General features: G+C 43.2%; 1 protein-coding gene across 1 annotated transcript; it reads left to right on the top strand.

Annotated features, from left to right (window-relative positions):
• Nucleotides 1–43,084: 43,084 nt before the first annotated feature.
• On the top strand, nt 43,085–113,044 carry LOC126417134 (translation initiation factor IF-2-like). The gene is made up of 2 exons (XM_050085031.1): nt 43,085–43,639; nt 112,853–113,044. The coding sequence occupies exons 1-2, from the start codon at nt 43,085–43,087 to the stop codon at nt 113,042–113,044; spliced, it is 747 nt and encodes a 248-aa protein (XP_049940988.1).
• The last annotated feature ends 31,135 nt before the right edge of the window (nt 113,045–144,179 follow it).

The following is a 144,179-nucleotide window of genomic DNA, read 5'->3' as shown; positions in this document are numbered from 1 at the left end:
AGCATCCGAAAAATGATGGTGAAGTCCTGTCGCTTGCCAACGATGTTCCTAAATCTGACTAGATCCTACAGGTAAGTCGATAACAGCTTCCTCTTCTGCATTGTCTGTAGTGGTAGTGGAGAACGGTTCTTCGTCAGTGATCCTAATCTGACCTTTTTGGGTTATTTCGGCTGTCCCTATGCACATACCTTTTGTGATGAATCGTGGCTGTTCATAACTATTAATGACCAAAATTTCTTATTTCTTTTAGAGCTGCCACAACTCGCATGTGGCGGATCGACAGTTTAAATTTATAATGGTCGCTCTTCCCCTGCAGGCACACTCTTGCACTCTCGACTCCGCTTATAATCGTTGCTGGGCTTTAGATTTCTTTCGTGAGCCTGAGTAGTGTTTTGCAATCCACAGATGCTTTGTACCTGTTGTTTATTGAAGTATGATGAAACGTGATGGGAGAAATGGAGTTAATGAACAGTCGACCACTGCTTTCCTATTATCTGGAAAATTAACATCAGATGCTAATCTTCTTTTCTCTCGACTGTGGTGACGTTGGGCTTCTTCTCACATAGCAGGGGTTTCAATTGTTAAAACTGTGGAATGTAACTGTGGAATGCTACAGACCAGCAAACTAAGAAATCTGGTACATAATTCAGATATTTTCCTCAAAAAGAAAAAAAAAAATACACGTCAAACGTGATATCAGTACACTCACAATTAAAGAAATCACCTGGTATGACATGACTTGTTGCAGTTCAAGGCAAAACAATAATTTTGCGCTGAACATAAGAAATGAAATAACAATTCTTCCAGTCCCTGTGAGACAGCGCACTAAGAGGAGATCGTGAAGAAACTTCAGAACATGTTATCAAGAGGGAAACATGTAACAAGTACGGCACCGACTTACAAGCAACAGCCGAAACAGAGTACAATGAAATAGCTTATCACTGAAAAGTGGCAAGCTGTTCTGGCAAGCAGTTCAGAGCGTCTCTTTTTATTTATTCCTGGTAAATATTTCGACTGGATGAATGTTGCGATAGATAGGCTCTGAGAGTATGAGAGTATAAATGGATTAATGAGATCACAGTGAGTGTATACAATGAGTTTATTTCGTCTTTTTTTTAACATACTTCAATTTAACCTGTTGGTGAGTATATCAGTTGTTTTTCTGGCTGAGATTTAGAAGTGAGGTGAGTTAGGGATACAGGACAGGTGACTTCTGGAGGGACTCGGTGAAACGCCCCCAGGTGTATGACCTTTCGCAGAACTGTGGGCACGTGAGCGACATGCGTTTGCCTTATCTTGGAGAAAGACGTTTTGTCTAACGTCACACTGACGTCCGTGCTGTTGTGCAGTTTATTGCACCTTTCCACTTTGGACGGACGAACTGAAAGTGTTGATTTCATTTAATACATTTCAGTGATAAAATGAAAATTCTCCACCTAAAGATTCACTGCTAATGCCACAACCTTTCATAGTGTTCATCAATCTGTTACGTACATTTAGTCAAGCATTGGACCTCAAGAGTATGTCTGTTACAAGATTAGTTCTTATTTAGTTAAATTCGCTTACACATAAGAGAGTTATTGCTTGTCTACATGGAGAACGTTGTCGTACCCTTCGATTGTGATGTGAACGGTTACGTTACTTGCTAAATTACCGAGAGCACTCTATTAAGAAAGTGTCGTACTAAACGATACTGCTCTAACCGCGGCAGCTACCTAGTAATGGAAGCAGGCGCACAGAGTCTGAGAATGGCTGAAGCACCCTCGCTGTTACTAACACGCCAAGAACTGCAACTAAATGGGGTGCTGATGGCACGTCTTGGCATTTTTATAAACTCAGACGCCTGGCCACATTTGATATCCTCTAGCAAATTTGGGGTCCCACAGCCAAACTAACGGGGGGGGGGGGGGGGGGGGCGGCGACGGCTACTTCCTGCTCTGGTCAGTGACAGACAGACAGGCCTTCCAGTGTGGAGTTAGTGTCACTGAAGTCGTACCAGTTCTGTAAAGATGGGACTACTTTGTATACTTGCACGCTGAAGTACACTATGCGATCAAAAGTATCCAGACATCCTCAAAAATGTACGTCTTTCATATTAGGTGCCACCTACTGCCAGGTACTCCATACCAGCGACATCAGTAGTCATTAGACATCGTGAGAGAGCAGAATGGGGCGCTCCGCGGAACTCACGGACTTCGAACGTGGTCATGTGATTGGGTTTCACTAGTGCCATACGTCTGTCCGCGAGATTTCCACACTTCTAAACATCCCTTGGTCCACTGTTTCCGATGTGATCGCGAAGTGGAAATGTGAAGGGACACGTACAACACAAACGCGTACAGCCCGTCTTTGTCTGCTGGCTGACAGAGACAGCCGACAGTTGAAGAGGGTTGCAATGTACACTCCTGGAAATTGAAATAAGAACACCGTGAATTCATTGTCCCAGGAAGGGGAAACTTTATTGACACATTCCTGGGGTCAGATACATCACATGATCACACTGACAGAACCACAGGCACATAGACACAGGCAACAGAGCATGCACAATGTCGGCACTAGTACAGTGTATATCCACCTTTCGCAGCAATGCAGGCTGCTATTCTCCCATGGAGACGATCGTAGAGATGCTGGATGTAGTCCTGTGGAACGGCTTGCCATGCCATTTCCACCTGGCGCCTCAGTTGGACCAGCGTTCGTGCTGGACGTGCAGACCGCGTGAGACGACGCTTCATCCAGTCCCAAACATGCTCAATGTGGGACAGATCCGGAGATCTTGCTGGCCAGGGTAGTTGACTTACACCTTCTAGAGCACGTTGGGTGGCACGGGATACATGCGGACGTGTATTGTCCTGTTGGAACAGCAAGTTCCCTTGCCGGTCTAGGAATGGTAGAACGATGGGTTCGATGACGGTTTGGATGTACCGTGCACTATTCAGTGTCCCCTCGACGATCACCAGTGGTTTACGGCCAGTGTAGGAGATCGCTCGCCACACCATGATGCCGGGTGTTGGCCCTGTGTGCCTCGGTCGTATGCAGTCCTGATTGTGGCGCTCACCTGCACGGCGCCAAACACGCATACGACCATCATTGGCACCAAGGCAGAAGCGACTCTCATCGCTGAAGACGACACGTCTCCATTCGTCCCTCCATTCACGCCTGTCGCGACACCACTGGAGGCGGGCTGCACGATGTTGGGGCGTGAGCGGAAGACGGCCTAACGGTGTGCGGGACCGTAGCCCAGCTTCATGGAGACGGTTGCGAATGGTCCTCGCCGATACCCCAGGAGCAACAGTGTCCCTAATTTGCTGGGAAGTGGCGGTGCGGTCCCCTACGGCACTGCGTAGGATCCTACGGTCTTGGCGTGCATCCGTGCGTCGCTGCGGTCCGGTCCCAGGTCGACGGGCACGTGCACCTTCCGCCGACCACTGGCGACAACATCGATGTACTGTGGAGACCTCACGCCCCACGTGTTGAGCAATTCGGCGGTACGTCCACCCGGCCTCCCGCATGCCCACTATACGCCCTCGCTCAAAGTCCGTCAACTGCACATACGGTTCACGTCCACGCTGTCGCGGCATGCTACCAGTGTTAAAGACTGCGATGGAGCTCCGTATGCCACGGCAAACTGGCTGACACTGACGGCGGCGGTGCACAAACGCTGCGCAGCTAGCGCCATTCGACGGCCAACACCGCGGTTCCAGGTGTGTCCGCTGTGCCGTGCGTGTGATCATTGCTTGTACAGCCCTCTCGCAGTGTCCGGAGCAAGTAGGGTGGGTCTGACACACCGGTGTCAATGTGTTCTTTTTTCCATTTCCAGGAGTGTATAATAGGCAGACATCTATCGAGACCATCGCACAGGAATTCCAAACTACATCAGGATTCACTGCAAGTACTATGACAGTTAGGTGGGAGTTGATATAACTTGGATTTCATGGCTGAGCGGCTGCTCATAAGCCGCACATCACGCCGGTAGACGCCAAACGACGCATCGATTGATGTAAGGAGCGTAAACATAGGACGATTGAACAGTGGAAAAACGTTGTTTGGAGTGACAAACCACGTTGCAAAATGTGGCGATCCGATGGCAAGGTGTGGGTACGGCGAATACCCAGTGAACGTCATCTGCCAGTGTGTGTAGTGCCAAGTGCCAACAATAAAATTCGGAGGCGGTGGTGCTACGGTGTGGTCGTGTTTCTCATGGAGGGGCCTTGCACCCCTTGTTGTTTTGCGTGGCACTATCACAGCACAGGTCTACAGTGATGTTATAAGCACCTTCTTGCTTTCCAAAACTGGTTCAAATGGCTCTAAACACTATGGGACTTAACATCTGAGGTCATCAGTCCCCTAGACTTAGGACTACTTAAACCTAACTAACCTAAGGATAACACACACATCCATTCCCAAGGCAGGATTCGAACTTGCGGCCGTAGCAGCCGCGTGGTTCTGGACTGAAGCGCCTAGAGCCGCTCGGCCAAAGCGGCCAGGTCTTGCTTTCCACTGTTGAAGAGAAATTCGGGGATGGTGATTGCATCTTTCAACACGCTCGAGCTCTCGTTCATGATGCAATTCCTGTGGCGGAGTGGTTACACGACAATAACATCCCTGTATTGGACTTGCCTGCAGAGTTCCTGACCTGAATTCTGCAGAACAGCTTTAGGATGTTTTGGAACGCCGACTTCGTGCCAGGCCTCACAGCCTGACATCGCTACCTCTCCTCATTGCAGCACTCCGTGAAGAATGGGCTGCCATTCCCCAAAAAGCATTCCAGTACCTGATTGAACGTACGCCTATGAGAGTGGAAGCTGTCATCAAGACTAAGGGTGGGCCAACACCATTCTGAATTCCAGAATTACCGATGGAGGGTGCCACGAACTTGTAAGTCATTTTCAGCCTGGTGTCCGTATACATTTGATCACATAGTGTAGCTGTAGCTTGAAATTCAAATTAACGGCTTGGAAAATCTACAGAACTTTGCCACATTGCAAAGTATTAGCAATAATTAACAGCAGTCCTGAAATTTCTCAGCCCCAACCAGTCAACAGTTTATTCAGGTCAGCCATCGATGGTCTCAGATATCCACGGAAAACTGATTTAATATCTTTTAGTCATCAGTTAATTTTGTCGAGTTTTGAATTATTTACTTGATAAATCCATGCCAGGTATGATTAGATTCGTAATTTCACAAGAAATCCGAAGTTGTGATCCGAAATGTAATTTAATCAGAAGACTGATAAGGCTGCAGTCATGGCGTCTCGAAGCCTCTCCTATTTGAGAGAAAAGTCTGAGTTACAACTTGCTGACTAATGGTACAGTACCCGTCACTACACATTCAGCATAAACAATATTAATTAAAGAACACATACATGTTGACATATTAGAAATAAAATTTCATTACACAATATTTACAAAATTTTTATGAAAACTAGTCTAATTATAACTCTGGAACTGTGTTCCTTTGGTACAGAATGATCCACCTTTCTTTTATTCTGCAAGTGACACTTATCCTTATGAATTAAAAATTGTTTTCTTTTGAACGATTAAGTTGTCCTTCTGAAGAGACCATCTATTCACGAGAAACCCTTCTCGAAATAAAATAATTTGATAACATATTATGTGTTACAATTTATGTACTCAACTGGAGACTTTTCTGCTTCCTGTCTTTCTCTACTTAGATACAATTAGTTACGTTGCGCTTACACAGAGCTATTTTCACAAAACCTTCACGCACCCTTACTTTATCTTCGCAACGTGTTGACTACCTATTTAAGGGCACTTACAGGTGCAGGGATAGAGGGCAGTGAAGACTGCCAGTGGCGTTGCTCTTTTCTTGTAGAACAGAGGGGGTGTGGGTTGTAGGGGATCTGCAAGCGACTTCCCCAAAGGCTGCACTTGTTCTGTGGGCACAGCTGCGATGAGGTTGCGACCAACAGTTATGTTTACTGCAACAGGTTCCTGGTGCCTCAGTTAAAAGTCCGCCACTTCCCTGGTACCTCGAGGAGCGTCCGTACAACACCCAGTTGTGTTCGGTTCACTAAACTCTAGTAAACTGCTGCGGCAGTAACTGTCGCATAAACATTCAATCTTTCATACTCCCGGTACGAAGTGTTAGTGACAAACAGCTATGATGGCTCAGCTGTGAGTGGACTTCGCTCTGGCTCCAGAAGTGAAGCACACACATATTAAGTTAATACACAAAAAAGATCATGTCTCCCTCCTTCTCTCTGAGTGCCATCATTTAGAACCTCTTACTGTCGTGCAATTGGTCTTCCTCAGAAAACGATTAACCAGCAAATACATTACAATCTGAACTTATTTCTTTGCTCATTAAACACTAATAAATCAAGTTTTTTACGTGTTTCCCATTTTTATTCTGTTACCTACACTAACTCGGGAGTCTCACCTGTTTCAATTCTGTCTTTGTACGACAGTTGCGGAAGAAGCAGCCTCTGGTCAGAAAGGTAGTCCTTTCTTTACATTCATTTGTAAACCCGAACTGTATAAGTCACTAGTTGTACAGGAAAAGCGATACACATGCTCGGCTGCTAGTGACTGTGTTCTTTCCAGAGGATATCTTTCACATAGAATGTTGTTCCTTTTTTTTGTCCCCTTTAAGATCTGATCAGAACATACAGCTTAATATTCTCACCTCTGACAGTCATTCATTTATTAAAGACAGCTATCTTTTATATTTGAGTTTGTAGCCCCTTCCCTAAATTAAACCGTATATCTTTCTCTAAGAGAATTTCATGGACCATAGATCCGTGTAGTGGAAATCGGTTTTCTTTCCTTGGTGACGGGTCGTAAGGTGTTTGCGAGTGTGTGCTTATTGTCTGTAGGACAGCTGAATCGAATTGGAAACAATTTATTCGGCGAGGTGGGCTTCAGCGTCACAGCTCGATCCACTGATCAGAAGTTATGGCACGTATACGAGGTAGGGCAGCGGAAAGAGTGGAGGCGGGGGTGGTGGAGACGGAAGGGGGAGCTCCTGACCCATACGTTGCGCACAGTACTTCGACAGTCATCTTAAGGATGCAACAGGAATAGTTTCCCTGCTGTCTTCGCTGTTCTGAATTGTCCTACTCATGCCGGAAAACGCACCCCTACTTCAGGGTGTCTCACTTTTTACCGAAATCACTTACTGAGCGAGGTTCTCTATCTCTCACCTTTCCTCTTGGTCCACAGACTGGGGCCACGAGACTTAAGACAACCACCATATAATTCTTAATAACAACAATAACATCAAATACACACAACAAAAAAGTTTTGCATCACCCCGTTTCCCAGAACTCTTGAAGACAGACGTTGACTTTGGTTATTGTATCACAGACACAGTCCCTTTGACTGTTCAGAGATATCACTAAACCCGCCCAAAGATGTAAACAACCACGCACGAGCAGCGCCTATTAGACGGAGGGGGTCCGACGCCGATCAGTTCCAGTCATTCCACAGGAAGGAGGTACACAGCTCGTGTTCGTCTGTAGTCCAACAATGCCTAGAAGGTAAATACTGCTGTTCGATCGTGTCCGCATTGTTACTTTGTGCCTGGAAGAGCTCTCAACAAGGGAAGTGTGTAGGCGTGTCGCACTGAACCAAAGTGATGTTGTTCGGACAGGAGGCGATACAAAGAGACAGGAACTGTCGATGACATGCCTCGCTCAGGCCGCCCAAGGGCTACTACTGCAGTGGATGACCGTTACCTACGGATTATGGCTCGGAGAAACCCTGACACAACGTCACCATGTTCAATAGTGCTTTTCGTGTAGCCACAGGACGTCGTGTTACGACTCAAACTGTGCACAATAGGCTGCATGATGCGCAATTTTGCTCCCCACGTCCGTGGCAAGGTCCATCTTTGCAATCACGTCACCATGCAGCGCGGTACAGATGGGCCCAACAACATGCCGAATGGACCGCTCAGGATTGGCATCACGTTCTTTTCATCGATGAGTGTCGCATATGCCTTCAACCAGACAATCGACGGAGACGGGTTTGGAGGCAGCGTGGTCAGGCTGAACACCTTACACACACTGTCCAGCGAGTGCAGCAATGTGGAAGTTCCCTGCTGTTTTGGGGTGGCATTATGTGGGGCCGACGTACGCCACTGGTGGTCACGGCAGGCGCCGTAACGGCTGTACGATACGTGAATGCCATCGTCCTACCAATAGTGCAACCATATCGGCAGCATATTGGCATTCGCCTTCATAGACGACAATTCGCGCCCCCATGGTGCACATCTTGTGAATGACTTCCTTCAGGACAAGGACATCGCTCGACTAGAGTGGCCAGCATGTTCTGAAGGCAGAACCCTATCCAACATGCCTGGGATAGATTGAAAAGGGCTGTTTATGGACGACGTGACGCACTAACCCCTCTGAGGGATCTACGCTGAATCGCCGTTGACGAGTGGAGCAATTTGGACCAATTGTGCCATGATGAACTTGTAGATAGTATACCACGACGAATATAGGCATGCATCAATGCAAGAGGACGTGCTACTGGTTATTAGACGTACCGGTGTGTTCTGCAAACTGGTCCACTGCCTCTGAAGGTCTCGCTGTATGGTGGTATAACATGCAATATGTGGTTTTCATGAGCAATAAAAAGCGCGGAAACGATGTTTGTGTTGATTTATATTCCAATTTTCCGTAAAGGTTCCGGAACTCTCGGGACCGAGGTGATGCAAAACTGTTTTTGATGTGTGTAAATTACTCGCTCTTATGTGTGGGCCATGTCAGCAACTCATCGAACTTTGCACGGAACAGCACGATAAAAATTCTAAACAAATTTAACTTAAAGATACAAATGCAAAAGAAAAAAAGTGAAAACTCAATTAATAAACGGCTTAATATTTGTTATATTTCGTATGTCCTTGTTATTGTCGGTGCAGGGGTTCACTAATGCGTAAGATAAATCTATGACTGGTGATAGGGATAACTTTGCTGCTGCTCTCGTCGGCACTACTACTGGCTCATCTATCATCAACTATATCGGAGAATGGATAGTGGTCTCTCGTAAATGAAATGAAATGTTCATTTTGAAGATGCAAGCTTGGGAAGCAAACTGGGGACCGTTATCTGATAGGACACGTTTTTGGATACCGAAAGCTTTCACATAACGCTGTAAATGTCTCGCCTGGACAATCGCCGACGTGATTCTGACGCCGCGCGGGATTAGCCGCGCGCTCTAAGGCGCTGCAGTCATGGACTGTGCGGCTGGTCCCGGCGGAGGTTCGAGTCCTCCCTCGGGCATGGGTGTGTGTGTTTGTCCTTAGGATAATTTGGATTAAGTAGTGTGTAAGCTTAGGGACTGATGACCTTAGCAGTTAAGTCCCATAAGATTTCACACACATTTGAACATTTTTGTGATTCTGACTGGATAAGACTTTATGTACTTTTTGAGTACGTCTACGACATTTTACTTCTGCTTGGAGTGAAAACCGATATAATTCTGGGACTCTGATAAAAGAATTCTGAATGCTGGTATTCCGCTACTGCCAAATCGTCCAGTCGATTCTGTTTTCAGTTCCCTTCCCTTCAAGGATCCCTTTACACATCCAGCAGGAGTAATACTGCTGTGAGAATCAGTTTTCCGCAGTTAGTTCGGACATCGAAGCTGCCACTGGTGGCATATTCTCTCCCACACTGTGTCACTGCACGCTACCCTCTGGCACCTTCAGCCCACGCAGACATTAGGTTCCTGATTTCTTGCTGATTCTGATGGCAACTATTTGCTTGATATCGCATTGGTTTGTTGCTCGTCCTAACCTACCTTCATACGTGTTTCCAGAGTTTTGCGACGGTGTAGCTACCACGATTTAGCCCTTTGCGGAAGGTGTTACGTCGATTTACCTCCTCCTGGAAATCGTCCGTGGTGGGAATAACTTCCGAGAACTGTTCTATACATACGAATGGTGCTCTAAAAATCTTCTTCCTTGCTCAATGAGGCATGCACTGGCATATGAGCGGTATGAGTGGAGTTAACTCCTCGGCCTCGATGAGCTGTGTCAGTTATCAGCAGACACCTCACACTCAGAAAACTTATACAGACTTTCTACACTCAGACAGTACGCCAGGCAGATAATCCTCATTAATACCTGGGAATTGGTAACATGCGGATAAATTTTACGAAACCTGTTTGAAACTCATCATAAGGTAATTAATCCACAGTACCGACTGCAAATGGCCCGAACCCCAGGCAGTGATATCGGACGTCTCAGAATTGTGGCTCTCACCTTCTAGAACACGAATAGTAGTCACATTTGACAATGCAGGTACATAATATAATTAACAGTTAGACAAGTTGAAATTAGGGACGGAGGCACGGGAGGTTGCGTCAGGCGGCACCAAAAAGCCGACGGCAATTATACCGTTCGACCGACATGTTAAATGAAAAATTTGCGTACCAATTACAGAACCATGGAATGATACTGCTCGGGGCTGTATAATCGGTGAACACCGCTAATAATAATAAAATAATAATAATAATAATAATAATAATAAACGACAGCAATGCTTTCAGAGTAATTTCTGATAGGAAAACGTCTAAAATCTAGGTACAAATAGACTTAGGTTGGAATTTACGCTGTTCAACTGGTCTCTGTAGGCTACAATAGGTTCGAACACCAACCGTTAATCACATTCAAATGCTACACCCTTGGCGCGGAACGGAAAGGAATCTTAAGTGTCGCCACGCGTGAAGACTCAACTCGCGTGCACAATTCTGCCGGGATGTTAGGTAGAGAACTTGCTCCGGACATTGCCAGAACGCTTTTATTAGTGGCCAGTAGTAGTAATTAATGATTCAGAACATTTACTACAGAATGCCCAAGACTTAAGTTTCAAGATACATGTCTGATCCGAAAGGAATGAAGCTTTAACAACTTTCTCGTCACTAACTTGCTAGACTTTCAGGCAATTGTGATACCAGTGTGGCCAACGAGCAAGCGGTTGCAAGCAGTGCACGCAGTAACGTAGCTCGTTACATTCAAATTTGGAGACACTACATACACAGCAACCATGAAAATCTAAAACAGGAGGCTCAGCTGAAACACGAAGGCAACAGGGATACTAAGAACACCAAACAATGAAACGCGATCACCACTCACAAAGGGCCCTTGCTCCGTCAAAGTTAGTCCTGAGAAATGTCGGAGTTTCAAAATGTACTCAGCGGGAAGGTCTTGTAAGGTGTCAGCTGAAGGATAACTCCTGGTGTTGTTCAAAGTTCGGGCGGTGGAGCAAACGGCTTCTACCTGCTTGTGCCCTCAGAGTTTCCTCACGTCGATCCGCTGAGTTGCCTTCCCCACGACCTCGTTGGAAACACGCCTAGAATGTCCAGGAGACAAATCGGCAACGAACCAAGGATCCTCAACACGTGGTCGCACCGCCAGCACACACGCCAAACTCAAAACTGACGCTTCTCGCGTGTCTCCCCGGGACCTCTGTCCTTTCCACCGTTAGCACCCGTCACCCGATACCGCGTTCACAGCTTACGGCTTGGCAAGCCGCGGGACCTAGCCCGAAGGATAAGCCAGTACGGAGGTGGGGCGACCTTTCGATTCGCGCAACGTACCATGTGATGTCTGGGGGACTTCTGGGTAGAACGACTCGAACACTTCCTGTTACATTGAGAGGCACCCACATGCCTTGCTCATACTGTGGCATCAAGCAGTCAGGCCTGCAAGATGAGTGGTCTGCCAAGCGAGTGGATTCATTCTTATTTATCGAGTAACATGAACTCTCGTACTCACAATTAAGTTACAAATTATCCTTCTGTATGAATAATACGCAACGGAAACTCACATCTGACTATCAGTAATTTACAGAACTCTGACTGTTCACTACGCACTGGCAATACCACATTTTCTTTTCTTTATTTAACGGCTTTTATCAACACGTGGCCATCGCACTGAATATGAATGGCGCACACATTATAAATTCTGGATATCATGACAACATACAATTCGAAGGAAAGGGCCACCAATCTTTCTCTTTTCACTATCTTATTTATTCCGATAAATTCTATAACCTAAACACACAAATTCTATAACCTACAACAACAACACATGAGGAATTCCGCCCAGTGGGCATGGCTTTACATTGGTGATTCTCTAACTTATGGTCTCGTAATTATTTAACGCTACAGTGCACTTTCTGGATAGGATGGTGGATCTTTTGCTATATCTCACACTTCGACTTTCACAACCATCATCACGAAACTTTCCTCCAGACCGAGCGGTACAAAAGGATCACGCATAACCCACTACCTCTGAAACTACCTTGCTACTCTCCCATGCAAACCACACATACTTAAATTACATGACATACACCACACCACAACATGAAATACAACACAGGGAATAGTCACAACATTATCACTTTCAGCTTTCCCACTTCAATTAATATTTATCCCAGTTTCACACGACGCTGCCCCACTTCGTAATTCCACTTCCCTACTATGAACTCTGGAGATATATGCACGTCTTCCTGCGCAATGCAAGCCAAGTGGCGTTGCTGGATAGACGGCTGACTCACCTTGGTTCTCTCTCAGAGTGTTATAGTTTGAATCAAGCATCACACGGGAACATATCTCGCAAAGTAATATTAAGAACATATTCATCACACACACGAGTCCTCAACTGATACCATGTACGAGTACTTCTCTTTATCCTTTGTCTCATACACAGATTGAGACTCACACAGTACTCACCACGTGGAAGTACTCGTCTCTAATTTCAAGTCCTGCACACGCTATTTCTTAAATATTTCAACTTATAGTACACACGCTAGTAATTCAGCTTAACTTAAGCACACGGAAGTATTTCAACTTATTGCTACACGTGGTTTCATTGTGACCGTTGGTCACTTGCGAAGATTACTACGATCCCATTAATATTACCCGCCTGACATTTAATTTTCCCCTCAAAAGTTCCTGAAATAGAGAAATTATTATTTCAAACTACTCTTAAATATTCCACATGCATACCATGTCTCCACTCTTTTGTTTTTACGGAGCACACCTAAGACAGGTCTTAACAGCACAAGATCCAGCGGCAGAGTGCTGAAACATGGCCGTTCTTCAGGTCCTCTACCACCTCTGCCGAAGTGGGGGAGCACCTTGCTACCGTATTGGTCAGCGACATTTCAGGCACTCAAAGCTCAGGTAAATTTCATCTCTTTGGTCTCACCAAAGGTGGCCAAAGGATCGTCTCAAAGATGACCATATATTCACATTCACTATCTGCGGTTAGCAGACGACCATACATTCATTCATTTCACAGACATCACCAAACTGGATGTAGGGATTTATTTTGTGGGAGTGCACATGTGATCAATTAAATAAATAAATTGTCGTTCTTTCCTACACTGGTATCCGGCTTCGCTGTATTAATTGAAATTGAGTTATTTTACAAAAAAAATGTGTTGTCTGACAAAAATAATGAAGTATGTTGTACCTATTTTCAATGTCGGGCAGTACTGTGCCCTTTCAAGGTTTATGTGCTAAGAGGTGGACGGAGGAATTGTGACGGAGCAATCAAATTAGTGGCACACAAATGCGCAATGCGATACTTAAGTCGTACAGCAAATCGTTAGATGTGCTTGCAGAAAAATACAACTAAGCAAGCGGCCTGTTAAGGCGTCTGCTGATAAATACAATGTGAACAAGACTTTGTCTGTCCTGGCCACTACACTGTCAATCACTGTAGTAAACACTTCGTAACCTCTCCACTATATTTGTTCCCATATGAAATTTAGCCCAATTTTACCTCCCGCTCTATAAAAGTGTAGGTATTACCCATCTATGTACCCAGAAACTGTCATTCGACTTAAACTCGAGTACTAACCTTTGAGTAAACAGAACCTAATTTCAACTGAAGTGTAACTGATCTGAATGCATCTTGTCATTATGTTAAATGCGCAACTAAACTAAAATTATCTGGCCCTAATTTCTACTTATCTCATGTCTTGACAACATTGTCGCAGATTTCTCGAAAGCACAACAGTAAACAACAAGCATGTAGCGGCTAAGCTAGATTTCTATTTCTAAATTTATATTCAAACTTTTGCATGTGGTAATGCGTAATGATAAATAGTGGGGTGGGGATAGTAACTATTCCTATGAAATGGTATTCCAGGACAACGATTTTGGAATGAAGTATATATTCAAAAAGACGCAGTAAAACTTGGCGTGATGTTCAGACTTAACATGGGTCTATGCGTAGCAAAGCAAGCGGTGATTTAAAAAGGGCACAATATTAACAGAGAATTTCTGTAAAAGTCAAACAGCAAAATTAGTTAATATTTTAATCCATAACTCAGGGAAATGGGTGGTCTTTCTCTCTGGACAAGTTAACTAGCTGACAATAATCATTCCGACAAATTAGGTGCACAGTGCTGCAGTTTTACCTCAATCTTCTTTTCTTCAAAAACAATTACGTTAAACAAAATTTATATTCCTTTCACCTTTCACTGTATACATCAGATTCATCCTTGTTGTCGTTTACAATAAATCTTTATCTAACAGATATAATCACAAGTCAACACAGCTCTACTAAATACGTCCATCACCCAGTACATTTCAATTAAGAAAGTGTCAGACTTTGCCGAGGCAAAGACTGTGCCACGACAAGATCAAAGATTCTTCAGCAGTAACATAACTTGCTGTCTCTCTGACATGCATGTCGTTGACATACCAAAATCAGAACTTGTCCCTATGCGAACGCTATAGGCGACACCACTTGTAGACAAAGTCTCACGAGCTGATCTGCACAACGAAAAGCAATTCTGGAACTTCGTTCTAGAACCGTCGTTGGCCAAGGCCGAACATGAACAGTTCGTTACTGCCTATAGCCGTTGCTTATAACAACCCGAAAGTCAATCTCAGTGGTGGTGGTGGTGGTGGTGGTGCGGAAGCTGCTGATTGTGCCACGCGTTTTGTTGGTACAAACTTAGAGCGCTAACTGTGGCTCCAGTCGGAAAAAGTGTCAGAGTGCCAGCTCCGGTTGCGTCAACTGACGAGGACACAGCATCACGTGTTATCTTCTAATCCATTTTCTAATTTTTGTATTATGCGCCAATTTTCCGCGCAAATCCCGGTCCAAATCCCTCTAATTGCTGCTGTGTTGTGTTTACCCAGGTTTCGCCCTCATCAACTACGACTAAATATTGTTGCACCCGTCTCTGCCACCCACTCTCTCAGTGACTTTAGAGTGGTCTCTTGGCCATCCAAATAGAGATCATTTATTATTCTACAATTTTGGTAAACATTTTTGGAATACAGTGATCAATAAATTATTATATTTTGACTAAAGTTCAGTCTTGATCACACCATTTATGTTTCAATCACATAGGTAACCGGTTTCGGTTATTTTTACATAAGCATCATCAGACCCATGCCTCCCTTAGGATGGTAGGCGGAGCTCTCCTCAGCTGCTACGACGCAGTTGACTTCGTAGCAGCTGAGGAGAGCTCTGCCTACCACCCTAAGGGAGCCATGGGTCTGATGATGGTTATGTAAAAATAACCGAAACCGGTTACCTATGTGATTGAAACATAAATGGTGTGATCAAGACTGAACTTTAGTCAAAATATTTATTATTCTGTTCCGGTAAACTCGGGATCGACAGCATTCAAACGTGAGTCAATTTTCGTATAGGCCTCCCTGTTCTCCCCTGGCACGGTGTCAAGCAACTCATTCTATGTTTTCAGCTATTGAGCCTGAGATTCTAATTGAGTGGACTCTGAAGGGCCACCATGAACGAACTGTTAACTGCTATTAAGGCTCTCGTTAGTTGTTATAGCTTTGGATTCGCTTCTAGCCTTCTCTTTTCAGTGAATACAGCCTGCGAATTTCCAAGGAATGTCTTTGAGCCGTGCAGTGTGCCACACAACAGCAGTGGCTGTAGCGGATGGGTCTATGTCCTCACAATAAGCCAAGTCTCTTGTTATGGGGAAACATTACTAAGGACCAGGTTTTAGTGAAACAAATGCGAGCCGTGCTGCGGCTCGCGTTGGTACTGAAACAGAGGATGACAGACTAAAGGCCGAAATACTAAATGTCTTTTTCCAAAGTTGTTTCACAGAGGAAGATTGCACTGTAGTTCCTTCTCTAGATTGTCGCACAGATGAAAAAATGGTAGATATCGAAATAGACGACAGAGGGATAGAGAAACAATTAAAATCGCTCAAAAGAGGAAAGGCCTCTGGACCTGATGGGATACCAGTTCAATTTTACACAGAGTACGCGAAGGAACTTGCCACCCTTCTTGCAGCGGTGTACCATAGGTCTCTAGAAGAGCGTAGCGTTCCAGAGGATTGGAATAGGGCACAGGTCATCCCCGTTTTCAAGAAGGGACGTCGAGCAGATGTGCAGAACTATAGACCTATATCTCTAACGTCGATCAGTTGTAGAATTTTGGAACACGTATTGTGTTCGAGTATAATGACTTTTCTGGAGACTAGAAATCTACTCTGTAGGAATCAGCATGAGTTTCGAAAAAGACGGTCATGTGAAACCCAGCTCGCGCTATTCGTCCACGAGACTCAGAGGGCCATAGACACGGGTTCACAGGTAGATGCCGTGTTTCTTGACTTCCGCAAGGCGTTCGATACAGTTCCCCACAGTCGTTTAATGAACAAAGTAAGAGCATGTGGACTATCAGACCAATTGTGTGATTGGATTGAGTAGTTCCTAGATAACAGGACGCAGCATGTCATTCTCAATGGAGAGAAGTCTTCCGAAGTAAGAGTGATTTCAGGTGTGCCGCAGGGGAGTGTCATAGGACCGTTGCTATTCACAATATACATAAATGACCTTGTGGATGGCATCGGAAGTTCACTGAGGCTTGTTGCAGATGATGCTGTGGTGTATCGAGAGGTTGTAACAATGGAAAATTGTACTGAAATGCAGGAGGATCTGCAGCGAATTGACGCATGGTGCAGGGAATGGCAACTGAATCTCAATGTAGACAAGTGTAATGTGCTGAGAATACACAGAAAGATAGATCCTTTATCATTTAGCTACAAAATAGCAGGTCAGCAACTGGAAGCAGTTAATACCATAAATTATCTGGGAGTACGCATTAGGAGTGATTTAAAATGGAATGATCATATAATGTTGATCGTCGGTAAAGCAGATGCCAGACTGAGATTGATTGGAAGAATCCTAAGGAAATGCAATCCGAAAACAAAGGAAGGAGGTTGCAGTACGCTTGTTCGCCCACTGCTTGAATACTGCTCAGCAGTGTGGGATCCGTACCAGATAGGGTTGATAGAAGATACAGAGAAGATCCAAAGGAAAGCAGCGCGCTCCGTTACAGGATCATTTAGTAATCGCGAAGGCGTTACGGAGATGATAGATAAACTCCAGTGGAAGACTCTGCAGGAGAGACGCTCAGTAGCTCGGTACGGGCTTTTATCAAAGTTTCGAGAACATACCTTCACCGAAGAGTCAAGCAGTATATTGCTCCCTCCTACGTATATCTCGCGAAGAGACCATGAGGATAAAATCAGAGAGATTAGAGCCCACACAGAGGCATACCGACAGTCCTTCTTCCCACGAATAATACGAGACTGGAATAGAAGGGAGAACCGATAGAGGTACTCAAGGTACCCTCCGCCACACACCGTCAGGTGGCTTGCGGAGTATGGATGTAGATGTAGATGTAGGTGCTGTTGGTAGGGTTCCGCCCTCTGTTGGAGGCCAGACAGTATCGTTTAGTTGGTATGGTTGGGGTTGTTTGTCTTCTTCTCGTGTTGACTGGCGCCACTCGGTTTCGCAAGCGTTGCCTGTCCGCTAGCGGCAGCAGCGGCGGTTATCGATATTAGTAACTGTTGCCCTATCTTTGGCGCGACGTTGTTGTTTTTCTGGGTCGTGTGAGTGTGGCAGTTCGGTTGGGGACTGAGGAGGAGCCAGGTCCGCGCAGTGCGTGAACACGTTGGGACTGCTGGCAGCACGCGTGGAAGTGCTGTGGTCACGAGGGCGCACGACCTCATCGTAAACCAGATCCGGCGAGCTTTAAGGTGAGTGAATTTCAATCCAAGTAGAGAAACCTCCACCATTGTGATATCTCGCGATTCTCCAGTGACTTGGATTCGTGTTGCTGCTCGTAGTGTCGCCGACGCGAAGAGCAGATAGTGGAGGGCTTTCTACTCTGGTAGTAGTGGTTCCATCTCGTTCCGGGCGCTCTGAACACAGTATTCTGGGGACGTAGTGCAGACCGCCGGTTCCGGTTTTGGCGTATTGTTCCGTCGTGGTATTTCGTTTATCGGACGTCAGGTAGCTTCGGCAAGATTATCATTAGTCATTCATTAGACTGCCACTAGTCTGAGTTACCATCTTCTGAAGTGAATGCAACTCTTGGCTGCCTATCTCATCTATCGCGAAAGTGTTTGTTGTCGGACCTTCTCAGGGTTCTGTTCCTGGAGCGCCATCTGTGACTGGTCCTTGTGTTTTATTATTTATTACCATGCCTTGTAATGCCTACATTTAACGTTACGTATGTCTCGTTAATAGTTCCGGTCGCCTTCTGGAATAGATCTAGCAGTGTAAGGGTTGTGTTACAAGGTTACCATCATCTTATTTCACCCATTTGGTAGTCAGTTGTATGTTTCTTTTAATTAACCTTTGCTTGTATTTGCTGTTTTACAGCAGGTTTCTGAATTTTTTATATAATAGCCGTTCCTGGCGTGAAAGGACTTCAGCCACGATTGTTGTCATTTGCTTTGAAAAAAATAATTCGGAATTTGTATTTTAGCAATAAGCCTTAAATGTTATTTACTGCCATTCCTGGCGCCTGGTACCTTCTGTTGTCTTTGTGGCCACTTACTTTTTAATATTTCAGTACCTGTAAGTTGGCCGACCGCTGTGGCCGAGCGGTTCTAGGCGCTTCAGTCTGGAACCGAGCGACCGCTACGGTCGCAGGTTCGAGTCCTGCCTCGGGCATGGATGTGTGTGATGTCCTTAGGTTAGTTAGGTTTAAGTAGTTCTGAGTTCTAGGGGACTGATGACCTCAGATGTTGAGTCCCATAGTGCTAAGAGCCATTTTGAACCTGTAAGTTGTAATTGCAGCGAATCCCTCAACATTCTTAATTTACTGCCATTCTTTGCGTGTAAGGCCTTCAGCCGTGATCAGAGTGGCTTTTTTTTTTTAACATTATCTGTATCTGTATTTTATGATGATTTGCTAAATTGTAATGCACTGAAAACACTATTATTTACACAGTTGTTTATTCCTTCATTAATAACGTGTTTTTTTGTTTATTATTGAGCTAGAATTACTGTTTTAAAAATAAATGTGTGTAACTGTAAAAGCCAACCAATAGTAACTGATTACGGCCCCATCCACAATCGTAACCGATGATGAGATTTCACTCTGTGAGTCAAAACGTGAAATTATGTTTTGTTCCTGTAATTCTTCGTTCTGGCCGTCATCAGCTCACCCAACACAGCTGTCATATCGCTTCTGACCACAGTTACTTGTGGAGATGTACTTTCATCTTCGTCGTTTCCTGTGCAACCGTTGGTGTTGGCAGTGTCGAGTGTCATTTATCCAATCCCTCATCGACAGCATGTCACAACCCATCGGTGTCGGGGCAGTGTTGCCGTTGGAGACTGCGACTTTGAACGCGCAGGTATTGTGGACGGCAATGTCGAGGGCGGTGTGGTCGAGGGTGGTGGTGCCGTGGGCCGTCGCCTCGTAGTTGGACAGCGTGCCTTCGATAGCTGCACAGTCAGCGCGTGGCACATCCCTCGGCTCTTGAGGCATCAGTGGCGGCGGTCCGTGCCTCCTCGCAAGCCGTTGACTCCGCACAGGTATTTGAACTTACCATCACGAGGATTCTGGCTTCTCTGAATGCAGTGAGATAAGATTTGTTCCCTCAAGCGAGTGACTTATCTCCCTCACTGTCGGCTGAGCCACCTGCCCAGTTTCGCAACAATTCTCTCATTGCTATCTTTTGGTGCATATAGCAAAAATTGAAATCTATACTGTCTAGAAAGCAAGGGGAATTTCTCTGCTGTGGGGTAGGAAGATTCGCCACTCCGGTTGACTAATCTTTATCTCTTGCTGTCGGCTGAGGCCTAGCTTGGCAAACATTGCCTCACTGTTGTCTTTTGCTGCGTCTGCAACAACTGAAATCCCTATATTCTATGAATCAAGGGAATGAAATTTTAGTCGCCACCTACAGTATAGTACGTGAAAAACAGATTTAATCCCTTACACTGCCATAGCTGGACAGGAGTAACTGACGCAAAAGCTGTTGTGGAAAGAAAGCTATCCTAGCAAAACTCACAAACAGTGTTGCTTTGCGAATTCTTCAACTACTGAAACACTAATACGACGGTCCGCCACAGTCGCCGTACGAGTCCTGTGGTCCTTTCCTTTGGCAACACATCGGTTGATTTGCAACCTTAGGAGAAATTACTTCATGGGTGGAATTTTACTGTCAAATTTATCATCTAAATTGTTATGCACGCAGTCAACCCATGACTGACGTTGTCTGGTTCGCAGTCTCTACTACAGCTTGAATCTGTGCTTTGATTCAATAGTAATCAAATGTTTCATAACTTCTACCTAGTTAGATCAGGACGAAACGGTTGCTGGGACTTCTCCACATGTATATGAGCTACAAACGTCTACTGTTCACACAATGGCATCAGCGAATCTTATCACTGATGTCATTTCACCTATAATTTTAAGATGATTCCTGAACAATAGTTTCATGTCCTTCATTACTGCTTTGATATATGGGTAAATAATAGCTGAGAAGACCTGCAACCCTGTTTTATCGCCAATTTAATCTGAACACTTCTTTCTTAATCCTAATATGCAGGCAATGTGTCCATTGAATATGTTATTGAGGCATTTTTTGTCACTGACTCGTAACGGACCGTCTTCATTTTTCATTTGATCCGTCATAGTGATCTTTGACAGTCATCTTTACAATCGCATTTCAAGTATTTCAGATTTTTCGTTTCTGAGGCATCTGTGCTAACATAATAGAAATGCGTAAAACAGAAGTCCGAAAACAATTTATTGGACGGACTAAAATGAAACAATAATACAATCTCCAAAAGATCAACAGATTCCATCCCAACTGCAGATCGACACAAATATAAAATACCAAATAGTAACAATAGAAAAGACCCGACTCTTCACATGGGGCGAACACAATAAACAATTCTACAACGTCAAGAGGTTCGTCGATTATACCAAGTCCATCTACAAGAGATCGGCCAGCTAGAAGAGGCGTCTGGCCGTGGCTGCCGGGCCGGCAGCTCTGTATCCTTCCAAGTGGTGAGTCGAACTGCCTTTTACCGGCAGTGCGCCGCCTTATAAAGCCCGTTGGTGGAGGTATCTGCTGCAGCTATTTTCGATCACATGCCTGGTGTATCAAAGTAGTTCCTGGGCTAGCTGCGACCTCTGGTGAAGCTGTTATGCAGGTTCCGCGAATGGGTAACGGTCCCTGGCGGCCGTTTTTGGAGACCTGTTGTGTTGTGGCCGCCGGTAAGTATTTGTTTTGACAACACAGACGACGTAGGTTTACGTGGTGAATTTACGCCCTGTGATGCAGGCATACCGTGTTGGTTGGACGTGAAATGGGATGCCGATGCAGTAGGTGCTACGAGGTATGAAGTGGGCGGCCAGAGCAGTTTCATTCTTACACTGTCCATGTTTCGTGCGCATTCAGGGTTATCCTCCTTCAACATGAAACTTTCTCTGTCCATAACGGATGTATGTCTGGATGTTAATCTTTGTTCATTTTTATTGAAAGCCATTTTTTCTACTGCAAAATTTCCTGTTGTGTCTGACTGCTACATATCCCTTCCTTATGTGGTCTACATCGCTTCTTCAGGTGCATGTTTTCTACGATTAGCATTTAGCCAGTACTCATACCATACTTCATGTTTCTTTCTGTATGTTTGCATATTACAGTAATCAGTACACATTCCGCTTCACAAAGCATTTATGCATCTTATCTCAGTAATGGGTGACTTCCTACTTGTGACAAAACAACAAAACAACGTAAGTATGGTGTTCATAGAGCCAGAATACTTCTTTTCTGTCTCGTACAGCCACTAAAGTACATGACACTCTCTTGAACTGTATCTGTGTCAGGAAATCGATATTTCTGGAAAAAACTAAAAGGGGCAGTCAAATTGAAACCAAACACCCACCACAACAGGAAATGAAATGGTTCCATTAAAAAATAATCGCCACACATGTTTACTTCTTGATTTATTGCATTTTTATATCTTTTCGTTATGCAAATGTTTGTCAGAGCATTGTATCCTCCTCAATAACACAGCAAATGAATGTAGCATGAATACCTCACATTTTGTCATACTTGTGTATTTATTTAATGAATAATGAATAGTGTTTTATTTTACTAGCAACTTTAATTAGATATTAATTAAAACTGATAACATAAAATCATGATAATTTAAGAAGTGGTCAGTCACATGTGTTAGCTGACATCACCTTCTTAACATAGTGCCAAAAGACGCTTCTGACACGCATACATAAAGAACTGTTTGAGTTAAATTTAATGATAATCTATTTTCGTTTACCTTGAACGCATTTGCACAAGGATACTGGCTTATTTATTTACAGACCAACATTTATTTATAGTTATCTTGAATGGTCAGAGCGTGACTGAATGTATATAATTCATGTTGATTTTCAGTTTTATTTCAATAGGTTAGTGTAGTCCAGGAAGTGGTCGAGTCAAATGATGTCTGTGAAACTTATGAACAATTTAATTTTGATAGGAATAGCTTTCCGACAATGGAAAAGCAGACAGTAGTGGAACATTGCGGGAGTGAAATGGAGAGGAACGCTTTTTGTAGTGAACAGCTCAAGGGAGAGTTTATGGACATTTCTACACGAGTTGTGAAAGAAGCTAGACCTGCCTGTGATAAGGAGTGGCATTTTACTGTGGAGCAGTTTGATTCTGGGTGGTGAACGCTCGCTACCACACTTTAACTCGTTAAGGAACTATACATTTCGAGGGGTCTGAATGTGCTCCAGAGTAAGATTCTAATTTTTTTCGCTTTTATTATGAAATTGAGGATAGACAGAGTATGAGTTACCATTCTTTGTAATGCTTGTCATAATTTGTAAATCAGTAGGTTGAGCTCTGAACTGTTTTGAGCCGATGAATATTTCACGTATTGTGATCACGAAGTGCACTTACTTTTCACGTACATGTGATTAGTATAGTTTGGGGAATTTTGCTACTTTCTTGTAACATTCTCATGGTAACTTTACTGCACTGGATAGTAGTATTTTCTGTCTGTATTTTAAATGAATATAGTAGGACCATTTATCAAATGGCTCTGAGCACTATGGGATTTAACATCTATGGTCATCAGTCCCCTAGAACTTAGAATTACTTAAACCTGACTAACCTAAGGACATAACACAACACCCAGTCATCACGAGGCAGAGAAAATCCCTGACCCCGGGACCATTTATCGTTTATTTGAGATATTCTTTCTTGAATAAACACTATTCAACAAAATCCTCTGTCATAAATTAAAGACGTTACAGTTGGACCCCTGTTATTAAATTATTCATTTTATTTTTATTTTGTATTTCTGTGTATTTTATTAACCCGCGATTCTAGCCAATGCATGGACTCTTTGAATGCAGGATCACAGCTACAAGTTATTATTTGCAGCGAAATAGCTGCGGGGCATGAAAGCAGACGTGCGCGGCTCGACTGTGTGACTACATCGAAATGTTCTTTTTAAACAGGGCCGTGCATAACACAGTATATAAACTACCAGTAACGACATGCAAGGACGCAACTGGTTTCCTCGTATGGGATGCTGCCTAGAAGAGCAACTATACAAGGAGTAACCGTGAGGTACTGTCGTATACTCAAATAGGGACCTTCCTCCCCTGAGGCAGTGCTGAGTTTAGTTTATCATTAGTAAACTAGTAGTTTTTATCGCAACTCGTGAATTCAAACTCTACCAGTCACACCACTCTGTAATGATACTTCAGAAAGCGCCAATATCACACGTTTGATTTGAAACATACGAAATACCTGTTTAGTTCCGCATCTGTAGCGTGGCGCGAAATACCACTGGCAACAGCATGCAGAATCCTCGCACCTTGAGTGAAATGTGACGGGTGAATCAATTTTCGCCATGTATTGTTCTGAAATCTTTTTTCAGACATTTACTGATGGCCCCGTATGAATCCTCTGTGCTGATACACTATCAGATGTCTAAATAAAGGTGCCAGTCTCTCTTTAACCGACAAGAGTGGATGAAGCTTGTCATTACTCCAAAACTGTAGTTAATGCCCCGTAGCAATCCAACTATACTTACTAATATCTAGAGACACGACCACTAGAGTGGGATATATACACCGCTAACAGTTCATATAGCGCGTGTATCTGCCCCTAAGAGTTTCCACTTACAGTCTCCACTAAGACCAAATTAGACTATAATACTAAGTCAACAAGTAAGGTACAGAGAAGCAATTCTCTTAAAGTTTCCAAGCAAAGAAATAGAATATATTGGCTTCAAGAAGACCTCTATAAGGCCTTATCTTCATTAATTAGCCAGTACCTTGCAGCAGATTTTGTAATTGAGCACCCACAATTGTAGAATTGCATCATGAGGGAAAAGAACGCTTTAGCTATGTCATAAATATTTATTTATGATCCAACTAGTTCCATGGCGTTACATACCTCTCTATACAAACAAGAGCAAAACGTATGAAGATACTGCTTCGGTTAAACTGCAGTTGACCTGTACATGAAACAATATAGGAGAACTACGAATTCGCATTTATTTCACAGCTTAGTTCAAGCGATAACCAGCAGACGAGCAAACATTCTCTGTCCAGTTATAATAAAATTGTTCAGCCGATTTGTGCATGTACTTAGATGCTGAACTGTGCAGCGAAGCGACTCTACATTCAAATACCATCAAAATTACAGAAACTTGCACCTGTACGCTGTACTAATCGGTTATGAAAGGAAATGCAGTGATTATAATATGGAAAATCATAATGCACGTGACGAATAGTCAGTGTTGTTTTCAGGATGTCACTATCAGCACAGTTTAATTAATGGGAAAGGCGCGTGAAACAAAGAAACGTAAAAGCTTTCGAGTCCTAAACTTGTATAATCAGATAATACCAAAACAGCTGCACCGTACCGGAAGAGTAATGCTTACCACCAAGTACTAGGAGTCACCTCTAAGATCAGCGTGGCCGCGCATATGCACCAGCAACAAATCGAGTTGTGGCTATCAGAAGGCTCCTCGCATCAAAGACCTGCACTTGTGGCCCTTGAGCCCGATTCCGAATCCTTTCTCCTCCGAAAATTAAAACCGAGTGCCCTTTTCCAAGTAATATCTGATCTCCACTTTGGCTCTGCCTGAAAAACGCATATGTTCATTCGCTAGCCAATGCCGTAGAAAGAAGAACTCCTGCTCCAGTTGAATGACTAGGTTTGTCGTTTATAATCCCTACACGCTAAATTCTAGTGTCTGTACACTAGAGAGGAGAGAAGCAGAAATCCTGGCCTCCCCTTCTAGAAAAATGGAATGGAAAATTATCAGACATAGAAATCCGGCAATGAATGACAGAGAGAGTACTTGTTTGTGACACCCAAAGCCGGGCGCCAACTTGCCAGAGGAATTATGTCTCCTCTTAGGAAATTCCTAGTGTCGCACCTTCAAAAGAGTCTCTCCTTTCATTACTTGATCCGAGACGTATCTGAGTTCCTAGTTGGGGAAAAACAATTTGTTTTTACGCGCCCTCTCCTGGCGCCAGTAGACGAAGCTGTACGGAATATTCCCATTGTTATTGTGTACACAAAAAGCTTAACTGGCCCCTCAAAGATTCACTAAAGGATTTCACTTTTTGTTCTTGGCTAGGGGTACCTACAAAGAGTGTGAAACTCGTGGCTGTTGTCACCGAGAGCCCAGTCGCAGCTTGTCTCAAAGCTGAGGCTAGGCGCCAACATTTAGAGTTATAAACGGAATAAAAAAATTAACGAGAGCTTTTCGTACTTGAAAGACAGCAGGTTCTTTCGACACGACTTTCTTCCACTCTATTTACTCAGTCGAACTGGTAATCACACGCTTTGGTCGGGCAGCCACGGATGAGGCAGATGGGGCGTAATGGTACCAGTTCTGATTGGTGCAGCCGGGCTGGCGCTGTTGCATGGCAGAAGCCACTAAAGAGGTCGTGTCCAGAGGCCTGGAAAGGGGGGGGGGGGCGGAGGGACACTTGCAACAGGGGGCAAAAAGCCAGGAACAGGCGGGCCTCAGCATATTGCCACTGCAGCCAGAGGAAAAACAGTTCTCACAACTTCTTTCGCAGAGTAGCGTAGGAATGTGGGAGATGTGAGAGCAGCAGTTGCTCACGGACGAGGCGATGTGCAGACACCATTTCATCAGGGGTCCTCACATGTTTCCTGCTTCCGCTACGATCCGTATCAGCTTAGCTGACGTAAACATTAAGCGGAAGCACTGCTCGTGCCCGGACACTGGGTGTCCGAGAACGCTGTGGCTTTTCTTTTCTTTTTTCTTCACGTAGGCGCATTGTCTCGAAATTTGGTAGAAAATCCGAAGAAATTCTGGTCGTAAGTAAAGTACACAAGCGGCAAGACGCAGTCAATACATTCGCCGCGCAGTGCCGATGGTACTGTTACCGGCGACTGTGCCGCTAAAGCGGAGTTATTGAACGCAGTTTTCCGAAATTCCTTCATCAGGGAAGACGAATGGAATATTCCAGAATTAGAAACACGAACAGCTGCTAGCATCATTTTCTTAGAAGTAGATACCTTAGGGAATGCGAAGCAACTCAAATCGCTTGATACGGGCAAGTCTTCAGGTCCAGATTGTATACCGATTAGGTTCTTTTCAGATTGCGCTGATACAATATCTCCCTACTTAGCAATCATATACAACCGCTCGCTCACCGATCGATCTGAACCTACAGATTGGAAAATTGCGCAGGTCGCACCAGTGTTTAAGAAAGGTAGTAGGAGTAATCCATCGAATTACAGACCTATATCATTGACGTCGTTTTGCAGTAGGGTTTTGGAGCATATACTGTATTCAAACATTATGAATCACCTCGAAGGGAACGATCTATTGATACGTAATCAGCATGGTTTCAGAAAACATCGTTCTTGTGCAACGCAGCTAGCTCTTTATTCGCACGAAGAAAAGCCGCTATCGACAGGGAATCTCTGGTTGATTCCGTGTTTCTGGATTTCCGGAAGGCTTTTGACACCGTTCCTCACAAGCGACTTCTAATCAAGCTGCGGGACTGTGGGGTATCGCCTCAGTTGTGCGACTGGATTCGTGATTTCCTGTCAGGAAGGTCGCAGTTCGTAGTAATAGACGGCAAATCATCGAGTAAAATTAAAGTGATATCAGGTGTTCCCCAGGGAAGCGTCCTGGGACCTCTGCTGTTCCTGATCTATATAAATCACCTGGGTTACAATCTGAGCAGTTCTCTTAGGTTGTTCGCAGATGATGCTGTAATTTACCGTCTAGTAAGGTCATCCGAAGACTAGTATCAGTTGCAAAGTGATTTAGAAAAGATTGCTGTATGGTGTGGCAGGTGGCAGTTGACGCTAAATAACGAAAAGTGTGAGGTGATCCACATGAGTTCCAAAAGAAATCCGTCGGAATTCGAAATAGTACAATTCTCAAGGCTGTCAATTCAACTAAGAACCTGGGTGTTAAAATAACGAACAACTTCAGTTGGAAAGACCACATAGATAATATTGTAGGGAAGGCGAGCCAAAGGTTGGGTTTCATTGGCAGGACACTTAGAAGATGCAACAAGTCCACTAAAGAGACAGCTTACACTACACTCGTTCGTCCTCTGTTAGAATTTTGCTGGGCGTTGTGGGATCCTTACCAGGTGGGGTTGACGGAGGACATCGAAAAGGTGCAAAAAAGGGCAGCTCACTTTGTATTATCGTGTAATAGGGGAGAGAGTGTAGCAGATATGATACGCGATTTGGGATGGAAGTCATTAAAGCAAAGACGTTTTTCGTCGCGGTGAGATCTTTTTACGAAACTTCAGTCAGCAACTTTCTCTTCCGAATGCGAAAATATTTTGTTGAGCCAAACCTACATAGGTAGGAATGATCATCAAAATAAAATAAGAGAAATCAGAGCTCGAACAGAAAGGTTTAGGTGTTCGTTTTTCCCGTGCGCTGTTCGGGAGTGGAATGGTAGGGAGATAGTATGATTGTGGTTCGATGAACCCTCTGCCAAGCACTTAAATGTGAATTGCAGGGTAATCATGTAGATGTAGATGTAGACAAGACTGTGCAGTTTCCCAGGCAAGCTAAATAACAATGTGTTGACTGCACCGCGATTCATGACATCAGAAATATTCACACCGGACGCCTGTCGGTGTACTGGGATTGGAGGAACAGAAATGGTTCAAATGGCTCTGAGCACTATGGGACAACATCGGAGGTCATCAGTCCCCAAGAACTTAGAACTACTTAAACCTAACTAAACTAAGGACATCACACACATCCATGCCCGAGGTAGGATTCGAACCTACGACCGTAGCAGTCGCGCAGTTCCGGACTGAAGCGCCTAGAACCGCCCGGCCACTGCAGCCGGCTGTAAGAACAGTTTTTTCCAGTCTAATCGAGGGAGGCTGTACAGTACACGAAGTGATGCGCAATTGGTGCATGAGTTTTCACCAAGTTTTCGACCCAAAGTTCTAGTTTTCTTGCAGAAACTCCTTCCGGAGATTTCTGCAGCCTGGCAGATAGAGTCAGGACCAGTAAATTCGGCGGCTAACCTCCGAACAGTGTGAACTACATTCGATCGCGTCTTCCACACGAGATTTCTCTTTTCTTGGGCTTGGACTCTGGACACAGAGATGTATCTGACGGAGAGAAGGTGAAGACACGTGTATGGTAAGCATTTCGCAGCACCAGCAATAGGCATATTGAGAGTGCATTTCCTTACTCTGCTACACGTCCACGGCAGCAGCAGTTGTCCGATTCAACTGAATGGTAGTAATTTGCATTCGGGTTGAGTTGACAGTCACTGTCACTCGTATGACTCACAATCAAATCGCATTATCCATTTGAAGTCAAATTGAAGTCGAATTATCACCCATTGTTCAACTTTGGCAGCTGCCGATCAGATCATTTTACTTTATGAATACGAGGGAGTATAATCAGTTTATTATGTTAACCCATATTCCGTTTAACTCTTGTTTTTACGAATAAATCTGTCGTGATTTTTAATTCTGTCCATCATTGAAGTTCATAAGATTCCGTCATCACCTCTGATTATGTGAGAGGCAATACGAGTAGTCTTGCAGCAAAAAGTACAAAGTATCGTCTACAGTTTCGCTACACAGCACCTCATTTTATAGTCACTTGCGTAAAAATTCGTCGCGTTTAATGTTCGTAGTAGTGTCACTGAAGTGGTGTCTCCATGTCTTACCGTTATTGAGAGACGTAGGATTATAAGAGATACTCAGATGCCTGCCCACCTGAGAGACATATCGTATACTCTGTCTAGGCCAGGAACTCAATCTGTACATAAAATCAGAGGTTAGGGAAAGCAGAGTAGCATGCACAGATCATCTACAACTGTTTCTGATAATTACAATCTTTTCGCCCATCTAGAAAGGATAGTAAACAACTAAATCACGTAAATACAGATTGATCTCAATCAAGCGACGCATCTAGCAACTGAGTAGGATTCTCACAAATTCGGCAGAACACAGAGGACACGATTACGTTAAAAGCAAGCCTAGAACACGGAAAAAGAAGCAAACCAGATGGATGTAGAAGTAGAAAACAAATGATATTGTTTATCATGAAAACCTACGTTAACCTGGTAAGGGGCAACAATCTCTAAGACAGAGCATGCGTAATGGCACGACAAGCAATGCAGTTCAAGACAAAATGTTGCTCACGCAATAGACCACCGTCGATATAAAAGTGGGTCTGGGTAACGTGAGAATTAAAATCTTATGTAGACGTAAGTATCATGCCTTCACTAGGACGTTACGCCGTCAATACGTCTTTTTTTTTATCATCAGCCTCCTGACTTGTTTGTTGCGGCGCGCCGCGAATTCTTCTCCTGTGCCAACCTTTTCATCCCTCGGTCGTAGTTGTGTCACTGATGTGGTGTCTCCGTGTCTTACAGTTACTGAGAGACGTAGGATCATAAGACATACCCAAACGTGCGCCCACCTGAGAGAAATATTGCATACCCTGTCTAGGCAAGGAACTCAATATGTATATAAGAAGCAAGAAGGACATAGAAGCAATTCAGAGGCGGGCTGCAAGATTTGTTACTGGTAGGTTTGATCATCACGCGAGTGTTACGGAAATGCTTCAGGAACTCGGGTGGGAGTCTCTAGAGGAAAGGAGGAGTTTTTTTCGGGAATCGCTACTGAGGAAATTTAGAGAACCAGCATTTGAGGCTGACTGCAATACAGTTTTACTGCCGCCAACTTACATCTCGCGGAAAGACCACAAAGATAAGATAAGAGAGATTAGGGCTCTTACAGAGGCATATAGGCAGTCATTTTTCCCTCGTTCTGTTTGGGAGTGGAACATGGAGAGAATATGCTAGTTGTGGTACGAGGTACCCTCCGCCACGCACCTTATGGTGGATTGCGGAGTATGTATGTAGATGTAGATGGAGACGAGTACTTCTTGCGACCTACGTCCTCAACTATTTGCTGGATGGATTCCAATTTCTGTCTTCCTCTACCATGGAAGTCATTCCCTGATACCTTAACGTCCTGTCATTCTGTCCCTTCTCCTTTTTCGTGTTTTCCACATATTCCTTTCCTCTCCACTTCTGTGCAGAACCTCCTTGTTCCTTAGCTTGTCCGTCCACCTAAATTTCAACACTCGTCTGTAGCATAACTTTTCAAATGCTTCATATCTCTTCCGGATTTCCCACAGTCTAACTACAATACAATTCTGTGCTCCAAACGTACATTCTCAGAATTTTTTTACTCAGATTAAGGCTTATGTTTGACGCTAATAGACTTCTCTTGGCCGGGAGAGCACTTTTAGCCAGTGATAGTCAACTTTTGATGTCCTTCTTGCTCCGTCCGTCATTGGTTATTTTGCTGCCTCGGTAGCAGAATTCCTTAACTTCGTTTACTTCGTGACCGTGAACCCTGATGTTAAGTTTCTCGCTGTCCTCATTTCTGCTACTTCTCATTACTTTCTTCGATTTACTCTCGGTCCGTATTCTGTACTCATTCCATTCAACAGATCACGTAGCTTCTAACATAGTGCTTGGTGTCTGTTGTTCTATGTCGTGTCTCCCTACCACTTTCGCGCAACGACGCTCTGAGCGTGGTTTTTAGGGAATTGACTATTTTGAACCTGGGACCTGTTGTTGGTAAGGAGACGCCAGACCACACATGACATGTAGAGTTCAGAAGAGTTCAGTGAGACTAGCGATGATATAACCAAATACTTAATGATTTCAGCGTCAGCTCCACTGCACTCCCTGTAAAAGAATCTTAATACTTACTAAATTTAGTGGAAGGGGTTCAAGGCTTTCCTATTTTTAGTTAGCTGGTAAAATAACGTCGAAAAAGCAGTTAAGTTTACCATTGGAAATTTTATTCTACTCACAAAACATTGTTTATAAATTGCACTATTGATAAAAGGAAATGTTATAATACAGGATGGTAAAAACCAACTGCGTTCAACAAAAATGTGAACGAATATTCCCTGAATGGGTTTCCTAGTTCTACAACGGATCGAAGTATGACCTATGCCATATCACATCTATAATCTAGGTTTAAATTAAGTTTCACAAAAGAGAAAACTATCAAAATGGTCTACAGTGACCCTCAATTATCTTTAATTACTTATCTAACTTGTCGTAAATTACAGTGGCTGATGTGGCTTCTCAATAATTATATAACAGAGAAATTATCGCGTTTCAGATTTTAACTTACGTGGCAAATGTGAATACCATGAGCTTCAATTGACGATCGACACTAATATTACGTAAAAAGGGGATGTAACAGATGAGACTTCTGTAGTTCTGAGTGAAGCCTTATGTGCTCAAAAATGCGGCATCGCGTGCGTTCATTACCTTGTCGGCGTTCGTCAGGGCGCGGCGGCCGGCGCAGCTCCATGCATCTCGCCGTCTCGGAAGCAACTCTTTCCTAACTTCTCCTTACTACAGTTTACCGAAGTGGCTGTGTTTTCATCTGACCAGTCAGGGTCTCAATGTTAACCTTAAGCTCCACCTTCAAAAATTCTGTCTATCCAATGAAAAACGTTATACTTTTCGTGGTGGTGCAATGTTTTTAAAGTTTGCAACGTAACAGAGACGCGAAAAAGTCTCACGCTAAAACTTGCAGCTGGTGTGGCCCTTTTAGTGTTATTGTAAGATCTATACTGTTCTTCTGGAGGGCTCTATCTTTTAACATGGGCTGGGGGGTAGTCCTGGCGGTTACTTTTCGTGGTGGGGCAGTGTTTTTAACGTTTTCAACGTAACAGAGACGCGAAAAAGTCTCACGCTAAAACTTGTGGCTGGTGTGGCCCTTTTTGTGTTATCGTAAGATTTATACTGTTCTTCTGGAGGGCTCTAGCTTTTAACATGGGCTGGGGGGTGGTCCTGGTGTTTAGCTGGCAACGTGGGTGTCCGTCCCTTGCCGGCCGAAGTGGCCGTGCGGTTAAAGGCGCTGCAGTCTGGAACCGCAAGACCGCTACGGTCGCAGGTTCGAATCCTGCCTCGGGCATGGATGTTTGTGATGTCCTTAGGTTAGTTAGGTTTAACTAGTTCTAAGTTCTAGGGGACTAATGACCTCAGCAGTTGATTTCCTTTACTTTGTGCCTATAAAATTCTATTGATTACTCACACTATCCTTTCTGCTTCTCTTATCTAATATGACAAAATTTTCTCTCTTCTTCAATTAGGTATATTCTGTAGTATATGTAAAAAAAAAAAAAGTTTCTTCCACTTCTGCTCCACCTATCATGGTGACGGTCCTTCATACTGTCCCACTAAACAGTGCAACTAGAGGAAGAGATCAAACCAGGATACACAATGTGCCTGTGTCATCACAAGTGCATCACATACAGAAACATAAACTCAAATCAATGCAACGATGCCAAATATAAACTGTTATGCCTGTACTGCAATGTCTACCCCCCTCAAAAAAAAAGACGACAAATGGCCATGTAAAAGGGTTTAAGGAACAAACAATAAGAGAAAAACGAAAACATATAAAATGACAATAATATTAACCATCACTAGGATAATAGATTAATAGAATAAAATGTCTTTTTTTTAAATGTATCGTTGTTAAAATATTTAAATAAATATATATGGTTACAAAAAAAAAAGTCCCATAGTGCTCAGAGCCATTTTTTATTGTAGAAATAAACAGGTCTACGTACTTATAAAAAAATAGGAGACCTGACTTTTGGGATTACCTTCGTAGTTCAGAGAGGTACCTATCATCATTATGCTCATGCACTAGCTTGGAAAGAGGTTTATCCGATTCGCAAGGTTTTGTAGAGTAGATATACGACGTAGGGCCTTCTAGCTTAACACAGTTCTGCTCTCGGCTTCTGTTCTCGTTTCTCCCCTCGGAACTGTGTCTGTCTCATGGGGGGAGGGTATGACACGCATTTAGGCATTCTTGTGTTAGTCTGTGGTATTCCATTTGCTCACTGGTTACTCGTATTACTTTGGTTAATTTAGTGTCACGATTTATTCGGAGCTATGTGACATACTACTGGATTTGCTTATCATGTTAGGGTTTTCATGGAAGGTGTTGGATTTGCCTGACACCTTACGAGCTCTTCTCCACTTTCACTGAGGGTGGCAGTACCATCAGCGAATCGTATCATTGATATCCTTTTAATTTGAATTTTAATTCCATGCCGGAAAGTTTCTTTTATTTCCCTCATTGCTTCTTCGATGTAAAGAGTGAACAGTGGGGGCGAGAGATTATGTCCCTGTCTTACACCCTTTTTAATCCGAGCACTTCGTTTTTGGTAGTCCACTTTGATTATTCCCTCCTAGTCCATTTACATATTACCCATCTATCCGTATACCCCTATTTTTCTCAGAAATTCAAACATCTTGCACCATTTTACGCTGTCGAACGCTTTTTCCATGTCATCAACTCCTATGATCGTGTCTTGATTTTTCTTTAGTTTTGCTTCCGTTATCAACAGCAATATTGCCTCTCTGGCGCCTTTACCCATCCTAAGGCCAAACTGTTTACTACAATTAAGCTACCTTAAAGTAATAGACTTGTGAGGCCAACTGCTCATACGTGGAGAGATGTGGGTAACCACATTGAAAAACCCCTTTGCGGACTGCTTATACAAAGATTACCAGTATCCCACAAACTTCAGTATACGAAACAGCGAACATCTGTTGAAGAATCTTTCGAGTTTAACAACCCCTGCCAATATATAAAGTACGCCTTTAGACTTTAAAAACGTGTGCTGCAATATTCCTGTCGACCAAGTCCTCCACATTGGGACACACAGTTTGGGAATAGATAGTGGAAGACCTCAAAACGAAGTATATGGAGTTCTTGTGTTGCTTTACACTGTTTTAAAAGACAGTTCTTTTAACTGTGGACTATTCACTTTTATTTAAAACGTATGCCGGCAGTTCGTTAGGCACTTTCATACTGTCTGGCAAACAATTTTTTGTTAGTTTTAGAATACGATGAAAAGACAAAATTTCCAACTAAAGCCAACAGAATCAATATACGGTGTAGCTACGAAGACAACGTATTGCTTTTGTACAAGGGCACTATAGTAGACTGTTGCAGTTCTGTAGATAAACAGTTTACACAGTACAGTCAACCCTTGATAAATCGAATCTCTAGAGAAGTCAAAATTCATTCGGGTATATCGAGGGTTTGATATAACGAGGTTTCCGAAAAAAAAAATGGTTTGCAACCCACGATTTTTTTATAACTGTAATGTGATTTTTTCACCATTGTGTGAGATGTAGGCCTATGTTTAGTTTTGGAAATATTAAAAGATATCAAGATACATTGTCATGCATATTGTTTTATTCCTTCTGAAATAGACAACAGTTTGTAAATTTAAAATAAAATACTTTCATCGTAAAAAAGTAAAATTCAGTTAAAGAATAAGCAGTATGTACACAAAAATTTCCAGAAACCATTTTTTTAAATGTAAACCGTAATTTTGGCTTGCTTTAAACTTTTGATCACCTGTGAGCAGTTTAATTGTCTGTGATTACGATGGCTGAGAACACATTATGCTCTACTTCCTCTCAATTCTCCACGTACGGTCTGGTTGTGTCGAGACCCGCTTTAGCCTGCCTGGCCGTCATTGGCGATGCTCCTTCGACCACCCCTTCCCCCACTTCCCCTTCCTCTTCGTTACTGTTACCGCCTTCTAATTCGTTCACTTTCTTCAGATTTTCATCTATTTATTTATTTAGACGTCTAGTTCCATAGGACCAAATTGAGGAGTAAATCTACAAGGTCATGGAACGTGTCAGTACATGAAATTACAACATAAAAGAAATAACTGATAAAATAAATTGTTTATGAACCCAAAAAAAATCAAGCCAGAAATTTAAGTAAACAATATAAAATAGGAATTAAAATTCAGTTTCAAGGAACTCCTCGGTAGAACAGAAGGAGTGACCACGAGGAAGCTATTCAGTTTCGGTTTGAAAGAGCGTGGATTACGGCTGAGATTTTTGAATTCTTGTGATAGCACCGAGCAAGGTGGCGCTGTGGCTAGCACACTGGACTCGCATTCGGGACGACGACGGTTCAATCCCGCGTCCGGCCATAATGATTTAGGTTTTCCGTGATTTTCCTAGATCACTTCAGGCAAATGCAGGGATGCTTCCTTTGAAAGGGCACAGCCGATTTCCTTACCCATCCTTCCCTAATCCGAGTAATCCGAGCTTATGCTCCGTGGCTAATGACCTCGTTGTCGACGGGACGTTAAACACTAATTTCCTCCCGCGTCCAGCCATCCTGATTTAGGTTTTCCGTGATTTCCCTAAATCACTCCAGGGAAATGCCGGGATGGTTCCTCTGAAAGGGCACGGCCGACTTCCTTCCCAGTCCTTCCCTAATCCGATGAGACCGATGACCACGCTGTCTGGTCTCCTTCCCCAAACCAACCAACCAACTAATTTCCTCCTCCTCCTCTTCTTGTGGTAGCTTACTGAGAATAGTTGCTGCAGCATACTGCACACCTTTCTGCACAAGAGTTAAGGAAGTTCGATCCGTATGCAGATTGGATTTCCGCCTAGTATTAACTGAGTAATCCTGCAACTCTGACATCGTTGTCCACATCCCTAAAATCTTCAAAACGAGCGTGAGCGGTGTTAAAGTGAGTTACCATTTTCGTCCATTCGGACTCGAGGATACGAAAAGCGGGTGTCCCCTGTAAGTACTGCACGAAATGAAAGCTGTGATCAAAATTTCCATTAACCAGTGTCAGAATTATACTAAGATTTTACGTGTCAATGTATTAAACCCACCAGCTGCTCATTTTCATCTGTCGTCGAAAATCCTAATGTTCGGAAAAATTTTACGATCGTTTGCTCATTCCAGTTTCTCCACGCTTTATCCAGCATTCTCATATCATCTAAAATGTTGACTGTTGTAGGGTTGCCATCGTCCTTATCGCGGACTCTCATTCGGATGATTTCATAGCTGAACTTTTCTTTGGCGTTTTGATTATTCCTTGATATAAGGGTCGCAATTTCGACGTAGATTTAGATGGGAAAAATTGTAGAGTCACGGATTTTATAGACGGGATGCTTAGTGCGCACTGCAGTGGTACACAAAAACCGCGCCTTTTCGATTTTCTCTAGTCATTTTCCTTCAAAAATCCTTTAATCAGTTGTAAAACATTTCTGAAGTCATCCATGCTTTCTTGTTCGCAGTGTACTTCACGCGGAACGATCTACACCCGAGGAAACATCAGGTTTCTTAGGTTTCCGAGTCACAAGTGGCTTGAGGTTTCTGTGCCTCTCATATTTGATGCTAACGGAATGGTAACACTATCTTTGCTTGGCTTGCCCCCATGACATAAATAAAAGTAAAACAACGACCATGGGTTGCTTTCGAGAGCACCAGATAGTGTTGACTACTACCTAGTACTCACGCGGGCATCCACTGATGACGCATGGCATGTCACTGAAATGGTGTTTGTGTAACAGTTGGGTGTTTCAAGCCAGTGCAGCAGGGTGGGTCTACTTGGAAACGTGCCAGAATGGGGTGCACTCAGCCCTAGCTAGGCCATTTGAGGAGATGGTTGACTGAGAACTAACGGCTCCGGTCGCGAAAGCCGACAACGACCGGGAGAATGGTACCCGTTCATATCCACATCCTCGGACTATGACAGGCTTGTCGGTCGATGCCGTTATTTCTACCGAGACCTTTTCGGACGGAGCAGGCCAATATAGATATTTACATGGTCGAGAGTATGTCAGATATTGCGATCCACATCTACATCTACATCCAACTCCGAAAGCCACCTGACGGTGTGTGACGGAGGGTACTTTGAGTACCTCTATCGGTTCTCCCTTCCATTCCAGTCTCGTATGGTTCGTGGAAAGAAAGATTGTCGGTATGCCTCTGTGTGGGCTCTAATCTCTCTGATTTTATCCTCATGGTCTCTTCGTGAGATATACGTAGAAGGGAACAATATACTGCTTGACTCCTCGGTGAAGGTATGTTCTCGAAACTTCAACGAAAGACCGTACCGAGCTACTGAGCGACTCTCCTGCAAAGTCTTCCACTGGAGTTTATCTGTCATCTCCGAAACGCTTTCGCGATTACTAAATGTTCTTGTAACGAAGGTCGCTAGTTTCCGTTGGATCTTCTCTATCTCTTCTATCAACCCTATCTGGTACGGATCCCACACTGGTGAGCAATATTCAAGCAGTGGGCGAACAAGTATACTGCATTCTACTTCCTTTGTTTTCGGATTGCATTTCCTTAGGATTCTTCCAATGAATCTAAGTCTGGCATCTGCTTTACCGACTATCAACTTTATATGATCATTCCATTTTAAATTACTCCTAATGCCTACTCCCAGATAATTTATGGAATTAACTGCTTCCAGTTGCTGACCTGCTATATTGTAGCTAAATGATAAAGGATCTTTCTTTCTATGTATTCGCAGCACATTACACTTGTCTACATTGAGATTCAACTGCCATTCCCTGCACCATGCGTCAATTCGTTGCAGATCCTCCTGCATTTCAGTACAATTTTCCATTGTTACAACCTCTCGATATACTACAGCATCATCCGCAAAAAGCCTCAGTGAACTTCCGACGTTATCCGCAAGGTCATTTATGTATAATGTGAATAGCAACGGTCCTACGACACTCCCCTGCGGCACACCTGAAATCACTCTTACTTCAGAAAACTTCTCTCCATTGAGAATGACATGCTGCATTCTGTTATCTAGGAACTCTTCAATCCAATCACTTTGTTCATTAAACGACTGTGGGGAACTGTATTGAACGCCTTGCGGAAGTCAATAAACACGGCATCTACCTTGGAACCCGTGTGCATGGCCCTCTGAGTCTCGTGGACGAATAGCGCGAGCTGGGTTTCACACCATCGCCTTTTTCGAAACCCATGCTGATTCTTACAGAGTAGATTTCTAGTCTCCAGAAAAGTCATTATACTCGAACATAATACGTGTTCCAAAATTCTGCAACAGGTCTACGTTAGAGATATAGGTCTATAGTTCTGCACATCTGTTCGACGTCCCTTCTAAAAAACGGGGATGACCTGTGCCCTTTTCCAATCCTTTGGAACGCTACGCTCTTCTAGAGACCTACGGTACACCGCTGCACGAAGGGGGCAAGTTCTTTCGCGTACTCTGTGTAAAATCGAACTGGTATCCCATCAGGTCCAGCGGCCGTTCCTCTTTTGAGCGATTTTAATTGTTTCTGTATCCCTCTACCATTTTGTCATCTGTGCGACAATCTAGAGAGGGAACTACAGTGCAGTCTTCCTCTGTGAAACAGCTTTGGAAAAAGACATTTAGTATCTCTGCCTTTAGTCTGTCATCCTCTGTTTAAGTACCATATTGGTCACAGAGTGTCTGGATATTTTGTTTTGATCCACCTACCGCTTTGTCATAAGACCAAAATTTCTTAAGATTTTCTGCCAAGTCAGTACAAGAACTTTACTTTCGAATTCATTGAAAGCCTCTCGCATAGCCCTCCTCACACTACATTTCGCTTTGCGTAGTTTTTGTTTGTCTACAAGACTTTGGCTATGTTTATGTTTGCTGTGAAGTTCCCTTCGCTTCCGCAGCAGTTTTCTAACTCGGTTGTTGTACCACGGTGGCTCTTTTCCATCTTTTATGATCTTGATTGGCACATAATCATCTAATGCATATTGTACAATGGTTTTTAACTTTGTCCGCTGATCCTCAACACTATCTGTACTTGGGACAAAACTTTTGCTACACAGAAAAATCTTCTTGCCTTTTTTTAATATTTCTATTTACGGCTGAAATCATCGATGCAGTACCCACTTTATGATCGCTGATTCCCTGTTCTGCGTTAACTGTTTCAGATAGTTCGAGTCTCTTTGTCACCAGAAGGTCTAATATGTTATCGTCACGAGTCGGTTCTCTGTTTAACTGCTCAAGGTAGTTTTCAGATAATGCACTTAAAAAGGCTTCACTGCATCCTTTGTCCCTGCCACCCGTTATAAACGTTTGAGTCTCCCAGTCTATACCCGGCAAATTAAAATCTCCACTCAGAACTATAACATGATCGGGAAATCTACTCGACATATTTTCCAAATTTTCCTTCAGGTGCTCTGCCACAACAGCTGCTGAGCCAGGGGCCCTATAGAGACATCCAATTACCATGTTTGAGCTAGCTTTAACGGGGACCTTTACCCAAATTATTTCACATTTCGGATCTCCGTCAATTTCCTTCGATACTATTGTACTTTTTATCGCTATAAACACGCCTCCCCCTTCACTGTCCAGCCTATCTCTGCGGTATACATTCCAATGGTTCAAATGGCTCTGAGCACTATGGGACTTAACATCTGAGGTCATCAGTCCCCTAGAACTTAGAACTACTTAAACCTAACTAACCTAAGAACATCACACACATCCATGCCCGAGGCAGGATTCGAACCTGCGACCGTAGCGGTCGCGCGGTTCCAGACTGAAGCGCCTTTAACCGCGTGGCCACACTGGCCGGCATACATTCCAATCTGAGTTTAGAATTTCACTACTGATTGCATCTGGTTTCAGCCAACTTTCTGTTCCTAGCACTATGTGAGCATTGTGACCGTTTATTAATGAAAGCAATTCTGGGACCTTTCTATAGACGCTCCTGCAGTTTACTATTAGCGGATTAATATAGTTATTCCCTTTTGCATCCTCCTAACTTGCCGCGTCTCAGGAGGCGTCTTGTCGGACCTAGGGAGGGAATTCTCTAACCTAAAAAACCCACGTGTGCACTCCACACGTACTCCGCTACCCTTATAGCCGCTTCCGGCGTGCAGTGCGCGCCTGACCTATTCAGGGGGACCCTACATTTCTTCACCCGATAGCGGAGGTCGAGAAATTTGCACCCCAGATCTCCACAGAATCGTCTGAGCCTCTGGTTTAAGCCTTCCACTCGGCTCCAAACCAGAGGACCGCGATCGGATCTGGGAACGATACTACAAATAGTTAGCTCAGATTCCACCCCGCGAGCGAGGCTTTCCGCCTTCACCAACTCCGCCAACCGCATGCATGATCTGAGTAGTATGTAGTGATTTGTTCCCTTATTTTATACCACGAGGCAATCCGATAACAGGCTTCCGAAACATGTTATGGTAAATACATCACACATTTGACAACTGGTGCCTAACAGTGAAAATACTGGCTTTTTTGGGTATGAGACACCTGAAGAAACTCGTGACTTGTTTTTCTTGCCGAATTGAGGCCATTATATATAAAAAAAAATGGCTCTGAGCACTATGGGAATTAACTTCTGAGGTCATCAGTCCCCTAGAACTTAGAACTACTTAAACCTAACTAACCTAAGAACATCACACACATCCATGCCCGAGGCAGGATTCGAACCTGCGACCGTAGCGGTCACGCGGCTCCAGACTGTAGCGCCTAGAACCGCACGGCCACTCTGGCCGGCGAGGCCATTATCAACGGCAGAGACCTTTGGAGAGAGGAGAACCACTTGCATGAATATCAAGAGCTTTGATGGAAACCCAATTCTAAGCAAAGAAGGGAAAGCAGAAAGATGGAAGGAGTATATAGAGGGTCTATACAAGGCGATGTACTTGAGGATAATATTATGGAAATTTAAGAGGATGTAGATGAAGATGAAATGGGAGATATGATACTGTGCAAAGAGTTTGACAGAGCACTGACAGACCTGAGTCGAAACAAGGCTCCAGGAGTAGACAACATTCCATTAGAACTACTGACAGCCTTGGGAGAGCCAGTCCTGAGAAAACTCTACCATCTGGTGAGCAAGATGTATGAGACAGGCGAAATACCCTCAGACTTCAAGAAGAATATAATAATTCGAATCCCAAAGAAAGCACGTGTTGACAGATGTGAAAATTACCGAGCTATCAGTTTAATAAGTCACAGCTGCAAAATACTGACGCCAATTCTTTACAGACGAATGGAAAAACTGGTAGAAGCCGACCTCGGGGAAGATCAGTTTGGATTCCGTAGAAATATTGGAACACGTGAGGCAATACTGACCTTACGACTTATCTTAGAAGGAAGATTAAGGAAAGGCAAACCTACGTTTCTAGCGATTGTAGACTTAGAGAAAGGTTTTGACAATGTTGACTGGAATACTCTCTTTCAAATTCTAAAGGTGGCAAGGGTAAAATACAGAGGGCGGAAGGCTATTTACAATTTGTACAGAAACCAGATGGCATTTATAACAGTCGAGGGGCACGAAAGGGAAGCAGTGGTTGGGGAAGGAGTGAGACAGGGTTGTAGCCTGTCCCCGATGTTATTCAATCTGTATATTGAGCAAGCAGTAAAGGAAACAAAAGAAAAATTCGGAGTAGGTATTAAAGTCCATGGAGAAGAAATAAAAATGTTGAGGTTCTGTCAGAGACTGCAAAGGACTTGGAAGAGCAGTTGAACGGAATGGACAGTGTCTTGAAAGGAGGGTATAAGATGAACATCAACAAAAGCAGCAGGCCGCGGTGGCCGTGCGGTTCTAGGCACTTCAGTTCGGAACCGCGTGACTGCTACGGTCGCAGGTTTAAATCCTGCCTCGGGCATGGATGTGTGTGATGTCCTTAGGTTAGTTAGGTTTAAGTAGTTCTAAGTTCTAGGGGACTTATGAAGTCAGATGTTGAGTCCCATAGTGCTCAGAGGCATTTGAACCATTTTTTTTAACAAAAGCAAAACGAGGATAATGGAATGTAGTCGAATTAAGTCGGGTGATGCTGAGAGAATTAGATTAGGAAATGGGACACTAGGTAGTAAATGAGTTTTGCTGTTTGGGGAGCAAAATAACTGATGATGGTCGAAGTAGAGAGGATATAAAATGTAGACTGGCAATGGCAAGAAAAGAGGTTTTGTAGAAGAGAAATTTGTTAACATCGAGTATAGATTTAAGTGTCAGGAAGTCGTTTCTGAAAGTATTTGTACGGAGCGTAGCCATGTATGGAAGTGAAACATGGACGATAAATAGTTTGGACAGGAAGAGAATAGAAGCCTTCGAAATGTGGTGCTACAGAAGAATGCTTAAGATTAGATGGGTAGATCACATAAGTAATGAGGAGGTATTGAATTGAATTGGGGAGAAGAGGAGCTTGTGGCACAAATTGACTAGAAGAAGGGATCGGTTGGTAGGACATGTTCTGAGACATCGAGGGATCATCAATTTAGTGTTGGAGGGCAGCGTGGAGGGTTAAAATCGTAGAGGGAGACCAAGAGACGAATACACTAAGCAGATTCAGAAGGATGTAGGTTGCAGTAGGTACTGGGAGATGAAGAAGCTTGCACAGGATAGAGTAGCATGGAGAACTGCATCAAAACAGTCTCAGGACTGAAGAGCACAACAACAACATTAACGGCAGATGGAGAATTCTCGTCCAGTACAAGTTGCAGGTGGAGAGTTGGGAGGGCGACCAGGGCGTACTGCACAGAGGCCGGCCGCCGCGCTGGGCCGCGCGGCTGGCAGCCGCTGCCGACGGGCCGGGGCAGGGCGCGGCGGGAGGCGCCATCGATCGTCGGCGGCGTCCTACGGGGGGGGGGGGGGGGCGGCGGGGGCGGCAGAGGCGCGGCTGCGGGCTGCGGGCCGCCACGGCCGCTTTGTGCGCCACCCCGCCCCCTGGCCCTCGGCCCGCGCCGTGCCCTCGCCTCACCCTCGCACTCACCCCTGCCCGGCACAGAAACACGGCTGCAGCGGGCTTTTTACAGCAGCCGGCAACACGTGCGACGCCCCGCCGCCAGATTACGGCTCGCGCCCGGGCGCGGCCGCTCGCCAGGTGGCCCACACCTCGCGCCGTCTCGCGCCGCCTGCCCGCTGCCCCGCGCTGAGCGACGGCAGCCGCCAGCAGCCCGCTGCCATACACACGTACCTGCATCTACTCATGCAAACACCTCAGTTAGGAAGTGGACCTAATTACACCGCTGGAAAGAAAATTAGTATACCTGAAAACATTCGTCGATTTTGATCCGATAAAGGGATATGCAAGGTCGGAGACAGTAGACGTACCGATAATGGTTTCAACAGATAGTGTGGTTGCATACCTACCAGAGTGCTGTCAGCGTCTATCGTTTAACAGGGGAGTGCTATGGGACCATTGCTTTTCTCAATATATATAAATGACCTAGTAGATAGTGTCGGAAGTTCCATGCGGCTTTTCGCGGATGATGCTGTAGTATACAGAGAAGTTGCGGCATTAGAAAATTGTAGCGAAATGCAGAAAGATCTACAGCGTATAGGCACTTGCTGCAGGGAGTGGCAACTGACCCTTAACATAGACAAATGTATTGTATTGCGAATACATAGAAAGAAGGATCCTTTATTGTATGATTATATGATAGCGGAACAAACACTGGTAGCAGTTACTTCCGTAAAATATCTGAGAGTATGCGTGCGGTACGATTTGGAGTGGAGTGATCATATAAAATTAATTGTTGGTAAGGCGGGTGCCAGGTTGCGAGTCATTGGGCGAGTCCTTAGAAAATGTAGTCCACCAACAAAGGAGGTGGCTGACAAAACACTCGTTCGACCTATACTTGAGTATTGCTCATCAGTGTGGGATCCGTACCAGATCGGGTTGACGGAGGAGATAGAGAAGATCCAAAGAAGAGCGGCGCGTTTCGTCACAGGCTTATTTGGTAAGCGTGACAACGTTACGGAGGTGTTTAGCAAACTCAAGTGGCAGACTCTGCAAGAGAGGCGCTCTGCATCGCGGTGTAGCTTGCTCGCCAGGTTTCGAGAGGGTGCGTTTCTGGATGAGGTATCCAATATATAGCTTCCCCCTACTTATACCTCCCGAGGAGATCACGAATGTAAAATTAGAGAGATTCGAGCGCGCACGGAGGCTTTCAGACAGTCGTTCTTCCCGCAAACCATACGCGACTGGAACAGAAAAGGGAGGTAATGACAGTGGCACGTAAAGTGCCCTCCGTTGGGTGGCTTGCTTACAAGGGAACCTCCCCATCGCAACCCCGTCACATTTAGTTATAAGTTGGCACTGTGGATAGGCCTGGAAAAACTGAACACAGATCAATCGAGAAAACAGGAAGAAGTTGTGTGGAACTATGAAAAAAATAAGCAAAATATACAAACTGAGTAGTCCATGCAACATCAAGGATAGTGTGAACTCAGGAGCGCCGTGGTCTTGTGGTTAGCGTGAGCAACTGCGGAACGAGAGGTTCTTGGTTCAAGCCTTCCCTCGAGTGAAAAGTTTACTTGCTTTACTTTCGCAAAGTTATGATCTCTCCGTTCGTTCATTGACGTCTCTGTTCACTGTCACAAGTTTAGTGTCTGTGTTTTGCGACCGCACCGCAACAGCGTGCAATTAGTAGACGAAAGGACGTGCCTCTGCAATGGGAACCGAAAAGATTTGATCGCAAGGTCATAGGTCAACCGGTTTCTCCACAGGAAACCACGTCTGATATATTCTACACGACACTGGTGATGGCATGTGCGTGACATGACAGGAATATGTTGTCGACCCACCTAACTTGTACACTTGGCGAGTGGGTAAAAATATTCTTCTACATTGCCCGATTTAGGTTTTATTGTGGATGTGATAATCACTCCCAAAAAAGTGATGAAAACATAAGAGTTTCTCACATAAACTGCAGCAAATGAATGCAACAGTTTCACAGTCGGCGCAGTTACCTCGCATCGGACGGATGGACGGACGGACAAATAATAATTGTCTGAAAATAAGAAATTAAACTTTTCACTCGAAGAAAGGCTCGAACCAAGGACCTCTCGTTCTGCAGCTGCTCACGCTAACCACGGGACCACGGCGCTCCTGAGTTCACACTGTCCTTGATGCTGCCTATCTTGCGCATGGACTACTCAGTTTGCATATTTTGCTTATTTTTTCCATAGATCCACACAACTTCTTCCTGTTTTCTCGATTGATCTGTGTCCAGTTTTTCAAGGCCTATCCACTGTGCCAACTTATAACTAAATCTGAGGGGGATGCGATGGGGAGGTTCCCTTGTTAGTATAAATGTAGATGTAGAATGCTCGCAGCCAGAAGGATCAGTGTGGTGTAGACGTGCGAAGCATGCAGGCAACCATGTCACACGGACGAACTCATGCTTAATACAGCCAGACTGTCGCAGAATGGTCCTTTCGGAGAACTGCCACGGAAATTGGAGGAGCTGGGCCAGCTGTGCAACGGTGCTGGTATCAGTGATCACGACAACATTCCCACACCCATTCTGGATGTCCTCACACCACAGACGCCCGCCAGGTAGGTCGTACTGTAAGAGCAACAGGACAACCGTACATGTACCACAGCACAGATAACAAGGCTTGTGAGCCCACCACTAACTGATGCGAACCTATTATCAGCAGTGGAACTATGGGCACACTCACACCTCTACATCTACATCTACATAGATACTCCGCTAACAACCAAACGGTGTTTTTCGGACGGCACTATTCCAGCCAAAGTCATATTTCCTTCCCTCTGTTCCAGTCGCGGAGCCGGCCGATGCGGCCGCGCGACTCTAGGCGCTTCAGTCCGGAACCGCGCGACAACTACTGTCGCAGGTTCGAATCCTGCCTCGGGCATGGATGTGTGTGATGTCCTTAGGCTAGTTAGGTTTAAGTAGTTCCAAGTTCTAGGGCACTGATGACCTCAGGAATTAAGTCCCATAGTACTCAGAGACATTTGAACCATTTGAGCCAGTCGCGGATCGCGCGAGGGAAAAACGACTCTCTGAACGCCTCAGTACGAGCATATTGGCGCTCATAGGAAGAAGAACAATACCAAAAATGCAACAGGAGCGTAATATGTAAGAAACTGTCTACGCAACCTGTAAGTACAGTTCAAAACATTACTACTTAATAGGAAATACCAACCACCAGAACTGTTTATAACCTATAGGCACAGTGACAAAAATGTAAATAAAATAGCTAACATATGTACATATTACAGGCCACTGATGATGCCTTGCAGAAAATAAAGGCGAAACGCGTATGGCACTAAAATTGTGTTTTATTCAGTTGCTGTCAGACGGTCCATAAGTGAAAATCATCAACATACCGTAGTATTACGCGCAACTGAGGAGGACAGGACCAAAAAATTGAAGATGTCAATACAGCTATGTCAAGCATTCCCTGTCAACGTGTACAACAGGTTCAAGAAAATACATCTGAGACTCCATAAGACGATACAGCATATAAAATTCAACAGAACATGCAAAAAGAACGATTTAATTCCAAGCTACATTAATGTAAAGGTTAAAAACAGTTCTACAGTGGCACAAAAGTCGAAATCATTTGCAGAACGATATTGGTTACTACATGAAATTAAGATGCTCTATTCGAAAAAACAGCACCTAAACATGATGCTCTATGAAACTCATCTAGAATTGGCAAAAAACGTAGGAAACGCCGCAGTTTTCATGGCACTAATAGAAAAAACTGAGCACAACACATACATAGCAATGAAACATTTACAAAACAAACATAAACACAAGATAATGAAACTAACAGTAAAAAAGACGCAAAAATACATTTACATTTTAAATGTGAAACCACATGAACACCAACACTCATTCCATCCACGCTTAGTTAACCTAACAGAGACAGAACTACACGAAAACGAAAAAATGCTCTTGGAAAAAGGTTTGAAACACTGCACCAATAGCAAGGTGAACAATCAATACATAGAAAATCTCATAGTAGAAACCGAACACATCCTTACACGTGAAGAACAACAAAATAATTGTGAAATAAACATAGGACTGACAAGAGAACTAGTAAAAGAAGAAATAAAAGGCATAATAAAACAAACACAGCAGACACACAATAAGAACAACCAAACAGAAGCAGCTACTATGAAAAGGTTAAAACAAAAGTTAACAAACAACAACGTATTAATAACAAGAGCAGACAAGGGAAATGTAACAGTACTCATGGATAAAGAGCAATACGTCACAAAAACCATGGAATACATAAACACCAACGCAATACAAAAACTGAAGTCAGATCCAACTACACGATTCCAGGCAAATGTGAAACGAACACTGAAAAACATTGAACACACACTCACAGACAAACAAAAATACTACTTAACACAGAAAAACCCACAAGCACCAACACTCCGCAGTCAACCGAAAGTACATAAAGACGGAATGCCAATGAGACCTGTTATCAACTTCAAGAAAGCCCCAACATACCGCATAGCCAAACACCTCCAAAAGTTAGTTACAAAACACTATAAAGTAGAAAACAACAGAACAGTGATAAACACAGGAAACCTAATAGAAAATATACAGAACATACAGGTACCACACACAGCATCACTGATTTCATTCGATATAGAAAATATGTATACCTCCATCCCTATCACAGAAACAATAGAAATCATAGAACAAAATCTCTCATCCCACAGCAACCTCACCACAGACGCAATAAAAGAAATAACAGATATGCTCAGGCTGACAACTGATCAAAACTACTTTCAGTTTGAGGAAGAATATTATCTACAAACTGATGGACTGCCCATGGGATCCCCAATATCAGGAACACTAGCAAACATTTTCATCAGTCACCTTGAAAATCAGATATTTGATAAGATAACCACAAATGAAAGTTTCAAAATCATATATTGGTACAGATACGTGGATGACATTATTTGTTTGGTAGACGAGCCAAGTGAAAAAATAGATGAACTCCATTCAGAAATAAACAAAGCTCATAAGAACATAAAATTCACACTTGAAAAAGAAAAAGAAAATCAAATAGATTTTCTTGACATTACAATTAAAAAAGAAAATGGAAAACATACATTTAACATCTTTAGAAAACCAACAGCCACGGACACAATAATACATTCCACATCCAACCACCCCCAAAGCCAGAAATTTGCAGCACTAAGACACATGTTACATAGATTAAACAGAATCCCACTCAGTAAGAGAAACTATGAACAAGAAATGAACACGATCATACAAATAGCTAGGAACAACGGGTATGACACACATGTGGTACACAGGCTCAATCAAAAAATAAAAACACAAATAAAAAACAAACACAACATTTCCACAATACAAAAGAACTCACAAGCTGAAAACTTACAAACACACTCAACAAACACACACAATGACAACACCAAACAGAAAAGAACCAGATGGTACACCATGACCTACACACATAAACTAACACACAGAGTTGCAAACATCCTAAAGAGATAGGGCTTCAAAATAGCATATAAGCCTGGGCAAACCCTTCAATCACACCTAAGCCAGCCAGCTACCAAGAAGGACAAATTCCAACAATCAGGAATATATAAACTTGAATGTCAAAGTTGTGATGCAGTATACATAGGCATGACATGCAGGAATTTTGAAACAAGATACAAAGAACATATCAGATGTTGGAAGTATGAAACAAACCATTCCACATTTGCAGAGCATTTAAAACACTACAACCATCATCCTACAAACATGGAACAAGAAATGAAAGTAATGAGAATAAGCAACCATGGCAAACATCTTATACAAATGCAAGAAAACTTCCACATCCAGAAAGCCATAGCAGAAAACAAACATGTGATAAATGAACAAACACATATCAGCACAGGCTCCTTACTACACTTAATAAAGGAAACGATAACATAAAAAAAAAAGTATATGACACCAAAATACACACACACACATAAACAGCCCCACCCCTCCAAAAAAAAAAAAAAAAAAAAAAATGCATAGCACCAAAATACAGATAGACACACATACAAAGCACAATATATATATATATATATATATATATATATATATATATATATATATATCACACCAAAACACACACACACATACACAGGACATAAACAAAAATAAATAATTAAATACAATAAAATATATGACACCAAAAAACACACACACAAACACACACACACACACACACACACACACACACACACACACACACACAAGCGCACACACAAATGCATACACGAACAGACCACAGATACTTCGATAGTTACACTCACAAGTTTGGCAGTAATATTCGATCTTTGGCAAAAACATTTGACAGTTGGCAACAGAAACCAAAACATTGCATTAAAAGCGTTCAGTGCATAGTGCTGTGGAATGCAGAAAAAACAGCATATTGGCGCTCATAGGAAGAAGAACAAGACCAAAAATGCAACAGGAGCGTAATATGTAAGAAACTGTCTACGCAACCTGTAAGTACAGTTCAAAACATTACTACTTAATAGGAAATACCAACCACCAGAACTGTTTATAACCTATAGGCACAGTGACAAAAATGTAAATAAAATAGCTAACATATGTACATATTACAGGCCAATGATGATGCCTTGCAGAAAATAAAGGCGAAACGCGTATGGCACTAAAATTGTATTTTATTCAGTTGCTGTCAGACGGTCCATAAGTGAAAATCATCAACATACCGTAGTATTACGCGCAACTGAGGAGGACAGGACCAAAAAATTGAAGATGTAATTATGTCACATTCCGAAAATACATAACTAAACACGCTTCAGTTAAACTGAAGTACTTAAATATTCCATGAGTTTAACGTAGGAAAGTTCTAAATCGACCTACTTCCTGTCAGCAGAAACCTTCTCTAGGACTTACGAACTGTACTCACCAACCGCTAGCTGCAGTGTGTCCTTCCTCCACCGGGCTGCGCCTAACTACCAGTGCAGCGGAAGCTACCAGAGGGGTAGGCTTCTGCCACCAACCTGACAGACAAATCAACGTCAGACTAAAAGGGGTAAACCTCTCTGTCCAAGTACTGGGATCCTAAGTTGGTCATCCTGTGCTACCCTACAAACGAGAAGCAAACATTATCTGCTCCTAGCAGACGACAACCAACTCAGCGTCCCCCACAAAAGAAACCCGAAACCACACGTAAAAACATTCATTCAGTCACATTCACGCACACATAAGGTGGGATGAAGGGAAAACGTAATAAATACAGGTCATGATTTCCTATGGAACATAAAAAAATCAAACATAATATCATTTAATAAGCTTTAGTTTGATTGCTCAGTCTTTCTGGGAGGATTAATGAATTAAACCGCAATCAGGCGGTGGACAGAATACGATGCACAGAATCCAGTGAGACAAGCGTCTTATGAAACGACTCTGCAGAGATGTTCTCTTCAAGAATCACAAGAGGGGCCGGCCGCGGTGGTCTAGCGGTTCTAGGTTCGCAGTCCGGAACCGCGCGACTGCTACGGTCGCAGGTTCGAATCCTGCCTCGGGCATGGATGTGTGTGATGTCCTTAGGTTAGTTAGGTTTGAGTAGTTCTAAGTTCTAGGGGACTGATGACCACAGATGTTAAGTCCCATAGTGCTCAGAACCATTTGAACCAATCACAAGAGGAGGAGATACACTTGGAAAAGGCCTGGTGCTACGGGAAGATTACAATTAGATAACATCATGGTCAGAGAGATTCCGAAATCAGATTCTGGATCGTAAGGCGTACCCAGGAGCAGATACAGACTCAGATCACAACGTAGTAGTTATGGAGAGTAGGCTGAAATTAAATAGATTAGTCAAGAAGAATCAATACGCAAAGTAGTGGGATACGGAAGTACTAAGGAATGACGAGATACCCTTGAAGTTCTCTAAGGCTGTAAATAAAGCTATAAAGAATAGTCTAGTTGGCAGTACAATTGAAGAGGAATGGACATCTCTAAAAAGGCAATCACAGAAGCTGGAAAGCAAAGCGTAGCTACTAAGAAAGTAACTCCAAAAACATTGGTAATATAATAACTACAGAAATTCAGGAATACAGAAATACAACTCGCTGAAGAATGAAATAAACAGGGATATGGCTGCATGAAAAATCTGAAGAAGTCGAGAAAGAAATGATAGTCGGAACGACTGACTCAGCATATAGAAAAGTCAAAAAACCTTCGGCGAAATTAAAAGCAAGGGTAGTAACATCAAGAGCGTAACCGGAATTCCATCGTTAAATGCATAGGAGGGAGCCGATAGGTGGAAAGAATACATTGAAAGCCTCTATAAGGGGGAACATTTCTCTGATGTGATAGAAGAGACAGGAGTCGATTTAGGAGAGAAGGGATCCAAGGGATCCAGAATTTAAAAGAGCTTTGGAGGACCTAAGATCAAATAAGGCAAAAGGGATCGATAACAGTTCATCAGAATTTCTAAAATCATTAGGGGAAGTGGCAACAAAACGACTATCCAAGTTGCTATGTAGAATGTATGAGTCTGGTGCCACAGAATCTGACTTTCGGAAAAATATCATCCACTAAATTCCTAAGACTGCAAGGGCTGACATGTGCTAGAATTATCGTACAATCAGCTTAACAACTCATGCATCCAAGTTGCTGAGCAGAATAATATAAGAAGAATGGAAAAGAAAATTGAGGATGTGTTAGATGACGATCAGTTTGGTTTTAGGAAAGAGGCGGTTGGCGGTTGATAATGGAAGCAAGAATAAAGAAAAATCAAGAGACTTTCATAGGATTTGTCGATCTAGAAAAAGCATTCGACAACTTAAAATGGTGCATTGTGCAAGATGTTAGGAACTCTGAGAAAAACAGGGGTAAGCAATAGTGAGAGACGGGTAATATACAGTATGAACAACAAACAAGAGAGAATGATGAGAGTTTACGACCGAGAACTAAGTGCTCCGATTCAAAAGGGTGTAAGACAGGAATGTAGTATTTGGCCTCTACTGTTCGCTCTGTACATTGAAGAAGCGATGACGCAAATAAAAGAAAGGTGCAGGAGTGGAATTAAAATTCAAGGTGAAAGGATATCAATGATACGATTCACTGATGAAATTGCTATCCTAAGTCAAAGTGAAGAAGAATTACATGATCTGCTGAATAGAATGGATAGTCTAATGGATACAGAAGATGGACTGAGAGTAAATCGAAGAAGGACGAACGTAAAGAGCAGTAGCAGAAATGGGCCGGCCGGAGGGGCCGAGCGGTTCTAGGTGCTACAGTTCGGAACCGCGCGACCCGCTATTGACGCAGGTTCGAATCCTGCCTCGGGCATGGATGTGTGTGATGTTCTTATGTTAGTTAGGTTTAAGTAGTTCTAAGTTCTAGGGGACTGATGACCTCAGCAGTTAAGTCCCATAGTGCTCAGAGCCATTTGAACCATTTTTGAGTAGCAGAAATGAGAATAGCGAGAAGCTTAACATCAGGATTCATGGTCACGAAATAGATTATGTCAAGGAATTCTACTGTCTCAGCCGGCCGCGGTTGCCGAGCGGTTCTAGGCGCTTCAGTCCGGAACCGCACTGCTGCTACGGTCGCAGGTTCGAATCCTGCCTACGGCATGGATGTGTGTGATGTCCTTAGGTTAGTTAGGTTTAAATAGTTCTAAGTTCTAGTGGGCTGATGACCTCAGATGTTAAGTCCCATAGTGCTTAGAGCCATTTGAATCGTTTGAATCTAGTGCCTAGGCAGCAAAATAACCAGTGACTGACAGGGCATGGAGGACATCAAAAGCAGACTAGCACTGCCAAAAAGGGCATTCCTGGCCAAGAGAAGTCTACTAGTGTCAAACATTGGCCTTAATTTGAGGAAAAAAAATTTTTTGTAGTGAAACATGGACTGTGGGAAGATCGCATCAGAAGAAAATCGAAGCATTTGAGATGTGGTGCTACAGACGAATGTTGAAAATTAGGCCGACTGATAAGGAATGAGGAGGTTCTGCACAGAATCGGAGAGGAAAGGAATATGTGGAAAACACTGAGAAGGAGAAGGTACAGGATGATAGGACATCTATTAAGACACGAGGGAGTGACTTCCATTGTACTAGAGGGAGATAGGAATACATCCACTAGATAACTAAGGAAGTAGGTTGAAAATGCTACTCTGAGATGAAGTGGTTGGTACAGGAGAGAAATTCGTGGCGAGCCGCATCACACCAGCTAGAAGGCTGCTTTAAAAAGAAAAAAGAAAAACAAAAAACAAAAAAAATAGTTATACATTTTTCTATGCGGAACCGATACAGTCAGTTTTAGGTCAAGAGGACTGAGTGTCTGACAGGTACACACCTCGTCGACAATATTCAGAGCACATCCAAGTATGCGGACTCACAATGTGAGCCTGGTGGTGTCGCATCATATTTATATACAGCCTAAAAATGGCTCTGAACACTATGGGACTTAACATCTGAGGTCATCAGTCCCCTAGAACCTACGAGGTGCATTCAAGTTCAAAGGCCTCCGATTTTTTTTCTAATTAACTACTCACCCGAAATCGATGAAACTGGCGTTACTTCTCGACGTAATCGCCCTGCAGACGTACACATTTTTCACAACGCTGACGCCATGATTCCATGGCAGCGGCGAAGGCTTCTTTAGGAGTCTGTTTTGACCACTGGAAAATCGCTGAGGCAATAGCAGCACGGCTGGTGAATGTGCGGCCACGGAGAGTGTCATTCATTGTTGGAAAAAGGCAAAAGTCACTAGGAGCCAGGTCAGGTGAGTAGGGAGCATGAGGAATCACTTCAAAGTTGTTATCATGAAGAAACTGTTGCGTAACGTTAGCTCGATGTGCGGGTACGTCATCTTGGTGAAACAGCACACGCGCAGCCCTTCCCGGACGTTTTTGTTGCAGTGCAGGAAGGAATTTGTTCTTCAAAACATTTTCGTAGGATGCACCTGTTACCGTAGTGCCCTTTGGAACGCAATGGGTAAGGATTACGCCCTCGTTGTCCCAGAACATGGACACCATCATTTTTTCATCACTGGCGGTTACTCGAAATTTTTTTGGTGGCGGTGAATCTGTGTGCTTCCATTGAACTGACTGGCGCTTTGATTCTGGATTGAAAAATGGCATCCATGTCTCATCCATTGTCACAACCGACGAAAAGAAAGTCCCATTCATGCTGTCGTTGCGCGTCAACATTGCTTGGCAACATGCCACACGAGCAGCCATGTGGTCGTCCGTCAACATTCGTGGCACCCACCTGGATGACACTTTTCGCATTTTCAGGTCGTCATGCAGGATTGTGTGCACAGAACCCACAGAAATGCCAACTCTGGAGGCGATCTGTTCAACAGTCATTCGGCGATCCCCCAAAACAATTCTCTCCACTTTCTCGATCATGTCGTCAGACCGGCTTGTGCGAACCCGAGGTTGTTTCGGTTTGTTGTCACATGATGTTCTGCCTTCATTAAACTGTCGCACCCACGAACCCACTTTCGACACATCCATAACTATCACCACATGTCTCCTTCAACTGTCGATGAATTTAAATTGGTTTCACACCACGCAAATTCAGAAAACGAAAGATTGCACGCTGTTCAAGTAAAGAAAACATCGCCATTTTTAGTATTTAAAACAGTTCTCATTCTCGCCGCTGGCGGTAAAATTCCATCTGCCGTATGGTGCTGCCATCTCTGGGACGTATTGACAATGAACGCAGCCTCATTTTAAAACAATGCGCATGCTTCCATCTCTTTCCAGTCCGGAGAAAAAAAATTGGAGGCCTTAGAACTTGAATGCACCTCGTAGAACTACTTAAACCTAACTAACCTAAGGACATCACACACATCCATGCCCGAGGCATGGTTGGACCCTGCGACCGTAGCGGTCGCGCGGTTCCGGACTGAAGCGCCTAGAACCGCTCGGCCACACCAGCCGGCATATACAGCCTAAAAAATACCTCAAAAAGTAATCTGTGACTCAGTATAGTGTAAAACTAGTTTTTGATAAGCAACACATTTTGAAGCGCATTTGCGTCCAGGAACGTATTAATGATCTTTATCTGGGTCACATCATTCTCGGATTAGTACAAATCGTCCCTAAAAAATCATTTTCCTAGCATGAACATGGCAATATTACTACTACCAGCAAACATGTTTTAGCCACCCGTCGCGTTTTATATACACACATAGGATGTGCGCATATAAACAATGGTTAGTGCCAAAACCTGCATTTTTTTCCCGGCCGGGTTGGGGATTTTTTCAGCCCGGGGACTGGGTGTTTGTGATGTCCTCATCATTTCATCATCATCATCATCATCATCATCATCATCATCATCCGTGACAGAGGCTGGATTGGGCTGTGAAAAACTTGGGAATTTGTACGGACGCTGAAGACTGCGCATTTGAGCTCCCCACAAACCAAACATCATCATCATTAAAACCAGAATTTTTGAGCATAGGCCAGAAACCACGTTTTCGTGTAATTGACACGCCTCGATGTATTCTGAATCCGCACTCATTAGTGCAGATGCACACTTACGTTCGACCTCGTGTGGGAATGTAAAATTGGCGAGCACGTAAGACATGGACGGGGGCTGTGGCAAGTTGTGGCGCTGAGTGGGAATATGGATCGGCTGAGGAGCGACGTAGCACACATTTTCACTCATCACCACTGATTTCGCGTAAAGCTCTGATGCAGTTGATATCATCACTTCCTTTCACTTCCTTTCCCTTCTCCCCACTCCGCCTCCAATTCACGTGGTATCAACTAATATGAGTAAAGCTCAGCATATATCACGATTTCCATTCAGTAAAAATTTTCTCACTTCCGTCCCTTAGAATTGTTAACTGTCGAGTTCTGCAAATAGTAGCGAAAACTGACAGGGGTGAAAATAAACGAGAGAGAAATAAGCAGCCCAGACAACGCCACTTCTCTTTGTCCACCAAACACAGTTAAAGGTTAAAATGTGTCTGAATTCCTAGGGATCAAACTGCTGAGGTCATGGGTCCCTAGACTTACGCAATATCCAAGATGCTACTCCAGGCGTTTGTAAAATGAATGTGCGCAATGGAAAATACTGAACGCGAAAATGAAGATTTGTCCCTCTCTGAATACCCCCCGAAGCAGATCTTAGGATCTCTCGTTTGTGATATCTCCTCATTCTTGCTCTTTAACATATAAATTACAACAGAAATGCAAGATTAAGGGAACTAGTAACTACAAAATGATAAAGACGGTTTCTGCTTATACATTTATTGTAGATTAAAACCCCTTTAAATATTACAAATATTTGTATATTAATGTCTGATGGACATACAATAAACTTATTATTAGAAATAAACACAGATGAATTACCTAACTAGTGTTAGTGATCGGTTGCCTCTTTTTATTGCTACGCGATCTAATATAAATAATGCAAGATGACTGACATCACATACGTACCAAACAATAGAAAACACTACTTTCAAAGATGATCTACAGTGGTGTGCAGTCTCAGTCGAAATAAAAGTTACATGATCACAGCTGTTTAGCTTTATAGCATTAATAAGCCGAAGTAATTAGCAAAATCACCGTGTGTACTACGTCCAGTGTGTAGGAGCGATGGTTCTCGTACACGTCCTCGATGACGGTAGAACTCCAGCCACAAAATTTAAGAACAAGTCATTCAACCACTAGGACGGCAGAAGACGCTCCTCTGACTAATAAAATCTAATACTGTCTTCTCCTCTCTGTGTTCTGCAGATGAGAAACGCGAACTCCCAGCCACAAGGACGGAATTCAGATAACGTCTCTAGGTGAGTATAAACAGGAGAAGTGCCTTCAATCACTGATCGCTGCATACTCAACGACGACTCCCTACCCGGAGACGAAGTCCAGAATCATATAAATTCTCAACAGCACAGTGCCTAACCGTTCTAACTATAAAATCTCCTGAGAGCAAAGACAGCAAGTCTGTCTGTACCAAGGAAAGCTGATACCGAGCGACTGTCAAACACGCGCTCTCAAAACGTAAGACCTCTTTCTCTCCACAGCTGGCTTGCCAGCAAAGCTCGGCTCTCCTCCCTCGTAACCGCAGAAGGCGAATCATATCCTCGAAACCACGGAATATCCCCCCTCTCTACAGATTCGTCCAAACGCCGATCAACCATATTTTAGTCTCTTGTCGCCCAGCACGGAAAGTTTGTGAGGAAATACGTATCCCCAAAAATTAGGAATTCATACAATGGTACGCTTCTCAGAGTAAAAATCCTCAGAAATAACCCAGTCTGTGTGATTTCTGAAGTAACGCTTCCTTGTTCCTCTCTGCTGCGTCCAAGGTATTCAGAGTTCTTGGTTATCATTCCGGCCCAGCTACAATGCCGGCCAGCCGCAACTACATTGTGCTTCAGCACCAAGGTGACCAGACCGTCCGGTTAGAGCTACTTCCTGTGTTAAGCAGGACCAACACAACTGTGTGGGCTTTTCCACCCAAAGCCTGAGTTACGCCTGCCGTTTCATTTCCACTGGTGTTCTTACCTCTACTAGTATAGGCAATCATTCGTTACGCCATTTTGATAATGAAGACACTCTGTCACCTTTTATACAATTAGCGTTAACAACCATTTGCAAGGTGTACGTGACCATGTTAGTCTTCCTTATCTATTCTTATATATGATGTAGAACCTTTCAAATGATACCTAATTCCGGTTGTAAATTACGGCAAAGTATGTAGATGAGTGATTGTAAGATGCGAAATTATTGCCACTTTACAACTACTTAAACTAACTTATGCTAAGAACAACGCACACACACATGCCCGAGGGAGGACTCGAACCTCCGGCAGGAGGAGCCGCGCAATCCGTGACATGGCCCCCCAAACCAAGCGGCCATTCCGCGCGGCAAACACAGTTAGACACTGCGCTTCTTTGAACCAAAAAATTATGACTCACCCCCTTATTCTCCTGACATGGCACCCAGTGACAACTTCGTCTTTTCTCCGATGAAGATACTATTGATTTTTAGGCTTTTTCCAGAACGACGAGAGGCGGTTTTTGAGGTGAGATGTTACCTAAATAGCCAAGTCGCAGATCTCTACAATCATGGTTTCCGTCAAGCCATCCATCATCAGTGAAAATGTGTCGTCTTGAAGGCTGAATACATATGTGGAGAAAGACTACTGCCGCCGACACGTTGTCGCACCTTTATTTTTTCGAAGTGGTAATGGGAATTTCATAAATAGCCTTAGTAGTTGGATGACAGCAGAGTGCGTAGGTAGAGAGCACACCCGTGGCGCAACACCCTGCAGCCCATGGAGGTAAGAATAAGGGGAGGTGGCGCTACGTATCCCAGCCGTACTACGTTTTGAAGCCATGGGGGCGTGGCTCGCTGCCATGACACTCTGACCAAAACATTGCCAGTGTGCTATAGCGCTGCCAGTATTACAGTCGCTAATTGCACCATATACGCATGTAACGTCATCAGATTGGTTGTTTCAAAGTTTTTGTTTAAAATAAAATCTCGTAAAGGCGAAATTCCGCGTCTCTTCTGATTAAAAATAGTTTTAAATGTAATATTACGAATAGCTAGTCTTCAATGTAAACGACACAATTTTGTTAATTCAGTAATAAACGTGTATCACAAACTAAATAATAGAAACTGAAAACTAAGTTAGCTATACCCTCCGTCCAAAGCCCCATAAATACATCTTGTTTGTAATACGTACTAGGACATTTCAGTTACGTTACACTAATGGGAAACACTGTTCATTACCACCAATATTTATTGAAATACGGTACATAGAATGGCAAATCTACACAATGTCCTGTTTAGGCCTATACTTTACGCCAGTTAATGTAGTGTTAGCTTTTAATTTGGTACATGATGAAGACAAAGTGAGTTACTCAACACTTCGATTATCGACGATACGTACGTATTATACTGAAACGTGAACTTGAAAACTAAGAATTTAATTCTTTGAATTAACATGTTGTTGTTGTTGTTGTGGTCTTCAGTCCTGAGACTGGTTTGATTCAGCTCTCCATGCTACTCTATCCTGTGCAAGCTTTTTCATCTCCCAGTACCTACTGCAACCTACATCCTTCTGAATCTGCTTAGTGTATTCATCTCTTGGTCTCCCTCTACGATTTTTACCCTCCACGCTGCCCTCCAATACTAAATTGGTGATCCCTTGATGCCTCAGAACATGTCCTACCAACCGATCCCTTCTTCTGGTCAAGTTGTGCCACAAACTTCTCTTCTCCCCAATCCTATTCAATACTTCCTCATTAGTTATGTGATCTACCCATCTAATCTTCAGCATTCTTCTGTAGCACCACATTTCGAGAGCTTCTATTCTCTTCTTGTCCAAACTATTTATCGTCCATGTTTCACTTCCATACATGGCTACACTCCATACGAATACTTTCAGAAATGACTTCCTGACACTTTAATCAATACTGGATGTTAACAGATTTCTCTTCTTCAGAAACGCTTTCCTTGCCATTGCCAGCCTACTTTTATATCCTCTCTACTTCGACCATCATCAGTTATTTTGCTCCCCAAATAGAAAAACTCCTTTACTACTTTAAGTGCGTCATTTCCTAATCTAATTCCCTCAACATCACCCGACTTAATTAGACTACATTCCAATATCCTTGTTTTGCTTTTGTTGATGTTCATCTTATATCCTCCTTTCAAGACACTGTCCATTCCATTCAACTGCTCTTCCAAGTCCTTTGCTGTCTCTGACAGAATTACAATGTCATCGGCGAACCTCAAAGTTTTTATTTCTTCTCCATGGATTTTAATACCTATTCCAAATTTTTCTTTTGTTTCCTTTACTGCTTGCTCAATATACAGATTGAACAACATCGGGGAGAGGCTACAACCCTGTCTTACTCCCTTCCCAACCACTGCTTCCCTTTCATGTCCCTCGACTCTTATAACTGCCATCTGGTTTCTGTACAAATTGTAAATAGCCTTTCGCTCCCTGTATTTTACCCCTGCCACATTTAGAATTTGAAAGAGAGTATTCCAGTCAACATTGTCAAAAGCTTTCTCTAAGTCTATAAATGCTAGAAACGTAGGTTTGCCTTTCCTTAATCTTCCTTCTAAGATAAGTCGTAAGGTCAGTATTGCCTCACGTGTTCCAGTGTTTCTACGGAATCCAAACTGATCTTCCCCGAGGTTGGCTTCTACTAGTTTTTCCATTCGTCTGTAAAGAATTCGTGTTAGTATTTTGCAGCTGTGACTTATTAAGCTGATAGTTCGGTAATTTTCACATCTGTCAACACCTGCTTTCTTTGGGATTGGAATTATTATATTCTTCTTGAAGTCTGAGGGTATTTCGCCTGTTTCATACATCTTGCTCACCAGATGGTAGAGTTTTGTCAGCACTGGCTCTCCCACGGCCGTCAGTAGTTCCAATGGAATATTGTCTACTCCGGGGGCCTTGTTTCGACTCAGGTCTTTCAGTGCTCTGTCAAACTCTTCACGCAGTATAATATCTCCCATGTCATCTTCATCTACATCCTCTTCCATTTCCATAATATTGTCCTCAAGTACATCGCCCTTGTATAGACCCTCTATATACTCCTTCCACCTTTCTGCTTTCCCTTCTTTGCTTAGAACTGGGTTTCCATCTGAGCTCTTGATATTCATACAAGTCGTTCTCTTATCTCCAAAGGTCTCTTTAATTTTCCTGTAGGCGGTATCTATCTGACCCCTAGTGAGATAGGCCTCTACATCCTTACATTTGTCCTCTAGCCATCCCTGCTTAGCCATTTGGCACTTCCTGTCGATCTCATTTTTGAGACGTTTGTATTCCTTTTTGCCTGTTTCACTTACTGCATTTTTATATTTTCTCCTTTCATCAATTAAATTCAGTATTTCTTCTGTTACCCAAGGATTTCTACTAGCCCTCGTCTTTTTACCTACTTGATCCTCTGCTGCCTTCACTACTTCATCCCTCAAAGCTACCCATTCTTCTTCTACTGTATTTATTTCCCCCATTCCTGTCAATTGCTCCCCTATGCTCTCCCTGAATCTCTGTACAACCTCTGGTTCTTTTAGTTTATCCAGGTCCCATCTCCTTAAATTCCCACCTTTTTGCAGTTTCTTCAGGTATTAACATACCTTTTGCAAATGTTTTGGGTGTGTAGGGAAAACTGATGGTACAGCATTTTCTCGGAGCCTTACTGTTGAAAGGGAAGTTCGGTCTATGTCCTCTTCTCGGAAATGCTGAGAACATATAGTGCTCCCTTTAGACGCACGCCAATTCTTCCTCCTCACGGCATTCTCCCACAGAGCTTTCCGACTTTCATTTTTAGGAAATTAAAATCATACAGGAGAAAAACACGCTATAGTACAAGTACCGATGTAGCACACGTTCATTCACAATGAAGTTGTAAAATCACACTTAACGAGACAACTTACACATGAAATGTTATTCCCTTCGATTTCGCATCACTATCAGAACGATTCGTACATCCGAACACCACACAAGTCACCATAATAGCGCAAAATCCTTCCAAAAGCGAGCGACAAGCCTATGCACACAAGCTTACAGCAGCAATGTTTTGGTCTGACTGAGATGGCTACCCTCGCCTTCACATAGCTTCACAGCTGTGACGTCACGGCGTCTCCCTCTATTCTTACCTCCATGCTGCAGCCGCACTGTCCCGATGAGCGAGCCACGGTGGCTGCGCTGGGCCGCGCGCCGTCATAAGTCGCGGCAGGCAGCGCAGTTTACGAGGTGAGCCGCGGCTGACGCTTCGATTTGAGGGCGAGCGGGTCGCGGTGTCAGATAGGCCCGCACCCTAACTGCCGGGCCGACGCACAAATGGCGCGGAGTTATCGGAATGCGACCGGAAACGACAAATGACGCCTGTAATTACGGCCGCGTACATGCAGCCATTATGCAAACCAGCCGGGCGCCGGGCAGGAGCGCTAGCCGCGCCGCGCGGCTGCCGCACTGTTTGACCCGTGGCGCGCAGTGCTGCCGGCACTCCACACCTATCAAGGGAACCTCCCCATCGCACCCCCCTCAGATTTAGTTATAAGTTGGCACAGTGGATAGTCCTTGATAAACTGAACACAGATCAACTGAGAAAACAGGAAGAAGTTGTGTGGAACTGTGAAAAAATAAGCAAAATATACAAACCGAGTAGTCCATGGGCCACATAGACAACATCATGGAGACCGGCAGCTCAGGAGCACCGTGATCCCGTGGTAGCGTGAGGAGATGCAGAAGGAGAGGTCCTCGGTTCAAGTCTTCCCTCGAGTGAAAATTTTACTTTCTTTATTTTTGCATAGTTGTTATCTGTCCGTTCGTTCATTGACGTCTCTGTTCACTGTAATAAGTTTAGTGTCTGTGTTTTGCGACCGCACCGCAAAACCGTGCGATTAGTAGACGAAAGGAAGTGCCTCTCCAATGGGAACCGAAAACATTTGATCGCAGGGTCATAGGTCAACCGATTCCTCCACAGGAAAACACATCTGATATATTCTGTACGACACTGGTGACGGCATGTGCGTCACATGACAGGAATATGTTGTCGACCAACCTAACTTGTAAAATGGGTAAAAAGATTCTTCTACCTTGCTCGATTTACGTTTTCTTGTGAATGTTTTAATCACTCCCAAAAAAATGATGAAAACGTAAGAGTTTGTCACATAAACTGAAAATAAAAAATTAAACTTTTCACTCGATGGAAGATTTGAACCAAGGTCCGTTCGTTCCGCAGCTGCTCACGTTACCACGAGACCACGACTCGCCTGCGCTTCTAGTTTCCTTGATGTTACCTATCTTCCCATGAACTACTCAGTTTGTATATATTGCTCATTTTTTCACAGTTCCACACAACTTCTTCCCGGTTTCTCAACTGATCTGTGTTCAGTTTTTCAAGACCTACCCACTGTGCCAGCTTATAACTAAATCTGAGGGGGTTGCGATGGGGAGGTTCCCTTGTAAGCACTGCTCCCGAGGAGAACACGGCAAGTGCCACAACCTGATTTGCCAGGAACTTCACTCCGCGGAAGTGGTGCTAAAATATGCGAAAACGTGTCTCGGCTTATCCGCAGATACTCGAAAATGACAAAGATTTCGACGTACTTCAGATGATTTTTAGGGCGCGACAAGTTTAGAGTAATTGGTGGCAGAGTGGCTAGCGTCCGTGTTCGAAATCCGATTATTCTGTTTATTTTATTTTAGTTTAGTTTTTTCATTTATCTATCCATGTCCACAGGAGGTTACTACACGAATGATTCTTTTCAAGTTAGGTGCTACAAGGGCGTTAAATTAATTGTAGAATTACATTTGGGTTTCACAATAATTGTCACACATTCATTAAATGATATATATATTTTATTGCATTTTCAGGGGTCACAACCGGTCGCTGTGGCCGAGTGGTTCTAGGCGCTTCAGTCTGGAACCGCGCTGCTGCCACGGTCCCAGGTTCGAATCCTGCCTCGGGCATGCTTGTGTGTGACGTCCTTGGGTTAGTTAGGTTTAAGTAGGTCTGAGTCTAGGGGACTGATGACCTCAGATGTTAAGTCCCATAGTTCTTAGAGCCATTTGAACCATTTTCACGGGTTACAATCTTTTTAAATTCTCATATCCTTTTATCCATTTTTATATCAGTTCTTAACTCTTTCTTATATTCTTACTATTATTCTTCAGGAAGACCTGATGCATTTCCTCGTATGCGTATTCGAGACAATACGAGCAAGATATAATAGCATGCTTAATGAAAAATTTAGTTTTATGAATAGGACTAAAAGATGTGTTCCTTAACCATAACCTGTAAATTGAATTGTTTCACATGTCTTCAGTAAAAGAATCGTTCAAATGATCTGTGGAACATATAACCCGTCGTCGAAGGTAGCAACAATCTCTTATACCAGCTTGGTATTGAATGGTCACAAACCATGTAGACAGATTATGGAAAGATCAACCCATCATCTGCTGTCTGGACAAGAAACCCCTCCACCGCAGTCTTATACTGGTCGTAATGTCCTCAACAGCTAGATACACGCTCCAACGACTTGCTCGGGAATGATATGTTACAATATGGCAACTCTGTATTCTGTCGCACCGTCTTTCTGTTCCCTCTCGGTTGCTATTTCAAATATACGTGCAGCTTCGACGGGTATGTACACACTCTCCTTCAAAATAATAATTAATATATCACATTTTTTTCATTACTGTAACCACGCACTTTATAGGGATTTTCGGAATATAGATGTATATACAGGGTGTTACAAAAAGGTACGGCGAAACTTTCAGGAAACATTCCTCACACACAAACAAAGAAAAGATGTTATGTGGACATGTGTCCGGAAACGCTTAATTTTCATGTCAGAGCTCATTTTAGTTTCTTCCACCTACGCTCAATGGAGCACGTTATCACGATTTCATACGGCATACTCTACCTCTGGTGCTAGAACATGTGCCTTTACAAGTACGACACAACATGTGGTTCATGCACGATGGAGCTCCTGCACATTTCAGTCGAAGTGTTCGTACGCTTCTCAACAACAGATTCCGTGACCGAAGGATTGGTAGAGGTGGACCAATTCCATGGCCTCCATGCTCCCCTGACCTCAACCCTCCTGGTTTTCATTTATGGGGGCATTTGAAAGCTCTTGTCTACGCAACCCCGGTACCAAACGTAGAGACTCTTCGTGCTCGTATTGTGGACGGCTGTGATTCAATCCGCCATTCTCCAGGGCTGCATCAGCGCATCAGGGATTCCATGCGACGGAGGGTGGATGCATGTATCCTCGCTAACGGAGGACATTTTGAACATTTCCTGTAACAAAGTGTTTGAAGTCACGCTGGTACGTTCTGCTGCTGTGTGTTTCCATTCCATGAATAATGTGATTTGAAGAGAAGCAATAAAATGAGCTCTAACATGGAAAGTAAGCGTTTCCGGATGCATGTCCACATAACATATTTTCTTTCTTTGTGTGTGAGGAATGTTTCCTGAAAGTTTGGCCGTACCTTTTTGTAACACCCTGTATAGATAAAAGCATCCACAGCATCTAAAATTGTAATTGGACCTGTAATTGGAAATTAATGTTTTTCCGAATAAAAATTCCATTTTTGAGTTGTATCTGAAAGTAATTGCAAACGAAGTGTAGCAGATGTAAGGTAGGTGTAATATTTATCGCACTATTATCAATTTTATGTGGTATATGCGTTTCATCATTGCATCCTCATATTTAGTTTTTACCTCTGTGACAGCTACGTTATAGCCGTGCCTCTAAGTTCTTTAGATGCAGCATAATTTGTGTCACTGGACTGCATGTAAACGAGAAGTATTCTAGTGTCTGGTTTCCAGCTGGTGTAAAGGTGGTCTTACTGTTCTGGTAGGTACCATTCGTTTCCCAGCTACCGTACGTTTAAATGCTTACTTTATGTCGACAGAAACTATTTCTTACAAGTATACGTATATTTTTTTGGATCTGAATAATTAATAGCGCTTTTAACGTTGGTACTTTTAGGACTAACATTTTTTTGTAATCGTGAAAATAGCATGATATCTGCTGACATAAAGAATGAACTGTTCGAGACTGTCTTTCTACGACCATTTCTTTCAATGTATTTCGTGCTGTTGACTAGTAAATACTAGTCGACCCGCCAGGGTAGCCAATCGCGCTAACGCGCTGCTTCCTGGACTCAGGTAGGCACGCCGGCCCGGATCGAATACGCCCGGCGCATTAACGACGAGGGCTGGTGTGCCGGCCAGACTGGATGTGGTTTTCCACATACCGCTAGGTGAATACCGGGCTGATCCCCACGTTCCGCCTCAGTTACACGCGTCGCAGACATTTGAAACACGTCCGCACTATTTCACGATTTACACTAGATGCAGACAGTTGGGGTACACTGATTCCGTCCTGGGGGGTACGAAGTGGAGACAGGAAGGGCATCCGGCCGTCCCTAACACTAACACTGCCAATCCGTTGTAACCACGCCGACCCTGCGGTAGCTGCGGGACTATGGCGTAAGCGAAAGAAAGAACCGGTAAATACTTGTGTTAGCACTACGTCGAATGTGTCACTGAATTCTGATAGAGATTTTCAGATAAATGGGCCATGTGTGTGTTATTGTATCTTATATTAAACCAAAGAATGCTGATTGTATTCGTGACACAATCTGTATACATAAAGTCCTGAGTGTCCATCATCGTCCAGTCCAAACCGGTAACGACAGAGTTTTGAAATTTGGAAAGGGTATTGCTCTTATACTGTAGGCGTAGTTTAAGAAGGGATTCTTCGAAACTCCAACTCTAAGGGAGTAAATAAGAGGATGAAATGTTTTTTTGAAAATATGCTGCTAGTAAGGTAGTTCTGAAGCTGGGTCTTGTATTTCAGCATTTTTGGAAATTTGTCCCAGATGAGGCTGAAATAGTGGGTGGAATTTCTTTTGAAAGTAAATCATTATTAAAGAACTACCAAAGTATTTTTAAAGCTACATATATGGAAATTGGCATTTGACTTCTCAGCTACAAATAAAAAAATACGTGTTACAGAGTTTTGGGAATTCTAGCCCTAAGGGGGTAAAAATAGGAAATGAAATGTTTCATGAAAATATATTGTCGGAAAAAATTAATACACCATTTTAGAGGATTACAATTGACTCAAAATTTATTGTTGCTTCAGTACATTAAATGATTGCATTTACTGATTAATAGCACAGGCGGTTCTGACGGATCATGTATCGACCCAAGCTGCAACACTCCTATTAATACGTGGATAGCCTCCACAGGCGACAATGGAGTCGATTGTACAGATAGTGAATACTGCTATGGAATACGTTATGCCACGCCTATTCGACCTTTTCACGCAGTTCTGTAAAAGTTTTTGGTTGGCGAGTCGTACGTGCCGCTTCTCGTCCCATCATATTCCGCGCACGTGTTCGATTGGAGCCAAGTGCGCAGATCATGCTGGCCAGGGAAGATGATGCACTTCTCGCAAGGCATGTTGAGCTTCACAGAGAGTGTGTGGGCGAACGTTATTCTGTGTGAACAATACATCACCTTCTCATTGTAAAAAAGATAAAAAAAACTGGTGTGAAAACACTCCGAATGTACCAAGCCATGTATAAAGTTGCTTCCAGAAACACCGAAGTTGAACGAGAGTCGTACATTATCGTATCGTAGACCGTAAGGTCTGTTTTGGAAGAGTGCACTCTTTGAGAAAGCATTCACCAGGTTTACGTCATACGCGCAAACGACCATCGTTTGCATATAGGCACAATCTACTTTCATCGCTGAAGTCAATGGTGCGCCATTCCACATTCCAAAGTAATTTTCTGATATGCGTCGAGCCATGCACGTCAATATTGTGGCGTGAGTGGAAGACTGGCTAGCGATGTGCGTAGTCCCACTGGTACAGTTCGTGTTGACACGTCTAGGCTCACAAGGATTCTGAACTTTGCTGTGATAGCTGTACAATCTGCCACTGCTTCTCTTAAAATACGACAATCCTGTCGGGCATCTGTGCTGCGTGGACGTCCAGAACTTCGTCTCCAGGTGTGACAATGCCGACTGAGGGGCTCGATGACAGCAGAATGGAGCATCGAACCTGTTCAGATTGAATAAAAGCATTTTAAAGACACACGGATGACGGTGGTACTATCGCTACTCAGATGCCGACTAGCCATCGTCCTGTTTCCCAGAGAAGATGGATGCCCGGGGGTTGGATTAAGCAGGATGTCCGAAGCTAGGAAGGTACAAGCTATTAGTGTAGATGAAGAAACCTTTTTTGAACGTGAGAGCACAATTGGTCTGACCCCTCCAGAGGAAGTCTCGATAGGCCACAGGAACATCAGAAAGGATTTAAAAAATGGTGACTAGGAAGGATTTTAATGGCTCTGAGCGACTTAACTTTTGAGGTCATCAGTCGCGTAGAACTTAGAACTAATTAAACCTAACTAACCTAAGGACATCACACAGATCCATGCCCGAGGCAGGATTCGAACCTGCGACCGTAGCGGTCGCTCGGCTCCAGACTGTAGCGCCTAGAACCGCACGGCCACTCCGGCCGGCAAGGATTTTAATGAGTAATTGACAGGTGAAGTGTAAACTAAAGATGGTCTCGAAAGTATGAGTGAGGAGTGAAGCTTATGGGAAAAGTTAACCAGAAGAGACAGACTGGTGAGACATCATCTACAGCAGTCAGAGAATGGCAACTGGAAACTACGAGAAGTACTGAAGAAGGTGGAATGCTAAAGGCAGACAAAGAAAATTTTGTAGACCATAACGGATACGGCAGATGTGAATGAGAAATATTAACACAATACAGGGAAATATGGAAGGTACATTACCAAAATCAGACGACGTGGTAAGAAAGAAAAAACTGCTTCCAGTAAAGTCTTCTGTCACCAATTTAGTTTATGACATGAGCCGCTCGGCTTTATCTAACCTACTGTGGCATCATTTGATGTAATAAGACCACTACTGCTGAAGAAGATACTTTTACAAATATCTAAATCATGGCCAAGGGATAACAAACTTCTATTTGCAACTGTTGGCTGATTTTTCAACCTCCTCAGATTTACATAGTTGCTGTTTCGAAGCCATGTTTAAGATTTACCAGCAATGAAATCGTACCTGCCATACAACAGAACTGAAACAGAACATCTCCCCTTCACTTGCCCTCCTCCATTTCCTGCCTACGTCTCCCTCGCAAGCTGACAGGTAATTCCAAACATTAACGCAGTTGGCAGTGGCCACCAACTGAGATGCACTGTTTGGCTGTTCTGAAACAGCGCTCTGCCGACGACCAGCTCCGCCGTTATGGTTCCGCCCTGACGGATGCAGTAGTTTGCAGGTGGAAGGTACGGAGCACAAACTCTCTGTTCTGCGGTCGTACAGTTTCTAAAGCCACGTAGCGGTCGCCAGCACGCGCAATTGTCGACAGTACGTCGAAGCTGACTGCCACAGCTACAAGCCGCTCGCCACTCACCGCCTGGCACTTAACACAAGTGGCAGTTTACACGGTTGTTCTGGTCTCACCAAACGTAAGAGAATACTTACAAAACCTGAATATTGGAAACCACCATCTTAATGTTTCCCTCTTTTTGTTCATCCAGTCTCTAAACGTTATGGGCTGAAGGTGTACTTTGCATGTGCTACACTTTTCATCTCCTTCTTGGTTCGTTCGCCATGTTTCTTTCCTTTTCTTTTTCCTTTGCAAAGTAGTAGAGTTTCATAACTTCGTCTATCTCGTTGTCACCATTTTTGATGCTAAGCTTATCACTAATCTCATATTTTAACTCCTCACTGGTTTTGGTTTTCCTTGGGTTACCCGAAATACCTGTTCTGTGCTCATTAAACTGTTCATTCCATTCAACAGATCCTGCAGTTCTCCATCATTCTCACTGACGAGACCAATTTCAGCCAGTAATGTCATTGATAACCCTTCTCCCTGGATTTTAACTGCACGCCTGAGCTCTCCTTTTATTTCTGTCATTGCTTCTTTGATGTATAGATTGAACGGCGAGGGCGACAGACGGCATCTCACTCTTAAAACATTTTTAATCCGAGCACTTCGTTCATGGTCTTCCATTCCCATTCCTATCGTTCCCTCTTGAGTATTGTACACACTGTACATTAGCTAAGATTTTATCAAGCGTATCAAGAGAATACGCAAGAGACACGCAGCAAAAAGGAGGGCGTTATATGTCTAATTAGCCTAGCGATCGCTGCTTCACTCGCGTAGACTATATGGTCTGAACAGAATTTTCGTTTTGTTTTTTTGTTTTACTTCAAACGAATTTTTACAACGTTCACAAATTGGAACAACTTCTAAATTTTTACGCTAGTTAAGGCCATAGAAGCATGTTTTTTCCGAATGTATTTCTCACGAAAAAGCGTTTCTGGTAGCCAAGGTTTCTGTAAACCATGCTTTTTGCTATCTTCTGGCGATATTTCCGTAGAAATATTCATACCTTAACACTTATTTCTTAATATCTGTGAAGTGAAATATCAGTTTTGATAGATTTAGCTTTGAAAGTCATTTCATAATGTCACCTATTTCAATTGTTTAAGGGACTGAATTTCAAAAACACTGAAGCACATATTTTTTACTTTTGTAAATGTGAGTCAAATACAAAGTTCCATATATGTAGCTTTAAAAATGTTTTACTAGTTTTCCATAATAATCTATTTTTTACAAAATTCACCTTCTATTTTACCCCCTTCCTGATTGAGTTTCCAAAAATGCGAAAACCTTTCGTCCTCTAGTGTATCCCCCTTGGAGTGAAATTTCGAACAGTCCTTTTTCAAACGACGCCAACAACACAGGATTCACGTCCTCTCCAAACTACATATTTCTATCCTTGGCCGTTTAGAATGGACGATGAATCAGTGAATCAGTCTGGCCTTTTTGTACCGCCATGACGGTTGAATTTCCAAAAACAGTGAAATATGTAGTTTTTCATTTGTAACCGAGAAGCCAAATAAATATTTTCAAAGATTTAGCTTGATAAATGCATTCATAATGAAATATTGTCCTAAAGGGTTTCACCAAGTGAGGGCTGAATATCCAAAATCAGTGAAATTTTTATTTCTAACACAGAATCCAAATATAAATTTTCATAGCGTTAGCTTCAAAAATGCTTGCACAGTAAAATATTTCCATAGAAAGCTCTATCCTCTGATCACCCCTACAGCGGTTGAATTCCCCTAAACAGTGCAACATGAATTTTTATTTCTACCGTGAAGCTAAATCAAATTTTCATAGAGTTGGCTTTAAAATGCTTTTAAAGTAAAGTACAGCGCTGGAACAAAAATTAATACATCTGGAAGGACGACGTCGATTTTGATAGAATGACGGCATATGTCACATGGAGGTATAGTAGAAGTGCTGATAATGATTTCAACGTCGTCCACCAACAGCGCAGTGGCATAGCTACCAGAGCGTCACCTACGGCTACCCTTTAATAGGGTATGTTGACAGCCAGAAAAGTCAGTGTCGTGCAGACGTGTGAAGCAAGCAGGCAAACATGTCACGGGAAGCACTCGTGCTTCCTGCAGCCAAATGAGCGAGTTTAAAAGGGGTCAAATTGTGGCCTTCCGAATAGCAGGATAGTCCCTTCGAACAAATGCCATAAAAGCTGGGCGTGCTGATCCAGATGTGCAGTGATGCTGGTATCAGTGGTCAAGTAAACATAGCTGGTTTTGATCTTCAGTGAGAAGTATAACGCTGTGCAAACACGCTCACTAATTGTAAACTGTTGAAATAGTGCATCATATAGCCCACGGACCTGCAAACTACTCGTGAAGTACCGAAATAATGCAATATACAGGGTTATTACAAATGATTGAAGCGATTTCACAGCTCTACAATAACTTTATTATTTGAGATATTTTCACAATGCTTTTCACACACATACAAAAACTCAAAAAGTTTTTTTAGGCATTCACAAATGTTCGATATGTGCCCCTTTAGTGATTCGGCAGACATCAAGCCGATAATCAAGTTCCTCCCACACTCGGCGCAGCATGTCCACATCAATGAGTTCGAACGCATCGTTGATGCGAGCTCGCAGTTCTGGCACGTTTCTTGGTAGAGGAGGTTTAAACATTGAATCTTTCACATAACCCCACAGAAAGAAATCGCATGGGGTTTAGTCGGGAGAGCGTGGAGGCCATGACATGAATTGCTGATCATGATCTCCACCACGACCGATCCATCGGTTTTCCAATCTCCTGTTTAAGAAATGCCGAACATCATGATGGAAGTGCGGTGGAGCACCATCCTGTTGAAAGATGAAAATAGCTCCCTGCTTGCTTTATTCGTCGACTTCCGCGGGCTACGCGTGAAACTTGCCCTTACGCGTTCAACCGTTTCTTCGCTCACTGCAGGCCGACCCGTTGATTTCCCCTTACAGAGGCATCCAGAAGCTTTAAACTGCGCATACCATCGCCGAATGGAGTTAGCAGTTGGTGGATCTTTGTTGAACTTCGTCCTGAAGTGTCGTTGCACTGTTATGACCGACTGATGTGAGTGCATTTCAAGCACGACATACGCTTTCTCGGCTCCTGTCGCCATTTTGTCTCAGTGCGCTCTCGAGCGCTCTGTCGGCAGAAACCTGAAGTGCGGCTTCAGCCGAACAAAACTTTATGAGTTTTTCTACGTATTTGTAGTGTGTCGTGACCATATGTCAATGAATGGAGCTACAGTGAATTTATGAAATCGCTTCAATCATTTGTAATAGCCCTGTACTAATGTACAGACGTGCAAACAGCTTGTAAAATGTCAAAAAATAATGTGTATATAACGCTCTGCCTACACGCTCAAAACACTTAAACAGCCAGAAACAACGCATTTCACATGAAATTGCTTTCGAACTATCGTTAAAAATTCGACCGCGACTTATCAGTGAACTGTTCCATACAGATGTCCAACGAGCACACACGCCGACACCACAGACGCTGCGCATGCGCCAGCCATACGTGAGCCAGCGCCAGAGAGACGAACGCCAGGGCGTGAGCTATCGCTCTCACGCTGCTGCAACCTGCAGCCAGCAGGTGAAAGTTGCGTCTGTTTTCAGCTATACAGTTAGAATTCTTCAAGTGTTATACTGACGTCACATGTCTATGTAACTGACAGCCAATTATCCATCTGGACTTGCTATAGAAATCGGTTGCAATGCTTTCCAGAATAATACAGGGTCCATTCTTCCCAGTGATCCTAACAGGACAGCCCGTCCCACACACAAAATGTCTCTAGCTGCTCAAGTACAGGGTGATTCAAAAAGATTACCACAACTTTAGGAATTTAAAACTCTGCAACGACAAAAGGCAGAGCTAAGCATTATCTGTCGGCGAATTAAAGGAGCTATAAAGTTTCATTTAGTTGTACATTTGTTCACTTGAGGCGCTGTTGACTAGGCGTCAGCGTCAGTTGATGCTAAGATGGCGACCGCTCAACAGAAAGCTTTTTGTGTTATTGAGTACGGCAGACGTGAATCGACGACAGTTGTTCAGCGTGCATTTCGAACGAAGTATGGTGTTAAACCTCCTGATAGGTGGTGTATTAAACGTTGGTATAAACAGTTTACAGAGAAAGGGTGTTTGTGCAAAGGGAAAAGTTCTGGACGGCCGAGAACGAGTGATGCAAATGTATCACGCATCCAGCAAGCATTTGTTCGCAGCCCAGGAAAATCGACTCGCAGAGCTAGCAGAGAGCTGCAAATTCCACAATCAACTGGATGGAGCGCCACCACATTGGCACTTATCTGTCCGTAACTACCCGAGGCGATGGATCGGCCGCCAGGCAGCCCGTGACAGAGCACTTCATCACTGGCCTCCAAGAAGCCCTGATCTTAACCCCTGCGATTTTTTCTTATGGGGGTATGTTAAGGATATGGTGTTTCGGCCACCTCTCCCAGCCACCATTGATGATTTGAAACGAGAAATAATAGCAGCTATCCAAACTGTTACGCCTGATATGCTACAGAGAGTGTGGAACGAGTTGGAGTATCGGGTTGATATTGCTCGACTGTCTGGAGGGGGCCATATTGAACATCTCTGAACTTGTTTTTGGGTGAAAAAAAAAACCTTTTTAAATACTCTTTGTAATGATGTACAACAGAAGGTTATATTATGTTTCTTTCATTAAATACACATTTTTAAAGTTGTGGTATTCTTTTTGAATCACCCTGTATTTACCATGGCTGATGCATTGCTTTTGTAGCTGTGGTCCAGTGCCAAGTGAGAGATGTCTACATAGCGGCTCACCCTCACAGACACAGCTAAAAGGCTGTCAATATCATACTGACATCACATGTGTATGTAAATAAGAGCCAAGTCCAACTCTCGGAAATTATAACGTGTTGCAGAAATAGTTAACGGTCGCTTTTGTTGTGTTGCAGGAGCATTTGTGATGTCTCAGGTTGTCCGCATGGAAATTCTTGTCCTAACAGGCCAGATGTTAAAAACACGATCGTGATGACCATGTTACTTTCATAAGCGTCTTGGTTCTACAGGTACTCACAAGTATCCATGTTAAAAGCTATACTGGCTTAATAAATCGAGGTATTGCAGTACCTCTGAATAAAGTGGTTTTCCTAGACAAATACTGTGTCACTGAATACAGACGGTGATCGCCAGAGTGTATATTGTCAGACCACACGTCGTCGACAGTGCAACCTCATAATAAAATTAGCAAATTTAGAAAGTGATTTGGCTAAGGAACGTGGTATGAAGCCGTTATTTGTAACTCCCTCTTGCCGCCGCTAGATCTTTCTCCAGTATTTGTAATGCATACTGTCCTGATGCCACGTCAGAGGTTCGGTGATATATCTACTGGGCTATAGGCTTTGGTTGGTTGAGAAGGGTCACAAACAGTGCGTTGATTGAGTTCGTAGGAAATGTACACTAGCTTTTCAGATCTCTAGACCCACGCTTTCCGGTAGGAATGATGTCTGTGATTTGGAATCAAGTGATTACATTCAACCACATACCTCCATTGGATCCTATGGAGAAATCGTTTAACGATTACAGCCATTAATGAATCATATTTCTGGAAATGAGTCACCTTTTTCGAACCTATCTGTTACAGTAAAATTTTAGATAGTCCCTACGCCTATTGCAGCTGCTGCCATTTCTGCAGCTTTGTGCATGTGACCATTCCAATTTAAGACTGAACTGAGTAGACGTTGGAGAGAGGTATATCGACCACTTTCTGCAGCCTTTGTAGAAACAGAGTGACCTGAGTTAGTGTGACAGGACCATGTTTTGACCATTCAGTGGAAAAATGAGAACATGTTGTCTTAGTTACAACAGTGTATGCTCCTGCAATATGAGGTAGTATAAAAGACAGCATGGGAACTGAGCAAAGGACAAGGATTTTGCTATGGCATTGTGGTGCATCCCAAACTACACACAGGTACTGCAGTCTGAAGCAGATCCGCATCCCGTAGGGTCCGTCCACATCTATCACCCCAAAATTAAATAATCGTTATTCTGTGCTATCCAACAGACAAAAATTACGAATGATAATAATAACTCCACTAGCATAGAGAATTCGATAAGATTCTTATCGTGTCTCTCTCATCCCATATATCGAAAATAAATACTGTCGTCTGGAACCGCACGACTGCTACGGTCGCAGGTTCGAATCCTGCCCCGGGCATGGATATGTGTGATGTCCTTAGGTTAGTTAGGTTAATTAGTTCTAAGTTCGAGGGGACTTACGACCACAGCAGTTGAGTCCCATAGTGCTCAGAGCCATTTGAACCATTTTTTTAAATACTGTCGGCATCAAGCGCCTGTGACGATCCTATTAAATACACAGGTATTGATCCATTGCACAGACCAGTGTGAAGATAAATCGCCTGTATTCTAGGAGGATGACAATATCCCACAAATTATACTATAAGTCGCAAGAGACACTCCCTGTGACGCTGTGTCATTGTTTGAAACATTGTTCTTTCTGCTGTAAACGCTTTGTACTCTGCCATACAATTCGTTTTTTTCCGCTACGACTACGTGGTCTGTGTCAAGTTCTAGACTGGCATTAACACATTCTGATCAGCTGCCTCTCATAGAAAATTAGATGTTACATGGTGTAGATCATATTGTTGCTGTTGCTACCACAACAAACCACACACAAACTGGATGATTTTAAGTAAAAGACAATTACATCATACGAAAACTGAAAGAGTTTGGCGGCGTTGTGGAATGTTTCCAGACTGCTGTCTGAAGGTGATTGACGGCATCTACATTTAAACTCATCTGTCACTGTGACGGAGTAGCTGATGATTTTGCATTCTGTTTCGACTGATTCCTCATACTGCAGTCATGTACATGATCACTGTTTCGGTGCTAGCCATCCCCAGAAGATGTTTTCCATCCACCAAAAACTCTTTCTCCATCTCAAACAAGCGATGGCAGTCACCCATTATGTGATAAACAACAGTGTACCAGTGGACAGATGGGATGGAAAAGACATTACCGATATGCTGTAATAATAAGCATCGCAGTTGATAGTGTGAACAATTTTAGCAATTTTACAGTAATTTCAACACCGACCAATGCTGCGACAGCATGTTTCCCAATTTCAGTATAGTCAATAAACTGCCCCGTCTCCAGTTTACGAGTATCATTGAAAATGTAGATAGATGACTGTGCAGTATGTCCATTCATTGTTAATTCCTGAACATTTCCATCACCTAAGTTGTTATGTCCTGTGGTTGACAAGAGAAAGAACTAACAGTCAATTTGAACACACTTTATTATAATGAAAGAAAAAAAATGGTTTCCTGACATGCACTAAGTTTTAAATGCAAGAACAACAATAAAAGCCACAACAGTTGTGGTGACAAACCAAACAAGGAAACAACAAAATACTGAGCGAAATCTGCTCTACACAATAGAAAATACAACGTGCTACTGCAATGGTACGGCGAGTGAATAGAATGCTAGGGCCGGCATAAGTACTGGCGGTAGGTAAACACTGCTAGTCTAATTTTTTTTTCTTTATTGTACTTCAGTTCCTCATCTGGGACATGACGGCGGCAGCATAGGCACTGCTCTACTGCCAAAAGACAGTAATTATACAATATAAGACATTTAAAATAACATAAAGGAGAAAATACGGCGGTAAAGAGATATAAAAAGGGGGAGCATTATGGTGTAGAACAGGCAAAAAGGTTGCGACTCCAAAATGGAGATACGAACTGTAATAAAGTAGCACACACAGAAAAAAACCACACACTGGTACACTTAAAGAACACAGGTCAAAGCACGACCGGAGCATAAAAGTTGTGATGGGTGGTATACCCCATAAAAATCACTAACAAGAACACTATGTAAAAGTCCAGCACACAATTAAAAACACAGCTCTTGATATCACAGGAGAACAGCACCAAACACAACACTGACGTAGCACACTCATAACGATGAACAGACTGAGAGGATCTTCCAGGGGTACTGAGGGAGAAGGGAAGAAAGGGGGGGGACTGGTTGTGCTACAGGGTGGGGAGATGGGGCGACGTACAGGGGCATATCGGAAGGGGCCAGAGAGGGAAAGCCTGCCGCGGTGGCTGAGTGGTTCTAGGCGCTTCGGTCCGGAGCTGCGCTGCTACTATGATCGCAGGTTCGAATCCTGCCTCAGGCATGGATGTGTGTGATGTCCTTAGGTTAGTTAGGTTTAAGTAGTTCTAAGTCTAGGGGACTGATGACCTCAGATGTTAAGTCCCATAGTGCTTAGAGCCATTTTTGAACCAGAGAGGGAAACACCTGAGGAGGGGTTGCAGAGACTCAGGTGAGTGCGGGAGGAAAAACTGCTCTGGCAGAAGGAGTGGAGAGGAAACAGGGGGGGGGGGGGCTGGGGAGGGGGCAAACAAGGTCAGCCTACAGTTGGTAGGAAGGGCAGATTTCATGGCAAAGCACATCATCTGGGAGGGGAAGGTGCTGGAAGTGCTGGAAATTTGGAAATTGCCCTGATGAAAGATTTGGAGGGTGTAAAGGTAGAGAGAGGGAGGGATACAGCAGTAGAAATGCAGCAGTGGGTGGGGGTGGAGAGGAATGGGGACACCAGGCGTGGGGATCAAGCCTGTGGACAGTGTAAAGGATGTGGATATGTTGGAGGAAAAGGTGGGGTAAGGGGATCAGGTCATACAGGAGTCATGAAGGGGATGGAAGGCGGATACAGATGGCAAGGCAGAGTGCAAGGATTTCTAGGATTTGGAGGGCCTTATAAAAGTGTAGAGGGGCAGAGATCCAGGCAACACTGGCGTAACAGAGGAAGGACAGTGGAGGAATTTGTAGATGTGGAGGATGATGGAAGGATGCAATCCCCATCTCCAGCCAGACAGGAGTTTCAGGAGGCGGGAATGGGCTTTCTACTGGATGGTCAGGAGATGAGGGGTCCAGGTGAGGTGACGGTCAAGGGTGAGGCCAAGGTATTTCAGTGTGGGGGTGAGATGGATGGGATGACCATAAATGGTGAGGTAGAAATCATAGCGATGGAATGAGCAAGTGGTGCAGCCTATAATGATTGCCTGAGTTTGTAGGGGTTGACATGAAGGAACCAAGTGGTGAACTGGTCAAGGTGGGTTTGGAGGGTGTGTTGGGACCATTGAAGGGTAGGATAGAGAGCCAGGAAGGCCAGGTCATCAGCATATTGGAGGAGGTGGACAGGTGGGGTCTGGCTTGGGCATGTCTGCAGTGTACAGGAGATGGAGGAGAGGGGAGAGAATGGAGCCCTGGGGGCGCCAGCAGTGGGATAAAATATATGGGATTTGGTATCGTGACGTAGGAAGGACGGCGTGAGAGGAAAGAAGCGACCAGATATATAAAATTGATAGGCAGGGCGTAGGTTTGGAGTTTAAAGACGAGACCAGGATAAGGTGCGCGGTTGTAGGCATTTTTGAGGTCGAGGGAAACACAAATGGCGAAGTGATGGAGTTAAGTTGGAGGGAGAGAAGGTGGAGAAGTCGACATAAAAGTTTTCTGGGTATGGTAGAGCGTTGTAATGTAAAAAACTACTGCTGCTGGAGAAAAACCAGCGTTTCGGCCACGGTTACAGCGGCCTTCTTCTGGGTCCAACACCCAGAAGAAGGGCGCTGCAAGCGTGGCCGAAACGTTGGTTTCTCTCCAGCAGCAGTAGTTTTTACATTATAAAGCGGCACCATACCCAGAAAACTTTTATGTCGACTGACTCTGGCCGCAGAAGCCTACGCAATTATAAGGTGGAGAAGGTTGAGGAGTTGGTCTTTGATGGGGAAGGAGGGTCGGAAGACACAATGGGTAAGAGGGAGGAGGTGGAGTTGATTAAGGTGTTGACGGATACGATGGGGGAGGATGGATTCGAAGACCTTACTGAAGACAGAGGTGGGGCAGATGGGACAATAGTAAGAGGTGATGGAAGGGGGTTGTTTGAGTTTGAGGAATAAGAGAGTGTGGGAAGTCTTCCACACATCAGGGTAGAAGCTCGTAGAGAGGATGATGTTGTATAAATTGGCAAGGACAATTATGAAGGATAAGGGGCATTTTCTGAGGTGGCGGTAGGTGACACAGTCGTTACCTGGGGCCACGTTGCTTTATGTCGGGAGGATAAGTTTAATGTCTTGTGCTGTGATTGGAGTGTTTATGTCAGACGGTGGCAACTGCCCCAAGTACTGGAGACTGGGAGCAAGTCGAGTGACCAAGGTATTGGCGCGTTCCATGACGGTGGGAAAAAGGGAGTAATCAAAGTGGGGATCAACAGGGGTGGAGAAGACCTCGGAAAGGCGGGAAGCGAAGTGGTTGGCCTTACTGAGATTGTCAGGAAGGAGCCCGTATGACGGTCTAGGCGCGCTTATAAAGCCAGGTCGGCGGACTGCTACCTCATTCCGATTGGCGGAACAATGTCAAATGCTGTCTGGCGAAGAAGTTCCGTATTTATTTGAAAAATCTGCTATTGTTTCTGTCCACTGGCAATGTTTATCTCCGCACTGCTGAGAGGCGGTTAGCAAACTATCTTGCATGTCGGTTCTGTGGGCCCTCTAACAATATGGGACTGCTACTACAAAAGTACACCAGACAGCGATCTACATATTTCTAGCACCTCGAGCATGGTGCATAATGTATGATCTGTCTCTATGCTGATATAAGTCACAGAGCATTCTCACACTCTTAGGGTAAAATTAGCGACTGAAATATCCTCTCGTACTGTTACCGATTTAATCTGCAGCTGACCAGAAGTAGACCGATACATGCCACACCTCGTGAGTAGAGCACATCCAAGTGCACAAGATTTTTCCAGATGCGCCCATCTCGAGGAGGTTAGCACCTCTTATCGGTGTATAATAGTAGATTTGAAAGTGTTGTGATGTAACAGAAGATGGTTCAGAAGAACAAAAAATGGGTGGATTTTATGCATGATGGATTACCAGACGGATGAAGTTCAAAGCATTTTACGTAAATCAACTACGTTCATAATTTAAAATTATTGTTCTAGTGTCTGGAATCAGTAGCAGGAGAGTATTAGTAAGAGAGAACATAACCACACGCATTCATAAGGGTACACGGTTCTGCACTTGAATCAGGTCATAATGTTAGATCGCTTCAGTTTCCAACTTATTAGTCGTGTGGAATGCAGCGCTGTTAATATTCCAATGTAAGAAATGTATTTCTAGCGCTTGACTTACGTCTTTCTTGCTGGTTTATCTACGATGAATATGGTAACAAACTGTAAAATGTTCAAGAATCGTAAGTGTTGTAGAAAGAAACGTTAATTATACAGCAAAACGGGGTTGGAGTTAAGGAAAAGGTTGCTTAAAAGATTTATGTGCAGTATTTCTCTTCACGGCTGTGGAAGCTGGGCAGTGAAGCTGTTGAGATGTGGGTTTGGAGAAGAATGAAGAAAAAACAGGTGGATGAAGAGCAAAAACACGTAGGAAAGAGCAAAGGAACTTGTAAGTCTCCTAAACCATTACTTCACACCACTTATCCTTGCTAGGTCGGACGATGGGATGATGTCGTACTTCCGTGTCTGATTTGTTCCACAGACAAACGGTTTCGGAATTGCAGTATGGCATCGTCAGACTCTCAATTGTAACAGAGTGCAGAGTGGCTGAGAGTATATTCTTACAAAAAATACCATGAAGAAGCGAACCTTTACCCGCACAAGCGTATGTTACACGTTATGCACTAGTAAACAACCTGAGTGCGACCCGCTCTCCTAAACCTGGTGAACAGGGGTGGAGTTAGGTAAAAGTCTGGTTAAATGTTTGGTGCAGACTTGTTTTCCGTACGCGACATTCACGTTTTCAGGAAGGGTCGTCTAACAGACGTTCAAATTAATTGTGTAGCTCTATTACCGCTGATGTCGGCCTGTTGGAGAATTTTGGAACAGTTTTGTGCTCAATTATTAAGCCGAAAATCTCCACGTAGGAATCAATATGGATTCCGAAAACAACGATCGTGTGAAGCCCTACCAGCTCTGTTCGTCCACGAGACCCAGAGAACAGTCCATAGTGGCGCCCAGGTTGGTGCCAGGTTCCTTGACTTCCGGAAGGCGTTCGAGCATTCGATAAAGTTACTCACTGCTGCTTAATTTATAAAATATGAGCTTACGGAATATAAAACCAAGTCTGTGACTAGACGGAAGAGTTTCTAGCAAACAGAACACAACGTGTTATTCTCGACGGAGAGAAATCTTCAGACGCAGGCGCGTCTTGTAATTGAAGGCTCTGAGTCGGAGCCGTTCTAAAATAGATATTTAAAAAATTCTCAGTAACTTATTACAGAATTTAAACTATCAGAAAGCAGTTCGCATATTTCCCACACGGATTTAATTAATGGCGGTCAACGTTTTTTGGATCTATTGACATGTGATATGAAGCGATGTTTTTAGAACACATAGTAGCTAGTGTTAAGGTTGTTCCATGAAATGCCTCTTAGCTATATGTAGCGTGGCTTCCTGGGAGTACAGCCCTTATGGGCGTCCTAAAGACACTGGGTTTCAGCTTAATGGTGTTCTTTCAACTTGCACAATATTTTCATATTCCACTGCTCATCAAAAGGGATTGAGCATACTTCTGAAACTTTGTTATGATTCCGTGTATATATCCCTGTTTTGCTTTGATGCGTCATTAATCGACGTGTGCCGGCCTCAGTGTCCGAGCGGTTCTAGGCGCTTCAGTCTGGAACCGCGCGACCGCTACGTTCGCAGGTTCGAATCCTGCCTCGGACATGGATGTGTGTAATGTCCTTAGGTTAGTTAGGTTTAAGTAGTTATAAGTTCTAGGGGACGGATGATCTCAGATGTTAAGTCCCATAGTGCTCAGGGCCATTTGAACCAATCGACGTTTAGTATTATTATTTTAGTATATTATTTTAGTAGTGTTTCTGCCACTAGCTATTCTATCCACCATTAGAATAAGTTTGCAGAAGTATCGCCAGAGTGCACTAGAGTACGATAAAGTATCACCACCTAACGAGAATTTCGCTAATGATTAAGAGGACAAAGCACGCGAATTATACCCAGTGAGAGAAATATGTCCCGTTTTTTTAGTTACGTTGCTTGCTGATTGAGGGTAATGTGCGTTATTGCAAGTTTCTTTTAAGAGTGTGTTACGCTTGGGTTTAGTGAGTTTTGCGCCCTTGCGAATAACAGCAGCGTGCTACGAGTTCGAAAACAATACAACGAATTCAGTGTGCAATTTATCAGGTAATATTTTGGAACATGGTGTTAGCATGAAAGTGAAGGAACTTGTTGAACCCAGACATGACTCAAAAACAAAAGCTGTAAATTCAGGCAAGGGTACACACGCACTTTTAACGGAGAAATGTACAATGCAGCTGAGTGGTTGTGTGCGCTTTATCACTTAAAATGCAGATTTTTGTAATAGGCAAGTATAAATACGAGAAATACCGTGTGTAAATTACCACGATGGTTGTTCGGGTTGCTCATATCAGCCAACCACAACACAGAGTCCGTGACGTCATAGGAACATCACTGTTTCTTCACGCAACTTATAAACACCGCGGTCTGTACACAAAAAACGCTAAACATTTGAAATTTCGAAATGAAAATACCAAAAACATTAAGCGTGCAGCGAAGCCAACATACACCGCATTAAAGATACCTTCAAAACATCTTTTAGTACGATTTGTTGTTGTAAACAATAGGGAACTGTGACATTGGGAGATAAATAAGCTACCTATAGTTTTTATATTTTGAGTAGGCTTTTGATGTTACATAGTGTCTGATTATGGAAAGGAAAGAAGATACAGTATGTAAACGTTTGGCTAGTATGTGGTATAGCCCTCCCCCTGAAATCTTGGTTGTGGTGACGGACTGACATGTGGCGCATCCCGAGGTCTAGGTTACTTCCGATCCTTCCCCTGTATGGAAGCCATGAGGCGTGCCTGTTCCGACTGAAAAGAAACTTCGGGCGTACCCCATGAGACTTTTACAGAACCATTACTTTCTATAATACATATAGTAGATGACCTAGTGGATAATGTCAGAAGTTCCATGAGGCTTTTCATCGCTTATGGTGCTGTGTACAGAGAAGTTGGATTGCTAGAAAATTATAGCGCAAGGCAAGAAAACTTGCAGAAAATCGTCCTTGGGTACAGGATGTGTCAAGTTCCCCTCAACCTAATCAAATGTAACGTATTATTAGTGCACAGAAATAAACATTATTACATGATTAAATGATTGTAGAACAATGATTGGAAGCAGTTACGTCCGTGCGGCGCGATCCGAAGTGGAAAGAGCACGTAAAATTAATCGCAGGTAAGGCAAATTTCAGACTGGATTCATTGGAAGAATTCTCAGGAAATGCAGTCCATCAACAAAAGGGGTAGCTTACGAAACATCTGCACTTGAATTTTGGTAGTCAGTCTGCGATCCGTATCAGATAGGACTGACACGGGAAACGGAGAAGATCCAAAGAAGACCAGCACGTTTCGTGACAGGTTCATTTGGTAAGCGCGAAATCTGAAAGAGGACGCTCAGCCAAATCCATTGAAGACGCAGCAAGAGAGGCGTTCTGCATTGCGGTATGGTTAACTGTTGAAGTTCCAAGAGCGTAAATCCCAGGTAGAGTTAACTAGTATATTGTTTCCTCCTGCGCATATGTTGCGAATAGGCTACGAAATAAAATCGGTGAGATTCAAGTCCACACTAGCTATCGTTCTTCCTGCGAACCATTCGCAACTGGGACAGAAAAGTGGGGAAGTGACAGTGGCAGAAAAATTACCTTCCGCCACACATCGTGAGGTGGCTTCCAGGGTAAAAATTAAATGTAGATGTAGGTATAGGTGTGCGGCAGTGAAAACTGGACGTTGAAGAAGTGAGAAAGAGACAACTTAAGAGCAATGAAGATGGGAGTCTGGAAGCGAATGGCGAAAACTAAAAGGGTGGATAAAGTGTAGAAATATGAAGTAACAGAATGAGAAAAGGAGCAAAAAACTCTCCTAAATCTGGCTGAGAAAAGGAAAGCAAATTGTGCAGGACACATATAGCCACGAAAATGAATTCTAACAATGGCTGCCGAAAGTACAGTAAAATGACGGAAGAAAATCGGAAAGAGAAGAGTAGACAATGATGCTGGGTGAAGTAAAAGCAGGTAGATACCAGAGTACGAATCAGTTGGCCTGAAACAGGATGGAGGTAGCAATGTGGTCAGCAACCTGCCAAGAGGAAGAACACTGTGTGATGTGATTATTACGTAATCAATGTTGTAGCTAAATCTGCTAGTGAGCCACGTCATTTATGTTCTTGGAGTATATACTTTTATGCGTTTAGCACAAAGTACCAAAGTACGGCGCTGCAATACGGAGACGGCAACAAGTAGACGAGGAAGGCAGGCGAGACAGCCCAAGTTGCTGGAAGCCCCTCCCCCCCTCCCTGGGGACCCGCTGCGCGCCTCCCTCAGTGAGGGCGTTTAATTGAATCGTTATTAACGGCATCGGAATCCGACGCTAATCAGCGATTAAGCGCGTCGGATCTCGGCCACGGCCGACGTATGGTCGCCTCCACAGTTGGTGGCGACACCGATCCGTCGGTTCCACAAGTGCAGACGCCACCGGCGCCGCGATTACGCATGTACGTCCCGCCAAGGGGAGGAATCGCTACAGTTGGTAGACAGCCTCTTAGTAAAAGCTTATCTCCTTTATTGTTGCTTAAGGGGCTCCGGAAAGGCTCAAAATCATGAAAAGTTCAATTTTTACTTTTTTGCGTTTTCTGAATCTGCAGACTATTACCTTTTAATAGATATATAATTTATTCAATTCCGAAGACTACAACTATTTTTTAATTTTTTTTTAAATGTGTTCTACATGGGCGTGACCCACTGTGGCGCTGTTAAACTGCTGTCAAATGGTGTTATTATTAACGTCCTTGTTCATCAGGTACATTTTAGTGATGTGAGATAAAGTATGTGTTGTGGCTAACCTGTGATGGTTCAATATATATCGCTGGTGTGATTGTCGCTTGTTTCATGTTTATTTACTCTGTCGTTATCTCGAAAATATTCGTAATTAATTCTGTTTCTTGAGTCTCTGTTTTGTTGAAGTATAATAATGAGTAAAAGTAAAGTTATTAGAAATCCTCTGAAGGCTTTTAAGAAAAGGAGAAATGTTGGAAAGCCAAAGGTATGTGTTATTACTGTAAACAATAAAGACGATAACCAAGTGAGTGAACCTAACCTCTCAAGTACACCTGCCCATAGCAGTCAAAGTGGGAAAGAAAATACTTCACAGAAGAAGCTTGGTTCAATGAGTGGAAACTATGAATGTTTTATGGGCGAATCGGATGTGAATGAAATATTTGATATGTCGGTTCTCAAAGGAATTTTTTCAAACTGTGTAAGATGTATTCATTGTAGTGAAGTTGGTCTGGAACTCTCCATAATAAAGCACGTAGGACTTGCTAGTGAAATACAACTGAAATGTGATAAGTGTTCATACATGACCACCTTTTCGAACAGTGTTGCAGTAACTGCAACTGAAGAAAATGGTAGCAAAATCTACGAACACAACAACGAGCGATGCTTGCTTTAGACCAGGAACGCCTTCAGGCTGCAGACAGGGCTGTAAAGAGTCTAGAAATACAAGCAAGAGTAAACAGGAGGAGGAACAAGAGGAAGCTGGAGGAGGAGTTTGCAGAGGATGAAGATAATCCATCCTATGGACCTGGAATGCACTAAAAAGTTAATCCAATCTTTGTCGCTCGATTCCCAAAAATTTTATTTTCTCATACTAATTACATGTTTTCTAAGGATCTTCCAAACATATTTGTTTCAAACTTTCAGTAAATGTTACACAGTACCTTCTGCATAATTTAAAACAGCCTTTTTCCAAGAAACTGTATATTTTTGAATATATAAATAAAAAAATTGCAAAAAAAATGTTGTGAATTTTCATTACAATAGAAAAAAAATCATCTTTAATAACTGAACTAAAATTTTGTAAAACCCCTGTGTTAAGTTGTAGCCCATATTCCAATAAATAATCTGCAAAAAGTTCAACTTCCTACCTCAAATACTTTGTGAGGAAAGATGTAATTTATAAGCGTTATTTTAACATTGCAAGTATAGGGCGTTCCGGAGCCCTTTAAAGAAATACAGTTCATGCAGATATCACTGCTCTACAAATTCCGAGAATTACCAAATAAGCAGCAACCAGTCGCAAAATCATGTTTTATTTATTCACTTTTGCAAATCGATTTCAACTGATGAACAACCATCATCGGTGCTTTCAACGAATATGTGCCCTGAGTAGTAATAATGACTTAAGCAGAGGTCAAACATAAAATTTTATGTCTGACGTCTGCTTAAGTCAGTATTGCTACTCAGGGCTCATATTTATTGAAAGCACCGATGATGGCTGTTAATCGGTTGAAATCGATTTGCAAAAGTGAATAAATAAAAGATGATTTTGCGACTGGTTGCTCCTTATTTGGTAATTTTTTGGTTTACCGTCGCTGTACAACTTGGGAACCACATGGAACCCGCCATTCATTAAGTCCAAGGAGTTTAATGTTGTAGTGAAAGTATTCTTTAAATTATGTTTTTAACCTGATCATACATCTGACTAGGTTTTCACTCATAGAGTAGCTGTTACATCTTAGTTAGCTAAGAAATAACAATTTTAATTTGACAACTAGTACTAAAATGATTTGAGTGTCCGAAGTGGCTGTGTGAGTAAGACGCAGGTTATGGAAATCTTTTCTGCACGTAGCCAGGACAGCTCTGCATATGATAATTAAATGTGATCAAAGATTCCAACGATATAAAGAACACAGTCCTTCTCAGGCGCTGTGAGCTGTCCTGAGAGAGGCCTTGTAATCGGTAACTGGAGGTATAAGTTTTGTACAAGAATCTTTTTAAGGTCAAGGGGGAAGAGTTTTTTATTGTTTTTGGACGGTATGGAGAGACGCAGATGCGTTCTTGCACATTACCGTCAAATGCTCAACACAATTTAGATTATTATTACTCCTAGGCTCTTTTCTGACGGAGAGAAGTTGATATTGGTCCCATTTAGCCTTAAAGATGACAGGAATTCCCCATATTTCCGGCTAATGAGCCTAGAATGACCAACACGCACAGTTTGGGTTTTGGAACGGTGCGCCCATTTGTATAGTGTACGTAGGTCGGTATTGAGATTCTCGATGGCTCTCCTCACGTTTAGAGGTTTCCTTTTGGCCACAGAACCCAAAAAAGAAGCTTACGCTTATTCACGCTATTTCAGTTTTGCGATAATATGTTTACTAGGTATCGTTATAAATACCAAAACATCAAAGTATGCGACTTTTTTTGGTTAGACATCAGCTTTCTGACTGGATTGATGTGGACCGGAACGAAATCCTTTCCTGTGCCAAACCCCTTTTCTTCTCCTCAGGATAGCACTTGCAACCCAGGTCCTCGATTAATTGCTGGATGTATTCCAGTCCCTGTCTTCCTCTACAGCTTTTACCCTCTGCAGCTCCCTCTGGTCCCATGGAAGTTATTCCCTGATGTCTTAACAGATGTCCTCTCATCCTGTCCCTTCTTGTCAGCGTTATATTTCTCTCTTCTCTGATTCTGCGGAGAACCTCCCCATCCCAGACCTTATCAGTCGGCCTTATTTTCAATATTCGTCTGTAGCATCACATCTCAAATGCTTCGATTCTCATCTCTTCCGGTTTTCCCACACTCCTCGTTTCATTGGCATACGATGCGGTGATCCGAACGTATTTTCACAGATTTTTTTTCCTCAAATTAAGGCCTGCGTTTGATACTACTACGCTTCCGTTGGCCACGAATGCCCTTTTCACGGAGATACACTGCTTTTGATGTCCTCCATGCTCCGTCCACCATGGTTTATTTTACTGCCTAGGTAGCGGATCTCCTTAACATCATCTACTTCGTGACCATCAATACTGATGTTAAGTTTCTCGCTGTTCTCATTTCTGCTACTTTTCATTACTTTCGTCTTTCTTCGATTGACTCTCAGTCCATATTTTGTACTCGTTGTACCGTTCACTCCTTTCAGCAGATCCTGTAATCATCTCCACTTTCACTGAGTCAGCAGCGAATCTTATCATGTTTTCTTCTTAGCCTTTCTTTCTTTATCAATCGCAAAGTCAGAATTGACTTGATAGTGCTTTTACCTTTCCTAAAGTCAAATAGATCGTCATCTAACACATCCTCAGTTTTCTTTCTCATTCTTCTGTTTACTATTCTCGCCAGCAGCGTGGATGCATGATTTCTTAAGCTTAATATGCGATAATTCTCGCACTTGTAGGGTCTTCCAGTTTTCAGAGTTGTGTGGATGATATTTTTCCGAAGGCTAGATAGTATATCGTCAGTTTTGTTGCCACTTCCCCACATGATTTTAGAAATTCTGGTGGAATGTTATTTACCCCTTCCGTCTTATTTGATCTTCAGTCTTCCAAAACCCTTTTAAAGTCTGATTATAATACCGGATCATCTATCTTTTCTATTTGGACTCCTGTTTCTTCTTCTATCGCATCATCACGTCTTCCCCCTCATCTATCCTCACTGTCCTCTGCATTTAAAGGTGGAATTCCCATAGCAAAATGGCTCTGAGCACTATGGGACTCAACTGCTGAGGGCATTAGTCCCCTAGAACTTAGAACTAGTTAAACGTAACTAACCTAAAGACATCACAAACAGCCATGCACGAGGCAGGATTCGAACCTGCGACCGTAGCGGTCTTGCGGTTCCAGACTGCAGCGCCTTTAACCGCACGGCCACTTCGGCCGGCATTCCCATAGCACTCTTAATGTAATCATCCTTGCGTCTAATTTCATCGAAGGTTGTTTTGACATTTCTACACGCTGTGTCAGTCCTTCCGACAATCATTTCCTTTTCAGTTTATTCACATTTCTCACGCAGCCATTTCGCCTTAGCTCTCCTGCACTCCCCGTTTACCTCATTCCTCAGTGACTTCTATTTCTGCGTTCCTGAATTTCCCTTTTGAACTTCATTCTTTAATCGATCCGTTGAAGTGTTTCTTCTGTTACCTATGGTTTCTTTGCAGTTAACTTCTTGGTGCCTATGGTTTTCTTTACCTATTTCTTTATTTCCATCTTCTGTGATTCCCCTGTTCAACTGAAATGTCTAGTAAGCTATACCTTGTCGCAGTATCTATAACATTAGAGAACGCCAAACTTACCTCATTATTCCTTAGTAATTCCGTATTCCACTTCTTTGCACATTGATTCTTCCTGACTAGCTTCTCAAGCTTTATCCTACTTTCTATCAGTACCAAATTGTGATCTGAATCTATACCTGCCGCTGGGTACGCCTTACAATCCAATATCTGACTTCTGAATCTCTGTCTGACCATGACGTAATTTAACTGGAATCTTCCCCTATCTCCCTGCCCTTTCCAAGTATACCTCCTCCTCTTGTGATTCTTGAAATGAGTGTTCGAAATTACTAGGTGAAATTTATTGCAGAGCTGTATTAATCTTTTTCCTCTCTCATTCCTAATACCTCCCCTAACCCTTTCTTCTACTGCTTCCGCTGAAACTTTATTCTATTCCCACCTGACTATTAGACTGTCATCTCTCCCCATGTATTGAATTAACCCGTCAATATCCTCACATACTTCCTCTATCTCTTCATCCTCTACTTGCGACGTCAGCATGTCGGTATAGGTATAGGTTTGCTGTTGGTTCTAATGAGAACAATCCTGTTAGTGGATTGTTGACAGTAACTCAATCTACCTTCCCTACTACGTTCAAACTTCTGATATTCAACGCCACAACTCGTATAGTGTTGTGCTTTCGTTAGTTATTCAGTCTTTTTCTCATGATCACCTCCCCCTTGGCGGGCAACTCCTGGAGATCCGAATGGGGGACTAGCCCAAATTCTTTGCCAATGGAGGGATCGTCATGACAGTTTTTCAGTTGCAGGTGACATGTCCTGGGGATACACATTATGTGTCTTTAATACAGAGGTTTCTAATTCCTTCAGGATCCTAATTCGTTTGATCATTGTTGATTTTCCCACCCCAAGGGCAAGGAAGTGCCCTCAACCTCTGTCCATTCCTCCACCCTTTGACACGGCTGTTGACAGAATGAGGGTGATTCCTTATGCCGGAAATCTTCGACCGCCAATGCTGATGATTTTTATTCAAAATCTAAGCGGTGGCGGTGTTTGAACCCGGGGCCGAGGACGTTTTGATTACTAATCGGAGACGGAGTCCATAGACGATGGCGAAGTTCTGACAGAAGCAAACATATAGTCGAAAAGTTTGAAGAATTACTTGTTTGCCGTTAGATATAGAAATTTATTCCTTATTTTCTACCGGTTTCGGTCGTAGCGACCGTTTTCACACGAAGAAATAAAGCTGTACATTCACTTTTTCTCTTCCTGTGAAGATGGTCGTTACGACTGAAACCTGCAGAAAATAAAGAACAAATATGTACAGCTGATGGCGACCATGTACTTCTTCAAAGTCCTGACAGCTGCATCGAGTTGCTTCACTGATATTTTGGAAAGCTGCTCGTCCCAGTGTCAATTTTCGGAACTATTATGTCTTCAGCGTATTCTGGATAGAAAGCACACTGAAACCATGTTCCGCCGCGAATGGTCGATTTCTGAGGGTATCATAGTCTTTGAGTAGCTGAGAAGGAATGTTTGAAGTGATATACTTTGGTGAGTTGACACAGTATCCAACGGCAAGAGAGCGCGGCCGCATGCTTCCTGTATGCATACCTGTCTGAACCACACAAGACAGTGTAGTCTAGTCCGGTCTGGTCGTTTCCTGTCCGCATTTCCCGATGGCCACCTGCCGCAGCTCTGAAGTTGCTTGCTGATAACAATTGTCATGCAACAAGCAGCAAGACGTAATAATGTTTGAACATTTTAATCTATTTAATGTAGATTTACTATTTGTTCAAACTTAACATTCATTGTTCAGTAAAGTGGGCAGTGTTAAGGCACTTGCTACAGAATCAATTTTTCATTAATACAGGCTTTCTGAATTCATAACACCCTTGTTTAGCCAAATGCACCCATCATTTTTTTAATGCGTATAAAATTTCTTGTTGTTCAATTCTTTCCTTAGTGGTGGTCGATTATGCCATGTGATTCATGACCGTGCAGTTGTACTCTCTCCTGTGTCAATAGCTACGCTTTGAGTAGAAATAGTTATCATCTGAATTGAAGCTTCTGAGAGCTATTTATATTCCTGTCCCAATGATAAATTTTTGTTTAAGGATTCTGTTACTTTCGGACATGATATTCGGACCATGTTTCCGAATACAGCTTTTTTTTTTTTTTTTTTTTTTTTTTGTAGAATAAGGGACAAACGAGTAGTTCGCTTGCATGGTTGCGCTATACCTGGGAGCGTGCGAGCAGCAAGAAATATTCTACTAGTTAGTACAAATATACTTCATATTTTAAGTTTTGGATTAAGTCCCCATCTAATTCGTCTTGGGTGGGGCATGTGGCACATGCACGATGGGGCAATGGCATACTTCGCTGCTGAAGAGACGCCAATAAGTAAAAAAAATTTATCGGTAGAACAAGTCCTTTACCTTTGCCATCAGGGTCACCTGACTTAAGTCGCATGGATTGTTCTATCTGGTGTCATCACTCCCATTGATACCGCTGAAGAATTGATACAGCGAACTGTACATCCTCTCCAGATTTAGATGATAGTATGGGGGTATTTGGAAGCGTCTGTGCCGCGTGGTGTGAGGCTCCTTGCCACCCTCAGGCATGGGTGTGTGTGTTGGCCTTAGCGTAATTTAGATTAAGTAGTCTGTAAGCCCAAGGACCGACCACCTCAGCAGTTGGGTCCCATAGGAAGTTACGACCATCACCAAGCGTCCGTAACTCGCTGCAGCATCGAATGTAGTATTGCAAATTTGAGAATGGAACGCCTTCTTTCACCGGAATCGGTACACACTAAATTGTAATATGTAAAGGTCTGCAGGACTACTGCATTTCTATCTGAGGTAGGCCACGGGTGAAATGTGAACCGAAACATATGAGGATTTGATGCAAAAGTATACGATTGAAGTACACCTCTACATGGTTTAGTGACATTAATGTGACAACCTGTCAAAAGTCTGGAAAGCACTTTCTGCAGCAGGGACGTGCAGCAAGAGTCGATATGTTCTCGAAGGTGCAGGGATGTGGAGCCATGACGACTCCAGTGCAGCAGCCAGCTGCGCTAAGTTTCTTTGTTGGGGGGCCCACGGCGTGAACAGCCTGGTCGAGTTGTCCCAAAATCCTCTCTTTAAATCCTGGGAACGTCGTGGCCATGGGAGTACCTCAAACTCATACTGGTGTTCTTATGACCACGCACATACAGTGCGACCTGCGGGATATGTTGAATTGTCGTGCATGATGGGTATCATCGTGCCGAGGGAAAAACAAACTGCATGTAGGTGTGAACAAGGTCTCCAAGGATAGATGCATAATTATGTTGATCCATTTTGTCTTCCAGAATGACGAGATTACCCAGGGAATGCCATTGAAACATTCCTCGACCATAACGGTGCCTCCTCTGCTCGGAACCTTCTGGCAAATGTGATTCTTGAGTTTCTCCCGGCGTATTTGATAATCAAAATATCCACGGGTATGCTGCCGGTCTATAGTGTCCAACGGGCACAATATTTCGGCGATCATACATGTCGCCACCATCAGGTGAACTGACGGTGTGATGGCTCTGTCCGCCGTGGTCGTCGCAACTATACGTTTGCTCGATTTACTCTTGATTAACCCGATCGCTGGTTCCCAAGCCTTGCTAAGATTATAGCCACAGTCACAGTTGCCGTCGCAATCTGTTCCACCGCGCGACCGTGGCGCGGGGGGCGGACGGCGGAGGGAGCGCGCCGCGGGCGGAGGGTATTTAAATCGGTCGCCGCAGCGACCGAACCCAGTTCCCTCTGAGCATCCATAGCGTACGGATCTCCGTGCCGGCACGTTCACAGGAGCTCAGTCCGTCAGTTCATCTGATGATGGCGACATGTATGATCGCCGAAATATTGTGCCCGTTGGACACTATAGACCGGCAGCATACCCGTGGATATTTTGACTTCTGGCAATTGTTGCAAGTTGTTTGCTTTAGTCGACTGGCGCCGTACACGCCAACGGCGGTCAACCTGATGGAGCATAAAACATGATTCATCTGGAAAGGCAGCCTGTTGCCACTCAATGACCGTCCAGTTGAGGTATTGGCCAGCAAATTCCAGCCTTTGTTGCCAATGTACAGCAGTCAGCATGGGTGCACGAATCAAGCTCTTATTGCGGAGGCCCTTACTCAGCAATGTTCGCTGAACAGTCGTTGAGGAGACAGACACCTCTGGTAGCCCCTTAGACCAACTAGGTGGTATCTTCTACCACTTCATTGGCTCTTTTTACACGACCCGCAGCGGTCCGCGCTTCAAAAGTCGTTTATTCAGGCTTTGGACAGGTGGTCACATTAACGTTATTTAACAGTGTAGTAGCAGAAATTACGACAGTTCCATCTGAAAAGGCGAAGTTGTTGCGGATATCTCTGATAGTATGCAGAGGTACTACACAAGGTTTAGTGACGGCCTTCTGACATTGAATCTGGGTGAAAACAGAAGTACCTTGAACAGGGAGATGAACAGCTCAGCTAAATGAGAAGGCATTGAATGCCAGTATTTTCTGCAGTCTAAAGTATCACTTGCCACCTTTACGTTATTCTTCAGACTCACTGCGTACAGTAAACCGTGCACTTAAGTACTAAAGTGTGTTCACTGATTTAACTGCCAACTCAGCTGCAGTTAGCGATACAGTGTCTTACTCTGTAACTGGTAGCAGGATGTCTTCGGTCGACGCAACTGGTTTCCCCAAATCACCTCCGACGTGTGATTAGATGGCTTTTACATGTTAACTAACCCACTTCTGTGACCCGTCCCCATTGGCATTAAGTTATATAGTGCACGATGTGCCTGCAGTGTGTCCTCGTGTTACTGAATAGGTAGACAGTATCACACTCTTCAAGTGAAGATACTTTTTGAGGTTGGGACCATTTTACTAAAACAATGACAAATATCTCACCGACATGAATTACTTATTATGACAGAGGGGCCATATTATGTTTCAGTACAAACATTCTGGAAAGTAACGATAGCGTCTGAAACAGAGATCCGAGTCCTACTTCGGAATGAGGTCCGTTTTCAGTAGATGTTATAAAGTAACCACTTACCAGACTTATACATAAGACGGACGCTTTCATACACGTCTGCGACTTTATCCGTACATTGCTGCACAGGACGCTTTCTACCGAGCGAGGTGGCGCAGTGGTTAGACACTGGACTCGCATTCGAGAGGACGACGGTTCAATCCCGCGTCCGGCCATCCTGATTTAGGTTTTCCGTGATTTCCCTAAATCGCTCCAGGCAAATGCCGGGATGGTTCCTTTCAAAGGGCACGGCCGACTTCCTTCCCCGTCCTTCCCTAATCCGATGAGACCGATGACCTCGCTGTCTGGTCTTCTTCCTCAAAAAACAACAACAACGACGTTTTCTCGTGATCCAAGCACGAGACTGTTGCATGGAAAGCTTCAACTCTCCCCTTACGAATGAGGAAACAGCAGTTATTCTCTTCTTTGCTGACTTCTCAAGGCTAAAATATTGAGAATAAATCTTCATCATTTTATTATTTTTTGCAGAATGGTGCAAATTTCAATAGCGACATCTTCTCCTTGTTCGCACACTGACCTTATTTCATTATGTCCGTCCTACAATAAAAATACCTTTAGCGGCAGTTTATCTGAGCAGCGGGCATGTTGGACCTGCGTATGAATTTCTCTGGCTGGACGATGTAATTAAGAGCTAGAAGGAAACTCCCTTCCTTTGTCAAAACGTGGAAACAATCAGATACTGAGATAGCTATAGCAAAAATTTACCTCAAAAATTTTATTTCTTTCAGTCCAGTTATTTGTAATACAGAATGATATACATCTTCAGGAAAACCGAGGGCACGACGTCAAATTGGCTGCTGTTAATATGTGTATAGTCACTCTGCATCAACTGTGTCCCAGGAAAGCGTATTGGCTACGTGCGTGAATGACTTATCAGTTAAATCGGAGACAGCCTCAGAGGTTTCCTTATCACGCACTTATTTATAATGAAACTAACATTGTTTCTCATACTCTTTCATTCTCGTTGGAGGAATGCTGTTACAAATTAGCATTGACACCTCACAATGCCGGGGAAATATCAGTGGAAAATTAATGCTGGACGGTTGCACAGATCGGTGAAACATATCCATTGACCTCAGGACTTGCACTGGAGGAGTGGCACTGAATTTTAAAGTAAGCACTAGCGAATCAGAAACGGGTACGGGTAGCAGTATAAATAGATTTCTAAAACAACTCACAAAATGAGTTATAACCTCTACCGCCGTGTGTCGATTGCAGCCTCTGCATATACATCACCTCATACGAAATTTGAGACAAAATACAGTGTCTGAGTTTGCCACCTAAACTGATAGTATTTGAAGTTTCGTGTGGATTGCTTTATGATTCCATTCGCTGCAGTTATTTCATTTCCCTGCAAGTTATTTGCTATCAAAAAAATTAAAATAAGTAGTCACTCAATTTATAACAGAACAATAAAGTTACACGGATGTTCACTCAGTTAAGATTAATCGGGAAATGCTATCAAATTTTGTGGATAGGTTTTGTGGACAGGAAGTCTAAAGGATTATATATCAGGAGAAAATGTAATTAAAAGGCAGTTGCTGTATAAAAACATGTAAACTATCGTCTTTTGCGTTAGGCATTGCAGAATGATGGGTGTACAGTTTCGGATGTGTAAATATCGAGACTTGCGCCACAGCAGAGACGTTCACGTGCAGAACACTCGCCGCAAACAGCGGCTGTGTCGTCACAAGTTTACCACGTGACAGCAGTTTGCTCATGGATCAATGCCACATATATTTCCATTTTCTTATTAAAATTGATTTGAGCGAACTGTCGCCTCTTCTTATACAACGATTTGCTCTGAGGAATACTGTTGAAACATTGGTTTATTTTAGTGGTTTATAAAATTACGCGGCGTTACCTCCAGAAAGATTTTAATGAGACTGACCAGCCTTGCAGAAGCATATGTATTGCTAGTTACAGTTTCTGTAAAATATTTTACACTTGGCTTTTTCATACATTATTTGGGCAATGGGAATGGCAAATACTTTGTTATATTTTAACTAAAGTTCAGTCTTGATCACAACATTTATGTCTCAATAACATAGGTAACCGGTTTCGGTTATTTTTACGTAACCATCTTCAGACCCATGGCTTCCTTGGAGGATGGTAGGCGGAGCTCTCCTCAGCTGCTACGAAGTCAACTGATCTTTTCATCGTAATTCAGAATAACGTAGGCACTGCAATATCATAATATATTTATTATTACGGAAGGTCAACAACTTACAGTGATTTCTGCACTGCCTTTCAAGATGGCATAGCGATTCAACATAGAAACCAAGAAAATTTCCATCCCGTCAGAAGATCTTCCAGCCTGCCGAAAGGGTGGAACTCGAATGGTGTGGACTTCCTGAAAAGCATCATCCACGTCTGTGTGGCTTTAGTCAGATTGTCGTCATTGTTTCAGCAAGTGTGGAAGCGACATCGCATTTGATTCACATACCTCCAGAATATCACGGTAAATCGGCGTGCGATTTCGACATATTGATCACAAGACTCGTAATTTCCCGCGTACGTTTCCAGTTACTGTAGCATTTCTGTCGCACGGTGTGATGCATGTTATTTGTCCACACCACAGCAGCATCATATCTGCACGAAATACGGAGCACGTACTCACAAAATGAGCCACTCTTGTTGCCCAGCGGTTTAGCACTGGAATCCCTTATTGTCTGTGTTACAGTCAGCGTGCTGGTCTGCGTGACACAGTATTAGAAGCAGAGCGTGGCTGGACTGACGTGCGATTAAAAATACTAATAATAATAAACACGGAATTAGCTCAAGTTAAATATGATAAGTGTACAAGAATAATATATGTTAACTACACTGCCGGACTTAAGAATTGGATGCATCATACCAGGCCCCACAACAACAATAGTTACAGCGCAACATGACTTACAAATGAATCCACCTGGATAGCAACACGTGTTAAAGCACTGGCTTCCGATACGGAGAGGCACGCCAGCCATGCTTTGAATCTGCCCAGCGGATTAACGACGACGGGCAGGGAACTGGTCAGACAGAATGGGGCACAGCCCCGAATCCTCCCGAAACCAGGTAGGTAAGCAGGTAACAGGACCGAATCCTCCCAGACTGATACCATGCGACAGAGCATTGTGTGCGCTAATGACCACAGCTGCTTGCGGCCACTTCGCAGTTCGCGGCAGATCTTTGTAGAGTGAACATGTCCTCAGACGAGCTTACAGTTTCAGTAAGTAGGAAGGGAAGGAAAATGTTGGTTTTGAAAGGTTTCCAAAAATTGCTGAAAGGTGGTATAGCGCGATGGACGTGCAACATTAATGGCTGCAGAAGCTGTGGTGAAACAAATTCAGCTCGATTCTAAAATTGCAATAAATTCGTCGAAAACGAAGAAAAAGGAAAGAAATGGCCGACACTTGAAATTTATGGAACAGCAGTTGGCAAGTTTCGAAGCTTGTAAAATTTCCAGATTTCAGTACGTAAAATCAGTTTAATACATGATCAGACCAGGAGCTACACAATAAATAACTGTGATTTTTAGATGTACATAAACATATTAGGATAAAATGATTTTTTTGTAAATAAACTTAAAAATGCAAAAAAGTAAAAAAAATGTTTAAAAATTAAAAATGTAAATATTTTTGGGGTGTGGATTATTTCGCAGTATTCGGGCTTTTTATGAGTCTAATTCATCAATTACAAGGTCAACATTTATGCTTTTTGCAATATCATGTTCAATCCACAATAATTTTGTGCCTGTGCGCCACCGGTGTGCTGGCTGAGGGAGCCAAGTCTCGACCCTCTGGCCAACCCCTAACTACAACACTGGCATCCGCGCACGGTCTTATGGTAAAACTGATATAACTCTGCTTCTAGGCTGCTTATAAAGAAGAAATATGTACCAGATATTACATTAGACCCGCAACTACATGAGTGTCAAAACAGCATCCAACTTCGTGCATTACTTTTTGGATATTGCGATTACAAACAGGCACGCAGAAGGAATTATAAAAATATTTTTTGCTGTCTATTGCGCTTCCATAGATCTTTCAAATTAAGTTTTCTTAACCATCTCCTATAGTCAGACATCAGACACTTATCAATTTGACACCTCAAATTGATGTATGATGTATAGATGTATGATGTATTGATGTATAGATTTGCTGGAAATGTAACCATAATTCATAAAATGAACACTGAGATAGAATATGTGTTGCGAAATCAAGATTTGCTATTTTAATAAATTAATTATGAAGAAATGAAGGCTATAAATGATTCCAGTTTCTAAAAATAAATATCTAAATAAGATAAAAGATAAAACTTTTAAACATACTTACAGCACACGCAAAAATTTTTTACATCTTCTGTAAGACGTCGTGATCTCCCGACCTTCATTGCTTACAATTGCATCCTCACAATCATATTCCGCACATCAGAACGCTTCATTCGAACCCAAACTCGACAAGATAAAGTCAATGTTGTATGAATTCATGTAAACGATATGCAAATAACTAGTAAATTGCCAATGTGCACCGAGATTGAAATACTTTGGGCTGGCGTACACACACACATTCAAGACACGACGGTCGCAGGGGCTTTTAGTTCAGGAGAGGCAAACCGCATGCCGCGGGGCCGGTTCCTTCAGAGGATGACTCGGCCTGTCTATGTTGGCCGGTGACCACCCGAGCGAAAGGAAGAACGACCCCGTGTTCGGCTTAAAAGCAAATTTCTCTACATTGTGTGGGAGGGGCCAGCCTATGCATTCGTTACAAATATAGCACGCAGTTTCAGAGATTTTCACAGGGAGGCAGCAAACGCCAAACGCCGATGCTACAGATTTCCGGATTGGTCGCCTTAAACGAAACGTCATTCTCCTGTTTTTGAAGAGCAATGCTGATTGGCTGACGATATTTCTGACACCCTCAGCTGAAGGAGTAATGGAAGAGACCAAAAGATATACCCCTTCACGTCTGAGTGGAGAGGGGCCGTTCTGCTGTCGCTCTTGGAGCGAGAACACGTAACGAGAGCGTGTGCGCTCGTACGTGTACTCAATGAGCGAGGAACAAGTCTCTCCTCAGTACTTCAGTGGGAGAGCACATCTGTCGAGAGCGAATCAGAGTACGACTCTACATTGAGTCTTTGCGATTAAGCGTTGTTCACTGTGTTGGCCGACACACTTATTGTGCGGTGTGAATGGACAGTTACAGTTAAACGCCTGTGAGCGAATTTTTGAGTGGCATCGCGGTGGACTGGTTATCTGACCGGTGTACCACGCCAATAGTTAGACTAGGGGCGAATAGGAGTCCTTGACTTCATGAAGGCGTAGGGAGAGTTTGATTGGGGAAGGTCAATCCAGATGGAACGAGAGTTGTCTTATGCCAGCCGGAGTGGCCGAGCGGATCTAGGCGCTACAGTCTGGAACCGCGCGATCGCTACGGTCGCAGGTTCGAATCTTGCCTTGTGCATGGATGTTTGTGATGTCCTTAGGTTAGGTAGGTTTAAGTAGTTCTATGTTCTAGGGGACTGATGACCTCAGATGTTAAGTCCCATAGTGCTCAGAGCCAGCCAGTTGTCTTATTTGTCAGCAGCGAGCGGCGCAGACAGCAGTCATCACAGCTTACGGTATTGTGCGCTACAGCTCTTGCGAGCCCCGTATTTCCTCCACAACAGTACACTTCACTGCATTCCACAGCGACAGCCTCGACCGCACTTCAACATTCTAACGGATAATTATTCAAGTTGAGTAGGCGCGGCTCTCAGCCATTCTGCCAAGTCAATAACAATCTTAAACTTTGTGTAGAAATTTCACTAGTGAATCCTATCCTTGAGAGGTAACTTCACAATCCGAAAAGAACCCGGAAATAACTTGTTCAGTTCATAACTAAAAGTGCCATTGTGATTTCTCAGAATTTTAGCAAAATAAATAATAATTTTTTTTAGTTTCATGTTTTTCTTACACTAACTAGCACCACTCCAGTACCCAAGTATCCCACTAGTTACGTAAGAAATTTTGTGAATTTTTGTGTCATTTCCTTACAGCGGCCGACTCCAGAAGATATTTATTGCTGAAAGTTTTTCAGGGATTTCTCTTTAGAACGTTAGGAGCGTCTGCCTGACTTCTGTAGTAGTGTGGGGGTGGGAATTACATCTAGCAGGAGCCGCAGGTTAAAGGGTACATCTCAGATTAATCCTTTGCGCAGAGCCGGCCGAATTGGCCGTGCGATTAAAGACGCTGCAGTCTGGAACCGCAAGACCGCTACGGTCGCAGGTTCGAATCCTGCTTCGGGCATGGATGTGTGTGATGTCCTTATGTTAGTTAGGTTTAAGTAGTTCTAAGTTCTAGGGGACTAATGACCTCAGCAGTTGAGTCCCATAGTGCTCAGAGCCATTTGAACCATTTGAACCTTTGCGCAGAACGACAGAATAACACCCACACGCTCACACTTCTACTGTAACTTCATATGCTTTCGTTTGCCTGGTTGGAGTATTCATAACGTTTAGAATTGCTACTTGCTTCAAAAGGGAGGATTCAGTCCCATTGTTTTTAAGACCCTTGCGGCCTTGGGAGGATTCGGTATCATTTTTCTGACCGCGGGAGGATTCGGGGCTGCGCCCGACAGAATGTTGTTTTTAGGCGACTTCCCATATCGCGCTAGGTGAATACCGGGCTGGTAGCAACATACAGACACATGATACCAATACATTTAGAACAGTCCTGTCACTTACTCATAGAGTTTACTCTAGAGGCTGAGAGGTGGGGTGCAATGGTTCCTTCCTGGGGGAATGGATGGGAGACTGAAGACCTTAGATGTTTAGACTCCTTCAACTCACGATCAACAGCAACAGCAGTAGCAACTTAAAAATGGAGTATGACAGCGATAGCTAGTGGCTGATTTGCCACCTAAGTGGGAAGACATGATGTATGTATAATCTCTTTATGGATCTGCCGTTGCATTGAGGGTGACTCATCTGCCCCGTATTGGTGGGTCTTAAGCAACCTACAACGCCTTCGAAAACCGTGTGCGAGATTTTCATAGTGACTTGCTAACTGCGTGTAAACTAATAGATGCACAGAAGAAATTAGCAGCTCATTTTGTAGGGAATTTATGTACGTAAATTTTGAATGGGTATATGTTTTCGCTGGAGGCCACAGTTTTGAGTTATTCAAGGAAGGGCGTTTGAAGGTCACTCTCATACGTTTTTCTTGAATAATTCGAAAATCATGGCCTTTTTACGAAACTTAACTGTATTAAATTTGCTACAAAAAGGTCCTATTCGTTTTTTCTGTACGACTGATTGTTTGCATGTAGTGACGATGATGACGTTTGGTTTATGGGGCGCTCAACTGCACTGTCACCAGCGCGCGTACAAGTTCCCAATCTGAACACAGTCCAATCTCGCCCCTTTTCTTGAACGGTGATTAAATGATGAGGACAACACAAACAGCCAGTCCGCAGGCAGAGAAAAATCTCCAACCCGGCCGAGAATCGAATCCGGGACCTGTCGTACAGAGGTAGCAACACTAGCCACCAGACCACGAGCTGCGGACTCCATGTAGTGAGCGAGAGAACGTGAAAGTCTTGCATATGGTACTTGAAGACTGAGCCGTGATTTATTTTCAAGGAACATTCTAAAGAATTTATTTTATTTACTAGCGATTCATCAAGAACATTTAACACATTTAATCGCACTATGTAAGCATGGAAGTAGTTGCCAGGGAGTAACTGATGAAATCACAACCAAATTCCTTTTAACAAATGGGAATTTTATTCACTTTAATAGTGCCTAAAAGCATTTTTTGAAAGAAACAGATTTAAAATTATAATCAGAAAGCACCCTCTAAATTTCATAGTTACAATATATTCAGAGGGAGAAAGAAACAAGTTTTGACTGTATGAGCTTTCGGGCAGAGAACCTTGCCACTCCCTTTTGACACGGCCATAGTTACGACCGCTCACAGCAGCCTCTCAAAGACTACACTGGTGCAAATCTGCAACACACCAGATAACTTTAAACTAAAAGTTTTAACAATTTACACAAGCACAAAAACTATTCATCCCCCCCTCCACGTAGGAGGGATGGAAATGGTACAAAACACTAACAATTAAACGATTAACCTTGCCACCGAAGGTGAAACTTGATTTTAACTTCTAAGAAAAATCTTATGGTGAAAGGGTGACAACTTTTTACACTAAAATGATCATTTAAATAAAAGCCCATGAAATGCAATCTTATATAAAATTCTACAAGGTTGGCCAAACAATAGTTAAGATGCTCTATAGTACACAGATACCACCTCTCAACATCATAGGCAATAATACCAAAATTTCCAAAGATCAAAACATATTTCAGGTATTCGGCCGTTACACTGCAAGCAATAAATCCGTTAACACACCAGATCCGACAAACGTGACAAAGGCAGCTACTAACGTACGGTAGATTGATAGGGATATTACCGAACAACCCGAACCGCATGTTGCTCTAACCCGCCCCCACTCCGGAAGGGAAAAATGGACCACCGAATTTATAAACAACCACCTTCCCGCGGGTGGGCAAACGGAGTGAAACGTCCCCTTTGAACAATTATGCACGGGACTGTGCTTAACCTGACACACAATGTTTTTAGCGCAACGCAATCTGACTTTCAAAATTCCCTACTAAAGAATGGCCCTGACTAACGTTAAACTATACCTTTCGCAAATCACTTACCTCACAAAAATCTCCGCTGCTCAAGCTACTGCAATACAGCGAGCGCCACTACTGCCAGCTAAATAAAAGATTCAAACTACTAAAGGCACTAACTACTGATAGGGATAGTTAGCAAATGAAAGATATTAATAGAGAACAAACAATGTATTTACCTTAATATCATCACAAGTCATAATATATATATCAGTTCATGACAAATTTCAAAACTTCGCCATCTCTCTCCCCACATCCACCACTGCTGGCGGCTCACCTCCAACTGCGCAACGCTACGCGCTGTTCACATCCAGCTGCCGCTGCCCAACACTACAATGGCAGACAACAATGCAAACTAGCCACAGACTGCACACAGCACAGCCAGTGATTTTCATATTGAGCGCTACGTAACGTTGCCAATAAGAAAACATAAACAGCCTACTTACATAGAGAAAACATAAACAGCCTACTTACATAGCCCCCATGCTCCCCACAAAAATTTTTACAAATTGGATTGGGCAGTGGCCAATACAGATTTGAAAAAAATTTTTCATAATTACAATAACAAAGAAATTAAATGCACACACTTATTGATACAATGTTGGTCAAAAGCTTAAATTTTCTCACCGTCCATAAAGACAGTCCACATTGTTCACCACAGTAAAACTGCCGTTTCTTTTCTCAAAGTCTGAGCAGTAAAAGACAATGCACACAGAAGTAGTGGAGTTCCATGCAGTCTTGAAGAAGTAGTGTTGTCCTTCCAATGGAAAGACAGTGCTGACTCTTGATATGCATACAGGTAATGGGCCACAACAGAGCAAACCCACAGCAGAGTCATTCGAAGTTCTGACGAATATTGGTAGGTAGGTCATCACAGAGCAGACCCACTGTAGTCCTGGTAGAGATTACGGTATTGGTGGGCCACCAGAGGTGCAGACCCACTGCAGTCCTTGTAGAAATAATGGTATTGATGGATCATCAAAGATGTAGACCCACTGTAGTCCTTGCAGAGATAATGGTATTGGTGGGCCACCAGAGGTGCAGACCCACTGTAGTCCTTGTAGAAATGGCCAGCAGCCATCTGTTGCGACTGTGCAGGTGCGCAATCACCATCGAAGAGTCTTGTAGAGAATATAGCAAGTCCATAAACCACCACTTGTGCACTCACAAAGTTTTTTGGAATTGTCCTTAGAACGAGCAATGCTGTTATCCAGTCCCTTGCTGAATTATCAACACACGTGCAAACACTAACAGTCCCTACTTCTCACATATTGTCCATATACTATGACCAACAGAAACGTGTGCAGTGAAATGTAACTAACAAGTTAATAATGTCATGAACTGGTGACAATTACAATTTTATAACATAAGAATACAATTACAAAGGTACAAAATACATCATTAAAAACATAATAATACAGATAACATTTGTAGTACAGGCTTTACAAAAGAATAGATATAGACATATACATCAGTGTTACAAAAATAGTGACATAAGTACATACATAAAATAATGAGAATAGTTTTCGAAACATTAATTTCACACATGAACATTGAAACAGAACAGAATTGTAGACAACTTTACAAAGAAAATAACATATTATTAATGCAACTTATATTTGAGGATAACAGTATTCCTCCTCATAGTGAATGTAGCTTAATATTAAAAGAGAAAAAAATTCTATGAAACTACACAGAGACAGGAAGAAAACAAATACACAAGGGTACACACACACATAGTGGGATAACACCAATAGGAAAGGACAGGGTTCGTTTTCAGTGTAATATTTGGTACTGCAGTCCAACCCAAAACTTCATATATCTTTCCTCTTATTTCATCCTTTGTTTCCACCAAAAAAATCCTATCCAAGCATGCTTTCTGTATTCTGTTCATATTTCTTTCAAAATAATTATTTCTGATTGTACAATACTCATTTGGGCCCAAATCCTTTTTATATAACTTCGCAATGCATTCTTTACCTATTCTCCATAGTCAGTTTCTCATATAGTCTACCCCCTCTTAAGCTATCTTAAATCTACTGAGCTCAGATGCTAAACTAAGGGATGAGGCAATGCAGCAGCACGTAAAACAATTATTATAAACAGCAATGAAAAAAATGGAAAATTGCAAAGCAAGCTACAGTATAAATTAGCAAAAGTCAAATTCAATAACACTATGCCTGGCAAACAGCAGCAACTTATACCTAAACATGACATAGAGCAAGCAGAAAAAATATTACACTAAAAACAACAATGCAGATAAGGGAAATGTATATTCACATCTTAATGTCTATGTAAATTAAAGTGGTGCACCACAACAACTGATTGTAAAAAGAAATATTACCATGTACTTGAAAAGAAAATTATGTGTTACTGTTACTACTTCCTTCTTATTGTTCTTTCCTTTCCAAGTGCTCCTTTTTTTAAAGAATGTGGATCATAAAATAATTATTTAATAGATCTGTTGACAGAAAGTGTTCACATTAGCAAATGCATTTCATTTTATAAAAGCAGTGCTGCAACGCAGCTGAAAAACAGGTATCAAATGAAATAAGCAACTATGAAAAGCAAAGCATAAAAATATCATTCAGTAATCATGTGACATTTCATAAGTTAGTAGCTCTCAACTCTCGTAGAAAGACGCTTATCGTAATCAGGTGTGCAGATGTACGAATATTTCCCATCAATTCATAAGCATTTCAGTAATTAGCACAAAGGGCGAGTAATCATATGTTTTCAAGTAACGAGGGTGTCGCATTAGCGATGAAAGGCACACCCTAATGGCTTGTTCTCCAGGTGTTTGACACGTCCCACGTCCCCTTTTTTTTTTCTACCTGTGCCGCTGAAAAGGGCTCGCAATAATGGCTTTTTCTCCAGGCGTCTGACACAGCTGGGTGCCCGCGACGCATTACGTGCAGGTGGTCACTTAACTGTCGTACGGAAATATTTACGACAGCAGTTTCTGCTACCGTGGCAGTCTATTTAACAATATTTCACAGGTCAAGAATTAGCGTTGCAAATCTGTAGAAACAAAATCCTATAAATATAAGTGTCCAAAAAAAGTCGTCAGCATTGTGATACAGTCACACATTTCATAACTCTTAAAGTACGTTTCTTGGTTTCCAACATCCTTTTCATAAATCAGAGTCCCTAAACACTACTCATTATTCCTTACCTCATTATACATATACATATTCGTCGACACTTCTTCAATATTTCATCGTGAGAAATACGTAGCATAATAAACATTCCTCAACAACATAATACACATCGTCGTCGTAATAATAACATCATAACACTTCAGTCAAATCTCAAAATCGTCGTAACTTCCTCCAATAATTTCTAAGCCTAAAATAATTCTCTGCTCATGTCAAAAGTGTCAGCTGCCTCAAACGTACTTTAAAAATCATGATCTCATACCAAATACATCATTCAAAGCTCTCATAGTATCACAATGATTCCGAAAAAATATGAACAGTTTACAAAGTACAGACAAAATACAGTTTCATAAGTTTGAAGTTATCCAACGGTGTAATTGCGTAAACATCTGTCACTGATGTAGTAAAATAAATGTTTGTCTCTCTCAGTTAAATGATCAGATAGCTGTGTAATTTGTGTGTTAGAGAAATATGGTACCGATGTGTAAAGTTGTATAAGCAAATACCATATTAGCTAGGGCTCCTTGTGCTTGCCAAACACATGGTACACAAAGTAAGCGTGTACCCCCCTGAGGATTAATGTAATTATACCCTCAGGTGTTACAGATTACAGCAATGAAACGAAATGTATCACTGAAAACTTTCTTTGTAATTCAAAAACCTTTAAAAATAAATGTTTTAAGTACAAAATTAATCACTGAAATGCGTGTCCTGTAGCGCTAAATGTGCATATTGTTGTAAGATAATCTCTGTGAAAGTGTCGTTATTTTCCTCCAAAAGCTAAGTTCTGCAGAAGCCAATGTACTTACCTCATGATAAACAAAAGTGAAATGCTTTGCGTAGAGATATCTTAGTTATTACGCTTATTGTTGTGATGATGAAAGTACTGTGCTGTAACGTATTGTTGTGCTATGGAAAAGGCTGTCTCCTTGTAGCTATACCACAAAAGTTACTAATAAAACATGTTTTGATTTCCAGAAGAATTCAGAAAACTGTGCAGATATAAAACAGATACACCGCAAAAGCAACATTGTAAATTGTCACTCATTAGTAGCGTCGTGATAAAAATCGTGTAGCTGTTACATAAACTAACCTCTGTGTCATCTGGTATCTCTCAGAAAGCACTTTAAATTCAGAATGTATTTTCAAATAAACCAAAATGTTGCATTAAAATCTCATTAGCAGTACTGGTAAATGTTCTAAGTATGTGAGCCTTATAGTCGTTACGTAATCGTGCAACAAACAAGCAAGAATGTACACACACAATAACACTGTGACGTCTGTTTACTATAACAATGCATTCGTCATTTCTGTTTAAATAAGTTCTCTTGGTTCTTGATTGGATGTTTAACTTCAAACATTGTTGCATGGTAACAGTTTCTAAAGCATACTAGTAACGTGAAGTGAAACGTTTTATGGCAAAGACAAAGTTAAAAGGCAGATTATCTGTCAATAAATGGTTTTACATGAGAAATGTGGTGTAAACCTTTACTCTTCCTAATACGCAGAATTTCAACTTGAATGCAATTATCATGCGGTATTCGTCCGTAAAGAATGCTGGAATCTTGCTCAAGGTTAGCGTCAATGTTATTTTTCTCTGAGCCAGCCGGCGCACGCGGCTGCCTGCGGTGTGAGTCATTGTCTGGCTCTTTGTTGCCGCGCGTCGTTACTGGGATTAGGAGGCCTAACTTCCACAAATTCACCTCCTCGAGAGGGCCCAGCTCTGTTTAAAGCTCGCCAGTTCTGATGGAATTCAGGTCTGTCGTTATGTCGGTAGTTTACATAGTTTCTTGTTTGTCGGTCATGTGGTGGAGAATTTCTCCCTGAATCGTAACTCTGCGCCGAACTGTTGCGTCTGAAGTTATTCTGCCTCCCTTGATAATAATTGTTTTGGTTACCATATTGTCTATTTCTATGGTTATCTCTGTCATATTCATTTCTACGGAAATGCGATCTTTCTCTGTAACTATTACTACTCTGCCAACGCTTGTCATACGGGTGGTGTCTGTTTTGGTCACGATATGTGTTGTGAGAATAGCCTTGTCGTGTCCAGTTATTACTTCTTTCATCGCGGATTTGCGACGGATGTGACCTGTAATTGTTGTGTTCCTCTTTCCGCATTCCGCGATTGTCAGTGTCAATTTCCAATTCTTGTAACAGTCCCTGAAATGCTTCAATGTCGTCTTTGCAACGCCCTGCCAAAATAATATGTCGTAAATGTTCAGGTAATTTGATTAAGCAAATGCGGATGAGTTCTGAGGGGCTGTATGGGTTTGACAGGTACTGATTCTTGCGCAACATGTCTTCAAAATATTTCACAAGACTGGAGAATTCAGATTGTTCGAAATGTTTCATCATTATGATACCATGTTTTACGCGGTCTTGTGTGGCTTGAGACCAATATGCTGAGAGGAAGGCATGATAAAATTCTCCTTCACAGTGACAATCGTGAATGACCGATCGCATTCTTACACCTGGTTCATTCTCCAAGTAGCCACACATAAATTCTAATCTGTGTTCCAACGACCAGTTGGGAGGAAAACAATGAGAGAATTGATGGAGCCATGCTTGTGGATGAATGTCGTTGGCAGAATTCTTAAATGTTTTGAATTTACGTGTAGTAATGAACAGCTTATAGTCAAAATCATCATGTCGGCGAGTCGCATATCGGTCATTGTTAGGTCGTGTCGGCCGTTCCATCTCAAAATTCGGTGCACATTGCCCATTTCTTTCATAACTTCCGAAATGCCCTGTGTTATTATTTTGCGGCTTTTCCGTGTTTCTAAGTCCCTCTTCCCAAGTTGGGGCACGAGTATCCTCTGAAATGCGTAATTCTTGTATTAACTGTGTCAGCTGATCTTGTACTTCCCGGATTTCTCTTTGGTGTTGCGTATTAATCTGATTCTGATTTTGTTTGAATTTCCTAATTTGTTCGCACTCTTCAGTGTCAGTGAAGGCTACAGGTCTTGTGTCATTCAGATCATCATCTACCTTTGTAGATAAGTTAGTGACCTGATCCGAAAGTTCGGCTACTTTCTCCGATAGTGAACACATTTCCTCAGTGTGTTTTTCTGAACCAAGTTTCAGAGTATCTACTGTGTCCTTTAAGTTTTCCTGAGTTTTTGCAAGTTGCGTAACCGAATCGGTAGATGCAACTGAGTCAATTTTAGCCCACAAGGTCTCATGATTTTCATGAACAATGGCTTGCAGTTCTTTTATGGCTGCTTCGTGATTCTGTAATGCATTTTCATGCCGCGAAAAAATAGGTTGAAAATGCTCACAAATTTGTGTTTTTACGTCATTACAGACTTTTTGACATTTCGATTCAATGTTATGTAACTCAGTGGTTAAATCTTCACGTGTTTGTTCAAGTGTAGTGTCTAACTTTTGAAGATTTTGTTCCATTGTGTCTAACTTTTGAAGCTTTTGCTGTGTTTGTCTCTGATTTTGTTCCATTGTGTCTAACTTTTTGAGATTTTGTTCCACTGTGTCTAACTTTTTAAGATTTTGTCCCATTTGTCTCTGATTTTGTTCCATTTGTTGCATTAATTGCAATAATAATGTATTAGTGTCTGGAATCTGTTTCTCTACGCTTTTCGGCAGTGCATTTGCACCGGCAACATTCACATTTTGACAAGCAGAAAATGCGTCTTGACTTATTTGAGAAAACGGTGATAACCCAAAACCTGAATCTACAGTATTTGCGAAATTGTGTCCTGTCATTTCGGATTCCTGAGGCGAGCTGTTGCCGACCGATCGATCGATAATGCTTCCCTCTTCACTAATTGTTTCACTGTCCGTGCCATTGTTTGCCGCCTGCTCCATTTCCCTATGAACAGTTACCAAATTACTACTTTGAATGTCTGTTAATTCATTACTCTGCGGCGCTAACACACTGCCTTCGTCTTCACTGTCATTTCTCAGTTTACTTTGGAGCCTAGTGTTACGTTTTTCACACGCCATAATTGTCACAATATTTCACACGATAACACAGAAAACACAATTTGAAGAGCAAAAATAAGAGAACACATTAACATAACACTGAAAATAATATCTAGTTAATTACAGCTGCGAAATACTTGGTGCAAATCTACATGCATGCCACAACTGTTTTACTGTACAACAATGAAAGGCTACAACTACAAAGGAGATTCTCTCTACAATTACGCGCTAGCAATAAACAAAGGCTACACTAATTACACAAACTACAAGAAAAAAAATCAGAAGACTCCAGTGAGGTATCCTAGGCTAAGGGTCGACATATGAAACGTCCCCTTTTGACAATTTTACACGATACTGTGCTTAACCTGACACACAATGTTTTTAGCGCAACGCAATCTGACTTTCAAAATTCCCTACTAAAGAATGGCCCTGACTAACGTTAAACTATACCTTTCGCAAATCACTTACCTCACAAAAATCTCCGCTGCTCAAGCTACTGCAATACAGCGAGCGCCACTACTGCCAGCTAAATAAAAGATTCAAACTACTAAAGGCACTAACTACTGATAGGGATAGTTAGCAAATGAAAGATATTAATAGAGAACAAACAATGTATTTACCTTAATATCATCACAAGTCATAATATATATATCAGTTCATGACAAATTTCAAAACTTCGCCATCTCTCTCCCCACATCCACCACTGCTGGCGGCTCACCTCCAACTGCGCAACGCTACGCGCTGTTCACATCCAGCTGCCGCTGCCCAACACTACAATGGCAGACAACAATGCAAACTAGCCACAGACTGCACACAGCACAGCCAGTGATTTTCATATTGAGCGCTACGTAACGTTGCCAATAAGAAAACATAAACAGCCTACTTACATAGAGAAAACATAAACAGCCTACTTACAGGAGAAGATTGGTGGGACGACCCCAAAGCAAAACGGTTGGGGACCTCAGCAAGAAAACAAGTAGAATTTAACAAGAGTAAATCAAACAAGATATCACCAATCACTTAACTTCTAATAAACTGCGATTTCTCGAGAAGACCTGGCGCAGTACCCCCAAATCGTTCTCCCGAACCGTCCGCTGCCAGCCGCTCCAACGGACGCAGGAAGGCTCGCCGATCTCCCGTCTCACGGCGTCGCAGCTCGCACCGGCCAGACCGATGTCGTGGGTTGACTCCTGTTGCTCTCGTGTCGACCGCGAAGTCACTACCCCTCGCTATACGCCGCGGCCCACTGGACTCACGTGACGACCTCACATGCGCCGACGCTCAAGACGGACAAGTCATCATGTGTTTCAGTGTGCGACCGACCAACCGATCAATCCAACCGGCAATGATCACTGCCTTAGCAAACTCGAGCAGACTGGCGGCCTAACGCGCAGACTCAGATGCAGGAACTAAGCCCCGACTGAGCGACCACTCGCTCAGTTCTCTTACTGGCGGACTGGAAAGAATCATTTTGCCGATTTAAAGGTTGATACGAACGACAGACAGATACTAACTGCGTAACAAATGCTGACAAGAGACAGACTAGCAAGCTGGGGACGAGAGACTGACCCAGACTGACCGACTGGCGGCCTCATAGCGCCCCTTAATGGGTGTAGGACGTCAAGCGGTCCGACTTGAAGCACGACAGGCACCACAGGACAATTTAATTCCCACTGTCTATACTTTTACAGATGAATTCGTAAAAGTTTGTCAGCATGACCAGGAGGGATTCAGGATTCACACTCGTAACAGTGGAAGTTCCAACACGTAAAAGAAGCAATTTTTTTTATTGTGAAATTTCTTTATTTTTTCACTTACTATTGGCTGTATTTGTTGCTATAGATACACTTTTCTTCATAAGTAAGAGAGATTGTTAGGTGAATTTTGCACAGCGTACAAACCATACTTACAGGTGTGTGAAACTCTAGAATTTTCCAAATATATTAAAAACTATGGTAAAAATTGAGGTAATTAACTATAAGAGTTGAGTTTTTTTCTAAACATGAAGTTTAAAATGCAACAGCTCATTCAGTTTTTCATAAATTAAATAAATTCTAGAGTTCCATATACCTGTAAGTATGGTTTGTGTGCTGTGCAAAATTCATCGAAGAATCTCTCTTACTTACGAAGAGAAGTGGACCTATAGCAACAAATGCAGCCAGTAGTAAATGAAAAATATTATGAAATTTCACAGGTAAAAAAATTATTTTGCTATGTTTTTGAACTTCCAATACTATGAGTGTGAATCCTGAATCCCTGCTGGTCATGCTGACAAACTTTTACGAATTCATCTGTAAAAGTATAGACAGTGGGAATTAAATTGTCCTGTGGTGCACGTTAACAGGCAACCTTTCCCCTTTCCCACCAGAGGGAGACACCAAAGCTGCGATTGCCACAGCGGCGCCACCACCAGAAACGGAGGGCGACTGCTCCACACTACGCGCTGCGGCGCGCTCTTCAAAACAGCAGTTTTTATCACGACTCAAAGACGTTGCAGAGTGCATAAAACTCATCGGTAGGGGCAGCTGAATCACCTGTATATACCTAGGCAACGGGCTTGTGCCAGCAGAGTAGCGTGGTTGCATGCTACCTTTACCAGGACTTCCCACTTCCTGGACCAACTTCGCTGCCTCCGCCCCCTGCCTGCGTGTTGCCTGGAAGCGCCGCAGCCCAGGCGGTGCGCGTCTCGAGAGCTGCGGGCGGCGGAGGTGCGGGGGCGGAGGCGGGCGCGGGGGCTGCGCCCGGCGAGGCGCCGTCGTAATGGCAGCCAAATCGTGTTAACTGCCGCCGCCGCCTCTACCAATTACCGCCGGCGGCCTCGAGAGCCGGCGCCGCGCCACGGCATGCTCCGCCACGCCACGCCAGGGCATGGCGTTGCCCCGTTAGCGGCACATCTCCATCTGCGAGCCCGCTAACAGCGGCGCCGCCACGCGTCAACATCCCGCACTACACCGGGACGCGTAGCCAGGTCCAAACTGCATCCCACTGCCAACACACACTAGCCATAGCTTTAAACGCAACACCAGACAGGAAGTATACTACGATCGTTGCTATTCGTGTTATCCCTTGACAACTTAGCAGCGGGTATTGGTTGCAGCCTCAGGCGTTTTCAGACGACGCAGATTTGCAGGGCGCGGACAAAAATATGCAAACACAAAAAATATAAGACATTAACATGCCTAAGAAACATTGGAATACAAAACAACATACATGTTCTGCATGGTATTCAGGATAACCTTATACCATTCCTCCTGCAAAATATTGAAAAGTTAGGGTAACGACGATGGAGGCGGGTAGATTCAAATGGCTCTGAGCACTATGGGACTTAACTTCTGAGGTCATCAGTTCCCTAGAACTTAGAACCACTTAAACCTAACTAACCTAAGGACATCACACACATCCACGCCCTAGGTAGGATTCTAACCTGCCACCGTAGCGGTCGCGCGGTTCCAGACTGTAGCGCCTAGAACCGCTCGGCCACCCCGGCCGGCGATGCAGCCTGTATAGACGAAGGCGTTGTTGTTGATTCGTAGTAAAGTTAGCTTTGAAAAGCGCACCGCAGCGCGTAGCGTGAAGCAGTCGCCCTCCTTTTTCTGGCGGTGGCGCATTGTCGCAATTGAAGGCTTCGGTGTCTCCCTCTAGCGGGAAAGGGGACATGTGGGCTGTTCGCGTGGGTTTAAGAAGTGGCTGTATGGACTTTCGTGTAGAGTTGGCTGTCGGGGGATCAAGAAGCGACTTCTCTGCCGGTGCTAGAGTGACAGCACAGAGACGGCGGCGTCAGCATAAGCGACGCGAGCAGCGGCTCCGTAGTATGGGGCGTTAACTGCTCGTCGCGAAAGGAATTTTCCAGAGCGTGGGTCCGCAAGGGGCCTAATCTGCAGTTCGGCCGTATGCTGTCGACCGGCAAGGAGGTTCTGAAAGTCGGCGCGCCTTCCTGCGTCCGTTGAAACGGCTGGCAGCGGGCGGCTCGGCAGATCATTTGGAGGTGCTGCGTTGGTTCAGTCCTGGGAGTCGTAAAGCAGCAGAAGTTGAGTATTGATTGCTGACAGATTTTATGAAGTTTAATTGAATTCAATTTACTTATTCTTGTTAATTATACCAGCCGTATTTTTTGGGGGTTTCCCGCCATTCATTCTCGTCTGCCCACCCGCGGGAAGGTGGTAATATTAGAAAGGGTGGTCCGTTTGTCTCATTTTGAGGATGAAAGGGGGGGGGGGGTAAGAGTAAATCTGTGGTTCGGATTGCTTCTTTCCCCTCCCAGATTACCTGCGGGTTTATTCGACTGCCAGCCTCTGCTATGTCTGTGAAAGTCTAAGGCACCAATGGCTGTACTGTTTAAAATGTAAGGCACTAAGACCTGATCCACTCTTTCCCCTGTCATAACTAGTATTACTAGACTCACGTGTAAAAGGTACTCTAAGAAAGAAGAAAAATTCCTTTTGCCTCGTGGTAAGAACTACTCAATTGCATAACGAATTCCAGCTCATCCTGAAGCTGCAACTTACGTAAATGTGTATTTATGTGTATTTGACTACAATCAAGCAAGGTTAATGTACGCCGTAGACAATTTTTTATATTTTTTCTAGTCAGCAAAAACTATTGTGTGTTTTTCCAATTCAATACCTTTTAAGGCTGTTACTCAACGTGCTTATGTGTTTCATACAGGTATTTGGTTATTAATGTGTTTTCTTGCCATGCAAAAGTTTGCCATTTCATTACGGGTAGAAATTGTTGCCTTGAAAGGAGAATGTTGTAAGAGTGCGCAAGTCCTACCTGGCGAGCGTGTGTATTTGCCGTAAGTTAACCGGCTGAAATTTGTAAAATTTGTTTTTTTATATATTTTGGAAATGTTAATGTTGTTAACTGTGAATGTCCCCCCGTGTGCATGACTCATGCGTCTTGGTTTTTCTATTTCGAGAACTTTTGTAAAGAAGATTGTCTTGATATGTTGCAGACAAGTTAGCCGGCCGCGGTGGCCGTGCGGTTCTAGGCGCTCCAGTCCGGAGCCGCGCTGCTGCTACGGTCGCAGGTTCGAATCCTGCCTCGGGCATGGATGTGTGTGATGACTTTAGGTTAGTTAGGTTTAAGTAGTTCTAAGTTCTAGGGGACTGATGACCACAGCAGTTGAGTCCCATAGTGCTCAGAGCCATTTGCAGACAAGTTAGATTCTGCGCCATTTAATGAATGGAGTGAAATTCACCTGTAATTTAGCTGAGCTTGAAATATTATACAGCGTCACGTTGTATATGTTAAATTGCTTGCCTGTACTTGACTTTTACTGGCGTGAAATTTTGAATAATAGTTTAATGATTTAAAAGTCCTTTCCTATCGTAAATTGTGACTTATTTGTTAAATGATTTTTTTTTAAATATCGTAAAGTCTTGCACCAAATTTGAATAAAGAGTGTTACTGAAAATTGTGTGTAATTTCACCTATTATTCCTTGGCAGCTACTTCCACTTTAAATTCTGTGTACTGATTGAGATTAATAACCTTTGGTGAACCAGTAGTAATTTTACGGTTCAGTTGTTTTGTAACACAGGATCACCAATTGGGGCAAACATTGTACCAGGAGAAGGACATGATCAGCGAAAATGGTCACGTAATTCTTGGGAGTAGTGCGATCCTGCATAGTAACCGAAGGGCTTATGAAACACCACAATATGGCTGCCCAAATCATAACCGAACCCATGTCATGTTTCACTCTTAGGACGTAAACTGGGCCAGCAGTTAGAAATAGTCTGAAACAAGACTCATATGACCAAATGACATTCTTCTGTTGCCACATGGTCTAGATTATATGGCTTCGAACCTACGTCCTCTTGTTATGGCATTGCGTCACCGATGAGTGGTTTCGGAATTTCACCTCGCCCTACGATTCCCTGTTTACGGTTTCGTGATGTTTTGGTGGTGACATGGTTCGCGAGTGGGACATTCACTTCTCTAGTGACTTTTGCATCAGTCACCTCTCTTGAAACTTCCTGGCAGATTAAAACTGTGTGGCGGACCGAGGCTCCAACTCGGGACGTCTGCCTTTCGAGACTACCAACTGAGCTACCCCAGCACAACTTACGACCCGTCCTCATAGCTCTATTGCGCCAGTACGTCGTCTCCTACCTTCCAAACTTCAGAGAAGTTCTCCTGCTTGCAGAGCTACCATTCCTGGAAGAAAGGTTATTGCGGCCACATGGCTTTGCCACAGTCTGGGGAAGTTTCCAGAATGAGATCTCTATTCTGCAGCGGAGTGTACGCTGATATGAGTAGTGCTTGTGTACATCAGTTTGTAGAGCACTTGTCCGCGAAAGGTAAAGGTCGCGAGTTCGAGTCACGATCCGGAACGAAGTTCTAATCCACGAGGAAGTTTCATATCGTCAAAATCTCTTCAATGAGCGTACGTCTCGGTCACTCAACATACACTGTCGTCCACGTTGTGACTTAGCGGATGATGCTTTTTCCTGTTCCCCATATCTGGTACAAATTCTCAACAGGGTGCCTCTTGAAATAACAAACACTTCGGCTGTACTGGTTATGGAGGCACCCATCCTACGAGCATCTGCAATTTGCCCACGTCCGATATCACATTGATCCGACGTAATCTACTCACAACTACAGAGAACACTGTTCTGACCACTACTGACACTTGAAACATTTTGAGGACATGGCGCAGGTGCCGCAGGTGGTCAAATACAACAGCGCTTCTGGCTGGTTTGGCTAGCATCGCTAGCATCTACATTTACGTTCAAGCATGCATTTTTCGTGCTGTTTCCATATTTTTGTCCAACCATTGTACATGAAGAAATTCCGACAATATTTGCAAAGGGATAGATCCAAGCTACTGTTGTTCGCAGCACAGATTTTGACCGTGTGTATGACGTTCTATTGGCGGCAGCCAATGAATACTGGTATTGGTTAGCGAATGACGACCTCTAATCGTCTATTTTGCACAAGATACAAATACCCCGGTTGTGTTGATGACCTGTTCTTTATTTGTAGCATCTTGGTATCAGACGACCATTAGCCAGATAAATCGAAATTTTTTGAAACATTTATTGGCAGTCCCTTTCTGTATCTACCCCGTGCTGTTTCAAACACTATCTAATCAAAAGTTACCGTACACATACTTAACACCCAACCCGTCACTTATCTGGTTTTGGTGTGTGTTCACCCCAGGTAATTGACTAACAGATCAACAGAGAATGCAAAACTGCCGCAATGTCGGGTAACGCAAAGAAAGTAATCAGGCCCTGTGACTCCTGATTGAACTGCGGTGGCAGTGTTGACATTAATTGGTTCAGAATTGATCCCTTTTACTTAAAAAGGGGTGCACATTGATGTTATATTCAGCTATCGAACACCAGATGCAAATGTTGAACATAAAAATTAATTAAGAAAGTGACTTGGGATTTTAACTACTTGATTGAAAACAGATGCAGTCGATTAGCACAGATTTATTTTAACTCACGACCTTCAATTATCATATTACATGACTCTCCTAACAGGCAGTGGTAATAAATTGCGTTAGCGTGGAGTAAAGCACGATAAATCAAAAGTAATTCCTATCGACTGACCCAGGCGTAATGCGAGGTGCAAGAAGAATGCTACAATACACGGCCCATGAAACCCTCGTGGAAACTTTGCCAACGTGATCCAACAAATTAATCAGTGGCCGGAGCGGTTCTAGTATCACCGAATTCAGTGTGGCGGAGCGGTGTCGTGCGGACGTCGGCCGACCTCGTGGTGCTGCAAGGGTGCACTCGTCTATTCACTCCTAGCTATCTTGCTCAGTACATAGCTGAACCAAAACTTTCTATCTCCAAGCTCAATCGTTCCATTTGCTAAGTCCTAAACTGCAGAGATGCTCACTCTTTCTCAGGCAAGCTGAGTAAAGAACACCACGTCCGCACTCTAGGCAAGCTGGGAACGGCAGACCTCTACGGAGACTTCTCACAGTCCACTCTTCGCCTTGGTTTCCCCTCCAGCAAAATCACTTACGCCAATTGCAGCGCAAGTCGCGTTAATTATGCGTCACTTCCCAGCGCCGACCAATGCCTGCTCTGGGAAGTGATTCCCACAAAATTTCCCTTCCTCTCAACTTCTGTTATTTAGCTCGTCCCAGGCCACCCATCATGGTTAGCGGCTGCACAAACACCAATTTTTCCGGAATTCTGACTACCAGGAGAGTACTTCAAATTCCTCGGTCCTACATTCCTATCGGTGGCCGGCGTATTTCATTCTGTCGCTCTTCACCTGATTTACTTCAGACTCTGCGGACTGTGAATTCAGCGTGAAGTTGCTATAGTCATGAACACGCATATTTTGACCTCTGTTGACCGCTCCACCGTAGCTTTGTGCGGCTTTCTCGCATGTTTCACTGAAAACGGGACAACCGACATTTATCGACAGCCGCACAAGTTCTCCATCCGCTTCGCGGTACACCAGCATGGGGTCAGGGTCAACCACCCATGCTGTCACTCATCTTAAGGCGGCTGGAGGCCGTGCCCCGTTACTGCTTTCTCAGAGTTTGAGCCGCCCTAAGCTGCCTATTGTCGCTTCCCTTCGCCACTCCCCAGCCGTGCGCCGTGGTCATTTCTGGGTACTTCCCTGGGATAAACTAGCCTCCAGTAAATCGACGCATTTCCACAAAGTTTTCATGTCATGTGAATTACTTTAAAACCATCACCCGACAATGATTATTCCAATATGTCCATACTATACCATCTACAAGATGCATTGTGCCTTGTCAGTCATTTTGTTCAGTCCTACTGTTCGCTCAATGTGAGTTAGGTGATCTTTAATGACTTCATGTAAGGGGCATGGTTCTTGCCATCTTACAATACGTGGGACAATACCTTGACGTGTGCCCTCCCTTTCCCTTCATGGCGGTTCGACCTCTTCTCTGGACACTATCAATGAAGTGTCTCAATGTCTGTGGAAGAATGGCAGCACATTCCTCTGTAACTGTGGAAAGTAATAATTTTTGATGCTGGATTCTGAAGCAAAGTCAACGTTCTAACTCATCCCAAAATGTCATGAAACATATTCGCAGCTGCCAATGTGGAAAACCATTGGCTGTATAATAAAATGATAGCAACGAAAAAAAAATTCGTGGTGGAGCACAAGCCACGGCCACACCCAAACTTCCCTATGTCATCAACCATGTGTGTACAGCATGCACTCGTACATCGATTATGTATATTCTTGTTTGCATTTTGGTAATCTATTGTCTCAAACCATTGCTTGTATTGCAATGATATCTCATCTTTAATTAAGTTCTTTTCAATTTTGTGTAGAAGACTTGGTTATTTTTAACTTCTAGCTACCTGACTATTTTTGTATGTATACTTGTCTATGCGAGAATTTTGCTTCGATTATAACTATTAGCTTTCAAATGTTATCTTGTACTTCTATTGATATATGTTAATATTCATATTGTTTTCATTATTCATGTGAAATTTAAATATCATTTATAATCTCATATAGATAAATCTAGTTATGTTCATCTCCTTGGCACATACACATCTTCTGTATTCTGAAATCGCATGAGTGAGAACTTCGTTTTAGGTGACACCATGCATTTCAAAAATTCAGTGTGTATTTTTATTTTCTTTTATACTTAGTATAATTACATTGTTTTTATTAATTATCCTAATTTTGGTAACATCTTGTCACTAACCATTGTTGATTTGTAATGTTACCTCATCTTTAAATTAAATTTTTAAATTCTGAATAGAGGAATTTAATTATGTTCAACTTTTAGCTACTTGAATATTTCCTGTATCTAAAAGTGTCTACGCAAGAATTTTGCCTTCAGTTATTACTAATAGCTTTGAAACTTATCTTAAACTCACATCATTATATGTTAATATTCATATTGCTTTTATGTATCGTGTGAAATTTTGACTTAATTTATAATTTAATATAGAGAAATCTAGTTCTCTTCAACTTCAGGGCACACATACAGCTTAGCATTCTGGAATCGCATGAGTGAGAACTTGGTTTTAGTTGACACCATATATTCTAGAAAATTTGTCTATTTTTCTTTTCTTTTGTACTTTGTATAATTATATAACTTTTATTAATTATGCTGAATTCAAACATCACTCACTGTATTATACAGTGCACTAACACGCAGAGCAACAGCCAGGGGCCGGCCGGTGTGTCCGAGCGGTTCTAGGCGCTTCAGTCTGGAACAGCGCGACCGCTACGGTCGCAGGTTCGAATCCTGCCTTGGGCATGGATGTGTGTGTTGTCCTTAGGCTAGTTAGGTTTAAGCAGCTCTAAGTTTTAGGGGACTGATGACCTCAGATGTTAAGTCCCATAGTGCTCAGAACCATCTGAATTTGAACAGCCACTGCAGAAACATTAGAAAGAGGTCCGCCTCCTCGTGGCAGGGACGGGCAACGGAATGGGTGTTTGCCAAGCTAACCTAACTTGTGAGCAACCATGACGTGTAAGAGACCTACATGCTGCCTGGCTTGTTACTTCTCTTAAGTAGCACACGGCCCACCATAGCAACCCAGGTGGTGGACTACTCTGTAGTGTTTAAATGAAAAAAATAGTCCTGTAGAGGGGAGGCGTTTTAATTGAAAGTTACTTGCCCGGTTTCGACGAATAAATAAGACACTGCAGTGCTGTGTTGTTCAGATGTCCGATGCAAAGTTCATTTGGACATATATGAAGGTCCGAAGGAACTTTGCGTCATACTTCTGAACAACGCAACACTGCAAGCTGGCCGCGGTGGCCGAGAGGTTTTAGGCGCTTCAGTCCGGAACCACGCGGAATCCTGCCTCAGACGTGGATGTGTGTGATGTCCTTAGGTTAGTTAGGCTTAAGTAGTTCTAAGTTCTAGGGGACTGATGACCTCAGATGTTAAGTCCCACAGTGCTTAGAGCCATTTGAACCATTTTTGAACAACACTGAAATATCGTATCGCATCCTAGAAGTGTTCCATTGGGCTCAGACTGGCATTCTAGGCAGGCTAAGCCATTTCAGGAATGTTATTGTCCACTCATCATTGCCTCGAAGATATTTGTTTATGACAGGGTGCAATATCGCTGATACAGTAACTGTCTCCAGATTGTTCCTCATTACTCAACTCTGTAAAATGTGTTCGTATCCTTCCGCTGTTAGCGTTTTCTTAAGCGTGATAATGGGACCACAACAAACCATGAAACACCCCATACCATAACAACATCCCCACAACACTTCAGTGTTCGCACTAAACATGATGGCAGGTGATGTTCTATAGCTTTTCGCCAAACAAAAGCCACCCATCGGATTAGCACAGGGCATATTGTGATTCGTCAGTCCTAATCACTCGTTTCCAGTCATCCACTGCCCAGTGCCCTACTCTGAAGCATGTCAATCCTCGCTTAGCACTGAACGCAGAACTGTGTGACTTATGAGATGCTACTCGACATTGTACCCTGTTCTTTTTAAGTCTCTAGCCACATTCAGTATGCTAGCTAGACTGCTGCTGGTGATTTGGATCTAAAAGTAATTCTTTAGGCTGATTTCATGCGATTTTTACTGCCGCTGTCTGCAGTGCTTACATCCCTGTCCATCTGTACGTGAGATCTACCTCGTGATTTGGCTGCTGTTGCACTTTCACGTTTTCGTCTCACAATCACATTACCAACAGAATGAGGCCGGCCGGAGTGGCCGTGCGGTTTTAGGCGCTACAGTCTGGAGCCGAGCGACCGCTACGGTCGCAGGTTCGAATTCTGCCTCGGGCATGGATGTGTGTGATGTCCTTAGGTTATTTAGGTTTAATTAGTTCTAAGTTCTAGGCGACTGATGACCTCAGAAGTTAAGTCGCATAGTACTCAGAGCCATTTGAACCATTTGAACCATCAGAATGAGATTTTCACTCTACAGCGGAGTTTGCGCTGATATGAAACTTCCTGGCAGATTAAAACTGTGCGCCGGACCGAGAATCGAACTTGGGGCCTTTGTATTTCGCGGGCAAGTACTCTCCAATTGAGCTACCCAAGCACGACTCGCGCCCCGTCCTCACAGCTTTACTTCCGCCAGTACCTCGTTTCCTACTTTCCTAACTTCACAGAAGCTCTCCTGCGAAAGAAGGAGACGAGGAACTGGCGGAAGTAAAGCTGTGAGGACGGGGCGTGAGTCGTGCTTAGATAGCTCAGTTGGAGAGCAATTGCCCGGGAAAGGCGAAGGTCCCGAGTTCGAGTCTCGGTCCGGCACACAGTTTTAATCTGCCAGGAAGTTTCATATCAGCGCACTCTCCGCTGCAGAGTGAAAATCTCCTTCTGGAAACATCCCCCAGGCTGTGGTTAAGCCGTGTCTCCGCTATATCCTTTCTTTCAGGAGTGCTAGTTCTGCAAGGATCGCAGGAGAGCTTCTGTAATGTTTGGAAGGTAGGAGACGAGATACTGGCAGAAGTAAAGCTGTGAGTACCGGGCGTGAGTCGTGCTTCGGTAGCTCAGTTGGTAGAGCACTTGCCCGCGAAAGGCAAAGGTCCCGAGTTCGAGTCTCGGTCGGGCACACAGTTTTAATCTGCCAGGAAGTTTCAACATGTAGGACAATTAAAGGATCTTGAAATTTAATTCAGGTATGGCAATTGCAGATTTTTATTTGCTCTTTATGGTGGACATTACTCACATAAAATACTCAAAGACCGAAGTTCCCTAAACTCTCAATAGAAATTGCGCAAAATGATGACAACATCGTGGGGGCGAGGGGAGAGTACCAAATTTTGTAGAAGACTGTTTAAAGAAAACTCAGCAAGGTCTCCTCAGCTGAGCAGCTCGCGACTTCAAAGTTAACGAGACAAAAGAACCAAAAATTATAATCAAACAGGAGCACAATTTGCGTATCAGAACAAGTAAGATGCTAGCTGATCAGAATATGGATCGCATCTACCGCAATTGACACACATTTCCCCTAAATTATCAAAGGTGCGCCCCTCACTGCCAGACAGTAGCCGGGAGGAGAACAGCCTAGAAACTTTTTTCTCTACTCTCAACTACCAACTTTCACAAAACTTCCCATGGAGAGGACGACTCGACGTTGTTGCCAATTTGACAGTTGAGAATATCGCTTACATCACGAAAAAAAGAGGGGAACTCAGCAGAAACTTCCCACTCTTGATGTACGAAATGGACGTCAACAAACAGGAGCTTGGTATTGGCCTGGAACAGTGTCCCACTTATTAGTCAAGTCCTTCGCGCCAAACACAGTGACGAGGTTGACTCATTTGATTGGATACACCAGGATTTTGAAGCTAAACTGGAAGGGCAACACCACAATATCCGTCGCTTGGAGCCTGTATAGATGCCATGCTCAATTATTCTATGGGAATGGTAATGACGGCATGGCGATCTCTATCCTCAGTGAGGACAGGCTCTAGCCAACAAAAACACAAAGTGAGACGGGGCCCCCACTTCCCGAGAAGTGCTCTAATCCCAAATGCTCACGCCTCTTGACAAGAGTCACTATCCGCCTTCTGCCGGAAGGAACATACTGGGAGCGCAACTTCCGGTGAGAAAAACGCAAATCTTTTCTCAAGTTTAGTACTATCAATAAAATAACCGCGAAATAGTGGCAGAAGTGTTACATCATATCTGCATGTGTGTGACATGACGCAGCTGAGTAATTCCATCTCAGATATTCCGAAAACGTGTAAACGTATCGAAATGCGTATAACTGCGTTGGCCTCCATGACAAATGACATAAACATTTCCTGGGTATGATGCCTTGTCACATATAGTAGAAGAATTGGCTAAAGCAGCTTCTTGGTCACGATTAAAATGGCCATCTCCTACGTCAAATAAGTTTGATTGGTTGGGTTGGGGGTTGTTTGGGGGAATAGACCAAACAGCGAGGTTATCGGTCTCATCGGATTAAGGAAGGATGTCGGCCGTGCCCTTTCAAAGGAACCATCCCGGCATTTGCTTGGAGCAATTTTGGGAAATCACGGAAAACCGAATTCAGGAAGGCAGGACGCGGGATTGAACCGTCGTCCTCCCGAATGCGAGTCCAGTGTGCTAACCACTGCGCCACCTCGCTCGGTAAGTTCGATTAGGTATGAGGAACGGTCTACATAGATTTACAGTCCATTTTTCACATCATTCCTGGTGCTAAGTTTCACTGATCATTACCGTTGCAACTACTATTTTTGACTGTACGTAGGCGCTAGGAGAGTCACCAGAAGTGTAATCCCTGCACTGTAGAGACCTATTTCCCAAATACTATCATTATACAAGCTAATAACAAGGAGTGTGATCAAAAGGGATAGCTCTGAACGACGTGATGTCTGTGGAAGAAGGGTGGAAACATTGCATTTTTTTCCAAGCTGTATTATGACTACTAGGGACTGCCATCTTATAACTTTTTTCAGGCCGTAGTGCTTCACACAGACGTCTTAGCCAGCGTCCACGGTCCCGCGCGGCGGAGTTGTACTACGCTGCTGAGGCTGCGGACACTGTTGACCACTCGGCACCACGTGTAGATGGGGCTGCGTGGAGTTCTCCTGTCTGATTCTCGTATTATCTTTTATTTACTCACAGTAATTACAGTTATTTTTAATAGAAAATACATGAATTCAGAATTTATAAATTTACGGTATATTAAAAAAAAAAAAAGAAACAAGGTAGGGAAGAGTAGATATAGATGACCCTCACCAACACCACCGGGAGGGGGGCAGGGGGGGGGGAGGGGGGGCAGGACTTGGTATTGAATTTCAAGTGCAGCGCCCGTGTGTGGTGCTACAGTTGCCAGTATTGTCCTCATGAACACCACTCCTTGGGAATACTCGATTTGTTCGGTCCAAGCGAATCTGAAGTACTACGTGTTGCTGTTGTTTGTTAACGCGCTGTGTAGTTAATATTTGTTAGGTTACAAAACAATTACTAAACACTGCGGATATTCTCAGCCGATTGGTAGCAGCGTGTGGAGAGTGTGCACCGTTACAAAAAGTGCTCTCGGAACACTACAATGCTCGTCCCTATACGAGTCGTAATACCACGGCTGCTATGAGTGAAACGGAGTTCCAGGTGCTGCCACGTATTCCCCTGACTGGCCCCTCTAGGTTCTGTAGGCTCTCCTCAAACAACATTTGTTGGATATCGACACACCCACCACAACAGAGCTGCTTACAGTCCCTGGAAATCTGCGAAATTATGTCCGCGCGAGGTTTCGTCCTAGCATCGAATTAGTGGAATTCCGACAGCGCCAAGTAAGCTGTACATCTACATCTACATGACTACTCTGCAATTCACATATAAGTGCTTGGCAGAGGGTTCGTCGAACCACAAGCATACTATCTCTCTACCATTCCACTCCCGAACAGCGCGCGGGAAAAACGAATACCTAAATCTTTCTGTTCGAGCTGTGATTTCTCTTATTTTATTTTGATGATCATTCCTACTTATGTACGTTGGGCTCAACAAAATATTTTCGCATTCGGAAGAGAAAGTTGGTGACTGAAATTTCGTAAATAGATCTCGCCGCGACGAAAAACGTCTTTGCCGCAATGACTTCCATCCCAATTCGCGTATCATATCTGCCACACGCTCTCGCCTATTGCGTGATAATACAAAACGAGCTGCCCTTTTTTGCACCCTTTCGATGTCCTCCGTCAATCCCACCTGGTAAGGATCCCACACCGCGCAGCAATATTCTAACAGAGAACGAACGAGTGTAGTGTAAGCTGTCTCTTTAGTGGACTTGTTGCATCTTCTAAGTGTCCTGCCAATGAAACGCAACCTTTGCCTCGCCTTCCCCACAATATTATCTATGTGGTCTTTCCAACTGAAGTTGTTCGTAATTTTAACACCCAGGTACTTAGTTGAATTGGCAGCCTTGAGAAATGTACTATTTATCGAGTAATCAAATTCCAACGGATTTCTTTTGGAACTCATGTGGATCACCTCACACTTTTCATTATTTAGCGTCAACTGCCACCTGCCACTCCATACAGCAATTTTTTCTAAATCGCTTTGCAACTGATACTGGTCTTCGGATGACCTTACTAGACGGTAAATTACAGCATCATCTGCGAACAACCCAAGAGAACTGCTCAGATTGTCACCCAGGTCATTTATATAGATCAGGAACAGCAGAGGTCCCAGGACGCTTCCCTGGGGAACACCTGATATCACTTTAATTTTACTCGATGGTTTGCCGTCTATTACTACGAACTGCGACCTTCCTGACAGGAAATCACGAATCCAGTCGCACAACTGAGACGATACCCCATAGGCCCGCAGCTTCATTAGAAGTCGCTTGTGAGGAACGGTGTGAAAAGCTTTCCGGAAATCTAGAAATACGGAATCAACTTGAGATACCCTGTCGATAGCGGCCATTACTTCGTGCGAATAAAGAGCTAGCTGCGTTGCACAAGAACGATGTTTTCTGAAACCATGCTGATTACGTATCAATAGATCGTTCCCTTCGAGCTGATTCATAATGTTTGAATACAGTATATGCTCCAAAACCCTACTGCAAACGGACGTCAATGATATAGGTCTGTAGTTAGATGGATTACTCCTACTACCCTTCTTAAACCCTGGTGCGTCCTGCGCAATTTTCCAATCTGTAGGTACAGATCTATCGGTGAGCTAGCGGTTGTATATGAGTGCTAAGTAGGGAGATATTGTATCAGCGTAATCTGTATCCGGTGGATGTGTCAGCACTTGGAACCCCATTTCAGCGATGGCAGCCGAGTTTTCCCAACGTGTATAGCAACGAACATGGAGTCGCAAGACCACTTTTCAGAACGTCCACACTCTCCAGTCGCCTGTGAATACCCGCAGTGTTTATACTCTCCTTCCACAGAAATCACGTCGTCCATTACTGTCCCTGATGATCACACTCCAAGTTGTCCGTTCACGTAATGAAAACAGTTGGGAAATGGGAAAATGGGCTGTACCGTGGGGGGGATTGCAATTCTCATAACTGTCCTACCACCTACGGTTAGACCAGGGTACTACATGCTGCAACTGTAATTATGAGTCAAATGGTGCACCCGCGAATGCTGGGACAAAATGAGCTATAAATCAACATGGAACGTCACTCGTGTCTTAGGGCGTAGTCCCTTTGCGTTATAGCGGACGATGCGAGTTCTGACGTATGTGAGTAATTTTAAATTTTATAGGTGCCGAATTATGATACCAACACTGTTTGGAGAAGTGGGCAGACGTTTCTGTGATACTGGGGCAGTGACTGTGATGCACTTGGCGATACGTATAAGTGTGGCTTTGTTTAATTAATGAGTCACAAGTAGAAACAGTCCTGTCATACAAATGTTTTGGAGTAAAATTATGTAGAGATATGAACTGCAATGGTCATGTAGGCTTATTCGTCATTGAAGGAAATCGTAAGCTATGATACATATGTTGCGTACAGATACTGACAAACTTCACCTTTTACATACAAAAAATCTGTATGATCTAAACTTGAATGATACTCAAGTATATGGTACCTACAGCAGATCAGACTAACAGAAACATTAAGACTGTAGAAAGAAGGGGGGGGTGCGAACTGTCACTGGCCTTTTTAACTGAGAAGAGAATATAAGATAAACGTGCAACAAAATTTACGGCAGGTACTAGAAGGCGGATGTAGTACATCACGAAAGAAAATGTTTAGGAGACTGAAAGGTGTCAGTTAGTCCACGTTTCATATAATGCCGTGGTTTTATAGAACTCTGTCTGCGCCTTCTCACTTTTTTTCCGTATCAGGAAGGAAGATCATTATGGAAACCGAAAATGTTTTATTTTCACTTTCGTTACATTTAATTCAGAACACTACTGTAGCCGGCCGCGGTGGTCTAGCGGTTCTAGGCGCTCAGTCCGGAACCGCGGGACTGCTACGGTCGCACGTTCGAATCCTGCCTCGGGCATGGATGTGTGTGATGTCCTTAGGTTAGTTAGGTTTAAGTAGTTCTAAGTTCTAGGGGACTGATGACCTCGGATGTTAAGTCCCATAGTGCTCAGAGCCATTTGAACCATTTTTGAACACTAATGTACCTGTTACAACCACTACTAAGCATGTATGATCGCTGGAGTGAAAGAATGAGGGTGCAATTGAAAATGCATGCAAGTTGGTGAATTCAGGTCGAATTTCTTGCTTCAGCTTTGCAGCAGAGGCCTGAGAACGACAGCTGAGTTTATCTTTCAGAGCTGTCTGGAAACGACTGGTGACTTGAATCCGCGCGCCATTGATGCTTTTTTCAAATTGAAGACTTTGAATTGGTGAAAAATTTTGAGGTCCGAGAGACAGGCATCGTCTGTCGTGTCTTCTTATTGCAGGAGGGGTTTGACACCACTACAGTATTCGTCTTGTTGATTGGTCAGTTAATCCCCTCCAAGTTTTTTCTGACTCTGATCACGGAGACAAGGCAGGATGGATTTTGTACAGGGTTAGTCAGTTACAGAAAAATCGCTGAGCTGGTTTGTGGTGAATATGTGTGCACTTAGACGGAGATATTGAATGGGAGTTAGATACATCAAGTCAGGAATTTACGGTAACCGTAAAGCGAAGCCACTGGTTAGAAGGTTTATGGGATTACTGCTAGTGATCATTTGGCTATCAATTAAGACAGAGTAGTACATGGTCTTTACCTGTCACGATTCACGTCATGCATCTTGTTTTCGAATGAATTTCGGTTTTGTTCCGGCCGCGAGGTAGAAGCCAGTTTCGTCTCATTCGGTTATTCTGTGAATGTTTGAACTCTTGAGTGAGAACGTATATGCGTCCATAGTCCGTCCCTAACCCACGCTGAACAATGGCGAATATCAAAGTTTGCTCGTATCAGGTATCTATTATTCTTTTAATGAAGTTCAGGATAATGCTCCACTTTGTGAAGACATGGCCTTTAAGGCCCTTTGAACAACACCTCTGTTCGTTAAACGTTTCCCCAGTATGCATATCAACACACTTTCCCTAGTCCTGTGACCATTAACCTTGAGAGATGCCGTGTATTTAAATGAGGCGTGAGGGTACCTATTATGAACTTTCTAACCCAGAATTTACGTCTGCACAGAAAAACATCCCCCAATCAGTTACTTAAAATGTGTGCACAATCGAATAAAGAATGTAAATTACTATTTATTTTGTCAGGCTCAGTGACTAGAGTACCCTCATATACAGAATCAATTAAAATATTTCGTCCACTAATATGAGCCCGCCAACGTAATGTCAAATTTTTCCGTGTACTGGAATGATAGAATGTGCTGAGAGCCACGAAAATGTTTATTTCCAACTATGCACAAATTTGAACAAGTAGAAACTAAAATTCATCAATAAAATACCTAACTAATATGGAAACGGTGATATCCACTAGGTTTGGCAAAGTAAAGATAGTGGTGGAAGGATTTACGCAACTTTCCCCTTGATAAAATAAACGGATAACGGAGTCTGATAGAAGTTAGTACAAGGCTGACAATGGTTGTGAACTAATTATAGGCACACTAAGTTTGCAAGAACATCGGTTGTGCGAATAAAACAATTTCTGCGTCAGTCACTTGTTTATTTTTCAACTACACGTTTGATGGTTTACATCATCGTCTGTAGGTAGAAGACTGTTTATTTACGTCGCTGGTGTTGGTGAAGAGTACAGACATCTTTTCACACTCGGAGACCATGGGCAATGTAGGTTACTTTTCGTCTTTTGCCAATGATGAAAATTATTGTTTTAGTAAAGGGAATTTAAGGGTAAAAAAGCATGAATTTCTGACGGTGAATTGTGCTTATAGGTGCGGTAGAGTTGTAAAAGGTCTGCATGCTGTTGTCTTAGGTATGTAGTCTCCACTGCACATTACATTTACACAGTAGTTTCAAGGAAGTTGTACATGCTACAGACATGCTTGTTTACATTGGGTATGGAGATACAAGATAAAATGGTTTCTTCAAAAATATGTTTATTTTTAAATAAATGAATGAGCTGCACCAGAATACTGACATACGCTCAACTCAGTTATTATTTTAGGCAGCTATATATACATTTCTCTTTTTAATATGAATGTGCTGCAGCACTGAATGCAAAAATAATGATTAAATAGTTGTATACTTAAATATGTTTTCTTTTGTTTAAAAAATGTTAACAGGCTGCTCTTGAATACAGATATGTGCGCACTTCAATTATTATATTAATTTCTTGTACATAAAAAGATTACATCAGATTACACACATGCATTGTAGGATGAACTTATTGGGCGGTAAATGGTACTGATTACGGTAATTGTTGTGCATTAAAACTGTAAATTATGATAATGCTTGAAGTACCATGTCAAAGCTTTAGAAAAAGGTGGTTGAACCTGTATCATTATTGTTATTGAGAAGATGTTCCCCAATTTTTTTCTGTATATAGACTTCTGGTACCTCATACACAAACATTCTGTGTCCTTTTTTCAGTGCATGTAGTATATTAAGGTTGCTTCCTATTTGCCAAATAGATGTCCTGAATCTTTTATATGGGAAACTACTGCTTCCGTTCAGTGTGGATCACCAACTGCTGACACGTTTTAAATATCACCTACCACACACATTCAAAAAGGCTGCTTCACCCAGAAGGACTGTCGGCTGAATCTCTACCCACAGAGCTAAAAACAACTCTCGAAACCGTTTAAAGATTTAGGCCTTTCGGCCAATCAGCCTCAGGATCTGAATTCAGGCGCTCTCATTGCTCATTCCGTTTCTCGCTAATAGAACTTCTCTGGAAACTGCTGCTTCCCACCAAGACGTCTCGCAAGTTTACATCCGACTTACAAAGTTCCGAAAAACACCTAGTGTAACGGAAAAGTCTGTTGTCGTTAACTCAGCCTAGTTCGATTCGATCCTACTACTCTGCACGGATTTGCACCTCTCACACACTACAAGCCGATTAAGAGCGAACTAACTCCTCAGATTGATGCCGATGCTAGATGCATACTTAACAGTCGAGAAGAGATTCACAAGACGGGAAAATCCGCCGTGTCGCATTCAAAATGAATAAAATGGCTACTACAACTAAAGTCAAAGCCAGATAATTATTCGTCCGAACTGTTGTCTCAACTGGAACGGGAATGATACTGTACACATTTTGCTTGTGGAGTACATACCCCTCTTGATCAAAAGGTATTTGGATACACATGTAAAGTGGGACTGACCACTAGATAACATGACAGGCAAACCTGAGAGTATAAAAGGATGTAAAGAATATTGTCTTGCTGTAGAGAAGTAGTGACTGCAAAATGTGTCAGTCAAAAGATGTCAAGGATTTCGGACGTGGACTATTGTTGGCTGTCACCTAAGTAGTAGTGCGCGCTTGACCTATTATGGGGAGCGCTACGATTTTGTACCCGAAGGCGGACGTCGAGAAATTCGCATCCAGTACCGTCGCAGAGTCGTCTGAGCCTCTCCTGTAGACCTTCACTCTGCTGCAAATCAGAGGACCGCTGCCATTTCAGTTAGCCTCGTTTGACTTACTGCGATACAATTGTTCTGCACATCACATGACATCTCGAAAGCTGCGCACGATAACTGAGCCAAACCCGCAGTGAATAGTTTTCTTTGAATCGACACGCGAACTTACAACATTAATATCTCCGTTAGTTCTTAGTGAGTATAGAGGAAGCGCTTAGCGCGAAAGAAAACACCTTGAAGGAGTGGAGAGACACATTATGGTTTCTGGGAAGGAAGGACGCCGATCTAAGCTGAGTCATATGCGGTATTCTTTGATGAGATCTCGTCATTACTCACGTGTAAGATGCATTGCTGCAGTTAATTTGTGCTATCGTTCCTAATTGGCCCCTAATTTTGCGCGACGCTGTATTACTTTACACAATGACCCCAGTTTTATAGAAAATAGGGACTTGTAGATTACATGAATAGTTTTCCACAAGACAACAACATAGGCATGTGTGTCCGTTTGATATTTATACCTCAACACCTCTGTTATGTCTTAGTAGTCTCTTTGAAATTGAAACGAAAGTAAGCTCTCCTTGTGAGAAGATACTTTGTGAGAATAATTTGTGGATTTTACAATAGGACGCTGTTTTCTGTGAGTTTCATATGCGTAGCCTGATCAGAGAATTGCAAGTCTGTTTCCCTTTCTATACCATCCCTCATGTACGGTAGGAAGGAATATAATAAATAGTACGAACGTTGTTTTCGTAACGGTTTTTCTTGTCATCTTTCTGTGAGAGACTGAAACTGTATATTGTGACTTTCGGTCAGTGGTCTCTCGTGTAATTCATGTTATTTCCGTAGCTGGTTGGCAAGACAGCAACTGTGCCCCTGCCAGTACGTCATATTTCAATACATTCATATTATAAAAATGTATGTATGCATGTGTGTGTGTGTGTGTGTGTGTGTGTGTGTGTGTGTGTGTGTGTGTGTTCCACATCTCCTAAACCATTAGACTGATTCAATCAGACTTGGTGCACATATCTCTTACTGTCAGGCAGCAATCGTTGAGAAGGAAGAAACATCTACCTTTTATAGTTCAGGGGATGTGACGTCATAAAAAATGAGAGGCGTGAAAAACTGCCGCGTCATGCATGAAGTATACGTCTGTGCTACTATATCCGCAATAAATTTCGCAGGGAATCTCCACATATGCAGCTAAATGCTCCTCCAAAAACTTTCGTAGTACCACATATAGTTCAGGAGGTATGACGTCATAAACATTATGAAGGATGTCTAAATTTATTACTTCTTTGTCACCCTCACTATTCGCGACACATTTTTCAGATTGTATCCGCATATGCCGCTGAATGTACCTATAAAATTATATCATAGTACTACAGAAAATTCAGAAGGTATGCTGTCATTAAAAAAGGGATAGTTGAAACAATGCCGCATCATGAATGAAGTTTTAATACATTTATTCTTTACTACTAAGACACTACTGCAGTCGAGTGAACTTAAGAAAATCCCTGACAGCTGACAGCGTTTTTGACAGCTTTCAACTGCGTAGCGTACACGACTGTGGGTTAAAACAACAGTCGTCCATAGAACTAGGAATAGATGTTGCTACAGAGAGGTTTATAAATTTGTATAGTAGGTACGTTAAGCAGCTGAGTCCAGCGCACAAAGCTATACGTTTCCAATAGAAAATTGGCGAAATGAATACCCGGGCAGTGCCGTATCTGCGAGTTGTTAAATACAGCGTGTTCGGAAATTCCCGTTACTAACTTCTAGGACTTGTAGAGGGGAGTGAGTACATAATATTTTGAAGGGGAACCAATGGCCGGAAAAGTACCATTTTGTAAAAATGAATACCCAGGAAGTGCGCTGTTTGCCAGTTATTACATACATTGTCTACGGAAATTCTCATTACGAACTTCGAGGACTTGTAGAGGGGAATGAGTACATAATATTTTGATGGAGAACCCAGTGGTTTCATTTCTGATGTACCGCGCGTCCACGTCTGTCGAGGGAAAGAGAAAAGTATCAAAGTTGTTTGCCCTGTTATGCAACAGAGTGGTCAGGATGACGTATACTGCCACTGAATGTCCGTCAGGAAATGGGGCTTCAGCATGATGATAAACCACCTCACTTGTCACGTGCGATTCGGAGACATCTCAACAGACGATATGGTGAAAAATGAATAGGTCAAGGTGGTCCAAAAACATGGCTACCGCGATCGCCGGATTTACTCCAATGGACTACTTCTTGTGGGATCGTATGCAAAGTTTAATTTACGAGACTCCTGAAGAAACAGAGAAAGATCTGCTGGCACGAGTTCTGGCCGCTCCATTAGAAACTGAAAAGACACCAAGTGGGATGGAGTGTATGTATGCTTCATAGGTACAATGCCTGTAACAACGTTCGTGGTCACCACATCGAGCAGGTGTTGTAATGCATCAGTTCTGTTCTGTACGTAAAGTAAGCTGTGTTCCTTTTTGTTTTGGAATAACTTAAACACTTAATGTTTAAGTGTTAATGAAAACAAACGTGCTTGACTGAGAAATGGATGTTTCGTTATGTTTCCTTCGGATTGTTACCTAATAATTATACTGCCTAACGTCGAATTGAGTTCTTCAAGCAGAAGTGAATGAGATGAACATCAGAATTGAAACCATCGTACAAAGGAAACGGTACGTTTTCGGACATGGGTTTCTGTTCAAAATATTATGTACTCATTCCCCTCTACAAGTCCTAGAAATCGGTAACGTTAATTTCCAAACACCCTGTAGTTATGTACAAATTAAGGCCACTCAAGAATAGTGAATTAGACACACGTTTGTAGCAGCGTTTATCCTGGCATGGATATCACCTGTGATTCACCTGCGTCAGTAGCTAATTACTGTAGTGTATCATCCAGCTTATATTACTAATTTACGTTTTGTCTCTCTCCTATGTTGGTCCGTCTTCGCCTGTGGCGCTGCCGTCTGATTTGCTACCACTATTAATTTATACCGATAGTATTGTCTGTTGTCATTCGTCGCCTATGCTCGCTGTTGCATATACATTCGTCACTGCAAGAACTCTTTATCTAGATTTAGAATATAAGACTGCATCATCAGTATGTTCTTTATTTTTAGGCACTATCGGCTCCGCAGCATTCTAGCTGAATCCTCAAGTGCTGTGAAACCAGTCATGCTTATAAATTAAAGTTTTTACAGCTTATGCGGTCATATCTTCAAAAGATATCCCGGCTGTGGCTGCACTGATTACAAAGTGTTCTACATCTTTATGTGGAGCTACAGATACCTCTATGGGCACGGTCGCTAAAATCGGTGCACAAGTCTGATAGTGTTCTGTAGTCAGGTACATCCGGGCTATGATTGTCCGTGGAGGTTCCCCAAATAAGACCTCCGGGTCAGGATCTTCAGCTGAGGCCTGCCTCCGCGGTCGGCGCCGTCCGCTGCCGCAATCGATACAGGACGGGCGGTGGCGGCAGTCAAACGAACTGCCGTTGCTGCCCGCAACTGCCGCTGCTCTTGTTATGAGCTGTCGACTGCACTTCTTCGCTCGACGGTCGCCGAGGGGAAAAAAGGAAGAAAAACAGAAACGGCAGGGAGAGAGGGCTCGGGGATCCGCGGCAGCGAGGACGCGGATCGGAGGAAAGAATAATAAAACGAGCGGTAGGAGCATTCGCAGCGGCGTCGCCCGTGCCGGAGCGAGGCAAGCTGTCGCGCAGTGCAGCCTATACAGCAGCGCGCAGGGGACGCGCCGTGTCGCACCGAGCAGGCCAGACCTTTGATTCGCTCCGGCCGCGCCTCATCCCCCGGTACAGCGACGGCGGGAGAGGGGGAGGGGCGGCAGGCAGGCAGCTACCCCTAACGAGCGGCCCAGCCGGCGCCCACGGGACGGCCGAGCCAGCGCCAGCAGCGGCGCCGTACACAACGCGCCGCCACACACGCGCAGCCGAGTGCAGGACGCAACGGGCCATGTCGCACGTGCACGTGCACGAGATAAAAAGCTGGCTTCTCCTCGCGTGCGGGACTGGCGGTCGATAAATTTGTTCGGCGCGCCCGCAATGTCGAACCGCCACACCTCCACCGCCGTTCCCCTACAACAAACACGGTTCGGGCAGTCAAGCTGTGTGGCTTGATTTACAGCCTTTTCAAAATTACTTTGACACTGACAGATGCTAAGCAGTTAGTTGGATGAGGCCACCGGTGGAGGCTTGTCGGCATTCAATGACACGAGACATACACAGAGATAACGGAAATCATGTTATATTTCGTAATATCGTCTTGGACCTTCTAACAACCCTACCACAACAAGGGTCAAAAATTAATTATGATTCTACTGTTGCTCGCGCTGCTGAATATTGCATTTTCGGGCAACAACAAAGTTATATTATGTGGCAGGTGTCATTAGAGCACAGTTAATAAAGTCATTTCTTAAATAATGGATAAACTAGGCACTCATCTTTTCGTGTTTCCCACGCTGGTCTCGTTGTGAACTCATGGCTCAATCGTCGAAAATCTAGGTAGTGATGATTCCAAGCTCGGATGCAAGGAGGCCTAGGTGTTATTCTGCGATATTCAAAAGTTTTATAGATGGGTTTCATAAACCATTCTTGAATTGTGTGAAATCTTTGGGACTTAACTACTAAGGTCATCAGTCCCTAAATTATCCTAAGGACAAACACACACACCCATGCCCGAGGGAGGACTTGAACCTCCGCCGGGACTAGCCGCACAGTCCCATTCTTGAAGATTAAACTTTTGCAAGTTAGGTCAACGGTGACGTAAGAAGGTAATCAGCACCTCCTTTTTATTAGTTTTGTTGCAATATCACGTAACTCGTTTCAAAACATCACTTCAAAATATAAAACATACTTGAAAATATCTTCCTCACTGTTTGAGTTCACATTTCATAAACTGACTACAATTTGCGCCTTTTTAACATGACGACCAAAGCTTGACTCTCTAATAACCGCTTACGCGCCCATAAATCAGAGTTACAAGTACGTCAAAGATCATAGTGACAAAAGAAAGAATAAAACATAAGAATAATATCATTGCAATATATACATATCGATGTATCGAAGTACCTCTACATTAATGAAATAAAATCTGAATGTTGTCACAGAAATATGTTAACTATTTTACAGAAACACGGTAGAATATTGCTGGTATCGAGAGGTTGAGGTGAGATGCCGTAATGGTTACGTAATTCAAGTACCATTACAACCTCCTTCAGTGAAGTGTACTGCAGCAACTCAACGGGGCAGTGGCTCAGTAAGTGACTGGAAGTCCTCTGCAGAAATACTGTGCCGTGCTGCCTTTACAGCCGCACGTAACTGCCAAAGTGTTGCCGGTACGGTGCTTCTCCCGTCTCTCCCTTCCATCGGCCACTGTGTTCTATGTTCTGAGAGGTAATGCCTGAAACTTGGTATTCCCGGCACGCTCTTGACACTTCGTATCGCAGAATATTGAATTCCCTAACTATTTCCGAAATGGAATGTGCCATGCGTCTAGCTCGTAATACCACTCCTCACTCAAAGTAAGTTAGTTCCCATCGTGCAGCCTTCATCACGTCGGAAACCTTTTCACAAGAATCACCTGACTAACCTCATTACAAATAGCTGCTCCGCCAGTACACTGCCCGCTTATAACTTCTGTACTCGCTACTTGCACTATCTGTCTACGCTATGACTTCAGCCACCTCACTGCACAGCATTCATTGTGTTGCGCGATCGATGTGTCGAACCCGGGACTCCAGATGGCAGAGCTGAAGCCGGGACCCACCGCGCCATATTTCGTCAGGAGGACGAGCAAGTTCAAGAGCGTTGAGGAGCAGTGCAGAGTGAGACAGCGGTATTCGGTAAGATTGCTTTATTCAGCTAATTTACAGTACTCGATGGTGAAGCGTAGTGTCAGCATGCTGCCCGCTGATGTCCCGCGAGTCTAGCCAGCTCTGCAGACTCCTGGTATGTTGACGCCGCTGGTGTCGTCATCAAGGCCGCCCACCGATGGAAGTCGGCCGCCGCTCTCCCGGCCGTCGCCCACCTATGCGTTGCGACTTGCGCCGCGCTGCTGCCCGCGATTCTGGAGACTGCTACAGTCCCTGGTCTTCGGCGCCCTCCGCCCCGTTTGGCCTGCTCTGTCCGACCGTGGGACGAAGGTGGATGTACTGGTCATCCATGGCCCTCGGGCCACCGCTGCTCCCAGGACAGGACCAGGCTCGAACCCGCGCCCTCCTGGACGCTGTGCCGCAACTTGCCGCTTGTAGTGTTTGCCGGATGGAAATACCCGCTGCCATCTCTGGCGATGCTGCGCCTCCCGCAGCAAACGCCTCGCCCGGACCCCGGTACCCCAGGTGGGAAGCGAACGTGGCCCGTAGACTGGAGTGGAACCGAGCCCCTCCTGGACCCTCTGCAGACTGCTCTCATTGCCCTCTTTCAGGCAGACTGTGTGATCTCCTAGTTCCAGGCTACCGTTCCATCTCGCCCCTGTGTTTCGTCCCTGGAGACGGAATATAGCCCAAACAAGTACATAGAAACAAAGTAGAAGTTTATGCAGAATACGTATAAGATTGCTGCCAGACTGGCCCGTGTAAGTGCAGACCAGCATGGGTCCGTCCCGACGTTCGACTGACCTGGCACACTCTGTCAAGCTAAAATTGCTCGTCTATTTATACTGGTTTCTCCCTCGCTTCTGACAGTGTCAGAGAGAGACAACCGGCCGGAGTGGCCGTGCGGTTCTAGGCGCTACAGTCTGGAACCGAGCCACCACTACGGTCGCAGGTTCGAATCCTGCCTCGGGCATGTATGTGTGTGATGTCCTTAGGTTAGTTAGGTTTAAGTAGTTCTAAGTTCTAGGCGACTGATGACCTCAGAAGTTAAGTCGCATAGTGCTCAGAGCCATTTGAACCATTTTCAGAGAGAGACAGAAACTATGGCAGGGATAAATTCCCACACGTCAGCCATTCACGGATCGCCACTCTTGGATCTCGCCTAGTGGCCCGCCTCATACATCGCACCAACTTAAAGCTTCGCTGCAGTTTCGTGCCTCGCTGCTGTTCCACAAAAAACAAATCGTGCGTGCAATACCGCCACTGCAGGTCCGCGCCCGCGAGTGCCATGTTTACCTTGCCTGGCCTGCTGGCTCTCGTCTGTTACCACACTCTGCCAGCAGCCCCAGATTCCATCGCCCAACCGCGCCTTCATTGTATTTTGATAAAATTTCCCTTTCCCTCGACTAAGACTGACACAAGCGCGCAATTCATTCACACATCGTGTTCTGTAAGTGCAATTATGGAGGAGCGTCTTCAGGGAAGTGGAGCTACTAACGGTATACTTTGTAAAATTTCTAGCTTATCTTTTGTGTTCAGTGAAGTGGTTTGTGCTCTATTTTTATTTGATACGTCATACTTAATATTTTTATAGTAGATATTTTTCGGACAAGAGTCATCAATAGTCAATATGTTACGCTACAGAAGTGCTAAGTGCAAGCAATTATCTTTGGTTGTCAGTAGCTTTGTCATTGCTGGTAGCACTCTGTGAGAAGCACATGAGTGAATCAGGTGTTTGTCACACTACTGAGCAGTCTGAATATTGCCATTAGAGCAAAGAGATAACAATACAGAGTGCGTTGAATCTCAGAAATACATTGACGAAAAAAAAAAAATATCCTAACAACAAGAAAGAGTTGCGTGATAGGCGTGTTTATACATCTGAAAGATGATGAGTGTTAAAATTTCGCAACAGTCGCATTAAGACAGTGGCACTGTGAAGGTCGTGGGCGTTAGTTACCCTCGAGACTGGAGCCTGGTGAGTGGATATTAACCAGGAACGCCTTTAAGGAGACAAAGATGCCGTTATCAAGAAGTCACCAGACCAGGTCGTGTACTAGGTTAATAGAACCTGGATGTTCCTTCTGAGATATTGCATAAATACTTAGCAGGAATGCAGCCACTTAGCCACTTACATGACTGCTGGCAGCGGTGGTCATGAGAATGTACGGGCGCGAGTAGACCGGGCTCCAGACTGTTACGTGGAATTATCGTGAGGGAAAACCATCGTGTTTGGCGTATGACTCTGGTGCATTGTACCGCATCTATAGCAGCAGTTGGAGCAGCTGTCGGCACTACAGTGACACAACGAACTGTTACAAATCGTTAACTTCCAAGACAGCTCCTAGCGAGATGTCCTGTAGCGTGTGTTCCAACACCAAACTGCTGTCGTTTGCGACTTCATTCGCGTCAAGCGATAGCGCATTGTAGAGCAGCGGTAGGGGGAGGGGGGTGGGGGAGGGAAGGGAGGGGGTACGGGGTCTGTTGTGTTTTCTGATGAAAGCTGGATCGGCCTCGGTGCCAGTGACGGCCGTGTGATTGTTAGAAGGAGGGTACCTCAGGGCTTGCCACCAACTTGTCTGCACACACTAGACCTACAATTGAAGTTATGATCTGGGATGGGACTTCGTATGACAGCTGGTGCACTCTCGTGGTTATCCCACCCATATTGACTGCAAAACTGTGTGTCAGTCTGGTGATTTGACCTGTTGTGCTGTTGTGATCAGCATTTCAGGGGTGTTTTCCAACAGGGCAAAGCTCGCTGTCATACCGCTGTTGTAACGTTTCCATGTTTGGAGTCAACGTTCTGACAGTTACATCGGTTATTACTGTACCAGAATTTCACATTTGCGATGGCATATCTCGCTCTTACATAAACCTGTGATCTTGAAATGTTTATCATTTAACTATGTTACTTAGACACACGTATCTCCGAAATTTCATTTCTCTCCATCATTTATTTTTATGTGTTTTTATGTTTTGCGACTTGCCTGTATATTTTCTTTTATTAAAACCATAACAAATATTCATTTTTGTTTATGGAAACTTTTCTATTTGTCTTTCACCTTATAAAGTACTGTACTGTACATTTCTGTGGTTAAAATTTTAAAAAATTGCAAATAAAAAACAGAAATTTAAGCCCAAGGCCACCTTTTGCCCTGGCCTGGTACTACATGCTACCATAACTTTATGTTCTTCCCTAGAAGCACCAATCAAAGACAAAAATTGGCCGCATATTCCTTTTTAGTAAATTTCATTTGGCAACCTCGAGTTTGAGTTCTACAGTGCCTTGTTGAGAATCTAATTGTTGAGTTTTATTTTCATTGTTGAACACTAACAATTAATATTAGTAGTTGTTCACTGTAGAGCAAAAGCCTTTCTTGTAAAGCAGATTTTTCTAAAATGAGTTATAGACGCCTGAACGACGCAGAAATTCTTTCTCAACTTTTAGCAGATGACGAATTGTCAGATTTCAGGGATTCTGAGTCGTATCACACAGAAGAAGTAGAAGAGAACTGAAATGAAGAAGCGGAGAGCAATGAAGAAGCAAACCATGAATGCACCATTCCAAAGAGATGTGTTACAGGTTCCCGTGGAGAGCATGTAGCTGAAGCTCCAAGGCACTGTAAAAGGGATGTTGCCACAATAGTCCGTGAACATCAGGGAATAACTATTGCTGAGAAAGTAATAAGTATATGTGAATCATTCAAGAAATTTTTCACTCATAAAATAGTATAGAACATTGTTGCCCACACAAATGAAGAAACTGAAAGGAAAAGCGTATCTTCTTCTACGGTTTCTGAAATGTATACTTTGATGGGAATTTTAATTCTAATTGTAATTTACCAGGACCCCAATATTTCGTTATCTGATTTATGGTCAAATTTATTGGGAAGTGCCGTATATAATGGAACCATGATTAAGACAAGAGCATGTCAGTTATTTAAAATTCTTCGCTTTGATGATAAAGGCACCAGAGCAGAAAGACATGTAAGTGACAAATTTGCGCCGCTGCGTGAAGTATTTGAAGAATAGAATGGAATATTTCCATGGTACTTCATGAGTGGACCTCACAATACAATTGATGAAATGCTGTGTCTTTTCTGAGGCCGTTGTCCTTTCAAAGTTTTCCTCAGAGGTAAACCTGGAAAATATGTTAGAACTCCTGGTAGTGTAACTGAATGATACGTAATAGGAATGGAGGTATATGCAAGAAAAGACATTAGACCTGTCTGTGGTCGAGGCCCTCTTGAGATTGTGAAGAGACTTGTGGAGCCTATGAGGAATACATGCTGCAATGTCACAACTGACCATTTTTACACTTCTGTGGAATAGGCGGACATTATGCATGAAGATTACAAGCTTACATGGGTTGGGACACTCAAATCAAACTCATACCGCAAAAACTTAAGATGACAGCAGACAGACAGCTGTATTGCTCTAAATTTGCATTCACAGCTCCATCTTCTAAGAAGCCTCCAGTAATATCTGTCTCTTACATCACAAAAGATAAACAAAAAAACATCTGTTGATGTTGTCAACGCAACATCCTGATACAGGAAAAGAAGTTGATACACCAAAAAAGAAAACCCATATAAACCAATACTATAATACCACTAAGTTAGAAGTGGATTTCATAGATAAAATGACTAGAACATGCTCTCTAAAAAGAGGTACAGGAAGATGGCCACTGCAATGTTTTATAGCCTACTTGATATAGCTGCAGTAAACTCATAGACATTGTTCAAGATGAATGTGCCAAATTGGAATGAAGGGAAATCAAACGCCAGAAAACAGTACATCCATGAATTAGGCCCTGAACTTTCGAAACCATATGTAGAAGAGCAGTCCAAGGACTTGAAAAGACTCCAGTTCTCTACTATTTGTGCGATGGGAGAGATACTTGGAAAGAAACTAGAGGTAACCGAAATTGTTCCAAAAGAGGAACCAACTAGGAAAGCAAGATGCTACATATGCTTCAAGAAAGCAAGTAACCAGAGGCTACATCATGAAAAATAAGTTAACATGTGGAAGCTATGGTCTCCATCCGTATAACCATTTTGTGTACAGGAGGTAAATGCCATCTGTAAATGGCAGTGTACTCTTCAAATGAACAGCATTTTTTGAAAGATTTCAGTGGACCATATTTTTTTTTTTTTGCATGTGTTTTTATTTCTGTTTTTTCAAACTTTACGGCTAGGAGAAAACTGTATTATTCAGTTATTAGATAAAAGAGTTCATAGAAACCCTAGACAGCCTGTGTATTCAAGTACAGACTTTGTGTTACTAGTTTATACGAACTTTCGTGTCCAGTATTTGACAACTGTTGCTTTAAAAACTATATTTTTAGTTATGTTGTCACTATTTCCTGTTAAATTGATTTCACATTTGAAACACAATTACTTAATAAAATTAAAGCAAGAACAGCGCTCGCTCACAGAAATTAAGTGGTTTCGGCACTGCTATGAGTGCCTTCATCAGAAGTAAAACATTCAAACTGGCCTGTAACATAAGTACAAAAATTATGGGACACTTTTTTATATAAGTGTAAGTACTGACCAACAGTACAAGAAAGAGACAGTACTTACATGTCACGTATACAATGAATATCAAGCGATAAAACTCTACTCACAATTTTTAAAAAAAAAGTAATATATGGAAGACGAGCCACAATGGCCTGCTCACACATGTCAAGCCACAGGTAGCAACAGACAGGTGCGCACGTAAGCAACTGCAGGCAGCTGAACGGTACACGAAGAGTGCCATCTAGTAGCCGCAAATACATATAGGCTACTTAACATTCAAAATACAGACAGATGAATACTATGATGAACATTATTTGGTACATAAAGTAAAAGGCATTATTTTGTGTGACAGCAGCAGACAAGCTAACATTTTGTCTACATAAGAGCATACAAGTACAGTTTAAAGGTTGAAATTACAAAGGGGGCTGAGTGGCTCAGCATGTTCATAATATTTTAGTCATCTACAAAGGACCTGCTGATGGCATTGAGCGTATTTTCAATCTCTTTAATGAACTCCGTGAGAAAATATCCTTCACCACTGAACACTAAAACGAGGCCCGTCTATTAAACTTTCTTCATGCTTACAGTAGAAAACATAAAATCTCGTTCAATGTTTTTGGTAAAGAAAGTACGTCCGTCTTCCATGCACCCACAATATCATAAAAACCCTTTCTTTCACACTCCCTTTCATAGAGCTACTTCTGTTACACTCTCGAAAGAAAAATTCGATGGAGAAATCAGACTGATAGTTGTTAATAACGAATATGAACCTGGCATACTAGATGACTTCATAAAAAGAAAAATATTAAAAGATTTACTGCACTCGGCACCTTTATCACTGAATCCAACCCAAAGAAGTTTTTTTCTATTGCTTTCTTGGGGTCCATGTCCCATCAGATACAACGCCTTCTTCGTAACAAATGCAAATGTAATGTCGCTTTTTCAACCAATAATAGGTTGGAAAAGATTATTCATAATTTAAAATCGACTCGTTCCCCTGTGGAAAATTCTGGCGTCTATTAGATTTTCTGCGACACCTACTGTTCCTACTACATAGGACGAACAGGACGTGCTTTTACAATCAGGTACAAAGAACTTCTTTTAAGAAAAAATGGCACTAGCACCCAAAATTCGTTTTTTGCCGATTACCTTTTGATTACAGGTCACGCGC

The sequence above is a fragment of the Schistocerca serialis genome, chromosome 8 (genome assembly GCF_023864345.2).
Source record: "Schistocerca serialis cubense isolate TAMUIC-IGC-003099 chromosome 8, iqSchSeri2.2, whole genome shotgun sequence".
Lineage (NCBI taxonomy): Eukaryota > Metazoa > Arthropoda > Insecta > Orthoptera > Acrididae > Schistocerca > Schistocerca serialis.
The sequence above is the reverse complement of the archived record's forward strand: the minus strand, read 5'-3'. Positions and strand labels throughout refer to the sequence as shown.

Coding starts and splice junctions, on each gene's coding strand:
- LOC126417134 (XM_050085031.1), top strand. CDS start 43,085: ATGGAGAATTCTCGTCCAGTACAAGTTGCAGGTGGAGAGTTGGGAGGG. Junction 43,640..112,852: donor GAAGTGGACCTAATTACACC/GCTGGAAAGAAA, acceptor TTGTGCCAGCAG/AGTAGCGTGGTTGCATGCTA.